This window comes from Struthio camelus, chromosome 11, assembly GCF_040807025.1.
Source record: "Struthio camelus isolate bStrCam1 chromosome 11, bStrCam1.hap1, whole genome shotgun sequence".
In the NCBI taxonomy this organism is placed as follows: Eukaryota; Metazoa; Chordata; class Aves; order Struthioniformes; family Struthionidae; genus Struthio; species Struthio camelus.
This window is the reverse complement of record NC_090952.1, coordinates 4,015,495-4,153,433: the sequence shown is the minus strand read 5'-3', so window position 1 is coordinate 4,153,433 and position 137,939 is coordinate 4,015,495. Positions and strand designations below refer to the sequence as shown.

General features: G+C 50.7%; 7 protein-coding genes and 1 long non-coding RNA gene across 67 annotated transcripts; 2 read left to right on the top strand and 6 right to left on the bottom strand.

Annotated features, from left to right (window-relative positions):
- Positions 1 to 5,447: 5,447 nt before the first annotated feature.
- On the bottom strand, positions 5,448 to 55,599 carry LOC104149484 (uncharacterized). 6 transcript variants are annotated; one of them, XM_068956575.1, is made up of 8 exons: positions 20,383 to 21,475; positions 15,954 to 16,102; positions 14,803 to 14,923; positions 11,398 to 11,579; positions 9,213 to 9,391; positions 8,297 to 8,450; positions 7,852 to 7,976; positions 5,448 to 6,691 (listed from the first exon to the last, which is right to left on the bottom strand). In XM_068956575.1, exons 2-8 carry the CDS (start codon positions 16,006 to 16,008, stop codon positions 5,825 to 5,827), a joined length of 1,683 nt encoding a protein of 560 aa, XP_068812676.1. In that variant the 5' UTR covers positions 16,009 to 16,102; positions 20,383 to 21,475; the 3' UTR covers positions 5,448 to 5,824. The 6 variants fall into 6 exon arrangements, with proteins under 6 accessions (XP_068812676.1, XP_068812679.1, XP_068812677.1 ...); XM_068956578.1 differs by having other exon boundaries at positions 15,814 to 15,970; XM_068956576.1 differs by having other exon boundaries at positions 20,506 to 21,475.
- FAAH2 (fatty acid amide hydrolase 2) lies at positions 21,601 to 32,482 on the bottom strand. Its single transcript, XM_068956580.1, has 11 exons — positions 32,276 to 32,482; positions 32,067 to 32,149; positions 31,484 to 31,617; positions 30,902 to 31,111; positions 29,446 to 29,565; positions 28,650 to 28,785; positions 27,252 to 27,369; positions 26,210 to 26,329; positions 25,048 to 25,159; positions 23,967 to 24,161; positions 21,601 to 22,937 (listed from the first exon to the last, which is right to left on the bottom strand). The coding sequence occupies exons 1-11, from the start codon at positions 32,480 to 32,482 to the stop codon at positions 22,762 to 22,764; spliced, it is 1,611 nt and encodes a 536-aa protein (XP_068812681.1). The 3' UTR covers positions 21,601 to 22,761.
- LOC138068697 (uncharacterized) lies at positions 31,627 to 36,621 on the top strand. Its single transcript, XR_011143367.1, has 3 exons — positions 31,627 to 31,771; positions 33,733 to 33,822; positions 33,921 to 36,621. It is a non-coding gene; the product is annotated as an uncharacterized lncRNA (long non-coding RNA).
- On the bottom strand, positions 38,139 to 48,902 carry LOC104153865 (transmembrane protein 47). The gene is made up of 3 exons (XM_009689940.2): positions 48,230 to 48,902; positions 40,108 to 40,248; positions 38,139 to 38,905 (listed from the first exon to the last, which is right to left on the bottom strand). Exons 1-3 carry the CDS (start codon positions 48,423 to 48,425, stop codon positions 38,724 to 38,726), a joined length of 519 nt encoding a protein of 172 aa, XP_009688235.1. The 5' UTR covers positions 48,426 to 48,902; the 3' UTR covers positions 38,139 to 38,723.
- Positions 55,600 to 70,614: 15,015 nt separating the features above from the next.
- On the top strand, positions 70,615 to 79,838 carry LOC104153872 (HEPACAM family member 2-like). The gene is made up of 7 exons (XM_068956562.1): positions 70,615 to 70,727; positions 70,840 to 70,933; positions 71,568 to 71,897; positions 73,346 to 73,615; positions 73,999 to 74,058; positions 75,403 to 75,454; positions 77,399 to 79,838. The coding sequence occupies exons 2-7, from the start codon at positions 70,840 to 70,842 to the stop codon at positions 77,409 to 77,411; spliced, it is 819 nt and encodes a 272-aa protein (XP_068812663.1). The 5' UTR covers positions 70,615 to 70,727; the 3' UTR covers positions 77,412 to 79,838.
- A 6,495-nt stretch (positions 79,839 to 86,333) lies between these two features.
- On the bottom strand, positions 86,334 to 103,589 carry LOC104153880 (hepatic and glial cell adhesion molecule-like). 50 transcript variants are annotated; one of them, XM_068956553.1, is made up of 16 exons: positions 103,454 to 103,589; positions 103,174 to 103,356; positions 102,779 to 102,953; positions 100,685 to 100,841; positions 100,260 to 100,329; positions 98,871 to 98,925; positions 97,552 to 97,695; positions 95,734 to 96,075; positions 93,938 to 94,207; positions 93,450 to 93,566; positions 91,438 to 91,539; positions 90,392 to 90,511; positions 90,065 to 90,160; positions 89,644 to 89,733; positions 88,214 to 88,284; positions 86,334 to 86,892 (listed from the first exon to the last, which is right to left on the bottom strand). In XM_068956553.1, the coding sequence occupies exons 7-16, from the start codon at positions 97,583 to 97,585 to the stop codon at positions 86,860 to 86,862; spliced, it is 1,275 nt and encodes a 424-aa protein (XP_068812654.1). In that variant the 5' UTR covers positions 97,586 to 97,695; positions 98,871 to 98,925; positions 100,260 to 100,329; positions 100,685 to 100,841; positions 102,779 to 102,953; positions 103,174 to 103,356; positions 103,454 to 103,589; the 3' UTR covers positions 86,334 to 86,859. The 50 variants fall into 50 exon arrangements, with proteins under 50 accessions (XP_068812654.1, XP_068812621.1, XP_068812646.1 ...); XM_068956520.1 differs by having other exon boundaries at positions 86,334 to 86,692; XM_068956545.1 differs by having other exon boundaries at positions 86,334 to 86,689; positions 100,267 to 100,329.
- A 2,761-nt stretch (positions 103,590 to 106,350) lies between these two features.
- LOC104153923 (uncharacterized) lies at positions 106,351 to 121,434 on the bottom strand. Of its 5 annotated transcripts, none has more exons than XM_009690081.2 (11): positions 115,259 to 115,544; positions 114,987 to 115,041; positions 112,480 to 112,824; positions 111,157 to 111,426; positions 110,235 to 110,351; positions 109,557 to 109,658; positions 108,993 to 109,115; positions 108,548 to 108,640; positions 108,082 to 108,174; positions 107,741 to 107,801; positions 106,351 to 106,539 (listed from the first exon to the last, which is right to left on the bottom strand). In XM_009690081.2, the coding sequence occupies exons 1-11, from the start codon at positions 115,475 to 115,477 to the stop codon at positions 106,488 to 106,490; spliced, it is 1,530 nt and encodes a 509-aa protein (XP_009688376.2). In that variant the 5' UTR covers positions 115,478 to 115,544; the 3' UTR covers positions 106,351 to 106,487. The 5 variants fall into 5 exon arrangements, with proteins under 5 accessions (XP_009688376.2, XP_068812606.1, XP_009688360.2 ...); XM_068956505.1 differs by lacking the exon at positions 115,259 to 115,544 and adding an exon at positions 121,230 to 121,434 and having other exon boundaries at positions 106,356 to 106,539; positions 107,741 to 107,817; XM_009690065.2 differs by having other exon boundaries at positions 106,356 to 106,539; positions 107,741 to 107,817; positions 115,259 to 115,546.
- Positions 121,435 to 122,828: 1,394 nt separating this feature from the next.
- LOC104153990 (uncharacterized) lies at positions 122,829 to 129,258 on the bottom strand. 2 transcript variants are annotated; one of them, XM_009690164.2, is made up of 5 exons: positions 128,496 to 129,258; positions 127,025 to 127,591; positions 125,645 to 125,764; positions 124,863 to 124,906; positions 122,829 to 123,683 (listed from the first exon to the last, which is right to left on the bottom strand). In XM_009690164.2, the coding sequence occupies exons 1-5, from the start codon at positions 128,545 to 128,547 to the stop codon at positions 123,444 to 123,446; spliced, it is 1,023 nt and encodes a 340-aa protein (XP_009688459.1). In that variant the 5' UTR covers positions 128,548 to 129,258; the 3' UTR covers positions 122,829 to 123,443. The 2 variants fall into 2 exon arrangements, with proteins under 2 accessions (XP_009688459.1, XP_009688467.1); XM_009690172.2 differs by having other exon boundaries at positions 122,830 to 123,683; positions 127,190 to 127,591.
- Positions 129,259 to 137,939: the final 8,681 nt, after the last annotated feature.

The following is a 137,939-nucleotide window of genomic DNA, read 5'->3' as shown; positions in this document are numbered from 1 at the left end:
TAGGCTTGATAAACAGTTATAAAAAAGCTGACTGTGTCCCAGAACAATCTCAGCCTCCCCTTCAGGCTCTGGGCAGGTTGTGGACCCTTCAGACATCATTCCCCAAGGGACAGTGGCAACTGCCCCACACAACTGAGGGTGCAAAGCACACATCCCCATCTGGACAGCCTATGAGTTGTTTTTCTTTTTCAACCTCTCCATTCCCTATTGAAGATAAACCGCTAACAGTAGCAGCTATCATATCAGACAACAAGGCAGTAATGGAACCTAGTTTTATCCCACCATGCCAGACCAGCACCTCCCAGTGTACAGCCCAGATCTTGGCTGGTGTCACACCAGCCAGGTCAGCACAAGCACACACTTTGCTTGGTGTGGAGGGCTTGAACCTGGGACTGCAGGTGCTTTCTGTTCCCAGTGCTCATGAGCATGTGGGAACCCTGCCATGTGGGTCTCTAACTGCACACGTGAGGGAGAGGCTTTGACCAGTGCTACTCTTGAACGGCTCCTTGAAAACACCCTGCCACCATGAAATGACATTCAGGAGCCGTGGTGGGGCTGGAGGCCCCGTTGGCACTGCTGGGGATGAGGTGGTCAGTCAAACAGGGTCCATACACCTAGGGTTTTGGCTGTGACCTGAAGACACATCAGAGACTGTGAAGCACAGAGGGGATGGTTCCCACGCACCACAATGAATCATGGAAAGAGAGTGAGCCCTCAGCATGTAACCTCTGTTCAGTCCTGAGCAAAGGTCCCAACATCTCACTGGCCAAATGCTCCCTAACAATCAAAGGCAGTCCAGTATTGCAGCAGGATGCTTAGGGGTGTTGTGTAGTTTCCATCCTTGGAGGTTTCCATCTGCCGAACACCACCAGTGAGAAGAGAACTCATCTTCCAAGCGAATGGTGCACAGACGCACACTCCCTTGTGCAGATTTAATGTGGTTTCTAGGGCTCACCCCAGGCTGCAGTTTGTGATTTTGGCTAGCTGCAAACATTTTTGTCACTCAAACTGTTCTGTGGGCACATACATGGTCTAAGCAAACCCAGTCAGAGTCAAGAGCAAATCCCAGGGTGGTCCAGCACCTCTGTAAGAGTGAGAGCTCAGAGAGAGCTCAGCACTCCATTATAAGGTATAAAGAACATAGCTTATGGGGTCCGAACAAAGGGAACAAGGGGCTAGACGAGAAAATAGACTGAATGAAGTCGCAGAGGAGTGTTGAGGGAAAGGTAATAAGCTGTTCTCTGGGGATAGGACAAGACACCACAAAAAGGAAAAGTGTGATGAGTCACTGGGGAAACATTTAACAGGGAAATCTCTGACCACTTGTGAGGAAAGAGCAGGTCAGGTTCTTCATTCCTGGAGGCCTCAAAGCAAAAAGTGGGAAATGCATCTCAGGAATGCTTAAGGGAGAGAACATCCTGGCCAGGAGTTGCACTCAACAAATTCCTAGGGTTGCTGCTTCCATCTGCTGTGATGCTGCAATTCATCCTCCAAAAGGGTGGCATGACCACAGGTTCACAGAATTTGGCAAAAGCAGGCACATGGTTTTGGCTGTGCAAGTTTTTGAAGAGCAGCCACAACTGCAGATGAAGTGCCTCAAAAACCTTCAAAAAAAAATCACTGAGATGGAAGGAGGGCATCTATAGATTGCAACGCTTTGACTACTGTGTGTGTCTCAAACTATCAGCTCCTCTGAAGTGTGCCTAACTTTAGTAAGGGGGGAATTTTGGCCTGGATTTTTAGTTTGCTTTTTAAACACCTGGAAATGAAAAAGGTAATTTCATGTGATCCAAAACAATGACAAATATTTGTGCTCAAAATTTCATTTTATCCAAAAAAAAAAAAAAAGTGAAACAGCAAAACATACAATAGCGACTCCACAAATTAAGGAAAATCAGACTCTCTTGTTCCTGCTGAGCCTGAAATGAGCTTTGTTGGAAGCAACCAGGACATGTGGGAAATACCCATGTCCCTTCGAGCAGCTTTTCTTTCCTTTTTTTTTTTTTTTTTAAATTCAGCTCAAGCTATTTTCTATCTATCTCACAAGTCCTTGGATCATCACTAACAAAGATTTTGCTAATCAGGTGCTCTCCTCTCTGCCCAGAGGAGAGCAGAGCTCTTTGACCTCGTCTGGTAGTGCTTCCACAGGGAACGCTGTGCCTGGCTGTGGCAATAGCAGAGTTTCTGCTCCTGATCATCCCAAGCACTGCTGGGACATGTATCTCACAACAACAGCAGGTCACATTTGGGCTCTGCCTCCGCACTCAGGGCCAGCTGACTTTCTGAGCCCAGCTCCGGCAGTTTATGGCAGCGGTGCTCAGACACAGGGGAAGCGTTTCCACCTTCAGCACCTCACCCCAGGAGGAAGCGCGCAGCACACAGCGCTGCCGCAAAGAAGAGTTTCAGTATGACGAGCGCAGCCGGAGATCCCCCCCCTCCCCAGGGCGACGCAGGGGTGGTAGAGACGAGCGCTTCTCACCAAACCGAGAGGCTGATGGCACTTGGGCTTGGTTTCCATTTGCTGCTGGAAAAGCGCCCATCACAACGCGGAGGCTTGCTCACCCATGAGACTGGGGCAGTCACAGAGACTCCCTGCTACCTTCACACAGCTGCTGTCAAAGAAGCTGAGCTCACCAGCACAGCAAACCCCAACCCTTGCCCGCTTCAGGACCAGATGTGAAGGTTAAGGTGACCTGAGAACATCACTGTGGGGACAGTCCCAGAAAAGGGCTAGCTGGAGAGGCAGTTCCTTTGGCAGTAATTGGAACTTTTAGCCATTTGCTGCAAGGACAAGAGTGACACAAAGACAGACTGATCTGAAAATACAGGCCAGTGATCAGGGCCCCTGGGACACACTTTAACCTGGGGATCTCCGTGTATTTTGCAGCAGAAGCAAAAAAAGGTATGGAGGAGAAATATGAATTTCTGGGGTAAGCATTGTGAGAACGAGTGGATGGTGGGTCTGCTGGGGTAAGTGGGGGCACCACAGCAGCTCAGAGGGGCAGCCGTGCAAGCAGGTGAGTAAACGCCACCTCACAGCTGTGGTCAGTGGAACGCAAGCTCTGCAGGGACATTCTAGCTACCGTGGGATCCTCTGGAGCAAAAAGAGAGCCTTCTCTTCCCTTCTTAGCAAGCCAGAGGATTTTCCTTCCCTCCCTTCCAGGCCTGCTCACACAAGGCTTCTAGGGAGACAAAAATCATTCATTTCCTGTCTAAATAACGATCTAATGACAGCCAAAGACGAGGAGGGGGGAACCATTGACATAGTTATGGAAGGTAGCCCTGGCCCAAGGAGGCCCCGAAGGTGGGTCTGGTTCAGAGCTCTTGCAAGGCTTTACCTTGCTCACTGCAAGTGAGCTCTGCCCATGACACATAGGTTCCAGGCCATCACTGCCTAGCTTAGCCAAAATCCAAACTAATTTATCCCAGCTGTTTCTCCCTTGCAAGCCCAGAAGAAAACCAGACCAGATACCATGGGCTCCGAGCTCTCAAAGTGCCTCATTTGGGAAACTGCAGCTTTATAGGTGACAAAGCAGAGAGATTTTCTTCTAAGGATAAGAAAAAGCACCAAGTCATAGGGCTCGGTGCCAGCCGAGTGGGGCTAGGGAAGCAGGGAGGCCAGCAGGCACTGCGGCAGCTCCACTGGGCTCATGGCCCTGCGCAGGGCATGGAGCAGGAGCCGTACCTCTAGGCCCTCCCTAGTAAAGGCCTGTGCAGGAGCGATGCAGGGGCACACACAGGCAAACCCTTTAGCAGCATCACTGAGAGCCTCTTCCCAGTTGCCCTGTGCCAGCCTTGACCCATCTACATCCCAGAAGAGCTTTGCTTTGGGCCTGCCATAGCAATGCCCCAGGCCACTCGTATTAGCATTTCAGCTAACCTCTCCCTCTGAAAAGTGGCTAAATGTCTCTATCTATGTGCAGATGTAGGGGACACCTCCCTGTTGCTGAAAGAAACAAGCTGCACAACATAAACCAGTCACATCTCACAGTCCACTGCAGCAGGCATTCAGCCACAGCCCTGAAAATACTTGCATGACCTTTCTCTCTACTGATACCACTTCATGCTGGCTCCGGCTTCTTGCACACCCTTCATCACCCGATGCATACATTTAGCGCTGTACCTTTTCAGAGGGATTTAGAAATGCTAAACTGCACTAGCAGCTTCTTCTGACGCATGCTGCCACCTTTCCCCAGCCTTGGTGGCTAAGGGCACCCAAGTGGTTTTGATTCTTCTCCTGACCAGGAAGCAGCTACTGAGCTGAATGGGACAGATCCAATGTAAAAATAACTACTGGGGCTGACAATGTGCTTCTAACATAACAGTTTCTAGCTAGAGAAAAAAGCCCGCAAATGCTGGCAGAGCCAGGGGCTCTCACTCATCTATTTGCTTCTCAGGTAGGAACGCAGGGAATTTGCAATAGCTCCTGATTTCCTGACTGCCTTTGAGAAATCCTGTTTGCATGTGCCCTGAGACTGCCCGGTTCCCTCTCCGAGAGAGGGTGGTGCAGAGCACAAGATCTGACCCAGGGCGAAGGGGAGAAAGCGCCCTGCACAGCGGCAAGGCAGGTGCTGCCCCACGTCCCCACTCAGCTGCCAGAAAAACCACAGCCAGTGTGCTACAACTTTCTGGATGAATCAGCCAGCCCCAGCGGCAGGGGAAGGGGAAGGCTGACACTCGTGGAGAGGGAGGGCACAATCACCCCAGAGACGGGTTGCACAGCTGGGGTGACGCACAGGGCTGTCGGAGAGATGACTCACTAGGAAGCTGAGCTAGAAAGGGCCACAACGCCTAAGGAACCTGGTGCAACTCCATGCACCATGGCTGAGGGCTAGGGAGGCAAAGCTTTCATCCCAACAGTTCCCCAGAGCGTCACTCACAGGGCTGGCAGCTCTGCCAGCTGCAATAGGTGCCAGGGTGCTGGACACCAGCAATTTCTCATCTGTTCCCAAACCCAGCGTGAATCTCTTGATTTATCCTCCAGAGCTCGGATCCACTGATCCTGGCCCCTACAACACAAAGGTAAAATGCTGCCAGATACTGAAGAACTATGAAGACTATGAAGCTTCCCCTCAGCTTCAGAGCTGCAGGCACAGCCTTACCAATATATCCAAGAGGACAACCCCAGGGCAGGGTTACTCAAAAGGAAATTGCCCCGGTTGTGGTAGATGGAACAAGAAAACTATTCTGTAGTTGCTAAAGTACCAGCCTTTCCCCAGCCACAGGCACAACCTCCTCCCAGGGAAGCCCCAAGTTTTCCTGTCTCCTTTCCCAGATACTACTTAAACAAAGTTGCACTGATTTTGTAACACAGAAACAATCAGGCATGCAAGAGACTTTCCTGTAATAAATTAGTCATTTAAAACCAGTTCCAGTGCACAATCAGTATTTCCAGAGCCATACCAGCCAAGCAAAAAAAAAAAAAAAAACTCTTTAACATAATGGAAGAAGTTTATATATAAAAATATATATTTATATAAGTATATATATGTACACACACACATATACACACATATATATACATATACATACATATATATATGAAGGACCAAAAACTGACAGGGAAACTCAAAAGATGCTGACCTCACTGTCTTTCTATGGCAGTCAGTCCCAGAGCACGCTGGAGCCTGTCTGCCCAGGAAGCTTGGCCTAGTCCCATCCCCAAAGAGGCACACACATGTCTGAGCAGGCAGACCATCACAGTTGGGTCAGCTTTGGGTAATGTTCCTTGCTCCATTGGAGTTACTCATTAAGGCTGCAATCTGGCTCTCGAGGGCAGTCGTGCATCTGGGAGAGCCCTGCTCTCCTGTTACACTTCTTTACACTAGGGCTCATCAGTGACCAGGGGATGCATCTCATAGCCAGAGGATGTGGCTGCCCTCAGGCTGTTGAGGGGTGAATAGGGCACTTCGCAGGAACTGGGGAGAGGGATGCTTTGCCAGCCCAATGTTGCCTGATCCAAGTCACTCTGCTGTGTGTTGCTGTCACCCAACTCTGACTCAGCCCCATGGCCATGCAGGTGACAGAGAGCAGGGAAAAGGTGTCCTCTGTCTTCCTCACTGCCTGGCAGCTTCACAGAGCTGAGCGGTACGCCGGGCTGGCAGCAGGGCTCTGCTGTGCCAACGCTTTCCTTTAGGTCCTCCTGGCTGAAACTTGTGTCCTGTGGAGTCAGAGAGAGGCTGCTGCCCACTCCCAAGAGTGGGCATTGGCATTTAGAATAAAGCTGGAGGTGCAAAGAAAGCCACATCTCAGATGTCTGGCAGTCTTCGTCATCCCTGTAACTGTTGCCATTCAGTTCCACCAGCATTGGCTGCTCCAAACACGCCCATGAACCATGGGGCAGTTGGACTGGCAAAGCCAACACATCATCCCTATTACACGCTTCCCTGTCCTCTCCCAGCCCCTCCAGGGGTGAGGAGGCCCCAGAGTCCAAGACATGCCCCAGCTGGCTGGGGGCAAAGGACAGGACCTTGCTTTCGGGGCAGTTTGGCCTAAATCCATTGGCACAGTAGCCACCCATCTCCTGTGGAAAGCTTTCTCCAAGAAGCTGCTGGACTTGGGGCTTTTTCTGTTCAGCTGCAGAGGGTCCAGGGGAGGGAAGCACAGCCAGCGAGAGTAGAGTGAGTGAGTCCCCCTCAAGTTCAAGAGTGGGCACCCTGATGTTCACAGTCAGCTCCTCATTCAAAATAGCCTGCCAGGAAACAAGCAACAAACCAACCAGTCTGAGATTGCTGAAACTTCCACCAGCCCTGTGGTGACAGACTGCCAAGCCCAGTGAAGACTGTGGTCCAGGACAGCCCATCCCCTGTGCTCGAACCCCAGGAGAAATGCACATAGGACTCTGCCCCGTAGCTCATGGGGGCTCTAATGCCAGGAAGTAGCAGAGGTAGGTGCGCCTTGGAGGCGTTGCTGCCTTCCAAGCTACTTCCCAGGCACCAGATGCTGATTGAAGAGCTCTTATCTACTCAGAGACACAAGCAACTCCCACAGAGATTTCAACGAGAACAGGAAAGCAAAGGGCGCTGTGACCAAACCAGGCCAGGGCGAATGGAAAAACCTGCCAAGTTACTCTTCATGTTGGCACAGGACGCTTCTTAGCTCACACAGTTGGGTAAACCATTTGCACACCTGGAGCATTCGAAAGGTGCTCAGACCAGGCTGCTGGCTCCCCTAGGATTGGCATCTCCAGCACCAGGAAATGGGCACACAGGGAAGAACTGAGTCTCAGGGGAAAGGCTGTTCTGGGGCCTGGTTCCACAGGGCTTTTCCCATGGAAAGTGGAGATTCACAACCCAGTTCGGCTGACTTGGAACATTTAGTTGTCCATTTGTACTAGCTCAATAGAACTGTAATCCTAGAGGCATCTCCAGACTTTCTCCTGGTGCTGCACTTGACCCAAGGATAGAGCAGCCTGTTAATGTGGCAAAGAGCTATGTCTCAGCAAGGCCACTGACCATCCCAGGAGAGCATCCCCACTATTTTATGCTCTTCCACTCTTCCTCCTTTCTAAGCTACTCCGGCTGGGCACACAGACAAGCCAAGCCAGTGGTCTCCAAAGCAGGAGGATTTGTGCATGCCTAGTGCCATGGACCACACTCCCAAGCTACTTGCTGCCCAAGGCATACTTCTTCAGTGTGGATCGTGGCTGCCTGATGCATCCATCAGCATCTCCTACAATGCAATAAGAGGCCTGGGGTGATGATGGGTCGAAGAGCAGGTGAGGTACTAGGACATCAGGAGTTGGTACAAGATGTGAAGGGAAGGAAGTGCTGAGCTCCCTGAGTACACAGATAATCCTGGCTCAGTCACGGTGCACAGGAAGAGGAAGCCAGAGGATGGTTGTTCACTCACAAGCGAGTTTGGGATGCGTGTCTCCGAGGGTCTCAAGAACACAAATAGTCTGAGGAAGCAGAGCCCGGCCACACACAGCACCAGCAAGACAGCGCTCAGTACGACGAGGAGGACCCATGGAAAGTCTGCAGGGGGGTCATAACAGGTTGAGAGTTGGAGGAACCCCCCACTTTGCATCCCCAACAGCGTGCCCTAAGCCAGCTCTTCCTTGGGGGTCCCATGGCAGGCTGGGACAATCCAAGCAGGAGGTGCAGGGCAAGACAAAGTTAGATGGCAAGAGAACTTAGTCCTCCAAGAGAAGAGGAGGAGGGTCCCAAAAGGGTCCTGCTGGGTCACCAAACCTGACCAGAAACTGTGCGTCCCTCTCCCTCTGACATGTGTTCACGCTCTGAATCAGGGCCCTGAGATGGAAGTACAGCAGCTGAGACAGCTAGAGAGCTCTCACCTCCAGGGGTGGCTGGTGTTGTAATGCACTGTGCAGCCTCCCTGCTCCGTTCCCTGGGCATCCTCACCATCACAGTCCGGACACAGTACTGGGTACTTGGTTTCAAGTACCTAAACATGCAAGGAGCTTCCTTGCTTCTCTGTTCACAGTGCACCTGCAAGCAGAGGGGGATGCTGAGCTAAGGGGGTCTGGCAACACTTCCCCCGGGGCCAGGGGACTTCTGTGCACTGCCCTGCTCCTTGGCATCGGGAAATGCAGCCAGAGACGGAAAGCAGCATGTCCGTCAGCCTTGATATCGCGGGACCAGCATCGACCTACGATCGATGGGACCTACCATCCCACTTCCCAGCATCTCCAGGATTTGTGTCTTCACCCCAGGAGCCCTTCAGTGGCTGGCACAGGTCCCAAAGCACATTTGTTTAACAGTCAATGTATGCTGTCATCCCAACAGGTACTGTAACAGTTTTTCTCTTATTTGCACAGTCTAGATGATGAAAGGGGTCTCCCCCCAGGCCTCTGCACACCAGAAAAGCCAGTGGCCTGGCCTGCTCCATTGCCTGTGAGGCTGTCTCTCCCCCAGCAGAAGGCATTGCTGTAGCAGTATAGGGGGCTGAACTAGCTGCCCGCGCCCTCTCTGGCCACCATAGGCCTCATCTTATGAGCGCAAACTGGCACCCAGCTCATGCCCACTCACGCATGGACTGGTCACTGCTGGGCCCCAGCAGGGCAATGGAAACTTTATGGGGACTGTCAGTCCCAGATGCTGTCAAGAAAACGTATCCAGAGGAGATCTCAAAAGCATCTTTCCGAAAGCTCCATTTTGCTGCATCAGAAAAGCTTTTCCAAATCCTGTGCCCTCTGAGCCTTGCCTGTCCCTGCTACATAGTTGGGAAGCCCTTTTCTCCCCAGTACATACTTGCTGGACAAGCACGTCCTCTTCATAAAGGTTCAGCTGGTACTGCAGTGTCCACAGCACTTCGTTGACTGGCTTGTAAGAGCCATTTTCATTTCGGTATGGAGTGAGTGGCATAATGAGGCTTATGCTAAGGTTGTGACCCTGGAGCATCCAGGACAGCTTGGGTGGACCCACAATTGCTGTAGAAAAAAGAAGAGGGGAAGGAGGGAAAAAACCCTTCAAAACACAGAGTAGTCATCTCCTTTGTCAAAAAAGGATGCTCTTCTGTTGAATGTCCCACTCTTGGTGCAAAGACATTTCCTCAGGCAGGTTTAACCTGATGGCACCTCATGCTGTGAACTATCTTTAGAAGCCACAGCAACCAGGTGTTTCTGATGGTTGTTGCTGCTTCTGACTCCCCTGGTAACACCAGCACAGTCCTTGTTAAACCAGCTAGTGCTTCTGGCTCCCTTCTGCTGATCGTTTTGTCTCTAAGATATCAGTATGGCTGATTTTTAGCTGCTTGCACATTTAGTTCATTTTGACAACCCTGTATAAGACAGGTTAGAGGAAGGTCATGAGAATTTTTCCTAAAAAAAAAAAAAAAAAAAAAAGCTATGCTGTTTGGACAGGAGACTGCTCTAGTCAGCATGTGATAGAGAAAAAAACGTTTGCTCACATCTTGCTTCCCTCCATACGTATGGCCTCACAAACACAGCAGCTAGGGTAAAGACAGTGCTGTAGGGGCTGTTCTTGCCTTAATCAGCCTGTACCATCTTTAACTTGCTTGAATAAAAATGGCCCCACACAGCACCTCTCAGATCTATGACAGGAACAAATGGGGGATGCTTTTAAGAGGGAAGCCTGGAAGGGCATCTGCTGTTTTGCCCAATGTCAACACGCTCTTCACAGGCTCAGATTATCACAACGGCTTGTTCTCAGCATTCCCTGGGAACCTGGTGCTGATGGCCAGGGTCAAGGACAGCTGCCCTAGCATGCACATGAAACCTGGTCCTCGCCTACATACTTCCACCCTAAAGCCTGAGTGAGTGAGAGCAAGCCCCAGATGGCTGCACAAGCTTGGAAGAACAGAAGTAAGAGGGCAGATATAAAGCTCTTGTCTTCCTGCTAGTTCATCTCCAATTCTAGGCACTGATAGTTTTTGGAGTTCTGAGCTGGTGTTTGTGTGGTTGGAGAGAAGAGGCCACTGCAGAATTTAATCCCTCTCCCAAGATCCCTCATGCTGGTGGGATAGCTTGCTAGCCCTCTCGTCCTTCATTCAACCTGCTAAGCCCATCAAAAATTGCTCTGGGATGCAGATTGGAAACCTGGATCTGAACCTGGGCCTGGATCCACAGCTCCTACATCCCTTTGGGCACCATGAAGCCCACCCTACAATAAGAGAAACCTACACTGGATCAAAGGGAAGGGCTCTCCCCTCTGTTGTGCACAGCATCTGGGCACAGGGTCCATTTTGGGGCTCCCAAGCCTCAGGCAGACACGGACACACTGGAGCGAGCCCAGCAGAGGCCCCTAAGCTGATCGGGGGCTGGAGCACAGAAGGTACAAGGAGAAGCTTAGGGTGCTGGGCACGTTCAGCTCAGAGAAAAGAAGGCACAGGGGGATGTTACTACTACCTGCAACTACCTAACCGGAGGGTGGAGAGAGGATGGAACCAGAGGCTTCCCAGAGGTGCCTAAGGACAGAGGCAATAGCACAAGCTGCAGCCAGAGAAATTCTAACAATTTTTTTTCCCCATAAAGATGGTCAAACACTTGAACAGGGGCCCAGAGGGGTGCAGGAATCTGCGTGCTTAGAGATAGTCCATGCTAGACTGGACAACACTGAGCAACCTGCTTTAAATGGATTTGCTTTGAGCAGGTGGTTTAACCAGAGAACTCTGGAAGTCTCTTCCCACCTACTGTATCCTGTGATTTGGTGCTTGGCCCCCCCTTTCACTTCCACTCCCATAGAAACTCTGGGGCCTCCCAGAGTTCTCATCTTACTGTCTCTTCCCTAGTCCCCCTGTTCTTCACATACCCTAACATAATGCAGGCCCTTTCCAGCAATTATGCTCATATGCTTTTCCTCTGATCAAGCTTCTCCATGCTTTTCCCACCAGTAACAACCCCTCCAAAGGCTCCCTATCCCCATCAGCTCCCCCAAAAGAGCAGGGACCCAGTTAGAGGAGTTCCCGGGTCCTTACTGTCTCTGTATAGCTGCAGGTCTCTAGAATAGGCCCACTCGGACAGCTCATCTCCATCCACTGCTCTCACCCTTGCCAGGTAGGTACCATGGATATCTTCAAAATACAGCTCACAAGTCCAGGATGAGCTAGTGCTCTTCCCCCAACAGGTATCTGCCTTGGTCCAGTGAGAAGTTCTGCCCCTGAAAAGAACGCAGTGAGAGGGTGTCAAAAAGGGGAACAACTACTGCCTACGCATTGCAAACCTGATGAAGCAGAGTGGGTCAGAGAACACAGATAATGCAGCCCAGGACATCTGGAAAATAAGAGCAGCACTCTCAGGTAGAGAGAGGCGATAATTCCCTTTTATTTGGCCCTGGGGAGGCCACATCTGGAGTGCTGTCTCCAGTTCTGTGCTCCCCAGGACAAGAGAGGCATGGACATATTTGAGTGAGTCCAGTGAAGGGCTACAAAGATGACTAAAGGACTGGAGCATCTCTCATATGAGCAGAGGCTCAGAGAGCTGGGACTCTAGCCTAGAGAGGAAAAGACTCAGGGGGAAGCTTATCAATACATATAAATATCTGACGGGAGGATGTCAAGAGAATGCGACCAGCCTCTTGTCAGTGGAGCCTCATGATAAGATAAGAGGTGATGGATACAAATTGAAACACAGGAAATTCCATTTAAACGTAAGGAAAAAATATCCCACGTTTTTACTGTGAAGGTGGTCAAAAAAGGGAATAGTTTGCCTAGGCAGGTTGTAGAGTCTCTGTCCTTGGGGATATCCAAAACCTGACTGGACACAGTTCTGAACAGCCTCCTGTAGTTGCCCCTGCTTGAGCAGAGGACTTGAGTAAGATGACCTCCAGAGGTCCCTTCTAACCTCAACTACTCTTTTATTCTGTGATATTTACTTTACAAAAACAGCCTCTGGCTAACAAAGTATCCCCAGCTTCCTCCTCACACAACCGTCTGCTAGGAGGCTCAGGCTGCAGGGAGGAACTAACCATAAGTATCAGATCACAAAATGGCCAAAGTTGGAAGGGACCTCTGGAGATCATCTAGTCCAACCTACCCTGCTTGAGCAGGGTCACCTAGAGCATATTTCCCAGGATCGCATCCAGACGGGTTTTGAATATCTCCAGCGAAGGAGACTCCACTACCTCTCTGGGCAACCTGTGCCAATGCTCTGTCACCCTCACAGTCAGGAAGTTTTTCCTCAGGTTCAGATGGAGCTTCCCGTGGTTCAGTTTATGCCCGTTGCCTCTTGCCCTGTCACTGGGCACCACTGAAAAGAGTCTGGCCCCATCCTCTTGACACCCTCCCTTCACATACTTGTACACATTGATGAGATCGCCTCTCAGTCTTCTCTTCTCCAGGATGAACAGGCCCAGCTCTCGCAGCCTTTCCTCACAGGAGAGATGCTCCAGTCCCCTCACCATCTTGGTAGCCCTCCGCTGGACTCTCTCCAGTAGTGCCATGTCTCTCTTGTACCGGGGAGCCCAGAATTGGACACAGGACTCCAGGGGAGGCCTCCCCAGGGCTGAGGAGAGGGGCAGGATCACCTCCCTCCACCTGCTGGCAACACTTCTTAATGCACCCACCCCAGGACACCATGGGTCTTTTTGGCCACATTGCTGCCTCATGGTTAACTTGTTGTCCACCAGCACTCCCAGGTCCTTCTCTGCAGAGCTGCTTTCCAGCAGGTCAGCCCCCAGCCTGTACTGGTGCCTGGGGTCATTCCTCCCTAGGAATAATCTAGGGAGGTTATTTCAAAGGCACTTGCCTTTGTTGAACTTTAGGAGGTTCCTCTCCGCCCACCTCTCCAGCCTGTCCAGGTCCCTCTGAATGGCAGCACAGCCCTCTGGTGTGTCAGCCACTCCTCCCACTTTAGTATCATCGGCAAACTTGCTGAGGGTGCACTCTGTCCCTTCCTCCAGGTCATCGATGACTAAGTGGAACAAGAGTGGACCCAGGACTGACCCCTGGGGGACACCACTAGCCACAGGCCTCCAACTATATGCTGTGCCACTGAGCACAACCCTCTAAACTCTGCCATTCAGCCAGTCCTCAGTTCATCTCACTGTTCACTGGTCTAGCCCACACTTCCTGAGTTTACCTAGGAGGATGTGATGGGAGACAGTGTCAAAAGCCTTGCTGAAGTCCAGGGAGACAACATCCACTGCTCTCCCCTCATCTACCCAGCCAGTCATTCCATCATAGAAGGCTATTAGGTTGTTTAAGCATGATTTCCCTTTGGTGAATCCATGCTGACTACTCCTGATGACCTTCTTGTCCTTCACGTGCTTAGGGATGACCTCCAGGATGAGCTGTTCCATCACCTTTCCAGGGATGGAGGTGAGGCTGACAGGCCTGTAGTTTCCTGGCTCCTCCTTGCCCTTTTTGAATACTGGAGTGACACTGGCTTTCTTCCAGTCCTCAGGCACCTCTCCTGTTCTCCAGGACCTACCAAAGATGGAGAGTGGCCTAGCGATAACATCCACCAGCTCCCTCAGCACTCGTGGGTGCATCCCATCAGGGCCCATGGATTTGTGGATGTCGAGTTTGCCCAAATGATCTCGAACCCGATCCTCCTCGGCCAAGGGAGAGTCTTCCTTTCTCCAGACCTTCTCTCTGTCCCCAGGGTCTGGGATACCTGAGGACTGGCCTGCCCTTTAATCCTTACCCATAAGCTCTCCACTTGCTCTTCATCCACCCTTAGGCAGAGCTCCATACATTCTGGTTGCTCCCTCACAGAAAGAGCAACTCCACCACCTCGCCTTCCTGGCCTGTCTTTCCTAAAAAGCGCATAGCCATCCATGGCAGCATTCTAGTCATGTGAGCTACCCCACCATGTCTCTGTAACTGCAATGGAATCATTGCAGTTACAGAGAAACTCTGTAAAATGATGAAATCATGATGAAATCATCATCTGCACAATCATCAAATCATCAATAGTGAAATCATTGACAATCATCAAATGATGAAATCGTCATCCGCACACGGATCTCTAATTCTTCCTGCTCATTCCCCATGCTGCACGCATTGGTGTACAGGCACTTTAGAGAGCCAATCGAGCATGCAGGCTTCTCGGGAGCGGTGCAAGGGGATCCTCCATAGCCATGTCCCGTACGCACTCCTCTGGCTGCATGCACCCGCTGGAGGCATCCTGACTTGAGCAGGCTTTTACTGACTACCCTGTCTCTATAACACTCCCCTTCCCCTCATCTTTCCTAGTTTAAAGCCCTCCTTACCAGGCTGGCCAACCTACTGGCAAAGACAATGGCAGATGACAGATGATCAGCCCATGAGCACATCTGGGCAGTGAGAGAGGAATAGGAATTCCTCAGCGGGCAGGCCAGGGCTTGGAGGCAGTGGGGACAAAAACATCTCCACCTCCTTCCTCCCCAGTTCCATACATACCAGATTGTCCACTCCACCTGGTACCTGGCACTGCTGGGTGAGCGAGGGTCCGGCTCCCACGTCAGGCAAACGTGGAAGTTTTTTGCCACTAGTGTCACATTCTGTGGAGGAAATGGCATGCCTGGGGGAAGGGGGGAAAAGGAGTATAAGGGAAAAGGAAGGCAATATTGCTCTGCTTCAGGATGGCCCACAGAGCAATACATGCTCACCCTTCTGCCATCTAAGTGGGAGTTGTTGGTGTTCAAGCAGGGCTGTTGCCTGGCCCTTTCCACCTTCACCATTCACCGCTATCCCACGTTAACCTGGCTCATGGCTACGTTGCGTAGATCTCACTGCTTTGTGCAGGCACCATGGGCCCATGCACACCTGACAACCCCGCAACTTCAGCCCTGCGCAGGTGAATACCAACTCCCTGCTTGTCTCCAGCAAGGGCTGGCTGGAAATATGGCTCTCAGCATCTATGTTTTGGGATTCTCCCACATGACTCAACACATCCTGGAATATCCTGTTTACCATCCCTTGAAAGGCACTGACACCCTGAGGCGTTTGCTGCCCCCCTGCTCCCCCAGCACCATTGCACTCTTTAGATGGTTATGGAGGTGCACAGGGAGCACAACCAGCCCAGAACTCTGCCTCCATCACCCATAGCACACATGAGGCACCCAGCTGGGTCCCCCGCATGTTAGGGAGAGGAACCCAGCACAGGATTTCCTAGTATTCCACCTCCCCTTTCTGAGTCTCCCCAGTGCGTGCTGATTTTGCCCACGTGCCCACCCTACTGACTTTGCTTTCTATCCCCTTCTCTTCAATAAAACACCCACATTGCCCCAACAACAGGACTCTATCACACGGCTCCTCCGATGGCATGTCCCATAGGGCTGGGGAGCAGCCAGTGTACTTCCCAAGCCTCTCTCAGCTACACACGGAAGATAATCTTTCCTTGGAGGCTCTGAGACCTTAGAAAAGTCCAGTTGCATTTTCCAAGTCTTGCCCCCTCCTCTCTGCCAGTACCTTTTGTAGGTTTGAGAGCTGTCCTTGTGCTTTCTCCTCCACTGTAGACCTTGCAGCCAGGGCCACAGTGAGACAGTCAGAACTTTGCCCCCTTTTCTTGGCCCACCAAGAGCACATGGCAGCTCCAGAGCTGGACTTACCCCAGAGCAGGGTGCAGCTGGTGACAGAAAGAAGCAAGCTCAGCACAGCACTCATGTTCCCACCAGGCCACGTCCATTTGCCCCCCACTCTACACTGGCATGCTGAAGCCCATGGTAAGAAGTACGGGTCGTCTTAGCTGTTCTGCCACCTGCAAGCACAATGGATGACTGGAACCTGAGATTAGACAAAACTTATTTTCCCAGAGCCATGGCTGCAAGAGGAGGCATTATACTCCCTCCATAGCAAGGGATGCACACACCACCCTGCCCCAGACCTGACTTGCACATGGAGTTTGTGTGCCTGGGTTGCAGACAGCCTTGGCATGGTGGTGCCTGCTCTGTAGCAATTGGAGACCCTGTATTCCCACCGGGACCCGGTGAAGCAGTGCAACAGCAGGTGTCCTCAGGGCTGTAGTGACAGGGAGGGAGCACCAGCTGCAGTGATGACTGGTACCAAATCCAGCCAAGTGATGCTGCCTTTGCAATCTGCAGCATCCTGCAATTCCTCACAGAATCACAGAACGGCCAAGGTTGGAAGGGACCTCTGGAGATCATCTAGTCCAATGCCCCTGCTCCAGCAGGGTCATCTAGAGCCCATTGCCCAGGATCCTGTCCAGTCCTCACATTGTTATTCAGTGGGGCACTCTGAGCCTGGATCAGCCATCTGCACACAAACCATAGCAGGGAGCCCCTGGCAGCCCCTTCTCAGCGCCACAGGACCTGGAAGGGAGCCTGGTGGGATGGCGAGCAGCTTTCCATCCCTCATGGCCCATGTGCAGAGGCCTCCCAGCTCTGCCCTGGCACGTGGCACACCTGAGTTGGCCTAACTCCAGGGCCATTTACTGCAGGATGAGGTGCCTGCTGCCAGGCACCTGCCAGCCTCACTCGAGAGCTGTCCTGGGTGGAGGGTGGAAGGGATCCCTCACTGGGGGGCTGGGCTTGATCTGACACATCAGCAGGCCACCAGGTTGGCTGTTGATCAACCCAACCCTCCCCCCCCCACCCCAAACCCTGCACTGGTGCTGCCTTATGCCATGTGCAGTCACTGTCACACAACATCAAAAAAAGCAACATTAGGGCATGATAATGCTGTTGGTCACCAGCACGACACTGGTCACAGTGGGACTCCTCTACATGGTAGGACAGGTCCTGGGGGGAGCGTGGACTGGCTTCCTCCCTGTCTCACTCTCAAGCAGCAGCCCGAGACTGGAGACACCCACGTTTATCCGGTTCCCCACCATGCTTGGTCTCTCTCTAAAATTAGCAATAAGTCATACTCCTGGTATCATTAGAACATCCGCATAGTGAGTAGTTATTTGTCAGAGAAAGCTCACGGCTTAAGGTTCACATCACCCTGGTGGTGAGTCAATGCTGCTTACCCACCTGCTTGCTAGGGATGGGCACACTTCTGGGGATGACTCACCACTGACACAGTGGCTATACTGCCACCTCAACCACCCTCAACCCTCCCAAGGGCAGGACAAGGTGCATCCATACGCACCTGCTCCCTGCCAGGTGCCTTGAGATGCCCCCACAGGGCACAATGCCCTGAGGAAGAAGGCCTCAGTCTGCACAAGCCACAAGACCACTGGGGCCTTGGTTCTTCCTGGGCTCCTATGTTACAGCCTTGCACTTCACAAACCTAGAGGTGACGTTGGGACAACGCTGCAGCACATTATCATTTAGTTTCCTCATACCTATCTCCATTATATATTGGTATATAATGGCATGTACTATATACCATTTCCTGTCTCCAAAATCTGGGTGGTAGCTCCTTATCTTTGCCTCGCTTCAGAGCCCAGCTCCTTGCCAATTTTCGCCCCTCTCCTGCCAGCTACGGAGAACATTTCCAAATGGCATGGAGGTACCTTGCTCTCCAGGGAGAGCTGGGCAAGGGTTTGACTTGCAGTTGCCAATTCTGACTGCCTGGTCATGGAAACACATTTCCTCCAGCAAATGAGGGGAACTCGGGGCCATTTCCAGAGGCAGAAGGGTGGGAGCATTTCCCATGCCAGACTGGACGTCCTTTAGGCTTACTCTCAGTGACTTGCCTCCCACTCTTTTCATCTCATATTGACTACAGATCCACAACTCCAGATTAATGTTATTACCGTGACTGGCTTTGTAAGCAGGTGTATAACGCTTTCCCCAGTGCACGGCTAGAACTTTCCAATGTCATAAGAAAGGGTGGCTTTCCTGTGCATGATGCAGCCTCTCCTGTTAGCACAGCAGCAACCCACCCGCTTGGGGCTGCCAAACCACCTCCTTTAGTTCCTGGCCTCACCCTAGTCCTGCCACAGCTGAGCACCATCCTGAAGGTGTTTTCTGCCCCTTGCAACTGTTCAGAGCTGAAAACAAGGAGAAGCAGCTAGTAACACAGGGCAGGTGATTGGAAGCTATGGTCAATGGCTCTGAGCCCCAAGGTGAGACCTCCAAGAAGCCAGAGCTGCTGAAAGGTGGGCAGCCTGGCAGGCAGCTGCTTTTTGCACCTTCACCACCCCCACCCAGGCCCACGAGAATAAGCAGAAGGCAACCGCTGGGTTGCTAAACCCAAGGCACAGGAAGCAGCTCAAATCAAGGCACAGACTTAACAGCACCACAGAGGACAGTTTTACCGCTCAACACTACCTCTGAAGTCACCCCAAGCCCTCCCAGCCACCTCAGCAGGCTTTGCACGGCGCCCTGGAGCAGTCAGCAGGAGGTTCCCCCGGGGAGCGAGGGGCCCTGCACCATGTGAGCAGGCTGGCCTGAAGGCAGCAGGAGGCAGCCCAACCACAGGCCATGCCATGGCCCTGCTGATGGGTGCCAAGGGCCGCGCCGCAGCTGAGAGCGGCCGCCGGGCCAAGAACACCCGCGTTCCCCAAGCCGCTCTGCACGCCTCTGCCTGATGAAAACAGGCGCCGCCTCTCCTTCCTCACTCCTCTTCCTTAACGCTTGGGGCTATTATCAGAGCCACCTGAAAGTCACCTAAAAACCTTCAATGCTGTTACTAGACCTGCGGAGAGGCAGAGCAGCAAGTAAACGCCCTGGCGACGTTAAGGCTCTCCAGCCACTGGCCCAGCTGCCTCAGCAGGGGAGGGAGGGCGATTTGGCAGGGCAATTTCTGCCGCAGGAGCTGGGTGAGCAGCTTCACACCCCAGCAGACACGGTCCCTGTCTGCCTTTGCCAGCAGACGAGGGAGAAGCCCAGCGCCACACCTCATGTTGCATAGTTATGCATTCTTTAGGCTCCGACACACCTTGCTGCTGCGGCAGAAGGCACTTTGCCAAGCTAATGCTGCCCGGAGGTCTCAGACTGCCCAGCCTGCGGTGGAAGCCCTGCAGAGATTTCTATTCCTGCACACGCACTTTCTGCTGCCCACGGCACCCATAGCAGGACCCCCCTCCCCCAAGAGTCAAGACCCTGCCAGGGACTGCGATGAAGCTGGCCCTGCGCCCCAGTGCGGCTCTGTGCACGCAAGCAGGAGGTATCCTCTCCTCCCCAGGACCAAGGTGCCCAGGAAGGGGCTGTAGGAGGCCGGGCGGCATGACCAGCTGCAGAGCAAAGCAGCGAGGAAGGCCGGGGTGACCTCCACCTGGGACAAGGAGCCCACTGCACTACGCTCCTGGCAGCCTACGGTGCCTTTCAGGGCAGCTGCTACTCTGTGGATCAAGGCACAGCAGCTTCCGTAACTTCCTGGACCATTTCGTTGTAAGGGAAAGCCGGGAGGGCTAGCGGGGAGGCAGCGACACGCAGCTCAGTCACCACTCAGCACTACTTGGGGCCCAAAAGCCCGTAGAACTGAGGAGCATTTAAGCCCAGAAGAGAAGTTTTCTCCTTAAAAACAGTGCTTAGTAGCTATCCCATATGCTGAAACTACAGTGATTAACCCCCTGCTCCTCCCTGCACCCTTTCTTCCACCTGTTTCCCCCCATTGCCACACTATGCAAAAGCACAAAAGGTCCCTCCTTCTTTCAGCCACGCAGTTATTCATTTGGCTTCTGCCACCATAGGAATACATTCCAGTGAACACGGCAGTGCAATTTGAGCCCACCACAGTCTATTAAATACAGGCACAAAAGTCCTTTAGCTCAGAAGTCCCGAGTCAGGTTACAAGATACTCCAAGAGTATTGGCGGAAGCATCATTAGTTATTTGCCTGGCTCTTATGTTCCCTCCAGGGCACCCGCCCTGGATCATGGGGAGCAGGACATGGGCCTGGATAGACCCTGAGCCAGCCTAGCAGAGCCACTTTTGAGTTAACAGCAACTCCTTTGACTCACTGGAATCAAGGCATTGATTCCAACGTCTTTGTCCCACACTCTGGGGCTTCCCATGGCAAGCATGCTAGCCCACTCTGCGAGGTGGTCTCCTCCACCAGGATGCCCCAGGAATGCCTACACTTACAGTACAGTCCTCTCCTTCAGCCTTCCCCTCTCCTCCTCCCTTACCTGCGAAGAAGTCAGTCCCGTCTTGCCACCAGCTGCGCAGCCTGACCGTTCTCAGAGGCTGAGAGGGACGTCCCACTCACCTGCTCACAGCACAACACGTGATTCTACTTTGGTGGTTCATACCCTTTTTCCTAGGTCTGGTTTCTTTTTTCTTGCTTCCTTGTTGACTGTGTCATCTTGTTACAGACTTCCACTAAGCTCAGCACTCACTTAGTGGGCTCAGCAGTGCCCTCTGCAAGCACTGAAAGACACAGCCTCACTTGAACGTGTTGGCTCTTTCCAGGTTTACTGCTAAATGGACATACCTCTCTGCAAGGATGACCAGTGGCCAAAGAGCCACAGTGCTGGGAAGAGAAAGCAACAGCACTGCCAAACATCAGAGAATCTGTCAGGACTACCCTGTGCCAGCCCGTGCACGGGAGCATGGATGCAAGCCAGAATGCCTTCAGCAAGTCAATGTCTTCCTGGGAACAGGTTTTATCTTCTTGCACATCAGCATGTCAAGCTTGATGTACAGACCTGCAGAGAGGTCCTCTGGATGGGACTCAAAGTGACCACCACAGTCTGCTCCCCACCTCTGGCCAGAGGTAGCCTGGCACAGACACAGTGTTTCCAGTGTCACATCTGCTCAGTTGCATTGCTGCTCCGCCCTGGAAACTACTGCTTCAACAGAACCAAAAGAAATACGTGCACAGCTCAGCAATGCCTTGTGAGGCCAAGCCTTGCTGAGAATAGAGGCAACAGTATAGCAGCTTAACAGGGAGAGTGCGCTTTCTGAAAGCATAACGCTGTGCAATTGCTGCACGCAGTAGGCTGAGAAGTAACTGCACCCTAAACTTGGGTTCCTTCAGCACACTGCTAACACAGTGACCAAACATGGCACCAAAGGAGCTTGATTACTCCCTTATGTTCTGCCAGAAACAAAACACAGACACCTCAAATACAGCCACTTTAAAGTAAGAGCCTGGCAATGACTGAGTGTGACCCTGAGAGCAGACACCTCTGCCTTTGCTGCTGTCCCCACACTGCTGAGACAGCACAGCAGCATTCAGCAGCCCATACTCTAGGCTCAGCCCGCAGGAAAAGTCTCAACGCACCCCACTATGCAAGCACAGACGGGCGGCAATGCAAGCAGGATCACAGAACGTGGGGAGCACGCAGGGCAGCACAGTTGCAGCATAGGCCTTCAAGAACAAGGACACAGAGATGGCAGCAGACTGGACGGATAGACTTTTTAATACCATCTTCATTATGTACACCTTGCACACATTCATTGCCCCCTCCCCCGCCCCGAAACGGCCAGCAGCCTGCATTTCTGCATACATCCACTTACGGAGGGGAGAGGGGCTGGAGAGCAGAAGTCAGCAGCTGCCAACATCTCAGGAAGAAGTCGGGTGGTAGGAACAGAGGAAGCCCATCAGGCTGGGTGACCACAAACATCCAGCCCACTAGGGTGGAAGGGGATGAAAAAATGGGCAGGAGATGCTTTAGCCATCTCAGCACACAGAGAGTAGCATTTAAAGAACTCTGCCAGCGCTGTTAAAGGCTTAAAAGAGCACCTCCCTCCCAGAAAAGCTCTTCCTCCCTTGCTCAAGCTTACAAGACCAGCTCCTTCTCAGAAAAGCTCCTCCTCCTTCGCCCATTAAGGCACAGCACAAAGGACAGAGCCAAGCATGCTATTCATCCCACAGAAGAGCTGCAGTGAGTAGAAGATAGGTCATAAAGCTGCCAACAGCTACGCTTTCAGCATTAGCAGCCCCTCTCCTTCTGGATACAGTGTAAGAGAAAAGCACTTGGCGCTCTCTGAGTCCAGCAGGGCTGCAGGGGCCAGCAAGCCTCTGGTGCAGGAAGGCCACTGGCATGCAATCTCAGCCACATGAGATGTGGGAGACACTGAGGAGCAAGGGCAAACGTGCCCAGGAGAGTCTCAAACATGGTGCTGGGAGGTTGTCCCCAAGCAGTCCAACAGCACCCAAGCTCCTGCCAGCCCCCTCTCTCTAGCCTTTACCCAGCATCTCTAAAGCAGCAAGTGTTACAGAGAAATAGTGGTCTCCGTGCCTAGGGAAACGTCAGTGCCTGCCCCAGAAAGAATATGGGCAGGCTCAGTGCAGGCCATCAGGGGCTCCAGAGGGACCACAGTAAAGGCAGGTCTCTCCCCTCGCAGATGGTGCTGCGGGGAGGAGACAGCTCCAGTGGGAACGGTGAGGTTTCCCCACATCCCTGCACTGCTCACAGGGTGGAGACACTGGGCTGGTCGGCTTCTCCCTGTGTGGAGGGAGCAGGTAGTGCTCTGATGGTATCGGATATCAGCATCTGTAGCCAGCCTTTGTGAACACAACCATCTCTGTCCCTGCCTCCTCGGAGTCCTGGAAACCCATGCTAAGCTTTCCCAGGGAATACCCATCCTCCGAAGGCCTTCTCCAGATACCGGGCTACCGCCAGCGTCAGGTGGTCGTTGTAGGCAGCTGCAACCAGCTGGATACCCAGTGGCAGGCCCTCGCTGCTCAGGCCTAGCGGGCACTGTGTCACAGGCAAGCCCAAGACGTTGAAGATAGCTGGAAGAGAGAAGGTTGCATCAGAACAGACACTGGGCACAGCAATCAGTTATGCACAGGATAAGTCACTCCCTCACTCCTCAAAGTTCTGACACCAATGGGTAACTGCTATCCTGCATGTCTCTGGGCTCCTGGAAGCAGGTCCTCTCCACAGTGGTACAGTCAAATCATGCAACTACCAAGCAGCAGAGACACGTGACAACAAGGAGAAGCTGCTGGCCAGAAACTCCCAAGTGGATTCCTATCAGCGCCATGCCACTAGCGCCAGCATCACAGACAAAAAGTCCACTGACAAGTAATGATACGCTCACATGGCACGCCAAGATCTGCTTCAGAACATTGTTGCTCTAGGCACCATCCCTACATCACTCCAGAGCCAGACACCACTGCAGCGTGGTGCTGAGATCAAGGAGCTCAAGAGCCAGGAAAGCCACGTAAAGAGTCCCATAGTTCAATCTCAGTACCTCAGGACACGTGGCAGCCCTTGGATGCCTACTAAAACACTGTGCCAACAGCTTTAACACACCCCTTTAGAACAGAGAAACTAGGCCAAGTTTCTCTGCAAAGGTGCTCCCATCAGAGATAAGATACATCAGTCAAACCTGTCCCACTGCAGACAGCAGGCATAAATACTACATAGTTTTAAAGCATGGCAGTAATTCTTGCCTGATGTTCTGGAGCAGCGACACAACCAGCTGCAATGCAAAGTCCACTATTAGTGACATAAATACTCCAGTTAAAATACTCCTGGCATTCCCCCGAACAGGTCTCCCCACCAACAGCTCTGTAGGCACAATGGTTGCATTGAGCTCCCCCTACAGCTCAAGGGAGCCACATAAAGGCCCACAGCAGCCCGAGCGCCTGGCTGCTGCTGGCACAAGCACTGGGCATCGCAAACCTCTGCACAAACTGTCACCATCACCTCCCTCACTTACAGGGGAGCGAAACAGTGCAAGCTCCCCAGCACATGCTGTTACAATAGGCAACGGCAGGTCTGAGACCCCTGCCTCAGGGGTCAGGGCTGCTCACCCGTGTAGGCAAAGTTGAAGGGCATGCACAAAGGAGAGTGATGCCTGGGAGCCACGGTGGGATGAGAAGGGTACAGGAGCACCCCATCTGGCCCCAGTAAGGTCTCCATCTCAGCCTGCAGGCTCTTCCCCATGCTCACCAGCTTGGCATTCCCACCAGGGTTGAGTTTCACCAGCTTCTCTGTCAACCCTAGGGCTACAGGGCAAGAGCACAGACAGGAATGCAGCATTAGAGTGGAACGAGCAAGAGAACTGTGTGTTACACGAGGCTAGAAAGCACATTATGCAGGCATACACAGTACTCCCCACCTCTTAAAGAGTTAGAGATGAGGCAGGGGAGTGACCCAGAAAGCCCTTCTCCCTCCAGGCCTGCCTGATCCCAGAACACATCTGCCCCTGCATGCAGTATGACAAGTCTTCTGCTACCTGTTTGCTAGGGTAAAGGCTTTCAGACCGCCTGACTAAGGCTTGGTTCTGCTGCTTCAGGGAGTTTTTCCAGCCGCTGGCTCACTTCACCTGGATTGAGCAGAAATGCCAGAGGTACCATACTCCCACAGGCTCTCATGAACACAGAGGCCCAGGCAGAGGTGGCAGAGTGAACTTGGCACTTCTTAGACAGCAGCAGCACTTGTATCAGGCACTAATAAGGGTCCTCTACTGTCTGTAATATGGGTTAATCCCCAATGCTGCTAAGCAGCGATACACACAGCTAGCTCCCTCTAAGCCCTATCACTTCTGGCAGAGCTCACAGCAAGGGGCAAACCCTGCCTGCAGCTCTATTACCCTCACTTTTCCTTCTCTGGAGATGTCCCGTTCCTGTTTACTGAAGATCTGACCAACTCCCCCTTTCCCTAGAACACACACTTTCCCAGGACTTAAAGACACCAAGTGTCCTTACTAAAAAAAAACAATCTGAAGCTGCCCAATACAAACTCTGGAGCCCCTTCATGTGTCAATGGAGGGATGCTTTCTTTTTTTTTTGTTCTCTCTGCAATAAATTGACAAACAGACCCCTCATTTAACAATTCACCCAGCCCTCCCCACCCTCAACCTGCATGCCACTTGGCTCCTCACAGACTTACCAATGGCTGGGAGAGTATGGGAAGACATCCCCACGAGCCACTTCATCAGCTCCCACAATGGCCACACCGGCTTCCCATGATCCCCAAGCAAGTCTGTGAATAGCTGTGCCTCCTGCAATCACACACATCCCCTCGTTCAGCAACAGCTCACTGTGGTTAACACACAACACTGAATAGTGGAGTGACAAACTACAGCTAAGTCTACAGCTGTTCAATTACCCTAATTATGTTCTGATGAGAGAAAAAACAAATTTCCCCACAAAGTGGGTCAAGGGCAAACTATTCCCACTTTCAGACAGAAGGAGACATCCATCACAAGCTTTACATAGTGCTTGCACTAACCTAAAGAAGCAGGAGGAGAACCTCTTCCTGCTAGACATACCAAGAAATCATCTCTGGGAAAAGAGTCCCCCTCACTGGCACCTTTCAATATCTCCCTTCTCTGAGACGATGCTATGAGAGATGCCCCAGATAACATTCCCTGGAGGTATTTACCATTGTTACGTGACTCCAGAGTCAGGAAAAGTGAGACAGAAGGGAACAGACATGCCTGGAGCCTACATGGCAGAAACACACTAGGTATACTCTCAGGAGTTTATTTTTGCTATGAAATACTTCCATACCTGCACAGAGCATGGCATGGGAACTAAAAATTGAGGGGAAGCAGCTGGAACACAACAACTGACCTCACTGAATCAAAGCACATGGAGGGCAAAAAAACAACCAACCACGCCGCCTACTCCATGCAGGCCTGCTGGTGAAACGGTGCTAATTCAACATTTTCAGTCCCGGGCTCCTAACACATATTAATCCCAACCTGCAACACGGCCCTGGCCTGAGAGGCACAGCACAAACGTTAAGAGAACTAGACAGAAAGCTGTCTGCTTGGCTGACTTGATATCAACTTGTACAGAAAAGGCCAACATGCTCAAATGCTCTCTCTCCCTAAAATGTCTTGCTCCTCTGCCAGGAGCCACTTACCAAGTGAGAAGAGAACATGTAGCTCTGGAAATAGATGAGAAGAGGAGAGCGGGGACAAAAGGAGCACAGAAGGCCTTCAGCCAGGTGTGGAAAGTCTACAGCTCTCCATGTCTGGCTCCAAAAGAGCTGACTCTTCTCTGCTACAACAGAGTTTGCACCTTTGCCCAGCTCTCTTACACACCTGTCCATCACTGTCCTTGGAAGACATCATGGCTGACCAGATCTGGAAAGAATACTTCATCTTGTGGATTGCCACACGCCGAACTTGGATCCCCAGCTCACCTTCAATGTGCTCCACCACCTAATGAAAGCAGCGGAAAGGATTTACTTCTAAGAGGATGTGACATTTTGCAATTAGTCCATGCAAATCAGAGAAAGGAAAGGCCTGAAGGCGAGACAGTGTGTAGACTAGGGTTCCTTTGCTAATACGCAGCAAATACTGTAGATCTTGCCAGCTCTCCTCTGCAATTAGCAGCTGGAATTTCTTCAACTTGATAACAATAAGCCATGATCTTCGAGCTCCCCAAAAGTCCACCACGCAACCTCCAGCTAAGTGGAATTTGGGTGCTCCAGAACAGCATCAAGAAAGAGCACAGAAGAATTTATAAATCCCTTAAGTGTCGCTCACGTGACAGCACAGCAAAACACTCTACTGTGCAGCCACTGTGCTACCAAATGCAGTGCCTGCAGCCAGGACTCAAGCCCAATAGATCTCTTCCTTTGCATTACTAAAGCCCAGACAGCCGTCTTGGGGGACTGCTAACACACAGCATTCCCTTCACCACACAGTGCATCCTCACAAGGTCTCCATAATATAAAGAAGAGAACTTAAGAAAGCAAAAATGCAGCTATTGCAACGGAAATCGGGCCAAAAACTTTGGATACCCCTCTAACACATGACCAACATATGACTACTGTTGGCAAGGGCATTTGCAACTGCTCACAAGATTTTCATCTCACTTCTGCTGTTACACAGAACAAGAAAAAGATCTTTCCACATTTTTCCACTGCTAAAACGCAAATGGGACTCAAGGCTGCCTAGACAGTGTCCAATCCAGCAGTCCTCCAACCTAACATCATGTACAGGAGCCAGACACAGGCATGCACGGAGCAGGTCACTTTGTCCCCAAGTGACTCCTCAAACTGTTGTCCCTATGTTTTATTTCCATGCTCATCTCAGGGACAGCCAACCGTCTAAATAACCCATTCCAGTTCCTTCCTACCTTCTTTTGGGCCTGCAAGATCTCCTTGTCCACAGGTGACACAAAAATGGACCCGCCATCATGATCCATGCAATGAAATTTTATTTTCTCCAGGGACACCTTTTCATTCAGTTTCAGCCTGCAAAAGAAACAACACTGCTTACAAATCTGTCTCTTGCTTTTCCCCGGCTGCCAGAGCTGCTCACACACTTGTTAATATGAGATACATTTCCTGAAGACAATCACAGTAGAAAGGGGAGTCTCTGAAGCTAAACAAACACCTCAGTGCAGTCCAAAAGCCACCCACCTGCTTGCATGATCAGTCCTAGGCCCCACAAGTTCTGCATACTTATTGCTGTTGCCATAACTCTTGGAAAAATCCAGCTCTCTCAATACGCACCCTGTAATTACAGATTTTGGCCATGGCCAGGGTTAGGAACGCGGCTCAGCGCCATTCCACAGGAGCCATGGCAGAAGTGAAAGTAACAACAAGGAAAGCAGCCACGTGCAGCGCAATGAGCCAGCAGAGAGGTCACAGCAAGGAGCAGGATCTGCCTAGACTGCCCGTCTCTGCTTTGCTCCTTACCGACGCGAGCACAAGCCACTCTGCAGTACAAAGTCTACACTGCTGCACTGCCAGGCTATTCGCTCCTCTCCAACTCCTGGCCAGCCTGTCAACGAACAGCAAGCCCACACATGCCAAAGCGAGTGCTGGGCTCTGCAGTGGCTGATGCTGTCTAAAGCAAGGTAGGGGGACCAGTAGGACCAACTTCCTAGTCCTCCAGGCAGGGAGAGGGACCCTTGTGCCATTCAACTAGTAACATTCCTCCAGACTTTACAGGGGCAGAGGAAAGGCATATATCCCAATGTGGGTCCTGTAATAAGGGAGAGGGGCATCAAACCAGGTGTTTTACTGCTCTCTCAGCATAAAGGACTTCTGAGGTGCACGAATCTACCAAGAGACCAAACAGCCATAGGTCAAGGTGGAGGATGAAAAACTAATTGTTCAGGAATAGGAAAGAGCATGCATAAAAGTCCGGCCCCAAAAGGGAACAGACGTGTTGACACCCAACCAAAGGACAAGCTGGGCTATGCTGCCCGAAGCAGCTCACAGATGAAGCCTCTCCTCAAGCCTCACTTGCAAGGTGGGCATGGCTGACCAAGACAGCCTGCTCCCATGAGCTGCTTAAACACCAGGCATATCAGTGGTGGGAAGGAAAGCTGCATGCTCTGGCTGCAAGGGTCCTACTGAGGCCTGACGCAGGTGAAATAAATCAGCAAGCAACTTGGGCTTCAGAGACCTGACTTTTTAGACAAGCTATCATGTCCAAAAGAGAATGAATAAAAAACGACCTGCTGCGACAGCCAGAACGTAGCTGAGACCAAGGAAAGCAGCACAAAGCAATAAGAGCAACCTACTTTCTGACTCCAGGCCCAGCCATGACCCTCAACATAGGCTCCAAGTCCTCCGCGTAACGGCACATGGGCCCCGTGCACAGGAAGTTGGTCCGCACCCCCCGAGCATTTGGGAACTGGCCGTCGTTGGGCACCACCCCTGCAAGCACAGAGGCACACGGGTTAGCCATCACGTGGTGAGCTGCGTCGCTGCAAACACCATCTCAAGCTAGGCCAAGCCTTGCAAGGACATAGCCTCCTAGTGCAGAAGAAAGCTGTCACTCAGGGAACTGCATGCAACAGCACCACTCAAAAGCTCTTGGTAACATGCATAAGCAAAAAGGAGTACAAGCACCTAGTTAGCAGAGAAAAGAACCCTGCCTCTCTCACTGCGCAGTCACCGGAGTCTGATAACCACCCCCAACCAGGCTTGGAAGGTGTCTTATGTCAACCCTCAGATAGTTACCTAATGCCAGGAAAACTCCCAAGCAACAGATACTGACCTTGGTATTGCATTGTCAGTGTGGGATGTTTTCCCACGTGCAACACACCGCCTACCTCCCATGTACTTGACATTCTGCCATAAAATAACTTGCCATTGCTGAGGCCAGGTTGTGCTCATGCAGTGGGCTTGTCCCATACAGGAATTTGCCTGTTCAGTTACAGCAATCCCACCACATCAAAAATTATGTCACGCCAACTAAGGAGGGTCCTCAACACATTCCTTGCACAGCCCTCCCCCACACATTTCACTTTATGCAACTTTTGCTGAGGAGAGGAGAAGATGCACAGCCTCCTCCCCTCCTCTTGCCTGCTTTACCTGTAGTGGGTTTATGGCCAAAGATCCCATTGAAGAAGGCAGGCATCCGGATGCTGCCACCAATATCGGAGCCCACACCTATCACTGAGCCGGCAGCTGCCAGGACACAGCCCTCCCCACCTGCACAAGAAAAAAGAAAGCAAAAGCCCACAGGTTTGTAACGCAGAACATCCAACAACAAAGGAGCATTTTGCTGCAGCCATTTCCCTTCACAGGTAGATGGGATAGGAGCCACGTCAGCCTTAGCGATGACTGGGGGAAAGCTGGGCAACTCATGCCTGAGTGATTTTCCCTGTACGAGTGCCATACCAGTGCTGCCATTCATAACCATAGTAAGACAGAGCGATCCAAAGCAACGCCAGCTGTAACGTTCAAAAGATACCAGGCAGCTGGACCTCTGAATCACCTACTTGCTTCCTGGGCAATACAGTAGGTGAGCTCTGCAGAGGCCCAGTGACAAGGTAATGAAGCACGCAGAGGACACTGCTGCATTCATCATTCGCTAGCGGTGTCCCCCAGGGGTCAGTCCTGGGTCCACTCTTGTTCCACTTAGTCATCGATGACCTGGAGGAAGGCACAGAGTGCACCCTCGGCAAGTTTGCCGATGATACTAAAGTGGAAGGAGTGGCTGAACCTCCTGAAGTTCAACAAAGGCAAGTGCAGGGTCCTGCACCTAGGCAGGAATGACCCCAGGCACCAGTACAGGCTGGGGGCTGACCTGCTGGAAAGCAGCTCTGCAGAGAAGGACCTGGGAGTCCTGGTGGACAACAAGTTAACCATGAGGCAGCAATGTGGCCAAGAAGGCCTAGGGGATCCTGGGGTGGGTGCGTTAGGCAGAGTGTTGCCAGCAGGTGGAGGGAGGTGATCCTGCCCCTCTCCTCAGCCCTGGGGAGGCCTCCCCTGGAGTCCTGTGTCCAATTCTGGGCTCCCCAGTACAAGAGAGACGTGGCACTACTGGAGAGAGTCCAGCGGAGGGCTACCAAGATGGTGAGGGGACTGGAGCATCTCTCCTGTGAGGAAAGGCTGAGAGAGCTGGGCCTGTTCAGCCTGGAGAAGAGAAGACTGAGAGGCGATCTCATCAACGTGTACAAGTATGTGAAGGGAGGGTGTCAAGAGGATGGGGCCAGACTCTTTTCAGTGGTGCCCAGTGACAGGGCAAGAGGCAACGGGCATAAACTGAACCACAGGAAGCTCCATCTGAACCTGAGGAAAAACTTCCTGACTGTGAGGGTGACAGAGCACTGGCACAGGTTGCCCGGAGAGGTAGTGGAGTCTCCTTCGCTGGAGACATTCAAAACCCACCTGGATGCAATCCTCGGAAATATGCTCTAGGTGACCCTGCTCAAGCAGGGTAGGTTGGACTAGATGATCTCCAGAGGTCCCTTCCAACCTCAACCATTCTGTGATTCTGTGATCTGCTCCCTGCGGAGGGTCATGCTATGGCAACGAGGCTCACCTGAGCTGCCACCCACAATCCTTTGCAGATCATAAGGGTTGTTCGTCCGGCCGTAGACCCTGTTACTGGATTCATACCACATGCACAGCTCACTGCAGTTGGTCACACCCAGTGGGATTGCACCTGCCTGCTTCAGTCGCGACACCACCGTGGCATCCGACGTGGCGATTACGTTGCGGCGGCTGACCAGGCCAGACGTATTGGGCATCCCTGTGGTGCCGGGATCAACAGATAGAGAGAGGAGTCAGTGTCGCCTCCCCAGAGGTTGCTCTCAGGACAACAGGCAAACTTGTCTGCAAAGCTGGCTACAGAGTCCATTTTTCTAGTACCCATGGGAACAGCAGGACTACTCTCTCCTCCTCTGAGGTCCTGCAACATGCCCAGAGCATTTGGGTGTTAAAAAAAAAAAGAAAACAGATACACATGACTGGGTGAAGGGGGACATAGGGGACGCAGACAGGGGAGAGGGAAGCTGTTTCCCACCAAACAAGCCTCACGGCTGCCTGCCACCCTGAGAAGAGCTAGGGCAAGAGGGAGCAAGCTGTGATCCAAAAAGCTGGAGAGGAGCAAGGGCCAACCCACCGTGCAGAGAAAAGGCCTCTTTGACAGTGATGGGAACCCCCAAGAAGGGGAACTTCTCCTCCAGAGATTCATCGCCAGGGGCCTCTGAAAGCAGCTCGTCCACCTGCCGGGCTTCCTCCAGGGCCTCCTCAAACCTAGGAGGAAAGAGCAGAAGAGGCGGTTGCGGCCCGTCTCTGCAGCCTTGACGGGGCTAGGAAGGACTGGAAGTCTCCACAGGGCGGTCACAGGCCTTCCGAATCCAACCATGAGGCAAGAAGCAGTTCTCACGCGTGGCAGAGGCGAGTGCGGGTGAGCACGGTCACGGGGAAGGGAGACGGCGTACGAGCCCGGCAGCAACGGGTTATACAAACGTAACCGTGCTGCAGAACGGGGAGGAACGCGCCCGTAGGTAATAACTGCGCTTCCAGGCACAGCTCTTGGACAGCTCGACGCGGGGCTAGGCCCGGCTAAGCGCGTCGACACGCAACGCCGGCAGGCGCTCGGGGCAGCCAGGGCTGCGCGCGCGGAGGCTCAGCACCCCTGCGGGGCGGCACCCGGGCACCGCAGCCCGGGAGGCCCCCTGCCCTCTTTTCCGCCAGCTCACCTGTCCTTAACGACGGCGTTGGTAAGCGGATTAACTTCTTTGATCCTCTCGATGTACGCCTCAACCACTTCAACGCATTTCACCTGAAAAAAAAGGCCCGAATGCCGCGCGCTTCAGGGAGGGGGCGCCGCGCAGAGGGGACGGCGGGCCGGGGGAGCCGGGCGGCGCGGTGCGGCCCGGCCCGGCCCGGCCCGGCGGGCGCCTCTCACCTGGCGGGCGCGGATGCGGCGCGCCAGCTGCCGGGCGGGCAGCAGTAGCAGCGCGCGCCGCGGCGGCGGCACGGCGCGCGGCCCGGGGCCGGCGGGGGGAGCGGCGGCGGCGGCGGCGCGCGCCGCCAGCGCCAGCAGGGCCAGGCAGGCGCGCGACACCAGGCGCAGCAGCAGCGCCAGGCAGCGCTCCGCGCGCGACAGCGCCATAGCTGCCGGCGGAGGGGGCGGCACCCACAGTGCAGCGCGCCGGCTGCCTCTTCCTTCCTCCCGCCCAGGGGCGGGGCCCGGCCCTTCTGACGCCCCGTTTCGGGGCCGTGGCGGCTCCCCTGGGCGGTCCCGGCCGACGGATGGCGCCGCCCCGGCGCCGCGGTGGCCGTGGCAACTGCCGCTCCCCCCGCAGTGTGAACTGTCAAGGCGGCCTGCCCCCCCCCCCCCCCCCTGCGGTGTGAACTGTCATGGCGGCCTGCCCTCCCCCCTCCCCCCGCAGGGTGAACGCTCAAGGCGGCCTGCTCCCCCCCCCCCCAGTGTGAACGGTCATGGCGGCCTGCCCTCCCCCCCCACCCCCTGCGGTGTGAACTGCCATGGCGGCCTGCCCTCCCCCCCCACCCCGCAGGGTGAACGGTCAAGGCTGCCTGCCCCCCCCCCCCCCGCAGGGTGAACGGTCAAGGCGGCCTGCCCCCCCCCCCCCGCGATCTGAACTGTCATGGCGGCCTGCCTCAACCCCCCCCCCACAGTGTGAACTGTCAAGGCGGCCCCCCCCCCCCGCAGGGTGAACGGTCAAGGCGGCCTGCCCCCCCTCCCGCGATCTGAACTGTCACGGCGGCCTGCCTCAACCCCCCCCCCACAGTGTGAACTGTCAAGGCGGCCCCCCCCCCCCCGCAGGGTGAACGGTCAAGGCGGCCTGCCCCCCCTCCCGCGATCTGAACTGTCACGGCGGCCTGCCTCAACCCCCCCCCCCACGGTGTGAACTGTCATGGCGGCCCCCCCCCCCGCAGTGTGAACGGTCAAGGCTGCCTGCCCTCCCCCCCCACCCCCTGCGGTGTGAACTGTCATGGCGGCCTGCCTCAACCCCCCCCCCCCCCCCACGGTGTGAACTGTCATGGCGGCCTACCCCCCCCCCGCCCCCGCAGTGTGAACTGTCATGGCGGCCTGCCCCCCCCCCCCCAACTTCCCCTAACACTGCTGTCACCCAGGCCAGGGCCTGCTCCCCCGGGGGAGGCAGTCCGCCGCCAGCCCGGCTGGAGCAGCCCCACGCAGCCAGGGGCGCAGGGGCATCCGCGGGGCCGGGTACAAGGCCGGCGGCGGCCCGGCGGCACCAGGCCTTGCCCTCCGGCCCCGCGGCCCTGGCCCTCCTCACCTCGCTGAAACGCAGCGGCTGCCAGTCTGGAGAAAGCAAACCTGGGCAATCCTGTCCGTGCTATTAGGCGCAAGTAAGAGTAATTCTCTGTTTGCTCCAGGCAGCCCCTCCAGGCCTGTAATTGTACCGCGCTGTTTCCGCAAGCGGGAAAAACACCTCTTAACTGCAGCGACAAAGCTGATGAGGAAGGGTAAGTAAGGCAACTTGACTGGTAATTAGCCAGTGATTAAAAATAGCCTAGTGAAGAAAGACTTACAAAAAATTTTTCTTTTCTTTTTTTTTTTAAAGGGCATTTAGGAGAGCAGCTGACTCTCTTAAAAGATCTTCACCGACAAGCTCTCTCGAGCGACAACGTGCAGAAGGAGCCGGAAGCTGCCAGGGCTGAGCTGCCATAAGGGCCTGTGGCTGCGTGCATCAGCAGTGCCTCTGGGTCGCCTACAGGGATGGCCTGTGTTTGGGGGGAGGAGGAGGAGGGACTTCCATGTGCCCCGGAGACTGCCGGTCCGCATCTAAAAGCCTGTCCTCAAGGTCGAGCGCTACACGGGAACAGAGCGGACGTTACCAGCCTGTAGGATTTTAAAGCTGATGAGCTGAAATTTGATAGCTAATTATATCGATCCTGTATGTTTTAAACGCTGAGCTTCATTCTCAAGCTCTTCCCTGGTAAAAGACAGCAATTAAGATACTTTTTTTTTTAGACAAACACTGAGACATTTAAAGCCCTTGATTACAGTAGCCGGCGACTGAAGAACACTGGTAAAAGAATTGGGAACGCTGGAAAAAATGTTGTCTTTTGAAACGAGTATTTACACAGCATCTGAGCTGACTCTGTTAAGTTTCTTTTCCTCCTCATGCTTAGGGATTAAATTCTCAGTGAAAAGCAAGGAAGGTGCAGGTATTCCTTTCCTTATGAAAATATCTTAAGATTGCAAAGCCAACTTGTCAGTATTTATGAAAATAATTTTTGGCACACACACTGTGCCTGGGAGGATACTAGATTGACTTCTCTCCCATAAAAGCCTAGGCTGAACATAAACGAGAAGTCATCTTGATAAATTTTTTTTTACAAGCTCTTATCCAAGAGACATTTTTTCCTTCCTAATGTGGATGGAGGAGGGAAGAAAACAGGACAAATTTATTTCCCAGTTTGGAGTTAATTGTCCCAGGAAAACATAGAAGGCTTCTTCATCCTTTAGTTGGTTTAGTTAGTTAACAGAAACTTCTGAAAATTCACAAAAGCCCCTCCGGCTGTAAAGGCTAGTGGTGTCCCCTACTCCTGGATGAACAAGGGAAATTTTTATGCCCTGCTAATTTTCCTATCCCAGTTTTTCTTTTCCTTTGGCAGGTCTGCCTTGACCACGTGCTACAGCCAACTCTGGTATGGGTTACAAGCACTGCTGTGCTCAGTGCTTCCTCAGACAGATGAGTGTGCATTGAGGCTGACAGTGCAAAGGGAGATTTAAAGCTCCTTTCTCCATTTCCCTGACAGTGCCGAAACACCCATGCGGGTGGCCTTATCTAGGTATACAGCCTTTGCACTTTCCCCTGTAATATCTAAACATCTACGCAGCCTTATATTACAACAGGTGCAGATGGGAAAAATCTGTGCATGTGCCCTCACCTTTCCTCTCATCCGAAGTCATGTGCTTACAACATGACAACCGTAAGACAGGACTTGTTAAAACTTGGCCCATGAAAGCAGCGCTGGCAGCTGCACCTTCAGATTGCCGGATCTGGAACTTGCGCAAGGAACGGCAAGGCTCCCTCAGAGCTTGCAAGTGGTCTGTGTAAGTCAGTGGTCCCACAGCTGCATCCCAAAGCTAGAACAGTAAAATACATCATTTGAAAGGAAATAGGGTGAAAATGTCCCTCCCTCCTAAACTTTGTACGTTGCAGGTCCCAGTTTCTGGGACTCGTTTGCCACTTGTTCCCCCTCAGGTCCTGCACAGCTGTTGACAGACACTAGTATAAGTAAAATCACTCCTGTCCTGGCTAGCTGCTTCCCTTTGCAGCCCAGGAGTTTTAGCAGAGATCTTCCTTATGCAGCCCAGCTTTGCGCTCCAGTTTGCAGTGGAAAGTGTCTCCCTTAATCTTTGTTTGGCAGCTTTCAAGAGCATTGCTTTGAAATTCATACCAGATTAGCTGATCTATACTTGGCATAACCTCCTTGCATCCCTGTTAATCACACTGTATACCAACAGTGTTGCAGATAGCAGCTACTACTGTTTCTCATTAGGTCAAGCAGGCGAGTTTTCTGTGAGTTACGCCAAAAGAACAGCTATCCCAGTTCATGGGAAAAGGTAGCCCAGGTGAGCTTTATTTCCATGACAAATGGAAACTCTGGGGTAGCAGGTGCTCTAGAACTAAAGTATCACTAAGCCTAAGATTAAAATTACTAAAACTGCACTTCAGTTACCAGAAACAAACAAGCAAACAATACCCCATACACACACTAGGAAGCCACGTATTTCCAGATTTAAAAAAAACAAGCCGCCAAGAGCAAGAGGGTTGGAAACGTGCAATGAAGCTCACACATCCAAACCTGTTCCACCACTCTATCGTAAGGAACGCTATCTAGTTAGAAGAAAAACACGTTTTGTAAATCTTGACCTCCTTGAATGTATGGCAGTCGTTATCCCCAGTCATTTCATTATTGCCAATGGCTTAAAAAAAAAGATTAGCAGGAATGTATGGAAAGTTAGAGTGGTTCTGCTTGCTCTATTTATACATGTTGTAACCACTGATTGAGTAGGAAACCATGAAATGCGCTCAGCCCCACAGCTCAGAGCTGGTGGGTAGCAAGGAGACATACTCTCATCAGTGATTTCATGTTCTGGTTACCTTTGCTGAACTCATCAGGCTCTTCTGGATCTTTTCACTAGTGAAGAGAAAATAAAACTTTGGGGGTGTGTGTGCAGAAAGCCTTGACAACTCAATTCTTTCCCATGCAAAATGAGTCATTTTAAAGCTTATCTTTAAAATAAAGCTTCAGAACAAAACTGTTTGTGTAGAACAATGGTGGGGAGGGGAAAGAAAAAAGGGATGTTTAAAGGTTCAGATTTAAACACAAGACCTCAACACAAATTCTTCTGCTGACTCACAACATTCAAAAATTTCCGCATCTCACTCCGTGCAGTGACTGAGGTGGGAGTGTAAGACATCAAATCCTTACTAAAAACCTTCACTGTGGGTGAGGAGAGGCAAGGATTAATTTCATGATCTACAGTTTTAATAATAGGAATAGAATGAGAAGAAAAATTAAAGGAGGTTCCTCTGAGCCTGCTTTTAACTAGAGCAACCGCTGAGCGATGCTACGTTCTGCGTTTCCATTGTTTGTCTTCTTTAGCTGTCACAAGTTTGCCAGAAGCCAGCTTATTTCGCCTAAGGTATTTGTACAGCTTGTGGTTACTAGCATTATGGAAATAGTGCATTTCCCCAGGAAATGTCACTTATGCTCTGTAGAGCGCACTGATTGTCTTCAGTAGAGTGTCCCATAGCCACACGATGGGGCTGTTGTTTTTTCCTGTGGACCAGAGAACTACTAAGCCGGCTGGATCTGGGAGATGTGCTTCAGACTGTCAGTGTTGAAAGAGAGAGGTCAGAAAAAGCCATTGCATTAAACCACATGGAATCCAAATCTAGGAGAGCACAGTGCAAGTCGAATGATGAGCTTCACAGGACCCCTTTCATATGTTGCCATGGGCTAATTTATAGTTATGGTTTTCTCAAGAGCTTGACTAGATCCTCTGCTAGCATTGCCGTGTTATGCTGCTGTCGAGTATCCACGTTGTAAGCACACAGGGTTTTGAAAAAAAGGTCTCTGAAATTGCTCCCAAAAACCTATTCCCCATGCCTGCATATCCAGGAATGCAGGGCATTGCATTTAAGCAGACAGGACTTCACAGGAACTTTTGCCTGCTCGCAGGGTGAAGGGACGCTCGGGAATGAGGATCTTTAGGAACAGAGAAGAACTTTCTCAAATATGGACTGAGAACAGGCAAGTAGGTACCTTTTCAACAACAGCAGTTTGCAGCGACTGGCAGTGCAAGCTGTAAAAAGCTTCAGGCAGGGCTTTAGCTGAGAGAGATGAAGGTCTGAATCCAGTACAGGCGTGCTCCCCAGCAAACCCTGCTCCCTCAGCTCATGAGCTTTGGCAAGACAGGTCCTACAGAGACGCTCCTCCCAATGTCAGAGCAGTTTTATTGCTTCCATTGACTTTAACAGCACAGTTGAGTGCCCACGAGCTGGACTCCAGATTTCTCCATCATAGATTCCTTTAGGCAACAAGGATTGCAGAGAATCTGGGCTCGGAAAGCTCAAAGTATTTCTGGCTTGAGCAGTTTGCAGCAACCACTTGTCCCATCTGCTGCGTATGGTTAGTCCAAAGAGCTAAATTTGCAATTCCTGCTTATTTATGTCCCAGACCTTTTCAACTCTCTTCCCAACTGCTAGTGACAAAGTCACCTGATCCTTTAAACATCTCTGAAAGAAAATACACATGCAGACTGAGGTAGGCCTTTTCGTTTATTTTTCTCGGCATCAGAACACAGTCTGCAGAGTGCAGCCACCAAAAGATAAGACCCAGTAGCTCTCAACGTTGCACCCCGGCTTCTCTGTGACCTTCATTCTCAGCTCATGTGCACAGATAACCCTGAACCCATATTACAAATTTCCAAGTTGTCATTAATGTGATAAATATGTCAGAAGGAAAGAAATAACGAATGACTTCCTTCATGAAACAATGAAAATCACTTCCTAAAGTCACCTCACTGTTCCTACCTGTGTTACAAAAATAATAACAATGAAAAAAAACACAGATCAAGCCATGAGGGATACAGAAACCAGCTGATTATTCTGAGGAGCTATTACTTACTTCACTCCATTGCTCTGATCCCTTAATGAATGTCAGATCTTCATATCCATCTTGTTCATAAACACAGTTTGCTTACTGCCGAGCTTGTTCTTCAGTATCTTAGGAAATGGGTGCTCCAATATACCCAAGAACCCCATAACCACCCTTGCCCACCCCTCCCACACTGGTCCAGGCAATCTAGTTATAGTCCATAATCTGAAGTGGCTAACCTCCCCTGCCTAGTAGTAGGCACCCTCATAAATGTCCGTGCGTAGGCAGTAGAGGATGGCTGCACCCAGCATGAAGATGGCAGATCCCCAGCCCAGGCCATAGCCCCAGTTGAATTCGTGGTAGCTCCTCAACATGCTACTGTCAATGAACTTGATTGGATAGAGAATCAAGGCACAGATCTGTAGTACCACTAGGACAGAGGAAAAAAAAAAAACAGGGAAGAAGCAAAAAAAAAAATTGTGTTACAGTTTCATAGAGCCCAGAAGCATGTATCACTTTGCAGTTCTTCCCCTTAACAAGGGATTCCAATAAAATACTGATACTCGAGGCATGGAAAATTGCAGTCATCTGTTGGCAACCTTCATCTCCACTTCCCTTTTTCCCCTTCCATCTAAGCATATAGAGGGCTGACACATTTAGTACCTCAGCAGTGGAGGAAGGCCTGGGACAGACCCACATTGTGCTTTCTTCATCATTTTTAAAGCCTCTGTGAATGTTCAGCTGCGTAAAACCAAAATCAAGGGATGAACTTTTTGCCCCAACTTCTTCTACTACTACAAGGCAAAAGTTATTAAAAAGTATTTATTTCTATCTCTGTATTTCACCTTGGAAAATCTATTTTGCATTAAGTGATAGTTCTGCCCTAACTAATTTCATGAACTCACGTCCACAGCATTACTGGGTTTTGGGTTCACAGTATTACAGGAAACATATACTGCAAACAGTTTCCACTGGCAAGTGTATGAATATTTTAAAAAGTCACAAATAAACACAAAACTGGGGGCTGTCTCTCTCCTTCTACTGCAGAGTGAAGTTACTGCGCTTTCAAATCTATGACTGACTCACCAAGCCTAGAGAACAGGTATAGTGGATTGGACAATACCACAAGCACTTCTCAGTGATGCTCCTGACACCTTTGCCTTAGGACAATTGTCCTGTGGCTTCTGGAGAGGTTTCTGGTAAATTAAACAGTAGTGTTTTCGAAGGGTTGTATTTAAAGTTGTTCATTCCTTCCCCCAGGGAACCTTCTGATGTTAGCTTTTCACTGCTGGATCAAATTTGAGCTGTCCCATTTGCAGGCAAAAAAGTTCATGGCTTGGCCCTAATATATACATTGAGCAAATTGATGCCATTAGCTTAAAGCAAATATACTACACAGGAAGACCACACATCCCAGGATACAGGATCCTAGCAGGCCACAACTCATTATTAAAAATGAAATGTGAATCACTCCTGTTCTTCAGTTAGCCCAGAGACACCTTTTTTGGGGAACCAATCCAAACCTTACCCTGATTTATAAACTTAACCAAACTGTACAAAATGAGTGAGGAGAGAATTCATCCCTTGAAATCGAATCCAGGCAGCCAAAGGATAATCTATTTATAGAGGTACCTGCAGCAAAAAGAAGAACAGCAACCACTCTGTAGTACTGCCAGTAGATCTCCAAGCAGAATGAGATCAGAGAGATGAGGAAGGACAGGAGAGTGATCGTAGCTGCTGTCAGAATTAACACCAGTGTAGCCACTTGCCAGTCTAGAGTAGAAAAGAGACAATTTGGAGGAAAACCTTTGGTTTATGACAAAACATAGCCTCGGGCCTTCAGACTACTCCAGTAGCAATTTGTCACAAGCATCCCTTGCCTGGATTTTCCCGTGATGGGATTCCAAAGCCAATCCAGCTATTGCTAGAGCTGCTCATCCCCTCAAATGTCCTCCGTGCCTGAGCAAAACCTGTTTCCCGTTTCCAAAGTGAGAGTCTTTGGTGAACAGCAGTTTGCTGAAGGAAAAATGCCTGGAAGGACTTCTGACTTAGAGCTTGTGGGAATTGAACCAGAAGACCTGAGAGCATGTGAAGCTGCAGTAGTAGTTCTCACATCCTTGGGAAGATAGTAGCAGAAGTAGTCTTCTTTTGAAAACTAAAGCACCGGTACTTTTGGTTCAGCATATTGTGAAACTGTAGCCTAAGTCAGGTAAGTTGAAAATAAAACACAAATAGAAAAAACAAAAACAGAAAAACCCACACCACTCAATATACCTTGTACGAAGATTTCCAGAGATAGCAGGACCAGACTTACGTAGCTCATTTCATAAGCTGCCCTTTTATGGAAACCTCAGAATGAATAGAACAATAACAGTGTTAAGAAACTGGAGGAGACATTATGAGTGTTGTCCTGTCGAGAGCGTTGTGAATCAAGCTCATGGTGGACAAGTATCCTGTTACTAAGTCAGAAACATCTCTGGGGCCAGCAGTGAGTTCCGCCTTCTGCCCTGTTTCACCTGGTATGCTGGGTCTCACTGGAGTCTAACTACACTCTGCCTAGCTTTAAAAAAATGGAAAAAAATTAACAGAAATAAGGCTGTTTAATTTCTCCCCATAAAGGAACTGAGTTCAAATTTTTTTTCAAGTGAATCATAAACCAGCAGGCTCACAGCTTCCCACACATACTCACCAAAAAACCCACTATACAAATACAATCCAGTTTTTCTTGGAGATGTTGATATTTCAAGGTCAGCAGCCATAATTTCTCAAGAGGTACAAGACAATGCCTTTTAACAAGCTCAGGGCTTTGCCACCTATGTAAAAGCATTGCAGTCCAAGCTATCCCAGCAATGCATTACCTTTTGGGGAAGTATATACCGGCCCCTTCCAGGCCCTCTGCTCCCTAAGCATTGGGAGCGGAGGAAAAAGGCAAGTGAAGGATCTGAGACAAGTTATTTGGGAGGACTTGCTTCGCCTGTATGTTCATGTTGTTCATGCTGTTATTTCAGGTGGCTCAGCGGCCAAATGGCCACGTGACAGCAGGGAGGTGGTGGAGGGAAGTGTTTTTCTTTCGCGTCCCCCAAGGGCAGAAGGAAGCAGAAGACATGTTTGCACTTAGAGGGGGTGGGCTGGCAAAGCTGACACCAAGGCAGGGGCTGAACACCTTAGAAAGCATTGGGGTCTCCTGGGAGCATGTCCTTGACCTTCCCATCAGCATCATTAGGGGTTGAGCAGTTTGTGCCCCAGAGCTCACATCCTGTGACTGAAACATAGGCAAAGCAAAGGGGTTTCTCTTCTAGTAGGGAGTGCATAAGTGAGTTTCTTTGTGTTCCTATGACTAAACTAAATATATGCACAATATTTAGAGGCTTAGGCTGGGGCAATGTGTTACACAACTGAACAGGAATGCTTCAAGTTAAACTGGATAACTAGTTTAACACTAGTACTTTGGTTCTAAATGCTTGAGGAATGACAATTTGTATGGATAAAAGGATCTTTTGTCTCACCCCAGCGGGAATCACGTTCCAGGAGTACAGCCAGGACCAGCTTGTACGTTTCCAGCTTTTTAAAGCAACAGCGCTTCCCACCACTTTTTTGTCTTTCTAGTGTAGGGTTCTGACCAGCTCTGCTTCAGAGTCACTGCACCTGGTAAAGGAGAATCCCCATTCCAAGCAAATGGAGCAGCAAGAAGGGAAAACAAACCAAGCCATTGATATTTTCCATATTGGGCTCCAAGCTCATGTCCACACCATGTGAGACAGCATCAGAAGTGCACGTAAACCGGCTCCAAATGAAGATGACTTAGGTTGGCCCTGCCAACAGTGCAAGTGCATTAGCAAAGTGCTGTGGGTGCGCTTGGAGGGTACCAGCACCAGCACGGAGCAGAGGGGAGGAAAATCAGGCAGAATAGTACCCCACGGAGTGGTGGTTGTTTTAAAGCATGGCTGGCAGTGGAGGGAGCAGCAAAGCTGGCACAGACCCACCTCAAAGAGGAGAAGGAGGCTGCAGTCTCGGAAAAAGCCTAAGGGGCAATGCATGGAGGAGAGACCCTGCACTGGGACCTGAGCCCATGACAGCCTGCAGCTTGTGCGGGGAGGAGGGGAAAGAAAAGTCAAACAACCCACAAACAAATGAAGCATCTGGAAATAGCAGGGCTTTTGACTCAGCCTTTGTGGCCACAACAAAGGACTTTTCCCAGAATTCCTATTAATCAGCAGTTAATAGCGTGGTGATGTCCCCAGAAGCCTCAGTCTCACACTGGCAGAAAACAGATGGGACAGCAGCCCAAAAGGTGATGGAAAGGGACAGCGGAGTGACAGGGTAGGACACTTGGAAGGTCCAGCTCAAGACATTTAAGACTTGAGACTCCCCTTAGGGTCAGCCCTACCATCAGGAGGCTGAGTCTGCCCAGATGTGTCCCGACTGCAGCAAGGTGTGATGAGGTATGTGCGGAGCCTCCAAACTAAGCTTGACCGAACACCCCATCAACATCATGTACTTGCCAGGCTCTCACTGCTGGTTCAGCAACAGGGAAAAACGCAGTAGCAGGAAGAGCTCTGCCCACACAGCCTGCAGCCATGCCATTGCCATGCTGGAAATAGATTTCCACAGTGCAGATGGGCCCACCAAGCACCTCCACCTGCATTTGCTGGACTCTTGCACAATGCAGTAGCTGGCTGCCAAGTACCACGTGCCACCTCCAACCATCCCACATGTGCAACAAGAGAACTTTATGCAGTGCACTGCAATCCCATCCTTCAGATGGGCTGGCTGCCCTGAGAAGCACCTATGTCTGTAGGCAAAAGGAAGTTGTGGGGGCATAGGAGAAGTGATGCAGGTACCTACTGCATCAATAAGGGCAGAGCATGGCTGCCCACATCTCAGCACAGCTGTCTCCAGCTGTGAACCCATCACCAGCCTTCCCTCTGTAGAAAATACACATGCCTGGGATGTTGGGAGAAAAACCCTGCATCTCACACCTGCCCTCATCTGGGCCAGAGCACCCCAAGTAGTATCGCACTAACTCCAGGGCTAGAGAAGACCTAGGACAAGAGGCATAAGCCAGGAAAGCACCTCCAGGAAGAGCTCAGCTGCTCTCTACCTCCCTGTGGGATGGCAGTTCAGCCTTTACGGCAGCATCTGGAAAGAGAAACAGGATAGCTGGTGAGCAAGAAAACCAAACTGGAGAGCTAGTGCAGCAGGACCAGGACCACGGATCATAAGGAGCTGAGGTCCCAGGGAAGGGCACCAGCAATCACATGCAGACCCTCAAGGGAGAGCACCCCAAGGCTCTCTGTAGGACCCAGCAGCCCCATTCAACTGTATATCTGCGAAGATGCTGGTGTGTGAGAGGAGGTGGGCCAGGCTTCAGAACCATCTGGAACAGAAACTTCATCTCTGCTTAACGAAGAACAGGCTTGGACCGGGTGGGGGCATTTATAACAGGCTTGTGTAACACCTGTCATGTCCAGGAAAACAGTCAGCCCTGGAAAGGACAGAGCCTGAGCTGCCTCCTGCTTCTCCGCAGCCTGGCCTGGGCTTTTCCTGCCTTGTGCACCAGGCACTGTGCAGAGCAGGCAGGACTCCTCCAGCATCTGGCAGGCATCACTTTGTCTGGGGACAAGATGTCTTGTGCCTGCGCCATCTGCACCTCTGACCCAACCCAAAGGCTTCTAGCTGGCAGAAGGGGGAGTGGAGTGCCCTGTGCAGATACCACTCTGTGCCACATACATGTCCGATAGGGCAAAAGCTCTGCTGGAACATGCAGTCAGGCACAACTGCAGGCACTGGGCAGAATACATGGGTATGTGGGGGAAGATGAGTCATGTCTGCCTGCTCACATGCCAGCATCCCAAACGCTGTCTGTTTGCAGCAGCCCAAAAAATTGCTTTGCTGCAAAGGCCACATGCTTCCCACACCTGCCTGTTCAAACCAGGGGCTATTTCTACGGTTTCCAGGAATCCAAAGGAGAATTTGCTGTGGGAGCAAGCACATGCATAAAAGTAATCCAGGGCTGAAGAAAATGCAGAGAGAGAATCTGAGCTCTCTCTGCAGAGCTTGTTGGAAAAGGAAAGCCCAGAAATGTTTTGATTCCCATCCAATGGCTAATTACCTTCACAGGGTGGGAAGACAAGCTGGTAGCAGTGAGCTCTGAAACCCTTCTAGGAAAAGCACAGCTAGACTAGCTGTCAGGGCTGATGCCAAACACAAAGAGCCATGTTTTCTGATAGCAAAGGGGATGGGCTGTTGGAAGAAGCCACTGAGAGCAGCGCTGGATACACTATTTCTCCCTGGTCTTCATATTACAACCAGCTGCCTTCCTGGAAGAAGTACTTGAGCCAAACCTCCCTTAAATGACTCCACCTAGGGATACAGGGTGAACTCATGGGACAGCTAAGAGGTGAATGAGCAACTGACCCCTCCTTTGGGAGCTCCACCAAGACTTCAGGGGTCCCAGCTGAATCCTCTGCTCAGAGTTTGCCTACAGCGAAGAACCTTCACGTGAAACTGAGCCATATGCAGTGGCTAGAGCATCCAGGCGGACGAGGCGTCTCCAGCAGGCCCCACATCAGCAAGCAGCCTCTGAGGAGGCTCTCCCAACCAGGCCATGGCAGGAAAGAGGCTGAAGTCAGCCCCTCTGTGCCTTCTCTTCCCAGCAGTGGCTACACAGCCTTGCCTTAATTTGTGGGGGATGGAGACAGGCAGTTGGAGTATAAATCACAAGGGTGAACTGTGAAGGAGAAGGTCAGCACATGCAGCGAGTCCCCATCTGCTTCAGTGCCCTCCTGCTGCATAACCCCCTGCCCACAGAAGAACAAGGGATGTGGCCCCGTTTCCCTGGTTGAGTTGTTACCAACAAAAGATGGCACAAAAAAATAGAAGCTGACAGCATGTGTTGGCCCTCCTGCCTGTCTCCCCACCGCCTTGCTTGCAGCTCTGCCATGGTCCCCTGCCTCACTGAGGAGATGGCCTAGTGGAGGGGGTCCACATCCTCCGGGCCCAGCTGGCTGGAGCATCGAAGCCATCGCTTTGCCATCCTGGCTCCGCCAAGGCAGTCACCTTCACAAGCCACCAAAAGCACAGAGACGTGATACAGATTTTTCATTGACGAGGGACTCCAGCAGAGCTGAAATCCCCCTGACTGCTGAGGGCAGGAGGCAGTGACTCTGGGCCATTACCCGGCACAGAGGACGGATGAGGAGGGAGTTTACAAGGCACCCTCTAGCTGACTCTGTGGGCATAGCTAAGCCACGGAGCTTCACGACAGCTTGCAGCAGAGACCAGGATCATGTTCTCTCCCTCGGCTCTGCAACAGTGCCCTCGAAGCTGTAGTTTTTGCCCTTCCCCCTCCTGGCTCGGAGGATGAGGCATCAGCATAGACTTACCTCCTCATAACTTCCTCTAAACATCCTGCCATGGCCACTGTTTGGGGCAAGCAAACTCCTCCTTGGATTGTGAGCCCTGAGAAGGGAGATATGAACACATCCACCATGTCCTGATATGCTGCCTGCCTGTGCTGTCTGCCACCTGGATCCAGTGACCTCCTTGACGGAAGACCAGGCCCCTGTGGGTGATGGAAGTGAGGGGAAGCCCAGATAGCAAACACTTCTGTTGGACTCATGTTCTGTGGGCTTTTGGTGCTGGGGAGGGAAGGGCGTAGGCAGGGACTGAGGGATGAATTCCTACTTCCCCTTCCAGCAAAGCATACTCAGTAAAACAGTTGCGGTTTGTGACACACAGCGGCAAAGGCAAATGTGGGGAGACCTCAGCAGCATGTGATTTCCCACTGCCTCTTCATTTCATCCGTTTCCATCCCATGGTGCAACTGTGGCCATCTGCTGGATATCTCTTCTAAGCATGAGAATCTGGGAGGATCAGGTCTCCACATGGTCCAAATGTCTTCTGACGGTGGGGCTCGGGTTTGTCCTGGGAGGAAACACAGCTGGCACAGCACAGGACAGGGAGCCGTGAAGGCCCAGGCACACTGCTTCACGCTCCAGGTCTCTGCTCACACTCTTCCTGCAAGGAGGGATCTCTCCATTTCAATTTTATACCTGTACCATGCCCAGCAGATGCAGATGTGTTGGCTCTTAATGAAGATTTGCCATGCCGTGAAACATTGCATTTGAAAACTGTCTCAAGGTTTTACTATATCTAAAAGGGGTCCCGATTATAAAAAGATGTGGAGGAAGCAGTGAGTCAGTTCTCCTGTTCATTGTAGCCCAAAAGCTACAATGTAAGGAGGAAAATGCACCAAACCAAGCCGTGTTTGCTGATCGATAGTCACAGGTGGCCTAAGTGGGCAAACAGATGCAGCAGCAGGTGGGAGAAATAAGCAGCTGTTGGCTGACTACATCCCCTCTTTTTCAAAGGAGAGTGACCTTTCAAGGCACCCTGGGGTAACAACTCCCTGCAGCCTAGCAGCACATCTGGCCTGAGCCATTTGGCCCGTTGGGCTGGTCTAAGCTTGGGCTCCCTCAGCTCCATCCTCCCACTCACAGTGAATGAGCAGGAACCTCCTACATGAGCTCACTCTTATCTATGGAGGATGAAAGCAACTTGTTAACTTGGCAGCACCATCTCTAACATCCCCGGAGCACAGCCTGGATGGTGGGGCTACGACTACAAGCTCTGTGTCCAAAAACATGCACAGACCTCCTCACAAGCACATGCCACACTCCAAGACTCACACAATGTCTCAGACCAACAAAGTTTCACCAGCTTTTGGCAGTGCAAGGAGCAGGCCTGAACACAGACACTCACTTGGTAAAAGCCTGGCTAGCAGCAACGCACACTGCCTGCCAGCCAAATGCATGTGCCAAGCTCCTTAGTGTTAGTCAAGCCCAAGGCCATGCCTGGAAGCAACCCTAAATTGTGTAACCGTTGCCTTATCCTCCCTTAGTCCTGCTTGCCCAAGGAGCTGCAAAATCCTTTTCCAAAGAAGAGGATCAGTCTCCTTATTCCCCTGTTACAGGAGATGAAACGGCAACACAGAGACCTGAGCTGCTGGGTAGCATGCAGCTGCCCCAGGGCTGGACACACAACCCCAGCCTCTGAGCTCTGCCGACTACACCATGCTGCCTTGCGTGATGGAAAAGTCCGACCCTTCCACCTGGGTCTTTCCCACTAACTTACCTCCCTTATGCGCTCCCCTCCTGATACCTCCCTCTGCACTGTGCTTGCTCTCTCCCTGCAAGGTCTGGACCAGCTCCCACAGCCCAGGAGAAGCCTGGACCAACAGGAGTACAGCTGTGGGCCAGAGGCAGGGACAACAGACCAGGAGAACAGGGCTAGGTGAGGGGACAGGTGTCTTCTTGGGATGTGGCCACTAGCAGGGCAGCAAAAAAGGGACACAAGCAGAACAGAGACTAAACCCTGAAAATCCCCCAAACAGAGAGCATGGCCCTGCTCAGCATCACGGAGGGGCTGTTAGGAGCTCCCCAGCACAGTCCTGCCAGGGGCCAACACCTGCATCCAGCCCTGTTCTCCTCTGCCTGGTCTGCTCTGCTCCAATTGAGAAAGGTCTGGCACATCTCCCGACCCGCACACACCCTTCTCACAACCTAGCAAGCTCCAAGGCTGGGCCCCCTTCCAGCAGAGCCCAGGACAGAGGGCCAAAATCATCCTGGGGGCAAATTTTTGAGGGAGGTAAGCACCAGGGAGAACTCTGGCAGGAACACTGGCAGCAGGAGTCCCAGCCTGGCTGCCCATGCTGATGGTCCCATCCCCCAAGCAGGACGTCCCCTTCTCTCACCTGTCTTGAGGGTGGACAGGCAGTGCCACATGTCCGTGGACTGCTTGCACACTTCCCATAAGGACAGCGAGTAGTAGTCCGAGGTGACCCAGGCAGGACTCAGGAGGGCCACCACATCCAGCGCCAAGCCAATGAAAATGCAGCAGAGGGCGATGAGTTTGAAGGGACGGAGGACGTACACCTCATCCGTGGACATACTTCCAACCAGAGCACCCAGGAACCGAGAGTGCAGGGCTGGGGCAGAGGCACTGAACAAAGTTTGTGGGTGCACTCACTCTGCGCAGCCCTGGGCACACACAGCCCCCTGGCCCAGCTTCCCTGCGGCGTGTATCGAATCAGAGCAGACAAGTCAGCAAAGCAGTCCAGGGAGGGGAGTGTGGAGGCAGGGCAGCTCCGCTCCATTCACACTGCAGCGTGCCAGTGTGCCTCGCGGTCCTAAAGCCACCAGGATTTGGGGGAAGCAACGGACACAGCAGCCTTCCTGTGCACTGGCTGCTCTCAGGCCCTCCCGTGTACCGCACGCACCTCGCCCGCTTCTCCAGACCACTGGCAAGGCCCCACATGCCAGACTGATTCCCAGCAAGGATTACTTGTTAAAAATCACTTGGGCTGTGCAAGCCACCTTGACAGAAACAGGGCTCCCTCTTTCCTGCAGCCACATCCTCTGCTCCCTGGCCCCCGTCTCAGCAGGGATGCAGGAACCTGGAGAGGTCCAGGAATGGTGCACTTATGCTACTGTGGCTCAGTAGCATATGTGCACACGCAGCAGGCTGCCTGCCTGTGCCTTGTGCAGCACACCTAACACTGCTCCACCTTCCATGCATGCTGCATGCAGTGTTGTCCTTCCATGCAGCGGGCTCCCTCCAGACCTGTGGTGCCATGCACTTACTTCCAGCTCTGTCTGGGACCTTCCAGGTAGAAAGAGAATCCCTCTCTTCGAGTTTAGAGGTCAAGCTAGGGGAAACTGAGGTACAGAGGGTGCCACTGGCTTTTCAGGGCCAGATTTCTCAAGCATTTCTCTGCCTTATGAGCGTCACTAGTATCTGGCAGAGAGCGGGAAGAGCTCTTGAAAACATTCTTATATGACTTCGCTGTGTAGTCAGGAGCCTTCAAAGGGTTAAGTGCAGCAGCTTTGGGGAGCAGTGGCCCCCTGCCAGCCTGCAACATGTTTCACAGGCCACAGCGCACCATTCCCATCTGCTTGTAACAGAAGATAGCCTGCAAAAGATGACACCATTTGGTGAACAGCTTACCACAGACCACAATCTGCAAGAAGGATTGCAGGTTTTCCAGCTACTAGAGCAGTCCCAGGCAGCTCCTGGCAGCCATATGGCTCCTGCATCTTTCCTGGGCAGGGGTGATGAAAGCATTGCTGCTGCTGAACTTGGCAAAGCCTGAAAGGTGCCTGGGTAAATCCACAGCTCGTACTATCCTCAGACATCTTCCTGGGGTCCCTGTCAGCAGGCACTGTCACAGCAAACATAAGGAGTACAGCCTTTGCAGGCAGGGAGACAGCTCCTAAGTGCTCAGGTGGTTTTTACTGTCCTCTCAACCCTCCCCCAGCTCCCCCACTGCTACTGTCCCCTCTCTGCTCTCTTCCTCCACACCTCTCTGGAGGGGTGGTAACAACTTTACCCCGGTCAAGATCAGGCATATCGGCATATTCATACTGTGGGGAAGAACATCCAGGGATCTCCATGTACCTCTGGATGGAGCCAACATGGTCTAGACAGGTCCGTTGGTGTTGTAACCTGTGAGGGAGAGAGGCAGCAGTGGAGAGCAAAAGGAGGAAAGGTAGCAAGGGAAGCAGGTTTTCCTTAAGCAATACTCAGTGATAAGAAGCTGGCAATCCTGCCCATCCTGCCCATCCCTCCCTCTGACTCCCTAGAAATGCAAAGTGGATTTGGCCAGAGGAGCATCGCTCGTGTATGCTGCTGTACCATCTTCCTCCTTGACTGGTGTTGGTTCCATGTCTCCACTTGCTGGCCTGCAGCTCAGTAGGGACTGAGCAGCTGGGGAGACCCTTGAGCTTCCTTAATGCCATCACAACACTCCCCTCTGCAGTCACAAAAAAAACAAGATAGGAGCAATGAGATAAGCCACGTGGGACAAAATGGCAATGGGGGCTTTGGCCAGCAGCAGCTGGAAGAGAACAGCCAAGCAGGCAAATTCATGGGGGCAGAGGAGGAAGATAAAAAGTGAGGCTGATCCAAAGATGTCTTGGGAAGGGCCAGAGATGTCTGCTGCTACCACCAAATCTAGCACAGGGGTGCCCTCAGCACCATCATCCCTTACTGCCCCATCACACAAGCAGATCACTCAACCAGCCTAGCAAATGTATGATTCACATCCTGGCTATGCCATGGGCTCCAGCCAGCATAGTCAGATAAATTCCTGCTCTCTTTCACTGACTGGTGTCATGCCAGGCTGGGGAGTAACATACAGCCTGCCAGGCTGCCTGACGGAGGTTCCTGCTGCCAGGAGGACGCCAGGACAGGAGATATGGGAATAGTTGCATTTCCCATACCATGCATGGCAAGACCCCCTCTATCCTCAAGGAGCTCATTCTTTTGGGCTCCAAGGTCAGTGCCAGAGGATGAAGCCAAGGTAACAGTGCCAGATCCTGGATGCTGCTCCTGAACCGCATGACACTGATGGGCAAACCAGCATCTTGAACCATCACTGCTAGCCTGCTCCTCTCTGGGAGGATGGGGGTGTTCCTCAGGAAGGGGACCAGGATCCATTTGATTTCATCGGAGCCCCTCACTGTACCATGCCAGACACTGGACCTGGGAGTCTGAACTGGTCTGGGCCTGGCCTTGCTGCCTGGGACCAGCAGGTCCCATTGGCACTGGGCCGGACTTGCAGTTAGACAGAGCGAATGGAGAAGTTAAGCAAGGTGCAGAACCCATCGCTTGCTGAGATAACGAACGGGGAGGAGAGCAGGTAGCAGCTCTTGCTGGCGTGTAACAACATCCTCTGCTCATTAATAGCCAGGGCCCAAAGGAAGACTTACGGGGCTCCCAAACCTAGGCAGTTCCTGCAGCCTCCTAGCCAACTCTCCCGGCCGAGCTAGGGCAGGGAATCCACTCCTACCTAAACTTGGATGCTAGTTTTAGATAAGCAGATGTACAGTGTTATCTAGGAGAGGAACAAGTCTGGTTTCCAACCGGAAGAGGCACAGTCCCCCTGCCACTTCACCTCTGGCCCTGGTTGCGCTAGCAGCACCTGAACAGATGTTTGCCAGCATCTGGTAGCTCTGTGCTTGGGAGTGTTTGCTATACTAAGCCAAAGGCAGGAGCCCACCCAAATGCTTGATAGAGGCATCTGGTGTCAGGTTCCTGAGGGCACAAATGGGCCTTAATGGCCCTTACCAGCTCACCTGGGGCCTCCATCCACACCTCTGCCTGTGGGCCCAGGAGCGCATATAAGCTCAGCCCTGGACCTTTAGCCCCTGCTTGAGTTATATTGCAGGAGGACCAGTCTCCAGCTTAGCCACAGCCATACCGTGTCTGGCTATGAACTCTGATCCTGATCTGCAGACTGGCTTCCTGACATGACCTCAGACCTGCCTTGTGACCATGGACCTCCCTGGCAATCACTGCACTTGATTGTGATCTGAAAATTGACTTATTGGCTTGAGTTTGGACCTGCATCATCACCACAAACTTGCTGATGATCTTGACTCTTGGCTGAACCTCGCCGTGATCGCTGAGTCTGCCCTGCTTGTCTTGCTTGGGTGCTGTGGGACTGAATCCCGGCTGGTGAGACCCCAGCCCTACTAGCTGTGTTATTTTACCCAGCTCCCTTCGGGAGCAGCTGGCCCTTGCTGCTTCTTGACAGCTGACAGTGGGCAGGCTGACTTTGGCATTCACGTCCTTTAGGGAAAGCAGCCAGAAGCAGCTGGCCCAAACTCTGGCCTCTTGCAGGATAAAGATGCCTCTCTATCAGGCATGCAAGAGGGCCAGACCTTACAGCTCCAGAAGGTGTACCCAGTTCAAAGGCTCACACTGCTCACCCAGCCTTTGAGCCTGCCAGTGTCCCAGCCTTTCCTCCCATTCCCTTTTTTCCAATGATGGGAAATGTATGCATTGGGCCTTCCTAGCAAGGGCAGAGATGGTGACTCCTGCTTCACTGGTGCATTGCCCCAGGTTATTTTAACAGTGCTATCACACCAGCGTGTCTGGGGCTCAATGAAAGACAGCAAAGGGGAGAACAGTGTGGGTTCATAGAACACCATGAGGGGCAGGCAGAGCAAGATAGGTCTCTCTGACCTTCCAGGCTGGATGTAAGTGTAAGAAGATAATCAGTTCAAGTCTTGAGGCCTTGTGGAGAGGAGCTGAGAGCAGGGTGGTCACTGGGACTGCTTCCACTGGGGCCAGAGCTGGCCACACTTTTGCTGCTCAGGCCGGGGCCAGCCTCTTCCAAGGTTATGTACACCAAATGGTTTGTGATACAGTCATAAATGGAAAGAATGAGCTGCAGGCAGCTGCCTCTCTGATGGCCATGGCAGCTATCAGAGATGGGCTATCAGGTATCACAAGATAATAATTTTTCCTGCTCTCAGCTTGGGGCATGCAGGTCTCCCGCCTGGGTGTCTCACACGCAGGACCTCTTCACCTCCTGGAAAGGCAGTCCTAGTGCCAGTGAGGGTTGCTACTCTGCTGCCTGGCACTGCTGGGGAAGCAGGCGAGAGTGAGTGCCTGTCTTGTGGCCTGGGACAGTATCTGCGACAGCACATGGCTGCCTCGGCAGATGAGGCAGTTAATGCACCCACAGGGTCATCTAGGCTGTTTTATAGGCTGCTCTGGGGCTGGCAATGATCACATGAGATGAGGGACAGACAGCATATTTTAGCCTGAATGGGCATGACCCTACATCTTGAGCCTATGTTATAGTTTATGCTGCTCTGCCCCTCTCCACTCCCCCAAAAACCCAGCCACTTTCCCAGGGCCTGTACCACTGTGGCAGTGCCAGCAGGTGAGCCAAGGACATGACAGTGTCCTGGCAAAGTCACCCTGCTCCATGTGAGAGGACCAAGTGCTCAGCAGAATAGATAGGAATGTCAAGAAGTTGAAATAAAATTTACCTTAGCACATCTCACATGTATGAGAGCCCCTGGTTCCTTCCCTCTCAAGGACACTCAAGGAATAGCACTTCCCTACCTCACCAAGATGCTGTACTACCCTAGGCACCTGGCTGCTGAGGGAAAAGGAGCTGTAGCATTAACCCATCAAGTCAGTGACTGCTATTTATCATCCTGTGTCACCACAGCAAGAGCATATCATCCTGTGTCACCACAGCAAGAGCAGCAGTAGTACCATTACTGCTCTTCTTGCTTGATGTTGGACAGTCAGGAGGTGGAATCAGCACTCCTCACTCCCTGGGGCTTTAGAAATACAGTGCGTCATATTTTCTCTGTCCAGTCCCACAGCTGCCCCATATAAGCTGCTATATGCAGAGGCTTGCTTCTGGCAAACATAGTGATACAAGAGTATGCCCACCTTCTCCTTCCTGCCTTCAACAGGAAAGCACCCAGCGCCCTGAGTGCTGTCCATCCTGCTGTCTTGCTTCACATGTGTGAAGGGCCTGCAACCCCAATGCTGTATTTGGCAAAGCTGGGGCATGGACCAACTGAAATCTCTAGGCAACCTCTATGTGAAAGCAGACTGTGTGGAACTCAATAACAAGTTCCAAAGTGCTGAGTTTCATCCCTATGTTTTATAATACTACCAGCAGCCCTCACTGGAGCTATGGCCTTCTATGTTTTGGCAAGCCGCCCTGTGGCTCTCTGTGTGCTTATTGTAAGATAAAGTAAATTTGAAGATATGTGGCATTACATATGATTTTTTAGCAGAGTGATGCAGCAGTATGCTGATCACACAATACAAGTGTAAGTGACACTTAGCAGAATACGCCAATTCCAATATACAGCTGAATCACAATACAACTATGATTCCCATTACTGGGCTCTATATGTTCACCATCACGATGCTGGGCATCCCCAGTCCCTGGGAAGGAATACATGGGTTGATACCTGCTCAAGTCCGTTGCTCTCTTCAAAATTAGTTAGTTGTTCAGTTTTATACTCTATGTTGGGCTGAGTCGTGTATACACTCCCCCCATGCTGGTCTGGCTAACTCGGGGAGACAGTCATGCTCTTTTGATTAACTCAGGGAGAAACATTTATACAACCAGCTGATCCACTCAACTATGATACAGTCAGTTGATCCACTCAACTGGCATAGCTGCTTATCTAAAACAAAGGCCATCCTCTAGTCACCTTTGTGTTGAGATAAATTCAGCTTTCTTTGCAACAGCTGCGGTCAGTCACTCCCCACATTCTTTCCTGAGCTTCATGGGCACCTCACCCTTGCCCATCCCTTCTGACCCTTCTTCCACTGTAGGGGTTTATTTGTTGATCACATTCCACCCTTGCTCAGACCAACATTTAATGATTACTGGTATTGCACAGTGAGCTTAATCCATTCATTGTATGAATAACCAGCCCTCTTGCACGTGCACAATGATGGTAAGAACATAAATATGTATGGGAAACAAGTAATTTACAATAGTTTTGTAACTATTTAACTTGATTGTAACTATTGCAACTTGATTTAACTTGAGTTAATATTTCCTTTATGTGTACTCTTCAATTTTTAAGATAACAGATCAATGTTCAGGTTGCAACAATTAACAATAGAGTGTTTATTAACAGTATGAGCATAGGATGTAATATGAGTTACAATATGTTGGTAGCTTTTTCTTACAGAATCACAGAATCACAGAATGGTTGAGGTTGGAAGGGACCTCTGGAGATCATCTAGTCCCACCGCCCTGCTCCAGCAGGGTCCTCTAGAGCACATTGCCCAGGATCACATCCAGACGGGTTTTGAATATCTCCAGCGAAGGAGACTCCACTACCTCTCTGGGCAACCTGTTCCAATGCTCAGTCACCCTCACAGTCAAGAATTTTTTTTCTCAGGTTCAGATGGAACTTCCTGTGGTTCAGTTTCTGCCCGTTGCCTCTTGTCCTGTTGCTGGGCACCACTGAAAAGAGTCTGGCCCCATCCTCTTGACACCCTCCCTTCACATACTTGTACACGTTGATGAGATCGCCTCTCAGTCTTCTCTTCTCCAGGATGAACAGGCCCAGCTCTCGCAGCCTTTCCTCACAGGAGAGATGCTCCAGTCCCCTCATCCTCTTTGTAGCCCTCCGCTGGACTCTCTCCAGTAGTGCCATGTCTCTCTTGTACCGGGGAGCCCAGAATTGGACACAGGACTCCAGGGGAGGCCTCCCCAGGGCTGAGGAGAGGGGCAGGATCACCTCCCTCCACCTGCTGGCAACACTCTGCCTAACGCACCCACCCCAGGATCCCCTAGGCCTTCTTGGCCACATTGCTGCCTCATGGTTAACTTGTTGTCCACCAGCACTCCCAGGTCCTTCTCTGCAGAGCTGCTTTCCAGCAGGTCAGCCCCCAGCCTGTACTGGTGCCTGGGGTCATTCCTGCCTAGGTGCAGGACCCTGCACTTGCCTTTGTTGAACTTTAGGAGGTTCCTCTCCGCCCACCTCTCCAGCCTGTCCAGGTCCCTCTGAATGGCAGCACAGCCCTCTGGTGTGTCAGCCACTCCTCCCACTTTAGTATCATCGGCAAACTTGCTGAGGGTGCACTCTGTCCCTTCCTCCAGGTCATCGATGACTAAGTGGAACAAGAGTGGACCCAGGACTGACCCCTGGGGGACACCGCTAGCTACAGGCCTCCAACTATATGCTGTGCCACTGAGCACAACCCTCTAAACTCTGCCATTCAGCCAGTCCTCAGTTCATCTCACTGTTCACTGGTCTAGCCCACACTTCCTGAGTTTACCTAGGAGGATGTGATGGGAGACAGTGTCAAAAGCCTTGCTGAAGTCCAGGGAGACAACATTCACTGCTCTCCCCTCATCTACCCAGCCAGTCATTCCATCATAGAAGGCTATTAGGTTGTTTAAGCATGATTTCCCTTTGGTGAATCCATGCTGACTACTCCTGATGACCTTTTTGTCCTCCACATGCTTAGAGATGACCAGCCTTTAAAGATATTATGCCAATGATGTTCAGTAAGACTGGTTTCTGCTTTTGCTAACCAAATAAATTCATTATTATCATATATCATTTTTATTCCTTTTTATTCTAGGTGTTTTCCAGATATTGAGTAACTTTGGTGTTACGCTTCAGAAAGCTGTCTGGTTGACCTAAGGTTACTCCAACTACTATAGATGTATTAAACAGTGCAAAATAAGACATCTTTTGTTCAGTCATATGAGAAGCCATCCAGTAAGTCTGCTTGGTGATTTGGTCAAAAACATATGTCACATTACTATAGCAAATATTTTTCTAATATAATAATAATAATAGCCAATTATTATTAATAATAATATTATTATTTATATATAATTATATATATATAATATGTATAATTATATAATAATAATTATTATTACTGCTATTAATAGCAATAATAGCAAATATACGTTTCTTTAGTACCCATTCCACTCTATTGTCAAAGCCACGTGCAGCTTCCCATCCAATGTTATTACATATAGTTACATTTACAATAACTTTAGATCTTAGGATTAGTTTAACATTATTGCCTGCTATCAGTCCTTGACCTCATGCTATTACAGATGGTATTCTTCCTGGAAGTGTAGTTTTAAAGATGGATTGTGACTGGTCTTCAGTGCCTGAGTTCTTCCATGGGCAATGTGAAAAGGTGGAACGTGTTAAAGATAGGTTTTGGGTGTGTGTTCCCGTTATCCGTGTTCCCACGGTGATAAGGTAATACATTTTCCTGCAAGAGAAGATACCTAGGTCTTGGACATAATCCAAGCCTCAGTTATGGTCAATTTACTCCCTCTAGTGTCTACAGCGTCCCATACTCCTTTTCCTTTGTAAAATGACAGTCATCCAAATCGAACTCTGAGTTGGATGTTTAACCACAACTTCACCTCCAGGAGTTTGATAGGGTTTCACTTCTGTTTTAACAGGAATTTGTGTGGGTACTGACATAAACCCCTTATCAAGGAGACTTCCCATGGCGGGGTTGTTACTTATTTAGCTGTCTTACAACTTCCTGCAAATCGGATCCCCACTTAGAAGTATTAATAGATTCACTCTTGTGTAGCTGTTGTTTTAGTAGTCCATTCCACCGTTCTACTATCCCATTACTTTAAGGTCGATATAGTAGCTGCAAAGTCCATTGTACTCCATTTGAAGCACACCAAGTTTGCACTTTTTTTATTCTTAAAATAGGATCCATTATCAGATTGTATTTCTCTGGGCAAGAGGAAGGTAGCAAACCACCTATTTAAACCAGCAATGGCTGCTAGACCAGTTGCAGCTCAAGTGTAGTACACATTGCCTATATTGCCGATTAGTTTTGCTCCTGTAAGGATATATTTCCAGCCTTCAGGTGTTTGCTTTAGAGGAACAATATAATATACTTGCCAAGTTTCCCAGAGTAGTTCACCTTCCCTAAGACTGGCAAACTGTTGTCTTTTTGACACGTATTGCACCATTGTTTGACAAAAATGGCATGAGTCTACAATTTGTTTTGCCAGAGCTTTTGTCACAGGCCATCCTTTCCTTGCAGCCTATTGATATAAATCATAACGCCCCATGTGTCCTTGCCGTTCATGTTACCATTTACCCAGCCATTCTGCCTCAGAATTTTGTAATGTGCTTATTCTAGCCAAACAATAAGCCATCTAATTCCACTTTGCCTCAAGGTTTTTAGGTTTTTGGTGGGCAGATACACCTTGTCCTATGGATACGTTCTGAGATTAAGCTATATCATAAATCTTTTCCCAGGGTGTTTCTTCCCAAGCGTCTCTACCATTTACTTGCCAATTGTTTTTTCTCCCAATACTCTAGCCACAGGGTGGCACTGGCCCATACAGCATTTGAGTCCATATTGACACAAGTGGCTCCTTGCTCCATGGACATTTCCATAGCTCTAAGCTCTGCCAGCTGGGCCGAGCATTTGATTTAGTCTGTGAAAGCTTCTCTAGCTTTACCTCTCCATTGTTTCCCCATTCACTTGGCACTCCCATCTGTGAACCATACCCCTTCTTTTGTCTCACCGTCCCAGGCACATTCATTTGTTGTATTAACTATATCTACAACACTAGGAACAGCAGCTGTTAAACGGCCAGTACCTTTATTTAAAGCCCTGTAGTGAACAGTGATGTGCTATATCCCATCTGTTTTTTAACAGGCTGTACTGGGCTGTTATATAGTGATTTTTTTTTTTCTATAATACCCTGTTGCTCTAACTGTTTAGTTAATTCTGTCACAGGTTTTATGGCAGGAGTGGGTAGCTTACACTGAGGAACGTTAACTGGTTTGATATTAGGCATGGGGGTGGTGGTGGTGCTATTTGTAGCAGATTTATAGGCTTAATCATACAGAGATTAGCTTCTCCTGTAACTAGAGGATGACTAGTTTCCCATGTACCCAAGCTATCTATCCAAGACTGTCCTTTCAGAATATCCATTCCCAGAATATTCATTTTGCCCCATAACAACAAGTTATGGTACAGTCATTGGACAATATTAATTTAGCCCGTACAACTGTATAAGTGTTAACTGCACCATTGACGCCTACTACTAAAACTACTTTTTTTTTTTTAAAGGATCTTTACCTTCATAGGTATGCTGATCTATTATTAAAACTTGTGGTCCTGTATCTGGCAAAAATGTGGTATGCTTACTGTTTACAGCGACAACATTTGCGGGCTCCGGTTCCATGTAGCTGCCCTGGCTGCTGCAACCCAAACAGCAGAGCCAAGCTCGTTCCCTTATTCATTCAGATAGCTTTGCTCAATGTTTCAGGTGACGCCAAAGGCAACATGGAGGTTTATGGGGTACACCCAAAGGCACACAGAGGGCCCTGGGCACAAAGGCACACGGAGGGCAGGGGGGTGTGCTGAACAGCACGTGGAGGGCACTGAGTCCCACTGAACAGGACACGGAGAGCCAAAGGCACAGGGAGGTGTCTAGGAGCGCATTGAAAGGAGCACGGAGGGCCCTGAGGTGCACTGAAAGGCACACAGAGGCTCTTGGGGCACACTAAAAGGAAAATGGAATGCCCTGGGGCACTCAGAGGTATGTGGAGGGTCCCAGGCTGCGCCGAATGGAGCACCGAGGGCCCTAGGGGTGGCCCAAAGTGACACAGAGAGCTCACAGGTGCACCCAAAGGCACACAGGGGCTTGTTGGCTGCACCTAAAGGCACAAGGGAAGACCTTGGATGTGCTGAAAGGCACATGAAGGGCCCTTGGAACCACCTTAGCCAAATGGAGAGTCACAGGGTGCAACCAAAGGCACGCAGAGGGTACTGCAGTACACCCATAGGGCATATGGAGTGTCTGGGCTGCTCCAGAATGCACACTGAGTGCACTAGGTTGCACCGAAAGGAACAGGGAGGGCCCTGGGAAACACCAAAAATCACACAGAAGGCCCTGGGGGAAACCATATGCACATAGAGAGGGCCCTTGGGTGCACAAAAGGCACATGGAAGGCTCTTGGAAGCACCCCTAGGCTCATGGAAGACCCTGGGGAACACCTGAAGGAACACAGAGAGTTGTAGGACACATCCAAAAGGCACACAGAAGGCATCGCACATGATCGTCTCCACTGCACACCAAACAAGGAGCCTAGCTAGAGCCTAAAACGGTGGCCCTGGCAGGCTGGTAGAGAAGTGGGCAAGGAATGAAATAGCAGTTATTCTCAGCAACAAGCACCTAGGAAAAGAAAATGTATTTTGACAGAAATAGCAGGAAAAGAAACTCCAGGCACAATAGGGCTAAACTGCCCATTTTGCCCTAAAAGTGTGTGGCTCAGCACACTGGGTTTGTGCCCCCCAGCTACAGCAGACCCAAACCCTAGCCCCAGCAGAGCCCAGGGCTTCACTTCTCCTCACTGACAGTGCTGCCAGTCTTGGACCCACAGGTAACCCATGGCTGCATGATTTACACCCAGATGGCCAGACCTGGCACTCCAGCCATGGTCAGGCCAGCCAAGAGTATTCCCAGCTTCACCAAAAAGCACAGGGCATTGACAGCAAAACTCCCCCCATCCTGTAGGGGGCTGTAGGGCAAGTGCAGATGCCTGCTCTCACCAGCACCTTCAGCAAAGGGGAATGGTCAAACAATCTTGGGTGGAGATGGTTAGGACAAGAGATTTCCCTGAGGGCTGCCCACTCTGGCGCATGTTTAACTGCGCTCCTGCTTCTTTGAGCCTGGTGGCCTTTCCTATGGAGAGAGCACTCTCCAGCTGCTGCCTTCACAGCACAGCACCCTGCACTCATTGTATGGCCCCCAAAACAGCCCCGATGACCACCTCAGTCATGAGAACCTTTCTATTGCTCCTGAGATTGCCATGCCTCTGGCAGGTAGCAAAGGATCTTCGTCAGGCTCTCCTGCTCTGATGCGCTGGGCACAACCGACTTTTTGGGAATGGGGTGCTCAGGCCCTCAAAGCCACCTTGGGGTTTAGCTTTGGTCACTTGCCACTTTGGGGCACTTACCCAACAACTCCTCTCCCACCTTGATCCTCCTTCACTCCCTGTATCAGCAGGGCTGTGCTCTTTGTGGGGGGCTTCTGGCACTTCATTGCAGAGACCCAGCATCGCCTGTGCTGAAAAAAAGCCCCTTGTGAGTAAATGAGAGTGGAACTGGGGCAAGACCAACATGGCTTTCGCTGGTGCCCCAGCTCAGGCTCCTGCCCTGCAAACTCCAACCTAACGAATGCTGGCCAGGAACTGGCTCCCTGCCGTGGAGGAGGCAGGGATCACAGCAGCTCCCCAAGATGACCTGTCTGGCAGCACCAAGAAGGCAAAGGCAGTCGATGCAGCCTCATACTTATCACCACCCCAGGACTGCTAACAGAGCTGTTGTGCACCACGCACAGTGTTGCCCCCCCCCCCCCCCCGCCTCCTGCAAAGCCCTGGGCAGCAGCAGGTGGCCACAGAGCCCCAACAATGGGCATGTACATGGGCACCCCAGAGCTAATAAGGATGTCAGAGGTACCAAGACACCTCCTGCAGCATCTCCATCCTGCTTACCTGGCTGTCTCCAAGGTTGGCCACACAGGGAATATCATCAGTGGCTGGATGCTGGCAGTTGTGGAGCTGTCCTTGTGCCCTGGCTTACCCCAGGCAGCAGCAACCAGCTCCCCAGGTGGTTCACTGGCGATAACAAAGGCAGGGGTGGGGGGATCCCAGGGCAGCTCCCCAGAGCACCTGGCTCACAGCACAGGGATGCCTCATGTGGATGAGCAGAGGATTGGAGCCAAGAGGGTCTGAAAGTTGGCTAGTAGAGGGATGAAGAGGTCCAAGCCAGGTACTGGAGACACACGGTGGAGTCTGGGTGTCGGGTGCAAGAGACGTGTGTGTACCAGTGCATGAGGCAGCTGGGAGAGCAGGGGATCAAGGGGCCAGCCCTGGATAGACTGGGTGTCTAAGGCCAGCTACTTGATGGATCCTTACTGTACGCATGGATATATATGTATATTTTTTCCATTAACAGGCTTTCATCCTGATCAGTCAGGGAGGGGAATAGGATGCGGCCATGGGCGCTACATTTTCTGTCTGTGTTGATCTCTGTGGCTGGCTGTGTATAAATGTAGGTGTGTATGTGTGCATGCCTGCCTATCGGGACTACACACTCAGCCTTGCTACTGGCTGGATGTGGGAACTCGGAGTTGCAGCAGCCTTGCCTCTATCTGGTTACCGGGTTCGGCAACAGTTAGCTAAAAACATCAAAACCCCCCAAAATGTCCAGCAACTGTTTTCTGCAAATGCCACCTGGCATGTGACAAGATGACACCTAGTCAAGTAGACCAGGACAAAGAATAGGCACTCAGTCTGTCTAACACAGCTTCACCAGTTTCCAGATACATAAACAAATATGTGCCTGTGTTGCCTGGCAGTAACACAAACTACTTATTATTCCCTTCCTTAGATCTTCTACAAATGTCAGGGCCGGAGGCTGTGTGTCAGGCAAAAGGCATTTCGTCAGGATGGATGATACGGGTGCCAAGTAGAGTCCTGAGCGAGCAACGAACCCTGCTTGCTGAAGCTCCCTCCCGTGTGCTCTGTCTCACCTCTCGCCCCAAAACCATCTCAGCCATCCAAACACCTGCCACAAAATGAGGTTCAAAACTAGTGTCTAACAACTCGTGTCTTTTGTAGAAGACCTCCTGGGCAGAGAGAGCCAGCGTTATCCAACCAGCAGAAAATATCTGTATTGCTCTGCTTTTGCCCAGCACTACCCAGCATCGGATATACCAGCTCCATGCCTGCTCACCTGTCGGAGGTAATAGGTTCTCCTGTGAGTTGCTGCCCAAACCTTCAGTCCTAAAATATCTCAGCTGTACCAAAACCTCAAAGTAAGCGACCTAATAATTGCCACCCCAAATCACACAGTTGCTTGTGTTGCTTTGCCGTCCCCCATTTCCTCCCGGCTACACAATGCAGCGGCTCTGCGTGTGCAACGAAATGGGAAGGATGTTTGAAAAACAAGGAAAACAGCATCAGGACAAGTAATTACGTGTAGTTATCTTCTCTGGCGTTAAGTGCAGGCTTTGTTTTTACTTAATATAGCCCGCACCGCTCTTAACTGCCACAGTAAGTTTTTTTAACAGTTAAGTGCAAAATGACATACATGATGAAAGAACTTTGCTACCTTGAGGTCCCTCCTGCCTCCCCTTGTATTAACAAACAAGATAAAAAAGCTGGTTTCATTGCCTCTGTGGTCACTCGTGTTTATTTCCAGGTTCTGGAGATCATCCTGAGAAACGCTGAACGCTCAGAAGTGGAGGAAGCCCTTCCGCCTCCGTCTGGTGTTATGCGTATGGCCCCTCCAGCGATGCCAGTAGAATTATTCCTATAATGATTTCTGCCTGGTTGTGCCTTGAGCGCGCTACATCCGTGCTTTGGTTTTAGCGGGTGTGCGATGCACAGAGAGCCCCAGAAGCTCTCCGCCGCTTCCTGCTCTCAGACCAAAGCTAGGCGCACTGTGAAAGCCAGGAGCCCCCCCGCCCCGAAAGGCAGAGATAGCACACGACTAGCACGTGCGCACACACGTGTGCATCTGCACACATACTGCACACGCAGGAGCGAACACAGGCAAACGCGCAGGCACCTGCACGCCACAGGCGCACACACGCGCACGCAGGTGTGCGCGTGTTCGTGTGTGCTTGCTGGGGGGGTGGTGTGCACGTGCGCCTCTGTGCACGTCTGTGTGCTCGCGTGCGTGCCCTCTGCACGTGTGTGTGGTTTTGCGTGCTGATGTGAGCGTGTATGTGTGCGTGCGTGTACTTGGCTCTGTGCGCGTTTGTGTTTTCGCATGTGTGTGCCTGTGTCTGTGTGTGTGTAGGTGTGAGTGTGTCCCTGCATGTGTGTGCACCTGTGTGTGTGGGGGGGTGTGCACGTGCATGCACCTGTGCGCTTGTCTGTGTGTGTCTCTGTATGTATGCACACGTACATGAACACACATGCACATGCACAAGCATGCACACAAGCACACACACACACTTGCACATATGTGCACACACACACAGTCATGCACATACATGTGCACACATGCACACGTGCACATGCACAGTAGCACACACATGCATGCACCAGTAAAGAAACTAACTTGTCCGGGGTTGGGGGGGGACCAGAGGGCACATGCAGGGCTTGGGTGCACGGAAAGAAATCCTGGGGCTCTGGGGTGCGCTTCAAGGCAGATGACATGGCTTGAGGGGACCGAAAGGCTGAAGAAGGGCCCTGGGGCCCTGAAAGGCACGCGGAGGGCTCGGGGGTGCACCTGCATGGGTGCTGAGGGGACCGCGGGGCAAGCAGAGGGCTGCGGGGCGCACTGAAAGGCACTTCTCTTGTAAGAGGTGCTTTAAACTATTCCCATTACTCTGTGTGAGCCTTCAGATGTTTGGAAACACAATTGCTTCCTTCCTATTAGTGCCCTGGTCTGACAGCGATGCAGAGCTGCACCTGCGCAGCAGCTCAACAGGGACTTCAATAAATATAGCCACAAAATTACTCACAGGTCTGTGTAGGGAGGGACACTCGCACCACAGCTCTCGAACTAGCCACATCCCAAAAAACCACTCTGAAGAGATCTGAAGGAGGCAGAGGGTTGCCAGCATCCAGCTAGATTGGCTCAGCTGTCTTCACTGCTTGTGGATGTGGAGGGCAGAGAAAGAAGGGTTTCGATTCTGTCTGTTTTGTTCATACCACGTACATTTTTCTCCCTTAGATAATATAAGGCATTCAGGATATCACTCTCGGGGCGTCGCAGAGGTGTTGTGACTTCCGTGCCCAAGGCAGCAACGTTCTCACCGTTTCTTTGCGTTGGCAGTGGTCACCGGTTTGCGTTTTGAGCATTCAAATTGAGGCTTCACAGAATCACAGAATGGTTGAGGTTGGAAGGGACCTCTGGAGATCATCTAGTCCAACCGCCCTGCTCCAGCAGGGTCCTCTAGAGCATATTTCCCAGGATCACGTCCAGACGGGTTTTGAATATCTCCAGCGAAGGAGACTCCACAACCTCTTGGGCAACCTGTGCCAGTGCTCTGTCACCCTCACAGTCAAGAATTTTTTTTCTCAGGTTCAGATGGAGCTTCCTGTGGTTCAGTTTCTGCCCGTTGCCTCTTGTCCTGTTGCTGGGCACCACGGAGAAGAGACTGGCCCCATCCTCTTGGCACTCCCCCTTCACATACTTGTACACGTTGATGAGATCAGGCTTCCGTGCTTTGAAAAGAGACTTATGGTCTGCTCCCAGAAGTACATGCGTCAGCCGTCTCCCAAGCGACCTCGTGCCATAGGTTCCTAAAAACTGCCTGCCTTGGAGCTGAAAGCCACGCTAACGCTTGCTGAAGCGACGCTCGTGCTAGCTGAACGCAAGCGCTGCCTTGGCTTCTGTTGCTTTTCTGCCGCTGGCCGAAGAGACCTCCTCTTTTAGCCACGAGTTTCTTCAAATGCAGGCTCTGGAGCAACCGGGACCTTCCCTGCGCAGCCCAACGGCTGTGACCCACAGCGAGGGGAGAAAAAAACCCATTGTGCCGGAGGGAAGGATCTCCCGAGGGAGAAGGGGAAGGCTGTGATGCCGTAGCACTCCTCTTTCCCATTCCTAGCCTTAATATGTAACCTGCTTTCTGAAACGCCGGGCAAGAGCATCGCCCACGTTTCAGAGCAGTAAAATACCCACCCTTTATAAAAGCAAATAAAAACCCCGTAACTAGAAACAACCTAATGTGAAATGCCAACCTGAGCCCATGTGAGCAGACACCAAAGTAAGGGCTGATAGGGAAGAAAATGCGCTGTCCGGCTCCTGCAGGCCCCCATTCGCATTCAGGTGCACGCCGAGGACCGCTGCTTGTACGCGCCTCAGCTCTGTGTGCGCCTCTCGGAGCCCGGCCATTTATCTTCTGTGGTGCCCTAGATGCCCCCGTCCCCTCTATTTTCTCTCTGTTCCCCTCAAGATCCCCCCATCTACGTTTTTGTACCACCCAGAGCCCTCCGTTTGCTCTCTGGTCCCCTCAGGATGCCTCCATTTGCCCTGTGCCGTGACACATAGACCTCTGCCTTTCGGAGCCCTAGATGTACCTAGGGCTCACAGCGTGCCGTCCAGCGGACCCCAGAGCCGTCCATTTGCCCTGTGGTAGCCCCCAAACAACCAAACTCACACCCCAAACAACCGCTACAAGGATAATTGAAGGAGGCCGAGGGTTGCTAGCAACAACTAGATTGGCTCAGTTGTTTTCACTGCTCGTGGATGGGGAGGGGAAAGAAAGAGGGCTTTTAATTCCAGGTCTATTTTCTTCATAGCATGTCCATTTTTCCAAAAAAAGAAAAGGAGGGGAAGAAAAAAAAAGTACAGTTGATTCACCTGTCAGGATGGAGACAGGTGTGATGTGGCTGAAGGGCTGCGGGGCTCTCTGTTGAATTCTGGCTGATCGCTCCTGGCCTTTGAGGTTGTACAGTGGGGAAAATCCCCCTTGTAGCCACGGGGAATAGGGACATTTGAGGAAGAGAAATCTTCATTTGTCCAACCCTCATCTGAAAGGTGTAAATCTCCAGGTAAATAATGTATCATTATTTTGAAGGACCACTGTCAAGCATCGTCCTTACATTTGGCTTTTAAAATAGCATTGCTTGGAGAGCTTCATTTGCAGAGGGGTTGGAGTCCCTAGTGCCTGTGCAGAGCTCTGAGCTCCGTTGCCCCGGCATCTGTACGTGCAAATGCTGAGACATCCTCTCACTTTCAGGACAACCTCATTCTTTGGGGGCTAAGTTTTCCCCCTCACCTTTGTCTCCCTAACAAAGCTACACCCGTACCGGGTGAAGAAACAGGGCACCAGCTCTGCTCAAACAGCCATCTCCCAAACGGAGGGTGCCACCTCTCCCATGCTTTCTGGAGCTGGTAGCTTAGTGTTCCTATGTTGAATCTTCACAGGGACTTTTTCCCTGGAGTTCTCAGGTTCAGGATAGTCTGTGTTACCAGGGAACAGACTGAGGGTTGGACATAATTGTCCAGGGTTTGGAGGACCGAGACGAAGATAAATCTTTGGGGAGACATGGGAGAACCCCTCCTCCCCCATGCAGAGCAGAGGACTCTTCCGCCCTTGCTTGGTGATTCAGATGACCTCCCTCCTATGGAGACAGCCTGGTTCATAGGCATGCCTTTCCCCACCCTGTACTTTTGCATTTAGGCCAACTTGCTAACAGTGCTTCCGTGGTTTCCTTTCGGCCCTGAAGAAGACTGAGGATCTTTTTTAGCTTCACAGGTGTTGCTGAAGAAGGACAGTGTTTTCAGCAAAGCAAGGCAGGAGCAGCGGTAATGTGTGGCAGGGGTCTATGAGTGGTGGAAGTGCACGGAGGAGAGAGTGATGATTTCCCAGATATTTCTGCTACGTCTGGGCCCAGATGTCTCAGTTAGACACAGAGGGAGTTCAGTTTGCTGTAGCGCTGAAAATCAGGCCAGGCTCTCTCCTTCCCAGAGCCTCCCAATGCCCACGAACCAGTCCAGGTCTTTCTCCCAGATCCAGGCAACTGAAGGTTAGAGATCGCAGGCTCACCAGGGCCTGGTATCTCTGGCTCCGTGTGTTAGTGAGAGGAAAGCTGTTAAGGATACAAGTTCCCGAGAGAGATGCAATTGCTCTCCATGGAACCTTAGGGATTAGCAGCCTGGGAGAATTATAACATGCCTTAAACAATTATTCATATATCAAATCCATAATTTGCAGTGTCTAGGAGAGTTTTCAAGCGTAATTTGAACTGTGGAAAGTGCTTGTTTAAAGATGTTAAGCAGGAAAACAGACTGGGTTTTGCTTCCAGTACAGCATCCTACCAGCAGTGTCAAGTACTGGCCAGTGACTGTTGTCAAGTGTCACACAGTCTGTGCTGGTTCCAGGTTTGGATGGGCAGGAGCAGCTTCCTTCCAAAAGCGGCAGCCAGGCAGGCCAGCTGTAAGGAAATGGATGCAGCGTGACACCAATTGCAACGTGATGGCAATAGAAATGTGAGTTAATCCTTCCATGACATCACATTTTTGTCCCAGATTCTTGGAAGCTCCCCAAACACCTTCCTCACACTCCACCCCACTGAATGCGTTGCAATTAAAAAAAAAAAAAGCTTCTTGAACATAAAGCCCAGGGAAGAGCTACCAGCTCTGAGATGCACCTCACCCCATCACCACCACCGAGCCTGGATATGCATAGGTTCATGCTTGTTCTGACGTGTCCTCATGGGTGACGGAGCAGGGCAGGTCTGAGAGCCAGCTAGTAATAAAAAGGGAAGAAGAGGGGTCAGTAGCACTGAGAACAGCCAGCGCTGGCCTACAGCTAGGGAGTGTCCATGGGAAGAAACCGTAGCTGGTTTTTCCTCTGGAGATCCAGCTGATATGAGGAGAGCTCCCATCTCCTCATCAGTGCAGCCACCAAGGCCTTGGGAGGAGACTGACAGGCCCCAGCCTTGACTGGTGTCAAACTTGTTGCATTTTTAAGGGTGGGTTTGGATCCGAAATAGACGCTGCAGTGGTGTCTGAACCTGCCTGCAACAGGAAGCTCTCCTGCAAGGGGAGTTCACAAACCAGTTTCGCTTGGCTTTATTTTTCATACATCCAGAGTTGGTTTCGTCAGACACTAAGTCACTGGGACACGCAAAGTACCACTTATGGTTTCACTGCGACAAAAAAGCCGTATCCAAGGTGCCCACCTTGTACCATTCGTCACTCCCCGCCTGAACTGTCAGGATAAGGGAAACGATATGGAGAAGGAAAAAATCCTTCCTTGTACTTCTACGTGATAAACTTCAGGTGGGAACAGCAGAAATCTCCGAATTGGGCTTTGTTGCCACAGAAGGAGCATGAGCATGTGACCGCAGTGTCAAGTCATGCATGGCTGAGAACGCATCATGGTGGTCTCCTTTGCCTGGAGGCCTACACTGTTGGAGGGCTGCATGCAGTACCGCCTTGGGCTGGAAGGCTGCTCTGGCAAATTATGAAAACACAATTCTTGGTGGCTGTTCCGTGCCCCTTTGCTTCTCCTAGCAGCACAAATCCACTGAAAAGGTCCTCAGGAGCCATGGAATATGTCAGTGAATGCATTTAATGACATCCCCCAGCACCTTTTTCACACGGCATTTGATTTGAGGATCTTTTTGCTGATTACAAAGAAGCTGGGGCTTAATGGAGCAGTGTGTTTTCTTCTGTTAAATATTGCCCTACATGTCATCTTCGATGTCAGAATAAGTCCTGGCATGACTGAGAAGGACTCGTGTACGGCCTCCAGGGTTTGCAGGGCTTAGTGTCACGCTTCTGCCTTAAGTACCGGACCCTGGAGGGGAATACACATCTAGGTTCAAAAATGGTCCAGCTTTTTGGTGGGCTGTCGCTCATGCAGATCACCTTCCCAACCTGGATAGCTTTTGGGACACCTTCCCGGAGCTGCCTTAGCAGGAGCACTCCTGCTTAACGACTGTGGCTTGAGGTGTAAGAAATGGGCCTCAGACACTGGCTAGCAGGCTGAGGGGAGGATGTGAAGGCCGGCAGACAGCGATGCCAGTGAGAACGTCCTATCTAAACAGATGGTGCTCCCATCTTGCACGTATACAGATGGTGCTCCCATCTTGCACGTATACAGATAGTGCTCCCATCTTGCACGTATAGGTGCACCCCGGGCTCTAGACCGAGATGTAAAAACCTCCAGAAATCCCTGGGGGGGAAGAAGCAGGCTTTACTGGTTCTCCCTTCCCTCCCAACTGGAAATATTAGAGCAGTTAACCTTCGGTGGTTGTCCCTGGCTCATCATAAGCTCCATCTGCTTTGAAGCGCTGCATTATAAACGCAGCTGGCACATAGAAAAAGCACAAGCGGTCAAGCAGCTATACTTAAAAACCAAACGTAAGAAAAGCTAGATTTCCCCACCATGACGAACAGAGTGGATGTGAGAGGGGGAAGCTCTCCTGCATGCTGAGGCACTGCATTTTTTGCAAGATGACCTAGCTGTGAGTCAAGCAGTGGGGTCAGCGGAGCAGCACAAGCCCTGCTGAGTTTTGCTGCTCCGGGAACGAGCCCTGGGCATCAGGTTAGGAGCAAAGAAGCCAGAAGCAAAGCCCCGGCTGCAAAACTGCGCGCTCCGCCCGGCAGCCTGCCCTGCCTCTCGTTACGGCTGGTTGCACGAGAAACGCCGCTCGGCGCTCAGCCGGCGCTTGCAGTCGCTCGTCCTGCAGCAACTCTTTCCGCCGGGGAGGGTCCTACTGCCTCTCCTCCCCGCCGGGGTGACGAGCAAGCCCAGCTGCGGGCGTTTCCCAGAGCGCCCAGCACGGCCGGGCGGCGCGGGGCGGCGCGGGGCAGGGCGCGAGCGGCTCCCCCCGCCGCCCGGCCGAGCCGAGCCGAGCCGAGCCGAGCCGAGCCGGGCCGGGCCGGGCCGAACGGAGCCGAGCCGAGCCGAGTCGGGCCGAGCCGGGCCGGGCCGAACGGAGCCGAGCCGAGTCGGGCCGAGCCGAGCCGAGCCGAACGGAGCCGAGCCGAGCCGAGCCGGGCCGGGCCGGGCCGAACGGAGCCGAGCCGAGCCGGGCCGAACGGAGCCGAGCCGAGTCGGGCCGAGCCGAGCCGAGCCGAGCCGGGCCGGGCCGAACGGAGCCGAGCCGAGTCGGGCCGGGCCGAGCCGAGCCGAACGGAGCCGAGCCGAGCCGAGCCGGGCCGGGCCGGGCCGGGCCGGGCCGAACGGAGCCGAGCCGAGCCGGGCCGAGCCGGGCCGGGCCGAACGGAGCCGAGCCGAGCCGAGCCGGGCCGGGCCGGGCCGAACGGAGCCGAGCGGAGCCGAGCCTCGGGGCCGGGCCGGGCCGAGCCGAGCCGAGCCTCGGTGCCGCCCCCGCCCGCTCCGCGCTGAGGCCGCTCCCGACCCGACCCGGCGCGGTTGGGGAAGGGCGCGCTGTGCCCGGCCCGGGCGCAAGGTGAGGCGGGGGCAGCGTGGGTGCGGGGTCCCTCCGCGGCGGCCACGGCGCCGGCGAGCCCGCGGCCTCGGGCCGTGCCCGCCGCTGACGCGCGTGTGCCCCTTCCCCGCAGATGCGCGCCTGCTGCCCGCTGCTGCTGCTGGCGCTGGCGTGGGGAGCCGGCGCGGCGGGAGCCGGCGCGGCGGGAGCCGCGAGCGCCATCACAGGCAAGTGGCGGGCGCGGGGGCGGCGCGGGGGCTTGTGCTGCTCGCAGACTTCTGCGCTCTCCAGGCCTGGCTTTCCCACCAGCCAAAGCTTTGGGGGGGGAGGGGCTTCTGGGTTTTCTTGGCTTTTATCCTATTTCCTTGGTACCGGCGCGATGCGTCGGTAGGGTGCTGATGCTTAGTGGAGGTGCCCCGACTTTTGGGTCCCTGATGCAGCGGGAGCTAGAAAAAAGGGGTTTTTTTCCAAGCTTTCTCCCTCTCTCTGCTTTAACGCCTCCTGGGAGCAGAGGGCTCTAGCAGGAGTACCCAGGAGCAGAAACCTGTGAGACTTTCAGATGCAAACGGTTAGGGCCGCGTAAATACGCGTGCAAGTCCGCTTTAAAGTTGAGCAGCCGAGTCTTTCAGGCCCAGGACGTGAAAGAGGCCCGTAGTCAACCGCTGAGGCCTTCTGCTTTCCATGTTGCTACTTAAAGCCGTGCCACAGTCCAGCTCATCACAGAAATAACTGAGGCCACGCCGCTCCTGTTTGTAGAGCCGCTGAGCCAGGGAGCGTTTCTGTGCTGATACGGTTAGAATAATATCAGTATTCTCCTAGTAATAGCAACCGACCTAAAATAACTTTTGGTTTATTTGCCAGCGCAAACACTTTCTCCTTGCTACTCTGCTGACCTCAAGCCAACGTCGGGGAGACTCGTCTCAGCGGTGGGCTGCACCGTGCTTTTGGCAGCGCCACCGCTGAACGCCAGTACAGTTGTGTGCTGGGAGTACGAAAATGGCCCTCACGAAGGAATCATCCTCAAGTATTATCTCAATAAGCCCGTAAACACCGCTCCTTCCTACCAAAACCGCACAAAGTTCAACGAAACGGATTTCTCTCTGCAAATGGTGCTGCAGCTGGGAGACAGCGGGAGGTACCGCTTTGCAACAGAGGCACAGCAAACGGACTGGTTCCAGCTGGAAGCCATCGGTGAGTGACCGTGACGATTTGGATCGCGGCTCCGTAATCCGGATGGTGCCTCCGTCACCTCATTTTTAGGTTAACTCTACCAAACTTGTATGCTATCAGTCACAGAAGGGGCAGAAATACCGCTCTGTGAGTGTTTAGCCTCTGCCCGTGAGCCGGGGCAGTTCAGCCAGCCGGGGCGTAATGGGGAATTTCTCCACTTCTGGTGGAGCGTTTCACTCCAGGCAGGACGGAGCCTGTGGACATTTCTGTTGAGTTGCTTCACTCTTCTGTGCCGGTTGGAATTAGCTTTAAAAGCAGAGTGTTTTTTTTTTTCCCCCCCTGCTTCTTTGATTTAAGAATAACCAATTCAAACTGTATATAGTTAATTGGCTCCTCTCCGTTCCCTGAGCCCCACGCTCCTGGCTTTTGCCTTGAAATGTGATATTGCCAGGACAGTCTGCTGAAAAGGTACTAGTGCTGCACTCCCAGGCCGGTAGAGGCCTGGCCTGTGACTCAGTTTTTATCTGCTAGCACTTTTGAAAAGCTATTAGTGGGTGGGTAACTTCCCTGTGCTGTGTGAATAACAGCATATTGTACCAGCAGATCTAGGTGGAGCAAAGTGGAGTCCCTGGAAGAGTAATTGTCACTTTTTTTTGTATTGGATGCTCCAAGGCAAGGCCTTTAAGCCACTGAAATTTAAACTTTAAGCCACCTAACTTAAACTGCAGTGTGGTACAGCACCAGTGAATGAAGGGAGCTGTATGCAGGCACCAGCAAAGAGCTGCTATGTTTAGAGGCTTTCTTTGGGTCCTGTGGGCTGGGCAGACATTGGATAAGACTGAAGGGACAGTGAAACATCGTCTTCCTCTCTGCCCTCAGTTTTTACAGTAGTCAAGCAGACCTTGGAGTAGGGAACGGGGTGCTGGAAGTGCAAGCGAACTCTGATCTGGATTCACTTTCAGACAGAATCACAAATACCCCTCTCTCTGTTTCTCTCTCAAGTCTGCTCGTGCTTCCCACTGAACAGAAATCCTCCCTGAGCGAGTCCTCTCCTAGCGTGTGAGCTGCCTCACAGGCACGGGCGCCCAAGCTGGCGCACGGTGAGGGGAAATTGTTGGGATGCCGAGTGCAAAGAAGGGGAAGTTTTGCCTGCGTGCTGGCATCTCACCGGGCGAGGTGCATGGGAGTTGTTGGATATGCTGCTGGGTCTGTAGTTCGTGGAAACGTACTCGAGCTGACTGGAGCTGATGCAGATGCATAGAACGGAGTTCATGGAAATGCTTGGGCCTGTGCCGAGCCCCAGGCTCTGTTTGAAGTTAGGGGCGTTCAGATCAGATGGTTAGAAGCAGCTCCAGGCTTGCAAGCTGTACGAAGCACTCGTTTGAATTGCTGGGTAGGAAGGCGCCCTAGTTCTGGCCTCGAGGAACTGAACAGTTGTTGAATGCTGACAATTGTCCCATGTCTCCCAGAACCACTGCCTGCGCCGGAAATCGTGGGCAACTCCTCTGTGAAAGCAGGAGGCAACGCTAAACTGGTCTGCAGCATCCCAGAAGGGAAGGCAGACTCCTACTGGTGGAAGAAGAACGGAGAGCTGCTGCTTGGGAGTGACCATTTGCAGTTCATTCAAAACAACACGTTGCTCATCACCGAAGCGACAATGAATGACAGCGGCTACTACACTTGTGTGGTCCGCAACGAAGTCAGCCAGAATGAAACCTCCTTCCTGCTTCGTGTTCTGAGTGAGTGGGTGTTTCCTCCTGGTGCCTGGGAAGGGAGACCCGGGAAACTAGCCCGTGACAAAAAAGAGCCCTCCAGCCCAGTTCTGTGAGGCCGCCTCAAGTCTAAAGCATCCCCCAAAAACCAAAGGTCACCTCTTGCGTTTCATAGCTTTCCCCTCTGCAAGTCCCCAGTGACTGCCTAGCCCCAAACACACCCCTCCGCTCCCAGCATTAGCTGAAAGGAACAGTGGGAATAGCGGGGCTTGGAGGGGCGCGTACCCTCTGTGTTCCTCGCATCGCCTTGCACTGCGTGCAGCTGCCTAGGGGCAGGTTTTTGCTTGAAGGGTGTGGGTGGGAAGTAAATTCAATCTGGCTACAAAGACTGTGAATCGTCTCTGTCATAGATGCTGCAAACATGATCTTTCCTGTGATCATGGCGTGCGTTGTCGTTGGCTCTCTAATAGGTGAGTGTTGCGATTCACTCTTGACCACGTTTTTTTGGCTTACTGTGTTATCACTGGTGGGTACTACAGCAGATACTGCAAGCAAGAAGGGATGGGGTGAGTGAAGGGGGAGTGGGGGTGTCTGTGCTGACTGATGTGATTGATGCATGGTGGCTGCGCACCTGGGTTTCCCCACCTGGGCACCCTGCAGGGAGGTGGCTGGTGCTCTGTCCCTGCCGTCGTTTGAAGGAGGACGTCCCCAGCCAGAGCAGGTTAAGCCGGGCTAAGGTCTGCATGGGAAGGAACGGCTCTCACTCTCTGTGCTTCAGGCCCTGCCGGGTGGTGGGTCTGGGTGGGTCCCTGTATTGGGACTACTGCAGCAAGATGTAGCTTTTCTAGTAAAAATCTTCCTGTGCCCCCTGATTTTTCTCTGGAAACAAATAATTTTGTTCCCATGGTTTCAGGCCCTCCATTTCCTTCCTTTGCCTCCCTGCTCCAGGCCTGGGAGGGGAGGTTGTCATGAGAAACTCTCCTGTATGTCCAGGAAAGGCATGATATTATATTTTACCTTCCTAATCTGGGCAAAACTCCCCCTGAAGTTCTGTGGACCCTGACTGGCTGATGGATGCCCCACGTCCCTTCTAGGGTGAAAGCAGTTTAGGCCCCCCAATGTGGTCAGCTGTTCCCTTTTGCCCACAGAAGGGAAACGTGCTTCCTGACTCAGTGGGCTTGGTTTTCTTCCTTTTTTGGAGCGGGAGAACGCTTTTTCCGGCCTATCTCCAGTCCTTGGCAAAGTGGGGATTATAATTCTCAGATTGCCAACCGCAAACTTGAAAAAAAATGAAATGCACGAGTCAGGACCTGAGAAAAGAATCCTCTGGTTTAAACCAGAAGTAGGAAGTGTTCTGTAGCTGATTTGTATTTAGTTTTTACTGTTGGATTAAATTTTCAGCATTGTGCAGGTGCTGGGAAAGCTGACCTGAGTGCTTCTGCTCTCATCTTCCCCCATGACCCTCCCCTCACACCTGCTCACGCATGGCCAAAATTGGTGTCTGGCTCTGTTGCCTGGCCTCTGGCTGGGGTGGATGCCAGCTCAAGGCTGAGGCCAAGCAGACTTCTGCAGGTCTCTGGAGATGAGCTCCGGGTTCCTCAGGACCAAACAGTTGAACGTCAGCCAGCTGCCTGCAGGCAGTGACCCTGTGTCAGGGAGTGTTGACAGTCACTCCTCAGCTCCCTGCTTGAAGTTTTCTGGCTGAGTGTTGCTACGCAAGAGGAAGAGGCGACTGCTGCTTCTTCCTTTGGGAAGTGGTGTCTGACAACCATCTCTGGAGTCTTTAATGGAGCCAACCAGTGGTTTGTTCGCAGGTGTTTTCGTCTGGTGTAAGAGGAGGGGCTGCCTTCGTCACTGTGACCGTAGGTAAGATGCCTTGAGCCCCTTTCTGCCCTGCCTGGTACTTGGGGGTGGCCCTGCTCCTCCATTCCTAGCTACAAGCCAAAACCCTCCTTGGCAATAACTGAGTAATCTTGACAAGCTGAAGGTCATGGGGTCCTTGGCTAACCTGTGTCCGTCGCCACAGATCCACAAAACTCTGTGAGGAAGCAGCCGGATGGATGCAGTTAGATGCAGACGCTGCTGGGGGGACAGGCCCTTGCACAGACAGAGGAGGGGAGCCTGTTCTCTCGCTTTTCATGTAGTGTAAAACCTCTCAGCCCTTCCATTTCGCTAAACATGTCCCTTGTGCAGAGATCTCTGTGCCGACAGACCTTACAGCTGGGCAATACAGGGTTGCTCTCCCCACTTCATAAGTGGGGCGCTGGGGCACCGAAGGACAAGGTGGTGGTCTCTGGCCGTGCAGAAGGCTGGTGGCAGTAAGAGTTGAGAGCACTCATGTCTCCTGAGTCTCCAGCAGCCCTTTCAGCCAAGGTGAGCTCCAGGCTGACTGCAGGCACTGTGTGTGGCCAGCCAGGTTCCCAGGTTCAGCTATAATTCAGGGGCTCAGAGGGTTTGCTGTTCCTAAACACTTCCGCTGTCCAATCCCTACTAAGATTTGATCTGGAAATAGGAATCCTGACAGAATCCCTAGGAAAGGGTGAGATAGCGGGTCTAATTTTCCCTTGCCTGAGGCCTGATACTGCTGTTTAGCTCAGGCAAAGCAGGCGCTGGGCAGCCCCAGAGCAGTGGTGCTGTGCAGACTCTCCAGGCACAGTGGAGAGCGACCGCAGAATACAAGGCGGCGGGAAGTCTCAAGGTTCCTTTAGTCCCATCATCTATTCTTCCTCTTCTGGCTGTTACTTTCACACCGGCTTTTTTATTCCCATTATGTCCTTAGCTCCTGTCTCAATTTCTTCCATTGCAAAAGCAGCCAAGAACTTGTGCTATGTTCTTTAGGAGAGCAGAATCTTGCCCAGAGAGGAAATGTTCACCTTCTCCAAAGTACACCTGTGGCTGAGATAGGGCCAAACTCTGGCTTCCAGTAACGCTTTCTAGCTGCAGCAGCCTCCAGGGTGAGGTAGATGCTCTCTGAAACGTGCTCTTTAATATTTTTGTAAATCTTCAAAGTGCATCAGAAGTTTTCAGGAAGTGAGTGCTTCTTGAAATCTTCTAGGAACTAGCTCATTTTTCAGGCACATGTGACCTGCACAAGATGTGCAACACTTGAAGTTTGTTAATTGAAGCCTCCTGGAGGGTGAGGAAAGGGATACAATCTTGGGAAACCTCATTGCATGTTGAGGTCAGTCAGAAATAGCAGAGTTCTTGGTTGTCTTGTACAGCCAAATCCTATATAACTCACCCCTGAGAAAGTTGGCCTAGATTATTCCTAAAATCCCTGCTGCTTCAGATCACACTTCGCCTTGGAAATGCTGAGGAGGGGTTCCTCTGGCCGTGTCCCAAGAATCAGGGCCCTTGGAGTTTGCATGCCATTCACATCTCCATTGCTCCCCACAAAATGCACAGTGCTTCCCAAGGCTCAGCGCAGACCTCCGTGCAGGCTTGGCCAGGTTTCCCACGTGGAATCCAGGCACGTTGGCCCAAGGAGAGCTGCAAGTGGAGGTCCTGTTCATGAGCTGCAGCTTCTGCCCTTGGCTGTTTAGTCCTTTTCTCTGAGGCTGAGCGGGAGGCTGAGTAGAGCAGAAGTCCGGGTGGGAAGCAGAAGTACCAGTGTGGTAGCACTCCATGCTATCACAAGAAAGCCTATGATATCCTGTCAGACTGGAGCAGAGCAGCATCTTCGTGAGGCCTCAGAGGGAGTCTACCAGGCAGAGTGTTGCCTGTGAGTGACGGGTGGTGTGTCCACATACCAGGGGGTGGAAGTGGAACCTGGCTTAGTACTCTCTGGAAACCTCTCCTCTCTCATTGCAGGTGGAGGGCCTGAGTGACTGCACCTTGCTCCCTTCCTCTCACGTAGGTGATGAATGCTGCCCGGGGAGCACTGGACACCTGTCATCGTGCACAGTGGTTTGATGCTGTCCCAGCCTCTTCTGGCCTCGCTTATTAATTGTTCAAGCTGCTAAAACCCACAGATATTTGCAGGGCTTGTTTTACAAACAACACTGGCTAGGACTCCATCTGCATTGTCCTGTCCTTCCCAATGCTCCTTGCACATCTTTGGGGGAGAGGTAGGCGTGGCCTTCTCTGGAGTACTGTCTGCTGCTTTGCTCCTGGCCTCCTTACCTTTCATGGCTTTCTCCAAAGGCTGTGGGGGCACTTGGAGAAGGGCTGATGGTTGTGGATAGAGCTACTATCCTGGCTGGACAAATGCACAGGCCTGGAGGCTGCTGGGGAGTGGCCGCAGGTGCTCTGCTGCTCCCCGATGAGAGACTCGATGGAACTTGAACTCCTTCACGGTGGCCTCAATGCCTCCTGGTGTGCTGCTGTTTTTGGGCACTTGGGGACTTGCTGGGATGTTTCAGAGGCTGAGGCTATGGGGCTTCCATTGTGTTTGGCCCTTGGAGGGAGGAGAAAAGATTTTGCTGTCACATGCACTAGGGAGTTCAGGAGATGAGCGGAGCTGGTGGAAGTCTACAGGGGATAGAGGGGTGGCATGTTAATAGATAGGACCTGCAATGTAGTTTTGTTTTGAAAATCAAACCCTAAAGAAGTTCCCACAACCAGCTGCTTTAGAGCTGCAGTGCAGCCTGACATATGCATGGGAGACATGGGTATGTTCCCCAACTGGTCTCCCCTGTTCCCTCAGCCTTGGACTCAGGAAGGGTCTGAGGATGTGCCCTCCTCTTCTGAGGGTTAGCGCGTGGGTTGTACTTGTGACAGTGCAAGCTTGTTCCTCCCTTTTGCTGCTCCTGCAGGAGATGATGGTTGTGATCTGATTTGATATGACCAGGGACAGTCCTTCTTTCCAGCCCCAAATTCCTGCCCATGCTCCTTCTGTGGAGCTCAAGAACGACTGTTATGACTGAAACTATGTAGTTGGGGGCACAGCCTTTCTCTCTCAGCACTGACATCTTCACCCTGGAGAAAACTGGATGCAAGGTGCCTTTCTGAATGTCAAGCTGGGGAGTTTGTACCCATCTTACGTTCTGACAAGGAGTCTCCCCCAGCCCAGCACCCTCTCTGAGCTGGTCCCCAGGCCCTCGATGGGGTCAGCCATTCTCAGTACTCTAGTCTAGCTACCAGACGATCACTTCTCTCCTAGAGTGGGGCAGCTGATGGTTTGGGGACCTCTTGCCTGAGGGCTCGAATCCACAGCCTGTTGGCCGGCCGGCAAAAGGGAAACAGGTCCCTCCAAAGTGGCTCTGCCCTGGGGTCACTGGACCAGCCTGATGTTCCTGTGTGCAGTTTCTCTAGCTCCTTCAGAGATACGGTTCAGCTCCATATAGCCAGAGGAAGAGAGCTTCCCCAGCAGAGAAATACCTCAGTATCGCTCCCAGCAGGGAAAGCAGAGGTGTCCTGGCCTTGTCGCATTCACTGGCTGCAAGGAAGGAGACAGGAGTTTTGAGCTGTGCTTTCTTTGTTTTGTTTATGTACGTGGTTTTTTGTCTCCTGGTTGTTGTGATTGGATTTTGAAAGTAATTTCTGAATATTTAGTGTTGTCCAGGAAAAACACTAAAGCAGTCAGCAAATGGAGAGAGATGAGGGTTGATTTTCCTGTGGTTTGTGTCTGGCTTGTAGACATAACTCGCTTCTGCAGAAAAGGGTGTTCCTAGCGAGCTGGGAGCTCCGGGCTTCACTCTCTCCTCAGAATCATGCCTTCTCTTTGGAGAAGACTTGACTTGTTGACTATTCCTAGGAAAATCCTTTGAAATGTAAGTTAAAGCTGACATGCACAAGAACAAAATTTCTGTGAAGCTGGTTTGAAGAAAAAAAAAAAAGGTTTGGAAATTATTTGGTTGGTTGGTTGTTTCTGAAGAGTTCTGGTTGCTTTTGTGCTTTTTGCTCTGGGGAGAGTAAACTTAACTCATGACTTGACTTTTTTGGGCTCTGCCTGCTTTGACACTACTCCAATGCACTAGCCTGAAAAAGGACGTAGCTGAGTCCTGTGTGCATCAGCCCCAGGGAAATAAGTGTATGAAAGGGGCTGGCAAGAAAGGGCCATCTCTCGGCTTGGAATTATGTTACAATTAAATTAAAGGGAGCAAAGCAGGTTGCATGGATTAAACCAAATTTGGTTTTAAGCTGTAATACGTACGGATTGTTCCCTGTTTCACTTGCAGTTACAGAACAAATGCAGCCAAATGTTGGACAAAATATATTTTTTTAACTTTTCTGAGAGTTGTCTGTAAATCATTTTGGAGAAGTTGTTTTTTAATAGTCTTTTACTGCTAATAAAAGTGCATAGAAGTTATCCCAGTGTATATTGTTGTGATCTTCAGATATGGGAAATAAACCACCCTCTAGTATCTAAAGGCTACAGAAACTGCAGCAAGCTGGGGACATGCACGTGAGAGGAGGGACAGCCATAGCATCAGGTAGGGTATGGTTGATTATAAACTGCATATTTCTTTTCTCTCTGTCTTTAGCTTTGAAAAGGCCTGATTTGTTTCTGCGTAGCCTGCACAAGAAAAATGATGTGACAGAGGTGCAGAGATACATAAGGAATGGTAGTCCTGAGCTTAGCAGTTTGTGTGTATTCGTTTTGCTTTGCTCCCCGTCGCAGGGAGCCAGGGTGCCTGCGCAGGCTCCAGGATGAAACGGTGGGTTGCAGCTCGTGGCAGACTTGGGAGAGGGTGGCATGCAGTCGCCTGTCCGAACGGAGCTGCTTCCCACTGCAGCGTGCCCGGCGGGTTGTTTGCTGCCTATGCTGTTCTGCGGGGTCAGGCTGTGTGCATCCCCTCCCTTGTTTGGGCAGCCTCCGTCCTGCTGTGGAGGGACTGGAGTCTGGGAACTGATCTGTGGTTAGAAAATAACCTTGCTCCAAGTGTGGATGAGGATATTTTTAACCTGTATCAGTTCCCTGAGTCACTGCGCCCTGGCAGACATCAGATGCGTGGCACAGCCCTTAGGACAGCGCGGGTGTGGAGTTATCTAACACACGCGCCCCGCTCGACACGGGGCGCACAAGACGGCGTGAACGAGGAGAGCGAAGGTGTTTCTTCGTTCCTGTTTCACTGATGCTCCGTCAGGACTGTTGTCCTGCTGCCTGTTTTGCTCTGTGGGTTGAAGAGACTGTTCTGTCTGCTTTTGCTCATCACAGCGGCATGCATCGGTGCTCCTCTGGACTTCCCGTAGCGGAACAAAGTGCTTTCCGCAGGTTCCTCTTTCCTAGCTATCCATCCTTCTTGCAGAGATCACCAGGAAACAGAAACAACTGCGTCGGGAAGCGATGGCGCATGGTTTTTCTGCGGAGCATCCATCACCTTCGCCCGAGAGATGTGATGAGGCTGAGCACAGGCTGCACAAGCCCAGGAGCACTACAGACATCCCATGCCATCCTTGCCAGCGTTGGGAAAAGTGCCGGAATGGCGTTTCCTCGCTGCACTTCTTTCTTTCGCCACTAAACGTCGCCCTGCTCCCCCAGGACAGCGGGTCCTCTCCCTCTCCGGCCGGTGGGAGAGCCATGTTAGCCACTACTATTTTACTTTTTGCTGCCTAAGAGGCAAAACATACAGACGTCATGCACAGCCTACAAATGTTGTGCGCTTCCTCTTTGCACCATTTAAAAGGCGTTATGCATCCCCTGCAATCACCAGGGGATTATTACCAGCAATTAGGTATTAAAAGGTTTGTGAGCGTTTTGGGAATTACTAGGAATTCGGTGGGAAAAGCCACCTCCCCTCCCCTCCACCCCCTCCCTTCGCGCCTCCGCATTTCTGGGCTGAACGTGCCACTTTGCAAGGCAAATCCTCAGCCAGTATGTGTAGCAACAAGGCAGGGACGTACTTTTATAAAAGCACAATGTTGCGGAGGCAATTTGTGCTACAGAAATGTGCTTTATTTTATCTTTGCAGCTGCTGTCTCCTTTCTGCTGAGAAAGCAATAACAATGAGAAGTCCAAGTCATGGAAAAGACAGCAGAAACCTCCAGCCGTGATCCCTGAGATGCAAAGTCCTGGGAGATCTCTCTAAGGCTTTCTCTGTAAAAGCTGCAAGGTCAACACTCCTCTATAAAAGGACAAGTACTGAGTCCTGCAAATTTCTACTCAAATCTCGGTGGTTTGAAACCCTCAGCCTGCCATGAGCCATTGTCTTGTCTGGCTGGCCCTCCAGGGTGGGCTGAAATCCCACCTGGCCAAGGGTGTCCCTCACTCTCCAGGCATGCTAGAGGGAGCTGGGACCACAACATGGGTCCAGGGGGTGCAGCTGGGAGCCAGGACCTCCACACACAGCTGAGACCTGCCTCTTCCAGGGGGTGCGGCTGGGAGCCAGGACCTCCATGCACAGCTGAGATATGCCTCTTCCAGGGGGTGCAGCTGGGAGCTGAGACCACCACACAGAGCTGAGACCTGCCTCTTCCAGTGGGTGCAGCTGGAGGAGGGAATCCAGCTCCTTTGTATTGCCTAGCCTGGGTGCAGGGAGTTTTCCAAGAAACTTATTTTTTTCCCATTAAAATGAACTCAGGGACTGAAGGGAGAGAGACAGGCATGCTGGAGGGGTGCTGCAGGTTGCTCTTGGCTTGTCGTCTGCTGCTGGCATGTGTGTGTGTGTGTGTGTGTGTGTGTGTGTCTCGCCAGCCCTGTAGTCTCCTACCTTGGCTGTGCTTATTCCAGCAAGGAGTTAACACGCGTGCCTGGGACAAGGCACCAGGCCCAAAGGCCAGCACTGAGGTCCGCGTGAGGCTTGCCTCATTCCTGCCCCCCACCCTCGTCCATCAGCCTGGACAGTCCCGTGGGAGATCCCAGCTGCATCCTGTGCCTGGTGTTTTCATTCCCTTCCTCTTGCAGGGCACTGGGTCATCCTGGGCATAGAAAATACCTTTCCTGTGCTTCCACGGGGGACTGTGTGCTTTGTGTTAGCCTTACTATTTTTTTTCATCTGTCAGCCAGCTTCTTTTTTATCTGCTACAGCTTCCCGGAGTCACCTTCTCTGTAAAGTGCTCCTGTGGATATATGGAGAAGTCAATGCGCCAACCAGACCTGGGCACAGCACTCGCCCCTCCATGGCTCCGGTTATCCTAGTGCTGAGTTGTAGCATTTCAACCTTTTACCACATAACTAGAAGGAAAATTCTGCTTTTTTCCTTGCATGTTCCTTACTGGCTGCATTGCTACAGGACGATTAAATTATTCTTTATTTTTTCCGCACAGATGCTGATCTACCTCTCACCAGCGTGCCAGAAAAAACAATGGGCATTAAATCCAGGTAATGCCTCTCTCCGCATTGACCTCAGCCTGGAGGCCGAAATAACTGTGCTAGAGGGTAGTTAGGAACCAGCCACCTTGTTGGCACCAAGCAGCGCAGCGCGAAGGTGAGTCTAAACCTCACTGCTCAGCCTAACCCTGACCCCAGCTGAAGTGCAGCCCGGTGAAGGAGCCCTGAGCACTATTGCACTCCGTAAGCATGCTTTAAAGTGTACAACTCATACGGCGGCTGTTTTCTGGGCTGGGTTGTTAACTCTATTGCACAGAGGTTTTATATATGCGCACATCTGAGGAAAGCAGCAGTAGATGTCGGCAGCGTCCGCTGCAGGAAGGAAGGACGCCCTCCTCCCCAGAAAGATGTTGTCCGCTCTGCAAAAGTCAGCGCGCTGCAAGCTGGGAGAGGGGAGAAGTTGGTAGATGTTGCAAAATCCCTCGCAGTTTATGCCTCGCGCTGTAGACCCTGGCGTTCGTTTCCTCAGCATCGGCGCGCGCTGACCGTTTAACGAAGTAAAAGCACTTGCTAACGCTGAGGCCTTGCCCTGCATCGTCTACGGCTGGGAAAGGTGAGCCTGCGCGTTCGCTAGGGCTCGGCTTCATAGCAGGCCGTGCTTCGGAGCGGCTTTGGCCGTCTGAGAGGCTCTTCTCAGACCGTGCAGTGCAAGAGCCGGAGCTTGCCTGTGTCCTGGGCTCCTCTCCCACTCTGAGTCTCTGCCCAGGGGCTCATGACACCATGGAGCTGCCCAGCTCCGACCGGAAACTTTTATAAGGTCTCGCTGGGAAGCGGCTGTACCTCTCTGATTGTTTGCAGCCGTGCTTTTTTGCTAGCCCTGCAGGTGGAAAGTCTTAGCTGTTTTGCACCTCTGATGAGGCCCCAGTTTCTCTCCTCTTGGTCTCTGCAACTCCTGCCCCTGCAGCGTGCTCACGTGCCTGTACCTGGCTCGTTTGCTAGCCCACGGCAGCGCGCTCGCATCCGGCACGGCCGCTCGCGCTGCTCGGGTCTGGTTTCCCTTGGAACCTTGCAGAGCCCTGCGTCCTTTCGCTGGCGCGACGAAGCTGGTCGCTGTGGCTCTGCGTGGGGGTTTTCTTGGCTGAAGCCTGTGGTACAGAGGTGGTTTACCTCTCAGCCACCGCTCAGTACGGATGTGAAACTTAGCCTTGAGGTAAGTTTTAAACGGACCGATGCAGATAAGCAACCAATGTGATTTTGCCGTTTGTTAGGTATGGACCTCTCAGATCGTTGTCAAAGACATCACTGCTCAAGTAGTTTAAGCGGGAGAGGTCCCGGGTGCTTCCAGGTACTGCTGGCTCATCACCCATTGCAGAGGCAGGAAAATATTTACAAGGCTGGCGGGGCCGGGAGGCTGCTTTTGCCCTTGTACGTATTAACTGAGTACAACTCCGCAGGCTGAAAAGCTCTGAAGTCCTGTTCCTCTCAAGTGCCACAAGGCCATTTGTCGGTGGCCTTGATCCCGGGACTGAGCTTCTGCCTTGAACGGGGCACCCGGAGGAGAGCAGGCAGCTTGTGCTCTGGCCTGGGTGGGCTGTTCGGCTTTCCCTGCCCTGGGGACGTGTTTTCCCTTGGGAAGTGCATGCGTTTGCTGCAGTCCAGGGCACTGGTTTTCATCTCAAACACTTCCATTGCGCCTCTCGATCTGCATCCTAAACAAGCCATGCCTTACTGGCGTTTCATTTGCAACCAGTGCATTACGCTGGTGGAGCAGCTCATGCGGGACTTTATCGTATAGATTTGTGCAGGTCTACGGCTGCTTCTAGCCGCAGCTGTGACTCTGACGGAGCGGCTTGCTGAGGCCTAAACGCCATCCAGGGGCCAGCCCTAGCCTCTGTGAGCCTGGTGGGGGCTTTGCTGTTTGGGCGTTTAGTCAATCTGCTCTGGTGTGTGCTAAGCTCTGGCTCTTCTGGTCCATCTCCGGTGATGTGTGAGGGTCCTGGGCTATGCGTGGAAGTGGGGAGGAATTGGCGGGGGGGAGGTTTCCTTGGTGTTTGGCTCAAGGTGTTGGGGTCCTGAGGACACTAACTGGCCTCTGTTGCCCTGAACAGCTTCCTGTGGGGCCCCCACCCCAGGCACCCACGGGCTCAGGAGCCCCGTTTCAGCTCCTGGTCTGAGCTATGCCATAGGAGCGCCCCGGCTATACGATTCCCTGCACCCTAAATGCAACTGGCGGCCAGAGCCGTTCCTTCCCCCAGTGAGGGGGGGACGCCGGGTCCAGCCTGGTGCATGTCTGTGGGGCCAGGGCATGCCCGCAGTGCGGCGGCGGTGGTGGCTGTAGTCACGAGTCACGTTTAGTGAGCTGGCCGCAGTTGTGCGTGCGTGTCGATCTTCTCTGCTGCGGCCACGAGATTTCGACGGGGGGGAGACGGAGACTCTTCCCTGGCTTTGTTCTAGGCTCTACAGCCCCCGCGTTGCTCAGTGGCTGAGAAAAAGCAGGTCTGACACGTGACTAGCCCTGGTGAAAGCTGGTCAAGCTGGCCACGGCAGGAACCAGCCCCGGAGCGGGGCGTAAATCCAGGTGGTGAACGGGATTGCGCTCTCTTTCGCGTTGCGAAGCAGGATGGGGACACAAATGGAAGTACCCAAAGAAAACATGTTTATTAGAGCAGCTGTAACAGAGAGAGGAAAAGAGCAGTATAAGGTTATTTCTCAGGTTTTTGTAGACAAACGCTTTTCACAGTGGACCTCCCATAAAAAGGGGAAAAAAAAAAGAAGAGAGGACCTTGACAGAACATACTCCAACTCTGGCTAAAATCCCGAAACCGGGAAAGGACCACAACAACTGAAGGCCACATCATGAATGCGAGGTCAATTAAGAGTCGCTTGGATGGGGAATTGTCTAAGGCCAGTCTAGTTCAGGGATGCTTTAAAATACGCACCCTCTCCCCCCACCCTGGAGAGCCCATAAGGCACACACAGACTGCGACGGAGCTGTCTCTCCTAGTCATCCATCCCAAAGGCTAGTTATTCTTCCCAAAGCAACAAGTGTGGAGCGTGGCGTGGAGGAGCTGGTGAGCAACTGAGAAAGGAAAGGAGCAGGGGTACGACATGTGCACGAGGGACGGGACTAAGTTTTCCGGGGAAGGCAGTATGGCAGGGGGCAGCTCGTCGCGCAAAACTGAGGGCAACGCAGCCTAGAGGGGAGGGCTTCATCGGGCTGGTGAAAAGACCTGAGCCCTGCCCGCTGCCAGGGGAGCGCTGGCCTGGCTGCGCCGTGCTGGAGGTTTGCCCTGCAGAAGGCACAAATCCCGGGGCAGCACGAGGACGTGGCAGCAAGGGTGGCGAGGGCACCTGCCCCCGAGAATTAACAGCCTGACTCATTGCTTTACTTCAAAGAGGGAGGTGCGTTCATCACAGGCACAAAAGGGGAGCAGCCTGGAAAGCGGCAGGGCACGCATGCAGCGACACGGAGATCGCCCCATGCGCGGAGCTGGGCAGAGCTCTGCTGAGGCTGAAACAGGGCAAAGTTAAAGCTTCAGGAACAAAAGCACAGGGAGGGTGGCTCGGCCAGCGGTTGAGGAACGTGGTACCTCGTTGCTTCATATCGTAATAAATACCAAGCAGGTATTTTGCTGGCAGCAAAAGGGTAAATCGCTTTTGCTGTAGTGGAGGCCCCGGAGCGCGGTGGTAGGAAAAGTAGGAGGTGTCACCTGGAGCTAAAGTGAGGAGAGCAGGGTGGTAACGTTTTACCAAGTGTTTATGCCAAAAGCATTGCCCAGCTAGTGCTGGGGTACAACTGGAGCTTACTATTGCCTTGTTATAAATGGCATTTTTCTGGCTCCATGGGGCTCCTTCCTGCTGCCCGTGGTGTGTGAGCAGAGCTTTCCGGTTGTCAGAGGAATGACTCCTTACTCCTCTTCCTGATTTTGTCCTTGGAGTTCTTCCTGCACCTGCTAAAAAACACCCGGGACTGTATCCTGCGTGCACACCCTGCGATGGCTCCGGCTTCATCCGTGGAGGCGTCCAGCCCTGCTACAGGGGATGTGGCCAGCCAGCCAGTTCCTGGCGACTAGCGGGTAGCAAGATGCTTGGTCAGGGAGTTGCCTTGACAAGCGCTTGCTCATCTGGCCGTACGCACATGCTGCCACGTCCTCTGGAGGTATAAAAGGGATTCTGAGTCTGAGTAACAACCAGGAGCTTTAAAGTCAGTCTGTAAAGCACCAAATAGCAACCCACGTGCCTGTGAGGCAGGCAGCAACCTGTGGCTGGCTGTCCCTGCCCAGGGGCTAATACCCCCGGGCACACAGAGCTGTTACTCTCATCTCAAATGTCTCAGTCCCTCAAATCATCCCCAGATGTTGGCCTGGACAGGGACAGTAAATCCCTGCACAATGTGACCACCTACCAGAGGGGGAGAAGGGCCCAGGCTGTGTGTGCATGAGCGCTGCAGAAATGCCGGGATGCTGGCATCGCTCTCCAGGCTGATACCCAGCCTAAGGATCAGCTGCTGGAGATGCCTCACGCTTCGACTTCGCACACTGAGTAAGCAGTGGGAGGACAACTGAACCAGGTAAGGAGGAGTCCCCTAATCTCCCAAAGCCTTCTTGCATCTCCAGAGAAAGGAGGCAGCTTGTAACACTAAGGTGCATTGGCGGCAAGTTGGCCTCAGGCGCAGAGGGCCTGAGTGCTGGCAAGGCTGCGGTGGGAGGGAGGGGAGGCGTCTCCAGGACAGAGATGGGAGGAAGAGGGAGAACATGAAGTAGGAATGGAGGTGTGATCGTTTAGAGCCACGCTTACAGTCAAGGGACCTGTAGTTTTCTTTCATGTCTTTCTTGTAACTATGTGTAGTAGCTGTTTCTGGGTTGGGTGTGGTAGAAGAGCAAGGTGTTTTTAGTCCCCCTAGCCTTATCTCACTCTTATCTAAAAAACAAATTAACAGGGCAGTTCCTCCCTCAGGGTAGGGCAACCCTGAGAAGCGGCGGCGTACTCAGGACACTAACACCTTCCTCCAGGCACCTGCCCAAAAGGGCAGCCGAGCACATGTCCGCAGTGCCAGTACAGGCACCTGAAACTGCAGGGCTCAGGAGAAGAAGCAGTGTTGTCCACTGAGCAGCAAAACCCAGGAAAGCTCCTTAGCACGCAGCAGCATCAAAGTGGCACGCTTGAACCCGTAGGGCCCATAGGACTGGGCGGAACTACTGCCTCTGGTCACCATCGGGCCAGTTTTGCCCTCCCCCAAAGCTGCCAAAATGAGGACAAAGCCTATAGCATTCACTGGGAAGGCAGATGGACACTTCCTTGCGAATATTTCCGGCAAAAACTGCTAGAGGAGATCAACCAGTTTTTTAAAACTGTAAATCGGAGCTTGTGGCAGCCCCACATTAATCAAGAGTTTAACGTAAATTAAGTAAAACAGATTTGCAATAGCTAGGAAAGAAGAAATTCAAAATCGCCAGTTAATAGCGGTGAGTTACCGAGGTAGTCGTGCCACGTGTTTTCTCCTGGGTGTCCTGGAGTATCTTCTTGTTCTTTTTATTCTTGTCATCTGCAAAGGAAGGAGAGGCCAAATAACTCTTGCCACTTAGATTTCCAACAACACTCAGGCATTTTAGCCAGCACCTCACACTCTGTGAGCACCTCTAAAAGAAATCTGGCTGCAGAGAGAAATGGAAATTGCAGCCTTTCACTTCGGCTAAGCCCCTCTGTTTCCAAAACCAGGAGATCCTTGTTTGGGAGGGACAGCAGAGAGGAGAGCAAGAATGAAGCAGGGAGAATGGACTTCTGTCTACAGACACCCTCCTCACTTGCAAGCTGCCTCAACTTGTTACATGGCTCTAAACTGGCTCCTTTTGGGTTTACTGAATCTGTGCAATGTTTCCTATATTTTAGGCTCTGAAATGCACAGAAATGCTCTCTGTGGAAGTATCATACTCTCCTCTCAATCTTCTAGAGGGCCTTCCTTCCCCTGAGAAGCTAAAGGTGATCCCAAGAGCTAAGCCAGCACTTCCACAAAGCCCAAAAGCCTGAAGGTGCATTCAAGGTGCATGTTACTCCTCAGGCGGGTAGCAAGGCAGGCGCTGCCATAGAACTCCCGAGTGAGCAGAAGAGCAGAAAGGGGCCTTCTGAAAGGACTAGGATGGCCCCTAAGACTGAGACACCACATAGCCTGTGCAGGGGAAGACAAATGCAACTGCTATTCATGCAAACAAGGGGGTTCTTGTGGGAAGGCTACAGAAACCAGAAACTTCCAAAGAACAACTGAAGAAACATGTGAGACGTAGAAAAGCCTTCTTGATCTCTTCCCTCCCACCCCAGAGCTGGAGGCTCAGAAAATGAGTTGAACGAACTTAATCTGCAAGAGCCAGTTTTTCTTGGGACAACTGGTCAGCTCCCTGATGAGTCATTACACATTCCCAAACACATCCTTGCCAGGTCAGAACAGTTCTTTCAAACCCTGCTGTAGCTGAGGTTTTTGGAACGGAGTATTGCTATCGCCAGGGAAAGCAACAGCAGGGTGTTCTGGAGAAGTAACTCAGGTTCCGGAAACTCCTACTTGCGCATCCATGGGCAAAGCAAAGTTGTTGGCAAGGACTGGCAGATAGAGACCCGCACCCTACTGTGCCTTTCCTAAAAGGCTGGACATCAAACTGCCATCAGCGCTGGGTCTGCAGCTGCTTTAGTCACTCTCTGAAGGGTCAAGGGCCTATTAAAAAAATCTAGCTTTTTTTTTTTTTTTTTTTTTTAAACTAAAAGCATCTTTCTGCAAGATCCACTGCCAGGCTCTGATCACTGCCAGAATGGCTGGAGCAGGGGAGGGATGACAGCTGAGAGTAAGGGTCCAAGTGGCCAAGAGCAGTTAATTATGATCACACAATCCCTGGAAGAAAACCACGGGGCTACTTACACCATAGGAAGGCCAGCAGCGTAAACAGGGTTACTGCAGCAGCAAGGATGAAGCTGGCTGTCAGATCAACAGGCTTCGAACAGCCTCGCTCTGCAGAAGAGAAAGTGAGAACTGGTCAGTGTTTGGCCCTTTGGCCAACATCCCTCTTGAATGCTTGTGACCTGAATTTAATCCAGAGCCTTCCTATGAAACAGAGAGGGGAATCCCTGAGCCACCACCACCAAAGACTAGGTTAACTACAACAAGCCTTAGATTTGCCTTCTTGCAGGGCCAACTGTGCAAAGCTACCTAAGGACTCTCTCTGGCTTGGGTGAAGCCATGACGTGAGGCTCACGCCTGCCAATCCCTCCCAGGTATCCCACTGCTCCCACAACAAAGACGAGCAAGGGAAGAAGCGGTAGAAACCTGGCTCACCCCTTACCATGTAGCTGTTGGATATTGTGGAGCAGGAGGTTAGCGAACAGCATGAGGACAATCGCTGCTGTGGGGCCTGCAGTGACCTGGATGACATGGTGCCCTAGAAGAGGGGAAAACTACTGAGAAATGAGACGGAAACACATAAGGGATACAGGCTCACATGTAGAGATGAGCTTTGGTGGGCAAGCAAGCAAGCCATGGCCAAAGTCTCCAGATGTGCACCATTAGATGTGCGCCAGGTCTTTCCTGGCAGTGAAAAACTGAAGAGTTTACTCTTAGACTCTTAACAAGCCTTTTCTGTCAGTGATTTAGATCATAAACAGCAACTCACATGTTTTGGTCTTGAAATGGTTGAGAGCTGCTGGTCTGTGCACTAGTGTTGCTGTGATGAGGAGAGCTATTATCGTAGCAAAGAGGAAAAGTCCGAGCAATATGAAGGCAGCAGAAGGACCTGTGGGAGGCAGAATTAAACCAGAATTTAAGATTGAAATGCTTTTTGTGGCTGAGGCAGTGGTCTGAGAAAAGGATGGGGAAACTTTGCTTCTCAAGGATCTTGCAAGGAACCACTGTGCCTTTAGTGCAGGATCTGTTGCCTGGTGCAATACAGCAGAACAAGGAGATGACCCACATGTTTCAGAGTTTTTTTTTCTTGTTTGTCTTAACATCTGTTTGCAGCTTTTTGTTAGTAAATGAGCACCCATGGCATGACAGCTACCCTAGGCCTCAGCCTAGAAGAGGGAAGAACTGGCTAAGGAGTACTTGGATATGCTGGCTAGTTTTAGAACAGCTGGGCTACGTGTTATTCATCCAAGGTCCCTAAAGGACTGGTGGAAGTGGTTTCAAAGCCAGTTTTCATCTCTGAGAAGTCCTGGAGAAGGGATAGTGGTACTTGAAGAGTGCAAGAAGACCATGGTAGCACCCAGGTTTTAAAAGAGGAAAACATAAGAAGGAATGCATGAACTGAGCCCCTTTCTTCATGCTACTGAAGCATCACAGACTGAAGTTGGAAGACCGGAGAGAAGGTTTGGCTAAGGCTTTCTGCCATCATCTGTCCTGTTCCTCCGCAGAGAGAAAAGGGTTTAATTTGGGGAACTCAGGTGTCACCCTGCATACCAGGGCCCAGGTCTGACACTTACCAAATCCTTGCTTCTCTGTCTGACAGCACAGGACAATGAAACCTATCGCAGAGCCTGCAGCAAACATCAGTGCAACAGCAGAGAGAGAGAGGAGTCTGGAGACAGAGCAGTGAACTCTTAACTTCAGTTTCTCTAAATCAAATATCACTAGATCAAAGATGCTACCTTGAAAACAAAGAAGAGAAAGCAAAGCACTAAAACCCAAATCAGATTAAGTGAATGAGTCACAGTGAGATCCTACCTTCTTGCTGCATCCAGACGATAGAGGTGGCAAGCAGGAGAAGAGAGGAGATGCACACCAGTCCTTGCATGGCCACAGTCATCCATCTCCCCACTTCCTTTCCTAGGAAAAAGGAAAATGCACCCTAGTGAAAGATCAGTAGCACACAAGTAGCAGGAATGGTACCGCCTGCAAAGGGAAGGTGAACGCAAAGCACATATTTTCTTTGTGCAGAACTTAATTCTTATGAGGTATAAAAAAAAAGAAGAGAAAACCTGGGGAACTTTAGGATGCTTTGTTTGATTTCAAAGAAGCCATGAGAAATCAGCCAGATTTGGGATTGTTCCATTCTGAATCAGACATCAATTCCATCTCTTTAGACAGACTTTCACAGAATCGTTTAGGTTGGAAGGGACCTCTGGAGATCATCTAGTCCAACCTCCCTGCTCAAGCAGGGTCCTCTAGAGCATATTTCCCAGGATCACGTCCAGACCGGGTTTGAATATCTCCAGCGAAGGAGACTGCCCAACCTCTCTGGGCAACCTGGTTCCAATGCTCTGTCACCCTCACAGTCAAGAAGTTTTTCCTCAGGTTTAGGTGGAACTTCCTGTGGTTCAGTTTCTGCCCATTGCCTCTTGTCCTGTTGCTGGGCACCACGGAGAAGAGACTGGCCCCATCCTCTTGGCACTCCCCCTTCAGATACTTGTACACGTTGATGAGATCGCCTCTCAGCCTTCTCTTCTCCAGGCTGAACAGGCCCAGCTCTTGCAGTCTTTCTTCCTAGGAGAGGTGCTCCAGCCCTCTAATCATCTTGGTAGCCCTCTGCTGGACTCTCTCCAGGAGTACCATGTCTCTCTTGTACTGGGGAGCCCAGAACTGGACACAGTACCCCAGGTGAGGCCTCCCCAGGGCTGAGGAGAGGGGCAGGATCACCTCCCTCGACCTGCTGGCAACACTCTGCCTAATGCACCCCAGGATCCCATGGGTCTTCTTGGCCACAAGGGCACACTGCTGGCTCATGTTTAACTTGTCCACCAGGACTCCCAGGTCCTTCTCTGCAGAGCTACTTTTCAGCAGGTCAAACACACCTTTACAACACATCTGCCCAGTTTTTGCTTTCTATAATGACCTGACAAGTGATGGATGATGGAGACTCATTTCATTGTGGTACAAGTTCTTGTCACATACACCAGGCATGGCAAACTCCTCCGAAGAGACTACCCCGAAGGCAAGAACTAACACTACAACCTTCAAATGTCAACAGTGTAATATTAAGAGACAAATACACATGGGACAACATTCTTGCCAGTTGGAGGACTCTCCTCTGTTCTCCAGATGGTCTGTGCTATTCTTGAGACTATTCTTGGTGGGTATAAGAGTGTATTAGCAGGTTTCAAAAAATGTGTGGGGGAGGACTTGCTGTTGGCTATGTCTTTAAGTTTGTTTTCTCTTGACTAAGAGACTTGTTGTTACCAGTCGCTGTTAAGTAACTTGTTGTTACTGAAGTACCCATTTTAACCTGTGAGTTTCTTGGGATACGGATCTACAGCAGTATGTCAAGTCATGACCAGTGTGCTTGGTCACTGAAACCAGCGCTCTTCAGCACAGTACATGCTCTTTAGTCAGCTCTAAGTACCCTCTAGTGAGAAGGCTCTTCCCATGTTTGATAATCTCCAAGTCCTGTACTTTTTACTTCTTCCTAAGAATGTCCAAGGGACAGGAGAGGAAGGATCTGTACATTTGGTTATGTGGTATTTTTGAGTGGCTCCACTTTCCAAAAAGCCGTTTGGGGTGAGCTATGTCTAGGAATTTTTATTTCCTTTGCAAGCTACAGAAACATAAGAAGGAATGCATGAACTGAGCCCCTTTCTTCATGCTACTGAAGCATCACAGACTGAAGTTGGAAGACCGGAGAGAAGGTTTGGCTAAGGCTTTCTGCCATCATCTGTCCTGTTCCTCCGCAGAGAGAAAAGGGTTTAATTTGGGGAACTCAGGTGTCACCCTGCATACCAGGGCCCAGGTCTGACACTTACCAAATCCTTGCTTCTCTGTCTGACAGCACAGGACAATGAAGCCTATCGCAGAGCCTGCAGCAAACATCAGTGCAACAGCAGTCATTCTCTGAGCGTGGCGTAGAGGAGGCGAGAGACCTGCAATGAAGGGAAGAATGAAATCCTACTGCTGAGGATGGCTCAGAAACACCCAGGGTATGGGTGTCCCAGGAAACTGCAAAATGCTGGGAAACCTGTGGGAAGAGTCCTGGGCCTTCCTTGCTTGGGAATGTCCATGAGTGACAGTCGCACCCTGCTGGGGCAGGGCAGCCTCTCAGAGACAAAGCGTTGGCAGCCAAAACTTGCTGCCCGGAAAGGGAGAGGGGAGACCACGTCTGGTGTGGCATGCAAATACACAAAGCAAATCAGAGATCACTGGCGGAGTCATGGGCGCAAGCTAGCTGACATTTAATGCATCAGCCAACTGCGAGTTAGCAACACTAACCTGCCAACTTCAGGTTAACACTAACCTGCCAACTTCAGGTTCAGCACTGCTTCCTTCCAGCTTATCACATTGCTAACGTTGCAGGAGTAGGAGCCGCAGTCCACCTTCTCCCCTTTCCTAATCCGCAGCACAGTGATGTTTTCAGAGAGCTGATAGCACCTTTCTAGGGGGAGAGGACGTCCGTCCTTCTTCCAGGAGATGGCATTCGCTCTCTCTTTTGGTACCACGCAGAGTAACTCAATGGGTGAACCTGCCAGGCTGGAACTGCACTGGAGCTCAGGCTGGGGCACAGGCTCTGAAAAACAGATGGCAGAGTGGCAGTACTCCCAGGCGTATGAGGCTTCCTTTATATTGCATTTCTTTGTAACTTAGAGGTCAAAAATTAGGCCTCACTGAGCTGCAAAAGTGCCCAGCCCTGTGGGGAGTCAGCAGGCCCTTCCTTTCCTGCTCATGCCCTGGCTGGTTAAGTGTCCCAGCCAAGTGTGAAGGGAGAGAAGATATTGCAGAAGCAGGGCAACATGAGCCAAGCTCACAGTGGAAAGCGAACATCCTGGTCCTTGCTGCCAACCTACCCCAGGCCCTCAGAGATCAAGCATGGCATTCTGGGCCCAGGGATACAGAGTCGAAAGAGCTGCGAGTTGGGGTTGCGCTGAAAAATGATGACAGGGACTTTCCAGAAACTCTCTGCCTTGGGGTTTCCTGGAGGAAAGGGCTGCTCCCACACAGAAAGTGATAGCTAGGAAGAAGAGGGTGGGTCACAGAAACAATGTGGTACTGCCTAGCTGCCTGCATGTATAGTGGTCAAACTCCACATGGGCCAAAGTGAAGCAGGCCTTGCACGCTGGATACCCTTGTTGTGTGCAAAAGGAGGGCTGACTCACTCACTCATCTAATGCCTAGGTACCTGCACCAGTCACGGCTGTTATTAACTACATCTGGACTTCCACTTAATGCTCCTTAGGTCTTTCTTCCCTCGGCAGGATGTCCTACGTGCAGTACGCTCACATAGCGATGCTAAGCTCTATGAAAGGGCAATTCAAAACAGGGTGAGCTCTCATTTCTGTTTATCTTTCAGGTAAATTCAGAGACAGAGAAAGGTGAAGCTTGTATGAAGGAAGGAGGTCTACAGACACCCAAGACCTGTAGTTACCCTGGGGAACTCCTATGCATGTTAGCAGGGAGCCACAGGTGAGCTAATGATCAGCCACGGTTATGTGAAAAGATGCACCCTCCTGTGAAGAGTGTCTGTAAATCTGACTAACCTCACGATCTCTGTTCCTGAAGAGGTTAGAATGGCGGTCTGCAAGGCAGCAGCGCAGCCTGTGACTGCCTACCGAGGAGCTTCCTGTCCCAGTTCTAAGGGCCCAGGGAGGCAGGGTAGCTTCTAACTTCCTCAAATGATTACTGTGACATTTGTTTTGCTTATCAAACTTGAGCAGAAATAACCTCTCTGAGGGGATTTTTATGACATTCACTTCCCTGTTCTTGATGAAACAATTAGATAAAAAATAGAGCAGAAGAGGACAACCCAAGTTGGACCAGAATGTGCCCCTGCCCCATCTCATTCACTCTGGGATGAAGGCATCATGCACCCCTATTTCTCCAAAAGGAAATTCAGCTCACAGCCTGACTGAGTCTCAAAACACCCTCTAGCATTTCCTAGCAACTCTTTTAGGGTCTCCAGTCTGTGTCCTTCAAGGCAGTGATGAAACCAGAAAGTCCTCCTCTATTCTGGTTAGTCCGTTATATGTGGACTCTTCTGTCATACTGACTGTCGACTCCTTGTCCATGAAAACCATCTTCTCAACATTTTTGACTTACTGATAACTTCAAGGAAAGTTGTCCTAGCTTTATCCTGCATCAGATCAACTGTGGCTTTGTAGATCCCACTGTCTTTCTCTTGTAGCTTTTGCAAGAGAAGGGAGCCATTCTTTGGAAAGAAAATCACTCTGCCTTGGTAAGCTGAGTAGATAGTTGGAGATGATAAATCTGCATAGTACTGCAGGATGAATTCAGAGGTGGAGTTGTTTATGTATTCCCACTCAGTGAGGTTTACGTTCTTGATATCTGGTGCATATAACAGTACAGAGGATCCTTCAGCTACAACTCTTCTTTCTACATTTTTCTCTGCTACAGAAGTCCACAGCAAAGTCAAAAACAGATCTGGAGAGAGGAGAGATGCCAGAGAAGGATGAGTTAGTGATGAAGCAAAAGCCAAAGGATAATTTAAACTGTTTGTACACCTTTTTTTTTTTTTTTTTTTTTGCACAAGGTCCCAACTGTCTTCCTGAAACATGTTATGCCACATGTCTGATTTTCTTCTTCCTTTTTTAAGATAAAAACTGTAAAATGTTTGTGCACCTGTTATGTAAATGCTTGTTAAGATGATTCCTTGCCCTTTGGAATGAAAACGATGGGAATCTTGGCTCCTTAGGCTATTTCTGCACATCATAAACTGCAAACAGGGACCATGCAGCTTCACCCCTGCATCCTGAGTTGTTCCCTCAGCACCAGAATGGAACTGCCTTGCTTGGAAAACAAGCTGTGAACTGCACTTTGTTGGGACTGCTAAGACCTGGTTGCTAAATAACCAGCCTCTGAGAGCTCACCTTTCTGGACACTGTAAAACCTACACTCGTGTTCAGTTTAGGCCTCCCTAAGCTCTTAGAGGGGGGTTAAATACTGCAAATCCAGTGCCTCTCACTTAGGCACCCAGAGACCAGAGCTATTTGTGGAAAGTGCTAATTCTTCACCTACTGACGCACTTGCTGGCACTTCTGAGTCACACAACAGCTCTCTGGTGCAGGCAAATGAGCTGCTTTTAATAGTCAGAGGAATTGGAAAAGGCTCTTACATACGGGCATTTGTCTTGAAAATGTTTTCTATTTTCCACAGAAGAACTGATGGGAAAATGAAGCTAACGTGGAGCTCGTTCTGTAAGCGTGACCCTGAAACACACCCTTGGCTGTACCAAACGGAGGCGTATATAACTGCTGGCATAAAAGGACTCAGCAAGCAAAAAGTCACATCCACCATCTCCAGCCCCCAAACCTGCCACAGCTATCATTCTTGAGCTGCTTTTAGCACGTTTAAAAGGCTAGGCTGGTTGCTAAAGAGGTACTAAAAGAAAACCTGTGGTCTGAGCATGGAGCAAAGAGGAAAGAGGGGGGGAGGCTCAGAGACACTCACAGCAGGGTACGAGAGGTCAGAGAGTAAGAGAAGGAAACTGTGGTGGCCTTGGGAGACGCTCACTAGAAAGCAATCCTTAGGCATCCAGTGGAGGACTACTTCTTGCAAGAGGTGGCAGCAATATCCAGGCACTGTGGTACTGAAGCATTTGAGATGGTTGGGAGGGAGGCACCTGCCCCGCGCAGCCTGCCGCGCTGTAACGCTCAGCCAGGAAGCAAGGGATGGCTCCCTGGGGCCCATGCCGTCAGTGAAACTGCTGCAGCCCCGAGAAGTGATGCAAAGGGAGCAGAGAAATGCTGGAAATGTGTGCTCTCAAACTCCCCTGGGTCTGGAAGAGCAGGAAGGCTGCTCTGAAGTACCTGGTGTGCAGCACAGTCTGAACGAGAGATGTGTGACACGCGCTCAGTGCGCGAATCCCCCTCTGAAACAGGACTCCAGCCTTGTACTTACAGCCTGCGACAGCCAAACGGAGTGGGGTTGACATGGTAAAGACCTGCGGGTGCTTTCAAACCAGCACAAGGAGTTGCAGCAGGGATAAATTCATTCCGCGGCAACCTGCTCTGGGGAGGGCTGTTCTGGGCGTGACGGGCAGATCTGTGAACAAGACCAAGAAAAGCTCCATATAATATTATTTGCCACATGTGCAACACTCGGGCTGAGGAAGGAGAAGGCCACTCAGCACAGTGACTGGGGAGCCTCATCCTTTCCAGCTCAGGGAGATGATCCTAGTCATTTCTGCATTCAGCTTAGAGGGCCGATTTGCCCTGGTGATTAAAAAAAGAAAGATCTGCCAGAGACAACCACCACTGATATTTGATTGTGTCAAAATCTGCACAGAAGTAGCAGTTATTTAGAGGGGAGCATGTGCACTCGGTTGCCTTCTGCAGCCCTTCTCACATGCTCCCAGCCCCCACAGCTGCAACTTTACAATGCTCCCTGCCTCATCCTTTTAGTGTCCATTTATGGACCCACTGGCCATGAAGTTGCCCATTCTCGTTTGCATTTGCCTCCACAGCCTCCTGCAGCGGCAGGATCCAGAAGTTCACTCCCCACTGCGCAGAGAAGCACTTTCTCTTCTCTGGTTTAACCTATCTCCTTGTTTCCTCGAGTACAGTGGGACTGGGTGAGTTCCAGTTCTGCATTGGCTCTATTTGCCACCTTTGTGATTTTGTAAAGCTCAGTTTTATCCCTTTCCCACACCCTCTTCTCCAAACTGAAGAGTCCCAGCCTTTTCAATGTCTCCTTGAAAGCAACCGCTCTGCCCATTGATTATTTTAGCTGCTGTGCTCTGGGCCTTCTCTGACTCTTTCAGAGAGACCTTTTGCCTTTTTGTCTTCAGTATACAGAAGGCAATACAATACCAATCTGTGAGCACGAGAGAAGCCAGGAACAAACTACCTGTGTCCAACACGTTTTGCAATTGGGTGTTCTTTGAAAATGAACAGTGCTCAAAGTTCACTTGCAGTGCTAGAATTAAAGCTTTGGACAAAAAGGACCACTTTTGCTGCTGGCTTTTGCAAGGCTCTGGGGCAAGGGTGAGGGTTGAAAGCAGTGGGAATTCTTTTTTTGGCAGAGGGATTTCACTGCCCTGCAGTTAAAATTAAGGCTAGGGCTAGAGTCTAAACTGGGACGGGAGGAAGTCAAGATTTTACAAAGATTGCTTTAGAAACAGGATGGGGTTTGGTAGTGGGAAAGGCACTGACTTTGCCCCTTCTTATGCAGAGGTGAGGAGCTGCAGTTAGGCTGAGCTCAGTTCAATGAGACGTTACCTCCCAGCAGCATCCAGCTTTCCTCCATAGGCTCCAACAAACAGCAGATTATCATCTGAAAGGAAAGACATTCTATTGATTTGTGAGTCTAAACCACAGTGCAGTTTAAAATAAAAACCATACTTAAAACAAGAGAAAAAGAAAACACCCCAAGCCCCAGCAGGCAGTGTTTTCAATTGCCTGGTAAGGAGGTAAATGCCAAATCTCACCAATTAGCCCAGCTCTAGGCTAGCAAAAAGTACAACAGCACAGGCTGAAAAACAATTCCTGGAAAATCCTCCTGGAAGCTTTGAATTGCAGCTTGCAAACAAGGAGCTGCAGATATGCCGGCCGACCCAAGATGCTCATGCTCACCCTGGACCAGTCCCGAGCAACTGCTCAGCCCAGCGTCCTGCCTCCAAGAGTGGCCAGAACCAGCGGAAAGAAAATAAAGCTCTATTCTCCCCAGAACGGTGGCCTAGAGGCCAGGGACGTCCCCACAATCAGAAGTGCTGGCAGCATATCCTTTCTTTTCTGCCTGGCTAAAATGAATTAAAAAAATAACATTTCAGAGAAAACCACTTGAGTCAAGGATTCAGGTCTGGCTTCTGTACAACTGAAAAACTGCCCTGTCTGAGACAGAGTGGCTGCTGCTGGTGTTAAAGCTATATTTACATACGTAAAGCTTTCTATTTGAATATATTGCCTTCATTGCCTAGGCTCCATATCCGGCTTCAGGCTGTCTGCAGTGACTGAGCCTTACTTGCTTGGATAGCATTTCGCAATTAACTCTTTGCTGTGCTGTTCCTAGATTCGCAAGTATTTGGAGTTTATTAAAAAAAGGGTAATTGATGTTGTAGCATTTCCTCATAGCTAATGTTTGATTTGTTCATTAGCCAAAAGGTCCAACTGGAAGTGGAGAAAAAGCAGGAAACTTCATCTTTCCCTCTGCAAAATATTTGAAATCCTCTAGGAGAGTTTGTGATTGGGGCCGGTGCTGATGCTAAATTACCCCTTTTTGACCGTTTGGTATGGTTTTGGGACAGGAAACAATTGTGGCTTTCTAGGGAAGTAAGAACTGTGTTCTATTTTATAGTTTTCATGGCTGTTTTAAGGAGTTTAGAACAACAGTTGTGGAGAGACCAGACACCTTTTATGATCTATAGAGACGAAGCGTTCCTTTTTTCCAAGCAAATCCGAATCCGTGGGGAAATGCCCTTCTCACGCAGCGCAATTGGATGCAACGGTCTCTGGCAGACCTCTGCATGGCTCCCCCTTTCACATACGGCGAGAGGCTACAGGCTTGCAGCCTGCCCCGGACAATGGAAAATAACGTGTGTTTGAAAGGAGCGCATGCAACACGGTTCTCCATCCAAGTGCTGCTGCTCTTTTAAAATACTAATTCCTCACCTCCTACCTTATACCTTCGACAGCGGATAAAACCCTCCTCGGATTCCTGACTGGAGGGATGGACGAGAGCCTTTGGGTAAAGAAATGCCTGTTTAAGTCAGGGGGAGTCGGATAAAGCGAACTACAATGATGGCAAACTATTTTATCATCGCTTGCAAAGAAACCTTTGTCTTAGCAAAAGTATAGCACAAGTCAATACTTGCAGTGTGAGAGGAGGCTGTAAATAGGAAGAAGCGCTTTTTCAGCCCCGGGGGAGAGGAGTGGTATTTTCAAAAGTTTTAACTAAAACTTATACTAACAGCGACAGGAGTCAGACCCATGAAGACGCACCCGCTTACGTCTATAATGTTTCTCCTTCGGTCCGGGGCATCTCCTCTGTGTTTTGTTATCTTTGCTATTTACAACATCCATAGGGAAAAACTTACCAAAGCAGAAGCTTAAAAGTAACGCTGTCGACCGCTGATGTTTCACAAAGAGGCCTTTTTGTGGAGTGTTTGATGACCTTCATTACAGGGCATCTATGCTGCATGCAGCTCAGCAGCTGCAGGAAACATGTCTCATTAAGTTCCGGCTCTTGTCCAGCTTTTAATAGGGAGGAAATGTGTATTAGATGTTTTCCAGCGGCTAAAGAGAGCTCGTTATGTGGCCCAGAGCCGTGTTACCAACGCCCCGGCTATCCAAACAAAACCGCTGTTGTTTCGGCGCAGGAATGGGAAGGAAGAAGAAGAGGCTCTGCACGCGCAGCCCGGGGCGAGGGCTCCTAACGCCTCGCGGAGAGCGGTGCAGGGAGGCAGCAACGCCTGCAGCCGACATCGGCGTGCCCCGAGAAACGCTCTGCGTTCACGGCGCCTGCCGCCTACTCCTGCGCGGGCTGGCGTGTCACTTAGAGCTGTCTGAACGCCTAAACCTAAAGGAAATAAGGGCTTTGTGCTCCGCTAGCGGAAGCGGCAGCCGTGCGAGAGGAAAGCTGAAGGCAGTCAACGTGAGCAGCAGGCGCGTTCCCGACCTCCTCCGTAATCAGCTGCGGGCACCCGTGTCACCGCGCCAAGAAAGTAAAGATAAGAAACAGCCATCAAGACGAGCCCCGCTGGCTATCGCCACCCGCCACACACCACTGGGGGATCTCCCAGGCTGCCTGCTCTCCGTGCAAGGGCTCTGGAGGCTGCCTGGCCCCACGGGGCAGGATGGGGCTGCTGTTATCCGGAAGCACGTCTCCTAAACAAGCGAGGCAACAGGGCTTCCTACAGTAGGGTGCTACGTCCTCCTAAATAACACATCAGCTCCAGTGAGAAATCGTTAAGGCGGCCCTGCCTGTACTTCCTCTGGCCTCCTGCACTACTAACGGACATAGTAGTGAGAAGAAATAAAAGGTATGTGAGAGCCCCAAGGACATACAGCAAGTCCTATGCCAGGGAGCGCACGCACGTGCAGACACACGCACACAACCAGTGGTCCCAGCTGGTACAATCGGGTCCCTTGATACGGACAGAACAGAAATGTCACGGGCAAATACTTTTTTTGCCAGCAACTGGAAGTGTCAAAATTGGGCTGCAGGACAGGTTTAACACGTGCATGTGCTCTTCTTTTCTTATTTAAAGTCCTTACTGCAAGTCTTACAGCAAGATCATCTAAAATCTAAAAAACTTTCCGGACTAGAAAAAAATACACATATCATCCCACAGCTTCAGAAGATTGAATATCAGATTAGCAAATATGAACTTTCGCTCTGAGATGCCTAAATCTGCCCTCTCTCTCTCATCTGCCTGCTGAGGCATGGTGAAAAAAGAAGAATGGCTGGTGCAACCGAAGACAAACATAAGGAGAAATGCAAAATGCTACTCACCAGTAATGATTTACACTGAAGAAAGAAAAAATATGTTCAGACAAAAACCACGTCTTCCATAAGCAGCAGGTTAATTGTAAAGGAGCACCGTTTTTCACAATAACGCAAAATTTAGCAACCTGCCCTTTTAAGTCCACAGTAAGCTGGTGTTCATCATGGAAGTGAGAGTAACCAAAATATACACGGCAGGAACATCGGTCATTTTGAGAAAAGCAGGTGTAGGCAAAACTGCAACTGTGAGTAGTAACCGAAGAATCCTCCCCCCACATAAATGAATTATGAGTTACTCTTGTCAAATGCTCTTTTCACGCTACATTCAGGACAGACAAATTAAGCTCAGCAGCAAAGATGGAGATTTCAGGGAGCAAGTATCCAAAACCACATGTGCCAAAGACCTCCAAAGCAGACCATGAGTGCCTTGAGGAGCTCCTGCACGGGTGAGGGGGCTTCAGCCAGGCACCAGCCCATTCCCAACCCGCACGCAAAGCAGCCAGCAGTGCTGATGGCCTGTGGGGTGACTGGGCTCAGCAAGCCAGGACTGGAAAACTCACAGCCAAGGGCAAACCGTCGCTAAGCACCTCTGCAACCGCGCTGTGGGAGGGGGACCTCAGCTACCCGCTCTGGCCGGCCCGCCACGGGCAGCGGTGGTGGCGGGAAGAGGCCTGCCTGGACAAACCTGGGTGGCCGAACCATCGCGGGGTTGCTCCGGGGCACGCTGCTGGAGATGCGAGAGAGACGCGAGAGCCGTTCCAGAGATGTGCTGCAAGCCGACAGCGGGGCAGGGGGGAAGAGACAGGCACTATGAGCTAAATAAACACCACCATGAGGTCTTGCTTGGTTTACGAGCCTTCCTGCAAACAAATCTTTCTTTAATACAGAGCGAGCTGCTTGGGGCCAGCTGGAAGGAGCCGGGAAGGCAGATGCGAGAGAGGAGCGGGGATCCACGCAGGGCAGAGTGCACCGCCGCCCCCGGCTCCCCCGGGGCAGCGCGGGGGGCTCGCCCCGGCCCCGGCCCCCATCATCCCGCCGAGCCCCCCCCAAAAGCCCAGCGCGGCTCCCCAGCGCACTCACCCACCTGGCAGCGGCGCCGGCCTCCCCAGGAAATGCGGAGCTGCGGCGGGCGGGCGGGCGGGAGGAGCTGGAGGACGCGGAGGCAGAGCCGCGGTGGCAGCTGCTGCTGCGCGCCGCGTCCGGGGAGGCCACCGGTGCCCTATCGACGGTCCCTCATCGTGCTTGCCCCCGGCACAGCAAAACCTGGAGGTAAAACCCTGTCAGATGAGCGCGCGCTGATTAAAGCCAACCTGCAACCAAAAGGCTGGCTTTGCAAAAAGTAGTTTTTTAGCGCTTGAACCTAGCTCCTTTCTTGGTGTTGCTGACTCCTTAGGGGACGAGGGAAGGGGCTCGGCTTTGCACACCCCCTCTGCCCTCAGATCATTGCCCTCGCAGACGGTAAAGGCTTGGCTTGGCTAAGGAAGCCCTGGTGTGAGACCACCAATCACGGATGGGAGCATCATGGCTGGTGTGTCGGGGAGGCAGCCCTCCCAATTCGATGAGCAGGAGGGTGATAATCACCCTGTCCGGGTACCCCTAAAAGCGCTTCTGAGCCCTTGTGGTTTGAGGTGATAAAAGCTCAGGGTGGTGGTCCAGATTCTCCATGTGCCTCACATCTATTGACAAACCAAGAGTTCAGCCAAACCTCTACTGGAATCATGTCTAAGCCCTTTGGTAGGAGCGGTAGAATCCACATGCACTGTACGTACAAGCGTCTCCGTCCTTCTCCTCCTGGTACCAGCATCATTCTCCCTTCCAGCAGCAGATGTTTGCACTTCAGTCTGTGCTTAGCAACAAAGCTTTGTTCCTGAGTGTTTGTCCGCAGAAGGCAATACCTTTCGGCCAGCTGTGGTCGGAAAAATTATATAAGCTTTCAGCTACATCACCGCTTCTTTCAGTCTCAAGGAGGAGTTGGCAATTAGGACCACAGTTGCCACTTAAGTGGCATCCTACCCTGGTGCTGTGCCAACTTGATGCACTTTTGCCATGTAGATACCTGCTTTGTGTTGCTTCCCAAGAGGACATTTAAAGATGTCCAGGTACATCTTCAGAGGCACTGCCAGGGGCCCTCCATCTCCCAGCTTCCTCCACTTCAGGCATTTTGGTTTCCCCAAGCCAGAGCTTTGTATCTCAGAGCCACAAGCTGCCTGTGCTATGTACTGTGACTTACTTACCCCAACACAGGCCCCTTGCTGAGCAACCCCCTCCCAGCTCGCCCTTTAATCATCTCCATGCTTGTCTCTCCTCACCCAATCAGATGCTCCTACTTTATAGACTGCTCTGGCCTCCATCCCAAGCAAACACTACTTTTGATAAGTCATTGGTTCTGGCCTCCTCAGCATGTCTTTGACTGTTTAGCTGGCTAGATTAAATCACTTTTTCTTTTTTCACCTTAATGGTATTATGGAGACAACAAAGACTTAGCTAACAAAGGCTAAGCAAATACAAAGTCAATAAGTAATTCGTGTTTGGAGCAGCTACCAGGGCAACAGGGAATCCAGACGTAAGGCTTTTTGATAGAGAGTGAGATAAAGACACATGTTCCATCCCCTCTAGCTAAGCTTTTTCCATCAGTTACCAACTAGAGATTCTTGTGACTTTGTGGTTGCAAGGGGTGGGAGTGGGGGAGGAAATTCCCTTTACAAATGGTGAGTAGTTTAAAGCTGCTGATTACTGGGTTCTGAAATCGCTGATGGGATGAGAGCATCGTGGCTAAGACCAGACTAGATATTTGCTACACTCTGTGAGTTCCTCTGTCTCTTTCTACTCGCTGCTGCCCAGTTTGATTCAGTTAAACTGAAACTAAAAGCCACAATGAGCTCTGTGATCTTTCACAGTTAACGTTCCTCAGCCTCACTGAACTCTGAAGACTCAGCTTGAGAGTAACCCATGAGTTATGTTTCCCTGCATCCGAATAGATAAAACCAGCCTCGCATCACTGCTTAGCAGCAGGATAAAAGCACAGATAGCTCAGAGTCTACCCTCAACTTCTTGATGTTAGCGGACATTTGTCTTTACGGCTCCATCTTCCTTTATTTCTGATATTCAGTTGCATGCTTGTCCTAAGTTAGGTTTTTGGAGAGGGGTCCACATAAAGGGCAGTTCCCACAGAGAGTAACAGATTTTTCCCATGGATTTGGTAACACAGGCCCAGGAGCTGTTGCTTCCCTATGCAGTGGGGAAGCTGAGGAGCAGATGGGAGGCCATTCAGGCAGGAATAACTGAGGGGAAAGACCAGATAAAATGTGAATGACCATCTACACTCCTACTGGTCACAAAAGGTAGGACTTCCCCTTCCCAGAGCCAGTACTTCCCCAAATTGCAGGCAGGAAGACAGTCTCTGCATACATAACGTCCATATCCTGGCCTCCCCAAAGGAAAACTGAGGAATAAAGCAGTTGTCTACTTTAAACCCACCAGAGCTGGGGCCCTGGCGCCGCTTCCCAGAGGAGGAAGCAGCAAATGCCTTCCAGCGATGCAAGGGCAAGAAACCCAAGTAGGAAGCCTTGGAGCAGCTGTCAACACTCCCGAACACAGGATCACTGCTTGAATAGAGAGATTTACATTTAATCAAGTAGATTAAAGAACGTGCTAACATCACGTCATGTCCTTGGAAGCGGAGTCGTCAGCGGAAGAGAGCTGGATGTGGATGGTACTGCTGGCCGCCTGCCCCAAGCTCTGAGGGAGGACAGTGGTCCTCTGGCCTCCAGGGACATTGCTCCATTTGCAAAGGGGGTGTTATCCAGGCGGTGAGTCGGTACGGAGGAGGGGAGAAAATGCCCCATTTAGGGTAGCAAAATAGTATGATCCTCTTTAATTGGCCAGGTCCGGGACAGGCAGCAAGGGCTGGGCTTCAGGGGGTTTGTTGGAGGTGGGTTAAGGGGGAACAACCAGCACATAGACATAAAGATTAGGGGGGGTAGAAAGCCTGACGCAACATGCACTGAAATCATCTGTGCACCAGGTAGCAAGCAGGTGGGTATAGCCTTATCTGGCAGGGGCAAGGTGAGCACATTCGGTTACCCACATACGTTCAAAAAAAGATGCAGCCTTATTATTGCAAGAAACTAATGAAAGAGTATTTCAACTACTTCTTTATTTTTAAATGCAGTTTGCTACCCTAATGCTTGGCTTTAGAGTGACAGAAGTAGAAAATGGGAAACTGAACCCTCAGTGTCAAAAAAGAAAGGCAGGAGTGGATTTATTTCATTGCCATTTATTACTGGTATGTAAGAGGCCCAACCTGGTGACACTCAGATAGCCACAGACTCACTAAGCATCAACCTGGGAGGGTGATTGGAGAGACTCAGACAGATGAGAAATACCTCCAGCCTCTAATGAGTGCAAACAGGATCCTTGATGATGGGTGGAGACATTTGAAAGAGCCTGGAAGGAAGAGAAGGTGGGATATGTTGAACATCACTGGAGTCATGCATTGGCAGCTCTGTGTGGGGCTGAGCCTGGGCTCATCCTGTTCCTGGAGGTATCCGGCTGGCTCTACCACCACTCATTCAAATCTGCCCAGGGCAAGGGAGCTGGCCTTTGGCCAGCTCCTAACAGTCCTGTTATTTTGATAAGATAGCCTGCTAAAAGTCTGCAACTCCTAGTTGTATGTCACAACGCCCTGCAGCAATCAGCCTCCCCAGACCCCACATGTTAGCCAAAGACCCCAAGCTCTTCGTCTTGTCAGGGTCACTCCATTCCACCTGACATGAGTTTTGGCTCATAAATAGGCATGAAGACACTGACTGAGCCACTGCCACATCTCACACAAAACCAGGGAGCCAGATTGCAGTCCAGTCCTTAAATGAGAGCACTTTGCCCTCTGGCAGCCTCATAGCTCTCCTCTGGCTTCATCTCTCAGAGCCCCTGAGCTACATGTATGACCAGCCAAATACATGCTGGTGATGGCGTGTTGGATAACACCGGAGAGCTGGGTGCCGCAGAGCTGTACCGCCGTACCTGCTGTGTCGAGGGAAAGGGGTGTAAAGGCACAGTGCTGAACACCTCCTGCATCAGGCAGAGCCAAGATGAGGGGTGCAGTGGCCTCTCTCTGTGGCCACCCATTGCATGGCCCACAGCCAAATAGAGACGCTAGAAATGGCCATAGCTCTGATACTTGTTCCTCTTCAGTTATCTTTGCCCAAGGCTGTTTTGGCTGTGGCAAAGGGCAGCTGACTGAGGCGCTGTTGGTGAGGCTGGGACAAGAGCGGGATGTGCCCTGGGGCTCTCCCATGATGTTCGCACATTGGCTTAAGCTTGAACTCATTCGCAGCACCACAGAAATCCGAAGGGCTTGGAAAAAGTCAGCAGGAATTAGGGCTTAAAAGGATTAATGCTTAACCCTTGAGCAAGAGCTTTGTGGAGAGACTTGAGCGGGTGCTCAGGTGCCTTTGCTGAATGAGGATCTTCTGCCAAAACCAGCCCCTCAAGCTGAAGGTGAAATGAGGTGCTGGGAAGGCAGAGCTGGACCGCATCTTTCTTTGGGTCTATGACTTAAAACAAGGCACAGACTAGGTCACATACCCCACTATTTTCACTTCAAGACGGTCTGAATTTAGGCAGAACAAGACAATAAGAGATTCACCTGTGCTTGTCCACCCAACTGGAGCTGTGTTCCTCTTTCTGACATCCCTGAGTTGTATGATCTGCAAAAAAACAAGTCTGTTCCCAGGCATCAGAAAAGTGTATGCTAGGCAGCAAGCGCACAGTATAGGAGGTTGTATTGGGGGGTGGTATCTGAAGCTCACTGGGGAAAGGAAACGGTAACTGGAGAGACCTTTGGGTCCTGAGGTCTTAAGAAAGGCCGAACCAAAAAGTTTTAAATAATTCACGTTGCTACTTGATTATGGGGGGAGAGAGGGATAGTACCTTGCTAAACACAAGGCACTCAGAGGCTCAGGGAAATTAAGGAGCAGGGACACTTACAGCGCAGGAAGATTGCGAGGACTGGGAGGGCAGACACCACAGCTGTGCTAACTGCGAGGGTGGTCACATCCACAAACTCTGTGCAACCTTGTTCTGTCATTCAAACGGACAAAATGACGGCACAAAACTCAACCCAAACCAGAAAGAGAGAAATAGAAAGCTGAACTGTCTGTGTCAAAAAGTGCATGAACACACTTGTTAAAAAAAAAAAAAGAAAGGTGATCAAAACCAGATTGCCTTTTGCAAAGGTCTCAAAGGAACATATGACAAACGGGGAATTTTCCGTGACAGCCCCAACCTGGGAGATTTTTTTTGTGGGGAGCAGATCTAATTCTGAATGGTAGATTCAAAGAGACGTAGGGAGTGTGTATATCACGGACGGGTTTTAGCCTCAGTATGACAAATCCTTCAGGGCTTGCCAGACTTTGGTGGCCTAAATGCAGGCCCCTAGATAATCTCTTCTCACCGTGACGATGGTAGATGTTCTTTATGAGGAAGCTGGTAGTCAGCACCACTGAAAGCACCCCTCCGGGAGCAGCGTAGCCCATCGTGCGCTGTACTGATGAGTGAAAGAAGGCAAAGAGGTGTTACTGTATGTTACTAGGCACATACAGCAGATGTAGAGCTGGCCTGACCCATGGTCCAGGGGGAGATATACCAGCCTGTGATTTACAGCAGATTTTTTCACTGCTCCAAAGCTCAGCTATGCTTTTCGTAACGTAAAGCTGTCAATGAGACTGTGTTTTGGGCACTGTGTAGTAATTTGACAGAACTTCAGGACAGGATGAATTACAGCGGAATAAAAAAATAAAGTTTTCGTTAAAAAAATTAAGGATGGGATTTTTGGCAAAATGAAAACCCCATCAGCCAGTTTTAACTTCATCCCTGCCACCCTCTGTAGAACAGCTCACCTGTTTTGCTTTTGAGATGGACGAGTTTTGAAGGCTGGAACGTCACGGTGGCAGAAACCAGGAATGTTACCACAACCACATACGTAAGGAGGATCTCAGGCAATATGAAGGCAATAGATGGGCCTGAAGGAAAACAGCATAAGGGTCAATACCAGTTCTGCATTTGCCCTATTTACCACCTTCAGGTACCTAGGAAAGACCGATGTGCCCCATCTATAAAGGGGGATAACTGTATTAATTGCACAGATGGGTATGTACCCAATGCGGTCCAAGCCCCTGCTACAAGCTGAGATCAGCCATACGTGGCTGGGGGAGGTGCGTGTTGCCCTGGGCTGGGCAGCATGCAGCTCCATTCTGCATGTTTAATTGTGGGACCTCTCCTCTCTTGGGCACTACCTTCCATTCTGACACCCATGAGGCTCTAATTCTCCCAGGAGGCCTTTACCCCATACGCTTTTTTACAGCAGGGATTGCTTCTGCATGCTGCACCCTGCAGGGGAGAAAGGAGTCAGGGCTGGGGTCTGTAGAGCACCGCAATACAACTGCCCCCAGCCCACATCCTACCTTCCTCTCGCATCCAGATGATCCCGGCGGTGCTTGCCAGGACAGAGGAGATGCACACCAGCCCGCAGGTGTAGGCACTGAGCCATCGCCACAGCTCCCCTCCTAAACACACAGAGCAGTGCTGGAGTGACATCTGTGACACGTGTGACGTCCCGTGCCAGCCCCCCACTGCCCATGGTGGTATGAAGCCCATCTCCCCAGATGCCGTGGGGTATCTGAGATGTTTGCTGGGGACTGGCAGATGCGATGTGGGTCTGACAGGAGATGAATCCATCTGACAAGCAGGGACTGATGAAATATGTACTTATTTCGACTGGTTTTAGCACATATGCCTATATCACTGTTTCTCCCCTTACTCCTATTATTCCTCAGGTGTATTAAAATGGAGCGTTGTAATAACAATACTCCTGAGAAACTTCTTTTTCTACAAAAATGTCAGTCATCTCAACTTTTTCACAGAGATGTCTAGACTAACACCAGAGAGTTTTCTCTGTTAAAAAATTAGCCCAGGAAAGTTAGTCTTACTCTTATACAGATCTGATATACGAGAAGGAGGCAAGTTGCTTAGACAGCTGACTCTCAGCTGACTCGGATGACTCTCAGTTCTTCCCATGGGAATGCTCCTCCCCCCCTCCCTCACAAGGGAAACATTTTCAGTGCCTTCCCTTGCAGACTCACTTATTCTTTGCTTTTCTGATTGGCAGACAGGAAAAATTAAGCCCCATCCCGAGACGGCAGCAAAGACCACAGCAACCACTGCAATCCTCAGTGCATCTTGTAAGGGAGGGGAGAGACCTGGAAAAAATCCAGAGGAACCAAGACTCAGGCCATCAGCAGGGCCAGCATAGTGGGCCATGGAGCTTCTCTGTGAAAAGGAAAGAGTTGCTTTATTTGACACCTGGTGGCCAAATTAGCACTTGCTGCTGCAGGCTCTGGTCCATGAAATGTCCAAGCTGGGACAGGTGGTGCCACATGTACCTTGGCCACTATCTCCTGGGACACATCCTACCCACCACTGCCCTGGCCATGGGTGCAGTGATAGTCCGGCTAGGCCTCAGGACCTTCTTCAAGAGGGAACAGCCAGCCTCCCACTGCCCATCCTGCCTAGGCCGGACTGCACCCTGCAGCCAGGCAGAAGTGGTGGGAGATAGGGAAATGTTGCTGGTGGGAGACGAGAAGATGTTATATGGGACAGTGGAGGCCAGAAAGAAGATCCCAGACAAGCAGGCTGCCTTGCTGGCAGCGCTGTGCCAGGCAGCCACTGTAAGGCTGCACCCTTGAGAAAAGGCTGGGAATTGCTGCCAGTCATCTTACAACAGCATGGGAACTCCTGTCAACAGTTTAGAGCTCACACAAGGGCCACAACGTCATGGGAGGGCCGGCCAAGCCTTGGGGGACAGAGGCAGAGGGATGGGGTCAAAACACCCATTGAATCCTGGGGGGGGATAGAGAGCAGCAAGAGCAGAGGGAGTGGGAGAGCAGGGTCTCCTTGTCTCTCCCTGGGTGGTTTGTGGGAAGCAGCAGTTTTCTGATGGCAGTTTTAGCCATGCAGGTCACACCACAAACCCCAGGTCAGGAGCTAACACTGAGCAGTGATTACCTGCAATGGTCACATTCAGGGAAGCTTCCTGCCAGCTTATCCCATTGCTGGCATTGCAAGAGTAGGAACCACAGTCCGACTTCTTCACCTTCCTCAGGTACAAAACATTGATGCTGCTGGAGAGATAGAAACCTCTGTCTGGGGGAAGGAGCTGCCCATCCTTCTTCCAGGCGATGGTGTCCACTCTGCCCTCAGCCACATCACAGAGCACCTCGACAGTGGACTGTGCCATTAGGGCGCTGCTCCGGAGCTGAGGGTGAGACACGGGCTCTGGAAAAGGGACAGAAACACCAACGCTTCTATCACATAGGACCTGGAGCATCTGCAATGGGGAGCTGGTGGAGATCAGGGGCACAACTCTCTCTGCAGCATGTTTGAGTCTGTAACAGTGCAAACCCAGGTACCTTTCCATGGGCAGTCCTGCAGGTGGGTGTCTAGCACAGATACAGCATCATACAGGGCTGCTCTGCTTTCTGTTTGTTTGTTTTTTTCCCAGAAGTGGTAGGGCTGAATCGCAATTTTTGTTGCATCTAGGTTAACACAGGGCATTCTTATTCTCAGGAGACAAGACAAAAGAGGAAAAGGATGCAGTCCCCAGTCAGATTTCTGAGCAGTGAAATGGAGACATGAGCGGTGAAAGGTGGCGAGAGTATTATGGCAGCAAGTGCAAAGAAAGGAAAACATCAGAGCAAATTAACTTGCAAAGTGAACTGCCAACAGTGATGTTATCGAGGAACCTCTGTGTTATTTAAAATGTGCTTTTATCTCCGTGACAGTGGCCGGCACCTGTGAATAGGAAACAGCCCATCAGTGAGCCTGGGGGCTCAGATGCCAGTATGGTCAGAGGGGGAGATTTTTTTGTGACTTCTCCACAAAGCCTACACATAGCTCCATCAGCTCTGCCAAGTCCCCCTTGCAAAGGATGCCTGAGGTATGCTCTGCAGGTGGCCAGTGTGAGGCAGCAGACACACACCCATCTTGCCAGTGCTTCAGCCCCCTGCACTGGAAGTAGACAAAAAGAGAGCAAATGGGCCTTTCCAGGATGGAGTCCTGCCCTCTGTCACATTTACAGGCCCCAGAAGGTCTCTCAGGGCAGAACCACAGAGTTTCCTCCCTGGCAAAGGTTCGGGAGACTCTTCACTAACTCTCCCTGGTGCATGGCAGATTGCAACAAGTAAACGCCACATGGTCAGTACCCTAGACTTAGCTCAAATCCCTTCACCAAAACTCTTTGCCTGGCCAATGGTCCATACATATTCAAAAAATACCACTGCTCTGCTTGTATCCATCACCTTGCTCTTCCCTCCCATACCCAGCACTTACTGAGGACTTCCAGCTGGATTTTGAGGCTCTCCCTTTCTACTAGGTTGATGGTCACTTTGTAGATCCCGCTGTCGGTTTCCTGCACATCTTCCAACAAGAGAGATCCATTGGATGGATGGAAAATGGCTCGACCTGTGTAGGGTGCATGGATAGCTGGGGTGTGTGAGCCCTTGTAGTGCTGCAGGATGGAGTGGGACCTGGTGCCGTTGAGGTACTCCCACTGCACTGAGTATATATGTGTGACGTTCTCTGGCACAGGAAGCAGTACCGAAGATCCCACAGTGGCAGCTTTTCTTTCCAGAGGTCCTCCTGCTTCTGCAGCCCATTGCAAGGGCACTAACAGCCCTAGATGGAAGAGCAAGAGAAGACAAACTGAGAAGACAGAGCAAGTCAGCAAGGCTCAAGAGAAACTGGCTATGATACTCCTTGGGCCAAGTGGTACTTGGACCATCAGGGCACAAGGTCGTAACCTCTCACAAGGCCCTTGCCACTGCTGCGTGCCATGCTGCCAGGCAGTGAGACATCCCAGTCAGAACTGATGGAAGTGCCTAAATATAGTAGCACAAGATGCTCAGAGAAATTTGCCTGCAGTGCTGTAGACTCAGCCCACGTTCCTCAGTGAGCCACTGGCTAATTCTCATTTGTGCATGCGTGTGTGTGCGTGCGCGTGTGTGTGTGTGTGTGTGTGTGTGTGTGTGTATTTGGGTGTCATTTCCTAGCCTGTGTGCAGAAGGGACTTTCCAATCCCAACCTAATTTCCATGGCTCAGTCCAAACTCCTGGTGTTGTTTGGGGCTGAAAGCCTCCATCCACTCCCAGCCCGCTGGGATGGAACTGTTTCTCCAGCACACAAGGCAGTTTCTGCATTTTCTGCAACTCAGGCCATAACTGAGGCTCTGTGGACTTCAAAATGAGCAGTTGTGGGTGGAAGGACTCCTGAGGAGGCTCAGGCCGTCTGACCAGCAGACGGAATGAAGAGCTGCCATGGCACCTCTCAGTCTGCACGACTTTCTAGGAAAGCCAGGCAGAAATAACTACTAGAGTCCTTGCTTGTAAAGTGGATTCTCAAAAAAAAAAAAATTGCGATCAAAGAGTTCAAAGCAGGGATCCAGCCTTATGCAGATGAAATGGAAGAAAGGACATTCATCTATGAACTAACAGATCAGAGATCCAATTAATTTGTCTGTGGCAATCCTGGTGTGACAAAGGTTCCTGTGACTCCCAGAGGCTGCTCTGAAGGAGATGCTGGGATTTTTGCTGAAGGCCATCTTCTCCACCTCCAGGTTTTTAGTATGACCCTTGTGCAGGAGCGTTGCAACTGAGCTTTATTGAAGACGAGACGGGGACTGGCAGCAGCAATCCCAGCCTCTGCTGAGACAATCAACACCAAACAATCATAGCCACATTTCCCAACAAAGGCGACATCATGAAAGCATATTTCTAGCACCCAGGGCCCAGCTACTCAGCCATTTGCAGCAAAACACTGGGGAAATGCTCAGGAGCACAGGAGCCGTGCGTCACCTCCGCCCCAGGGCAGCTGGTTCAGACCAGCGCAAACCCGCTAGCTGCGCAGACTGAATTTACTCTATCCGCTCCCTATGTTTCAGTTCTAGTCCGGATAAGCATGCATTTACACTGCCTCCTGCTGTTCATGAAAATGATTAGGAATTTGTCTCTTCTGCTTTAACTGGTTACTTCTCTCTCTTTGTAATTTTGCGGGGAAGAGGGGAAAGAAAACAGGCATAAAAATCTGAATAAATCAAGTCCATTTGATCATTTTCATTTCTCAGGCTAGTAACCTTGAAAAAGAGCTCTCAGTTTTACCTTATGTGCCCTGATGTCCCCCAACCTGTGAGAGATGTGTGCAGGAAGGAGAAACAATTTTAAAACTGAAAACCACTTTGCTCTAGAAGAACACTATACAGTGTGCTATACACATAACGAACAGTAGCAGTACCGTTAGTACAAGATAAGAGAAGGTACTTAATTGTACTTGGCTTTTTACAAGGGTAGCCAAAGTTCATCTTGTAGACACTCAAACAGAGCTCACTAGCAACACAACATTTGGAAAACTGGACGCACCGTAAGGGGTTTCCTTTCTCCTTTAGATGCTGATCCTGAAAATATTGGTGCTTCAAGCCACCCCAGTGCATATATAAAGACTGCAATGAGATTATTCACATCTGCTTGTGATAAATTATGAGTTATTACTTACAGGAATCACAGTATAATTTTAGTCACAGAAGACTTCTAGGCTTGGCACCGTGAGTAACTCTTCTGGTGCTTCTAGCTCCTCTGTCTTCGGACAGTGAAGCAGAGATGCTCTTGCTTTTGTTTTCAGCTTTTCAGAGGAAAAGTTGCCCAGTGTACATAGCCTGTATGGATGTTTGCCCACGTACAATTGCAAAACTCTGCTGAAGTCACAGGCACAGGTTCACCCCAGGTGAGGATCTGGCTCAGAGCCCACTAGACAGCATCAGCACCTAGCCCAGCTCAGGGACAGTTTACCTGCGAGGAGCACCCAGCTGGTCCCCGGCAGCTCCGACGGTTGGCAGATCAGCATCTGTTAAGGAAAACAGTTCAAAACTTGCTGTCGTTTTAAAATAGCCCCTTAAAGGTCCACACTATAGCAAGAATAAACGAATCAGTTTGGATAGTATGAAGAGTTTTCACAGTCTTAAGGTCTGGATTTCTGATGCTCATTAGGGCAGCGCCTTGGACAGTCCCAGACTAGATCTGCTGCAGGCCCCAGCCCCTGCTTGCCTCAAGCCCAGACTCACTGTTTTCCTCCCAGTTGTTCCTCTCCTTTCTTGCTGCCTCCTCTCCTGCCACTCTGCCGGGAAATCCTTTCTGGAGGCTTTCTGGTCACAGGCAGCAGCTTCACGTGCTCGCCTGGAGTGCTCTCTGATCCTGACAGCAACACAAGCAGAAGCTGGCAGCTCACCAGCGCTGTGGGCTGGGAGCACTGGAGGGCAGAGCTGCCTGATGGTTCCCTGCATTGTGGGAGTGAACAGCAGTTCCCTGGTGCTCAGACCCAGGAGGGCCTTTCTTCACCTCTATTTTGCCAGTATCTGCAGGGCAAGGCAGAGACAGATCCTGAGAGGGGCATTATCAGCCCTTGTACAGCATATATTGCAGCCCCGTGGGAGCAGCATGGGCAGAACCGCAGGGTATCCCAGAAATGACCCCATCACAAGAAATGCCAAGCTTGACTGCTAGGCCAAAATGAGGGGAGAATCAATCCAATTCCTGTTCTTATCTCTTATTTCTGATCTTGCAGCAATATAAATAGTAGGTGATGTCCCAGATTATTTACATGCTCTAAAGGCTGTAAGATTTATCCTCCTCCCTTTCTCAGACCTCAAGAACCTGTGTCCTGTCTCCTGGAAGGAAGATCCCAGTTCCCTGGCTGCACACTGGCATGAAGAAATCACCTTTGTTAGGGCACTGGGGGCAGGGGGTGGAAGATGGGGACCGAAGTGGCATGCAGATGGACTGCCGTCTTGAATCAGAACAGAAGGTGACTTCATGCTTTGGCCTGTTTCTAGCAGTGGCCAGGGAATCAGAGGGACTCTGAAACATTTGTCTCTCTGCTAGTGGCTTTTTTCCTCCACCACAGCAGATTCAGACTGGGGTCATCCACATCCCTCAAACTTTCTGCAAAAGGAATTTCAGTTTAGAAGAATGGCATTCCTGGCATTGAAAGGGGAAAAGAAGCGCCCAGGGACCAAGTTTTATGCTCTAGAGCAGGACTGAGGAACAGAGAAATGAGACATTCATGAAGGTTTGAGCTCTATCACCTTGGAGCACCATGGGAAACTCTCCTGCCTTGCCGAGCACAGCTGGCCTACAGTGCTGTCCGACCCCGCTACACCAGCGAAGATAGAGATGGCTGCTGGGACCGGGCAGCTGTGTGCCCAGTGTTAGGAAGCAATGGGTGGATGCTGATGTCATCAGGCCTGGACTGGGCCCTGACGTGGTAGTACCACGCTGTTCCATCAGCCTTGTCTGCCCGTTCCCCTGCTAGCCAGGAAAAGCACTCCGGCCCCGGGCCTCCTGTCTGCCAAAGCAGGTCCAACCCACATGCTGTGCTCAGCACAGCCCGTTATTATCCTGAGTTAGGCTTGCATGCCTTACTATCTCTTTTCCCATTTCCTGACCTTTCTTTTCTCTGCCCTAATCTCCTTCCAAGCAAACAATCTATCTGTAATTACTTTTCGTCCACTGGTCCCAGTTTTGCTACTTCCACACCTGAATTTAACATTTCTGACACCACTATGCAGGCAATCTCAGCCTCACCTGGTATTACTGAATCGGTTGCGTAGGCACTGGTAGTCCTGCAGGACTGTCTCTCAAAAGGCCCTCAATGCTCCCCTCCAGTTATTTGTGAAGTTGGCTGTTTTTCACATCACTCCCCGCTAACCACTCGTGAAACTCAGCCACCCCTCACAGCACTAGCTGTAACTTTTGACACATCTCAAGTTGTTATCTGTTACATCTGGCAATTTCTCATGTCATGTTCTGTAGTCTTCCACATCCTGTTTTGGCTGCTTAGCCTTAGGCCAAAATCCTTAGTCTGAACTGTGTCATTTACTTGCAGCCCTACCTAGCGGGCAGGACAGGAATTTTCAAACAGGAAGGACAATGACCTTTAAGCCCATCCACAAGGCAGCTTATAACTAACTCAGTAAAAGCCATACGCCAAGTAAAATGTGTTTGGGGTTTTGGCTCTTTTAAGGAAGAGCCTGCTCCCAGTCAGATTCTGCCTTTCACATTGTTTTGTTGCCAATTCTGCATTTTCATTTTTAATTTAACTTCTCCTTTTCCCTAGGCCTAGCAAAATGCAAGTTCTCTGTTCCCATCTACTCAGTTCTTCAGTGCAATGCAAGGTATTTGTTGGGTCATATCATATATCAGTTAACGTTTTGTCATAACAATTCAGTTCTGCTGCATTCTGTGTACACTTTACTTGAATTTGGCGTAAATGAAAAACTAAAAGCAATAGAAAGAAGTGTAAAGACACTTACAAAATGTAAGCAGGAAAATGCTTGCATCATAAGGAACAACAGCTCTGTCTGTTCCTATGAGATTCCAACGGACATTCCCTCCTAAAAGTAGCACATCTCTTAGGTATCTCATGGTAGTTGCAATGGATGTGAACAGTGAAAACTGGGGTGACAGTTCAACCTATGGCTTCTTTGGAAAAATGTTACAAAATGAAGCTTTTGTTCTCCAGACAGATATTCCATTTGTTTCCGGGAAAGATGAACTGCCAGAGAGGAGTATCACCAACCCACCATTCCCACCACATACCTATCATCCATACCCATCTCTTCATTTAACTACTCCACAGATTCATTTTTATCAGTCAGGCCACTCTGTCCACATTACTCCTTTCACAGGTTTTCGGAAGGGAAGTTTAAAGGCATATTCTCCACTTCACAGAATCACAGCAACACAGCAACACAGAATCACAGAATCAGAGAATCACAGAATCACAGAATGGCCAAGGTTGGAAGGGACCTCTGGAGATCATCTAGTCCCACCGCCCTGCTCCAGCAGGGTCCTCTAGAGCACATTGCCCAGGATCACATCCAGACGGGTTTTGAATATCTCCAGCGAAGGAGACTCCACTACCTCTCTGGGCAACCTGTTCCAATGCTCAGTCACCCTCACAGTCAAGAAGTTTTTCCTCAGGTTCAGATGGAGCTTCCTGTGGTTCAGTTTATGCCCGTTGCCTCTTGTCCTGTCGCTGGACACCATGGAAAAGAGTCTGGCCCCATCCTCTAGACACCCTCCCTTCACATACTTGTACACGTTGATGAGATCGCCTCTCAGTCTTCTCTTCTCCAGGATGAACAGGCCCAGCTCTCACAGCCTTTCTGCAGAGGAGAGATGCTCCAGTCCCCTCATCCTCTTTGTAGCCCTCCGCTGGACTCTCTCCAGTAGTGCCATGTCTCTCTTGTACCGGGGAGCCCAGAATTGGACACAGGACTCCAGGGGAGGCCTCCCCAGGGCTGAGGAGAGGGGCAGGATCACCTCCCTCCACCTGCTGGCAACACTCTGCCTAACGCACCCACCCCAGGATCCCCTAGGCCTTCTTGGCCACATTGCTGCCTCATGGTTAACTTGTTGTCCACCAGCACTCCCAGGTCCTTCTCTGCAGAGCTGCTTTCCAGCAGGTCAGCCCCCAGCCTGTACTGGTGCCTGGGTCATTCCTGCCTAGGTGCAGGACCCTGCACTTGCCTTTGTTGAACCTTAGGAGGTTCCTCTCCACCCACCTCTCCAGCCTGTCCAGGTCCCTCTGAATGGCAGTACAGTCTTCTGGTGTGTCAGCCACTCCTTCCACTTTAGTATCATCAGCAAACTTGCTGAGGGTGCACTCTGTCCCTTCATCCAGGTCATTGATGAATACATTGAACAAAACTGAACCCAGAACTGACCCCTGGGGGACATCGCTAGCTACAGGCCTCCAACTTGACTCTGCGCCATTCACCACAACCCTCTGAGCTTGGCCATCCAGCCAGTTCTCAATCCACCTCACCGGCCACTCATCTAGCCCACACTTCCTGAGTTTACCTAGGAGGATGTGATGGGAGACAGTGTCAAAAGCCTTGCTGAAGTCCAGGGAGACAACATCCACTTAATCTTAGATAACCTAAATGCAAAACAAAGCACATTTCTGTTGGTGCCTAACTCCTTTCACAAGCATTTTAAAAGCTTTCCTGGCACTTGCATTGCACCTAGCACCTTTTGAGGGGCGGGCAAAGACCAAAAAGCAAACTCAGCACGGAAAATATGTAATTATTGGCAAGAGACTCAGGCCATGAAGAAGAGTTTGCATGCATGTTTCTTCAGGCCAGTGCAGCTTATTGTGGTGGCAGAGAGATAAGAATAGTGGCTGACCATCAGCAAAGATGAAACTCATGCCATAGACTCCTCCTCAAAGTACAGCCTCAGTTCCCTCTCTCTTCCCACTCCCATGCTGCTGCAGCCTGAACAGTCACAAAGTGATGATCATATATTTCTGTTAGAAATCAAAAGTGTTTGGATGAAACAGTAATGTGATGAAATTTTCTAGTTGATCTCTGGAAATCCAGTCCTCCAGTTGCAAATGGCTTTTGGAGGACCCCCTGATATCCATGTAGGTGTCCGCTGAGCTGTCTGCAGAGAACTTTGCTTATGGGGTTCCCCTAAATTCTCTGCCTATGGTTAAAAGAGAGAGAGAAAAAAAAAATCAGTGGAGAGGAGATTTCACTGGATCAATCCTAGTGAAAAAGATGTTGTCTGGAGTCCCCGCTCTGGAAAACTTAGGGACTACAGGCTCTTCTAGTCTGTTTACAGAGAGAGAGAGCGAGCTGTGGCTTGAAGACTTGGTGGGCCACGGTAACCTTGACTGTGCTGTTTATCACCCGAAATTATCTCTGGATGCTATGAGAGGCACTCTATAGGGTGTGAGAGACCCCTACACTACACAAGGGACAACTGACAGTGTTTTTCCCTCTAAGCAAATAGTGTCTCAGAGAATGATATTCAACCTGATGGGCCTGGGATGGGTTGAGATGCAGAAAAATCAACTGTGAAGAGCAGCAATGCTGTTGAGAGGACTGGTGAACTACAGAATGGTTTAGGTTGGAAGGGACCTCTGGAGATCATCTACTGGAGATCAACTACTTGAAGTCTTTAAAATAAAGGGCTGCCTGTATGCAGTAGGAAGAAGTGTGTTCTGAGACATGGCCAGCACACAGCAGAGCACCTCAGAAAGAGATCTGCAAGAACTGAATCCTTTGCAGCCACAAGGAAAACCACACTGACCTTTAACAGCTTTAAAGAGCTAGCAAAGAAGGGCCTGAGAGGCAGAACCTTGCGAAGAAGCTACCTGGTGAAGGAAATGAGAAAGCAGCAGCAGTCCGCAAAGCTGTAGCGTGGATTAGATGCAGGCACTGGAGGGACAGGTTAGGAAGAGAAGCAATCCCTTGCATGCTGGCAGCACAGGGTTAGCAGGAGAGCAGGTCCCCAGGAGAGGTGGAGAAGAAGACAGAAACAGGGAAGCATGAAGAGCATCGCAGAACAAATGTGGTCAGCTCACAGAATGGTCTGGATATTTCCATTACCCACGCACTGGTTGTATGTAGGTGTAATAGCACTTCACCTCTTGAAAAGGCTCCCTACAGGCACCAGGCAGCTTCTACAAGAAGCAAGTTGCAAAGGGAGGATTTAATCACATCTGAATTGCACGTCCTTACTGCAGACATCCAAAACAAATCCGCAACTCACAGTGTGTGCAACTTCAAGGCAATGACTGTTATCTATTTTGCTATCCCTCTGTAGGCATTCAGCATGGCACAGACATGCTCCGTGTGAACAAATACTCCAAAATAATCAGAAGTACAACCTAGGTACTGCTGCACAGGGCAGAAAGAAGAGGACACTACAGGGCAAAGGAAATAAGGGAAGGCCTGTACATGCACTGAAATAGCTACACCCTGCAAAAAGCATTACTGCATAGAGGCACAAATCTACAGATGGCTAGGGCTGCTCCTGTGTCTTGGTACTATCTTCCGAAAAGCAGCAGTTCAGCCTGGGATGTTTCTGTAGCACAGTCCCTGTTTTTCTCTATCTAGATACCTTTTTCTCCAGGAGGGAGAGGTCATTCTGTGAGACCTGGCGGTTGTGTTCCTAAAAGATTGATGAGTTCATTCTATAAAAGTCTTAATATTGCTACAGTGCTGAGGCTATTTTGTGACTTACCAGGCATAGGAGAGACCAAACAGTTATTCTGTCAGCTCTGCAAAACTGAAGATGGGCTCCATGGCAGTGCATAGTTATGGAGGACCCGATCTGCTTCCTGAGAAGTCGTTCCATGTGCTTCCACATTCCTGAGGGATGCCATCTTCAGAGGCCTTCAGTACTGGGGCAGAGACAGTTAGTAAGGCAGTGATGCTACATGCTTAAGCCTGAGGACTGCCAGCCATATTTCCTATATGTTTATTTGCTTGCTCTTCACTTTTTTAGTACTTTCCTCTATTTAGTATTTAAGGTCTTACACTAACCACAGCAATGGCTCTGTTCTTACCTAAGGCAAGTTTTCTGCATATGTGGTTTTATTAAACCACAAAATATTTCTGTTTTCTGGAGCAAAGCTCTGCTGCCATGAACACCAGCAGGGCTTTACAAGAGCTGAGCAGCCAGGCAATGCAATAGGTGTTTCACCCTGGGCCAGGAGAGGGGCTGCTGCACTAGTTATAGGATGTTCATCTGGAGATCACAGAATCGCAGAAGGGCTGAGGTTGGAAAGGACCTCTGGAGATCATCTAGTCCAACCTCCCTGGTCAAGCAGGGTTCTCTAGAACCCATCGCACAGGGTTGTGTCCAGATGGCTTTTGAATGTCTCCAAGGATGGAGACTCCACAGTCTCCTCGGGCAACCTGTTCACCCTCACAGGAAAGAAGTTTTTCCTCATGTTCAGATGGAACTTCCTGTGGTTCAGTTTGTGCCCGCTGCCTCTTGTCCTATCGTTAGGCATCACTGAGAAAAGTCTGGCCCCATCCTCTTGATACTCTCCCTTTAGATACTTATGTACATTAGTCAGATCCCCCCTCAGTCGTCTTTTCTCCCGGCTGAAGAGGCCCAGCTCTCGCAGCCTTTCTTCAGAGGAGAGATGCTCCAGTCCCCTCATCATCTTCATAGCCCTGCGCTGGACTTGCTCCAGGAGCTCCATGTTTCTCTTGTACTGGGGAGCCCAGAACTGGAAACAGGACTCCAGGAGAGGCCTCCCCAGGGCTGAGGAGAGGGGCAGGATCACCTCCCTCCACCTGCTGGCAACACTCTGCCTCATGCACCCCAGCATACCATGGGCCTTCTTGGCCACAAGGCCACATTGCTGCCTCATGGTTAACTTGTTGTCCACCAGGACTCCCAGGTCCTTCTCTGCAGAGCTGCTTTCCAGCAGGTCAGCCCTCAACCTGTACTGGTGCAGGTGAGAGGCAGAGAAAGCTATGTTTGCCCCTGTGTTTCTTGTTGTAGAAAACATTTCTTCCCTTGCTAAAGAGGGGGAACCCCCAAATAGGGAGAGGAGAAGGCAACAGCAATGGTTTCTACACTCTCTTCAAAAGACTCCTGCCCTGCAGCCTGGCTGTCACTGCACACTCTGAAAGGGGCTGTGGTTGGGAAATATCAAGATTTTTCATCCTTTTCTTGTATCCATTTATTACTAATGGCGCATAATGTTCTGGTGCATACTATCTGGTTTACCATGACACCCAGAGGGAAAGGAAAACTAATTTATGCGCTCACAGCATTTTGAAGGAGCCTGAAATGCAAATGTTTTGACTTTAAACTACACAGCTCTACTTTCTTCCACAGTTTTTTGGAAATGACATTATGTGTCAGGAAATCCATTGTACAGAAAGCCCCATCTCCTTGCACTTCACAGGGACATTTCAAAACAACAGTGGAGAAAGCTATTGCCCTAGGATCCCAAGGTCAAGCTAATCTTATCGTAGGAAGAATATGCACAACAATTATTTGGAACAGTCCTAAAAATAACAACAACTTTTCAGTCCAAATGATCTTGATATGTTCTTTTAATATGCCAAGACCTTTGGCAGTGAACCTGGGTCACATGATTAAGATCCATTTAATGTTCTCCATTACACCTCTAGTTAGGGTTAGTCTATGGAAGTAAGGTCCCCATTTACCAAACTGCTGATTTGCCTTTGCCTTATGAATCTTTCTCTTATGCTATGTGTCTTTGTAGTCTCAGGAAATGTCAAGAAGAAACTAAAACCAGCTCACTTCTCAAGTTCAACAGAGACTGCAGATTGAGGCAAACTAAGGCATTTCTGTACTCAGTAGCTCCAAATCCTTTACAACCTGTGCTCAGTGTGCAGACTAAGAGCTGCCGGAGTAGAAACACTGAGGGTCACATCAGCAGAGACAGTGACAAAAACATCCTCTTCATTTTTAAACAGGACTATCTTTAGCAAAGTTTAAGGCTCCCACTTGAGGCAGCTCCACAGTTGCTGCACAAGCCGACAGTGCCCAATCCGATCCTGGTGGGTTAGAGAAGGTTGCAGACATGTAAACAACCTCTGGCGTTGCTCTTGGCTGTGGCTGTTCAAAGCTGTCTCCAACTCTGGCATAAATATTTGCTGTATCTCTCATCATGGTGCTTTCCATGGGAGACTCCTCAGCATGTGAGACCTAGATAAGTGCAAAGAAAATATCAAAGGTGAGACCCTTCTCCAGAGGCTCTGTCGGGACCAGGCAGGGTACAGAGCTACTGACTCACAGTAGACAAGGAGAAGTTGATAGCAGCAGGAGTTGTGTAAAGCCAAGATGGCTTTACAGACAGATACGCTACATGCGTGGGTACACAGATTTGTGAGAGGGATGAGGAATGCTTGGTCCCAGCTCAGTCTGTATGAATGCAGAACTGGTGAAACCTATCAAGTGCACATGACAGGTGCCACGCTACTCCTCCTATGTATTTTGCCCAAGTATCTCTCAGATAAGACCAGGTCCTGCCTCAAACACAGCTTGGACAGCAGACTAGAGAGATCTATGAACACTCAAAACAGGCATATAAGCCTTTGCTGATGTTTTGTCGTAGCTCCTAAAACAGATAGCACAGAGTGGGGAACTTACCCTCCACCCTAGCTATTTTTACTGGAAAAATCGCAAAGTCTTTTTTGCCTTCTTTGTATGGAAATTACTACAGGGGAAAGCTAGTAGGTTCTGCAAGAGACACTCTCTGGAGTACCTTAGTACTTCTGGGACATCTGCCAGCCCCACAGTGTCACCTTCTGTGGATCTCCAGTGCTACATGTTGCACAGAGAAGTGACTTGAGCCATCTGACTGACGTCTCCTCCTTAGGTTTCTTTGTCTCTTTCTCACTGTTTTATTCAAAGTCATAAACTGTCAGCAGCACTTTTTCATGGGTAAAACTCTGTTTGAGTTGAGTCCCTAGGTCACCCACACCAAACCTAAAGAAGTGCTGTTGCATAAATTTATGAAGATAAGAAGCAAGGAAGGATGATTATCTGCTCTTTTCTCTCAGTTTAATCATTCTGTCTTTTCTCTTGTTGCTCTTGGCTGAAACTGGCTCAGGGTTTCTCAGCCATGAAGGTAAAATTCAGGTTGATGCAGGCAAAGTCTGAAGTTTGGGATCTGAATGGGAGGGAAGTGAAATGGAAGTGAGCAGCTGGAGTCCAGCTGGGACAAGGGGCAGGAAATTTTTAGCCTTCCCTTGGAATAATGAATTAGCTTCCTAATTTTATATTCACAACCTGGTTCTTACAGCTCAGTACATCTTAAGTAAGCCAGCAGTTAGCCGTTACCCAGCAGCCTGTGTCAAAGAGGTGTCTTATTTTTTCCTGTACCTCTTGTTGTGTAATGGTTCTCCTTTTCTTCTGCTGAACTGCACCTAGAAAAAGGAGAGCTATGTTGTATTATTTGATAGGCACTTTAATAGTCTGTAGCCTCCTATCTCCTAGTGCTAGAGAACTAGGATTACTCTATTGACACTTTCTCCAGGGTTGTAATGTGGATTTTGCCTTTAGGTTGGAGGTTTCTGTAGCTACTTTCTCTAAGTACAAGCAAAATACCTACTTGGAACCAAAGAAGTTCCAACTGAAGGCATCCTCAGGGATGAAGGTTTTGAAGACATCACTGATGGAAGCTGTGGAGATATGTGTATCTTCCTGGTTTATTTTAAAGTGGAAACATCCTCAGGTATTCTCTCCAACTGGAATTTTAAAGTAACTACAATAATGTAGTCATAACCACACTTTTAGGATGCATTTTGGAGTGCATGAAAATGTACTTATTTTATAGAATAGATATATTGCAGTATTTTGGTTCCAATCTTAGCAACAAAACGTATTTGTTCTCTAAAAAACTGTTGTCACTGGGGATGCAACAGACCCATGCCGTGCAGCTACTTCATTAAGCTGCATTACAGACTTTAAACACATTCAGTGACTCTCGGAATAGAAGGAGGTAACACATTTCAGGGGACCCCTAATGGAAGGAATAATTTTGGTATGAAGAGCAGAATGCAGGTCTCACTAGAACCTACCACTACCTTTATCCCCTAGAATATGTCTAGAGAAGCTGGAGGCAGCAACCTCAAAGCATAAAATGCAGAAACAGATCCACTCACCCGGGTGCCATATGCAGCAGCAGAACAGGAACAGCAGAAGGAAGGAGATTAAACAAGAAGAAACTCCAATAATGTAGTCAGTGATCTGGCTTGAAATTTCCTTTTTTGTGTCATTATGGTCTGACATTTGGAAGAAAACAGGTGGTGTGAGTGTTTTCTGAAGGAACAGTTGCAGTGGTTGCAACACATTTTCCAGGGAACATGCCTTCTGATTATAGTACTCTCCTTGTGATCAGAAAGCAGTATAAACAGATGGAGAGCAGCACTGTGGACACACAGATTAAAGGAAATATTTCACTGCAAAAAAACCCACCCACATCTACAGCCAATTTGTGAGTTTCTTTTCCTGTGCTGACTGACTGCACATCTAAGCAGTTGTGTTGCCTCCACTCTGGGCAGTGTGTGCCTTGTGGGCTGCGCATGCTGTGCCATGAGGGGTTACTGTAACTCTGAATCAGACACCATAGCCCTCTTCTCCCTTCCTGGAACTATTCAAGAAAATATGCTGAGAAATGCTTCCATCCTGAAGGAAGCGTGAGGTGTATGTACTCCTCACAGCACTGCAGGGGGGAACAGGGAAAGCATTCTCCAGTTCTGCCCACAGAATGCAAAGATGTTTAATGCTACGTCTATAATGATTTGGACTGTACCATGGTCAAATACTGCCATGCAGATTGTAATATTTGCTTTGTACACAAAATGGCAGCTGAGCTCTGGAAGAGTCATCAGTGCAAATGAAGCATGCTGTGTTTCATGCCTTGACAGATGGCAGTGATCCAGATAAAACCAAGGAAGGGTATTGGAAAATTACTGCGTGCAAAGTCAAAACGTCAAAATCCCTGTGTTCACCATGGAGAGTGTAAACCAGACCAGGGAACAGCTGGAGAAATGGGAATAAAGCAACAAGCAAAACCAGGAAGATAGATGTGTTTGATATGTATCATCAAGACTGGGTGGCAACTGTGAATAAATATCGCAAACTCAGCCAGGTTACAGAAGGAGCCCATCCTGTCAGAGGAAGCAAGGCTGCCAGCTTGACTGACTTCCCCACGATGCTATCTATCTACATTTTATGTGTACATGAATAGCAATTATGTGATATGCTTTTATTAGCCCATCTGGCCACAGATTTACTCCTGAGCCCTTTATTCTCCCCAGTGAATACTGGATTTCCTCCAGTGTAAGACCCAGATGCAGTGGTTAGGATTCTCAGTCCATCTCTCTCAACTGTATTGATTAATATTAGATAAACATGAGACTGGTGAAAGACTATTACTTATTTAATGATAACCAGCTACACAGGAAACCCTTATGTTTCTGATTTAACCTAGCAATAGGGGACAGAATGGGCTTCCTGCCATAAATAGAAGAGCTACTTACAACACCACATATGACATCCCTTGAAATCCTGTCTTCGCTGCAGCAACACATCCCTTGGGGAAGTAGGAACAAATATCCTACCTGCACCCCCTCTTCTTCCTGTATGCATCGCTGTGGTATTATAGATGATGTCTGTGCTGAGCACGCTCTCACACTCACACTCACCTGCATTTTTAGAGCTAAAATGAGGGTTATACACAGTTAAGGTGATGTGCCTGGTTTGGATCCGCTGTTTGAAGGTGACGCTGTACACCCCGCCGTCGCTGAGCTGCAGGTCCTGGAGCAGCAGGGACGCGTTCTCAGGGAAAAGCACAACGCGACCTCGGTACGCGGCGTGTGGGAAATGCTTTGCAAAGCAGTGCTTGGGAGCCCCCTCCGCGCTCAGGGAGCAGTTCAGCACCGTGCAGGTGATGAGCGCGTCCGAGCGGTTACTGAACGTCCAGTGAAACGACAGTGGGAAGCAAGAGGAGTTTGTGAATTTGTAGGAGACGGGCAGGAGCACGGAGTGGCCCACAGTGCCATTGACCGAATCCTGAGGGATTTCAGTGATAAGAGCCAGGTTTTTTCCTGTAGAGAATGAGAAGAGGCAAATTAGCAACATCACTTCATCCTGATACGTGAGAAGACAGGCTGTCTGTGACTGCCTCCTCTCTTCCTCCAACACTGCCCCGTATGGGTATTCTCAACACACCGTATGGGTATTCTCCACCATTTTCTGCAGCTTCATCAATGGAAACTAGTTCTCAGCAAAATGCAGCCACCACATCCACACCTATGGATTTTACAGGGAGACCTGAGCTATCACAGTAAAGAGGGCTCCGTCCCTCTGGTGCTTGTATAGAGCAACTTGGGCTGTGAGCGTTGCGCCTGCCCATAAGCAGGGGCAGCAATCCCAGTGAGAGCTGAAAAACGCAAGTCAATTGGTCTCAGAGATGGGCTTAACGTGGTCAGGAGCTCCCAGCACTATTTGTCCCCTGGCACTTAAGCACATTGCACCATTTTACAACTAGATGCACTTTTCTGTACGTCTACAGTTGAAGGTGCTCTCAGCTTTCATGCCTCCCCACCTCCAGCTGGGGAAAGGGGAGGTAAAGGCACGTTCCACCTCCTGGTCTGCAGCAACCTCCTGGAGGAACAGCCTCTGCCAAGTAAATCCCACCAAGAGCCTGTCAGTGACTGATGCCACTGCAGGTTCCTGATGGCACAAGCCAGGAGTGGGATGCTAGGATGGGGAGTAGCTAAGAGCGGTCTGTGGGAAAGAGCGGATCTTCAGGGCAAACATGTACTGTGAGTCCCCTGGATGGCTCCTCAGCCTCCGGTGAGCTGTAACTCTGACCCAAGCAAAGACAAGCATCTGGTGTCACTGCCTCCATTGCCCATGCACAGCACAATGCAGTGTTTGCTGGGTTGCATCCTCTGTGGTGCACCACATTCCCCCAGGATTTTTCAGCTCAGCCCGTCCCAGACTTACCGAGGAGCAGAAGAATGGAGCCAAAGCTCCTGCAGTGCCAGTGAGTGGACATTTGCTCCTGGTCCCTGGAGATGCAGGTGCTAAAGAGCTCGCACAAGCCTGAGCCCCAGCTCACACTGTGAGGGACTGGAAGCTCTTGCTGTCCGATTACCACGCCTCTGGCACGGGGTCACAAACCACCAGATCAGAGGTGGTGACTACTCCATCACTCCAGCAGCATTGGCCAAGGTCTCTGCTGAGGCAGCAAGTGAGCAACTCTGAAACGTCGCCACAGTTTGGGAGGAAGTCGCTGACTCTTCCTCAGTCTCCCCTCTGTGCTGGAGGCTTTATTTGTAAGTGTGCTAGAGTTGAGGCTTTCTTCCTGTGCTCTGCAATAGCACCTTTTGAGCAGCTGAACTGCTCAAACAGCTATAGTGGACCTGGGGAGGATGGTGTCCCATGCCAGAGACCAGCCCTGCTCAGCCAGTGAGCTCCCAGAGAAATGCGGTGTCCGGTCTCCATGTGAGCCCACTGACACGGCCTGCTCTCTACTGGTATTCAGCCAGATGAAACTGTTTGCAAAAGCACCCTTGCAGAACTGGTAATCCAAGAAAAGTCAAGTTCATTGCAGAACAGCGGGGCCATCTAAGTCCTCACTGGCTGCACAAGGGAAAACATGCAACCCTCTTTCCTTCCCGGGGGACAGGCATGCAGGTGGACAGAGATGCTCCCAGGTCTCGACTGTGAAGCACAAGTAGAGCCAGCACAGAGATCAGAGGAGGTTCTCAGGCTGCTTGGAGGGAAGTGCTTCTCCCTGTGTGGGGCCTGAAGGGGTAGTGCAGATGTGACATCACTGTGCTGGGGCAGGCCCTTGCCAGCCAGCGTCTGTGCTCTGTTGCTGTAGAAATGGAGACTTGAACCCGGGAAGGATAAGCGTGAACTACAAGTTCAGGTACCATAGGACAGACCTGACAGAGACCCACCAGCTCCCTGCACTCACAAGACCGCTCTCATGTGAACATGGAGCTGCCCCACTCCTGCAGCACCCAGTTCTCACCCCTGCACGGTGTTCCCCTGGTTAATAATCCAAGTACAGCACTTGCAAGGGTGGGAACAAGGCCTCTCGCACATGGCCAGTCCTCTGTAAAAGCATGACAGGGCAGAAGTGGGGCACTGTCTGTCCATTTTAACTTTGAGTTGGTTGCGTTTGTTCAGAGCTGACCCACAGCTTTGTGGCCATGAAGGAGAGATTCGTGTCAGTGCTTGGGGAGCACAGCTGCAGTAGGAGCCTGTCCGGTTGCTGGGCTGGAAAGCCACAGCTGTGATGTCACCACAAGTCACGTATCAATCCCACCTCCTCTCCTTCAGGCACATTCAGGGGAAAACTACGAATAGTTTGTAGCACACAGACAAGCTTTGAAGTGCTAAGGTGTGCATGGGCATAGCAGCCTGCCTGAGACTTAACATTTCCAGATCAAAATCCTACATCTAATTATTACAATTGAGCTGTGGTAGGTATTTCTTTTGGGGCTCACAATAAACCAGCTCTTACCCAGTGTAAATCAGGAAGGTCTCAGTGAAAACTGTTGTGTTGTCCTGATTTTGTGCTTGGTGAAGACTGGACATGGTTCTTGGGAACAGCAGAGCAGCAGAGCTACTGGACAGTGAGATGGGGAGCAAGAGAGAAAGGGCAGAAGCACAAAGATGAAGCAATGCAAGAACATTTGGCAATTTGTCGTTTCCACCACAAGCCACTTTACTCTTTCTCCCTCAGAGAACAATCAGTAAATAGGCATGAAAAAGCAGCCTGTGTTTTCTGACAAGCCCATCCTGAAGAGCCTTTAACATTTTGGGCTTGCCAGAAGCTCTGGAAAATTATTTCACTTCTTGATTTGCTGCTGGAGTAGCTCTAAGTGACTGCAGATCCACCCCCATGTGTTTGGGAGAAACAGGTTGTTAGAGAAAGGAGTATAGGGTACTGGACCGGAAAAAAAGTTATTTGACTGAGGATAGGCAGAGCACCTTTACTGGGATGGAAAGTTTATAAACATGAGCTGTCATCTGAGAAGGATCAGGACTTTTCCACAGACCTTTCCTTTCCAAAATGTATTTGCTTCCCTTTTGACTGTGGGGAGAGAAAGACAATTCCTTCTGAGAACTGAAGAGCTGGACTAGCTGTGAGGCGCAAGGGAAGAGCACAAAAAGTCAGTGATGGTGCCGGGGAAGGTGAGGGCGCAAGACAGGCTCCAAAGTGATGTGAGTTTTACATCATTTGGGCTTAGCATTGAGTGGGTGGATGGAGATTTGTAGCTAGCTTGAATTGAAAATGGGCTGCAGACACCGTGGATTTGAAGAGAAGGTTCCTCACCACTGTCAGGCAGAGCCTGCCAGGGCAGAAGTGCAGAAAATCACTGGAGGAGGAATTACAGCAGTTGATTTTTAATCACTCCAGATAGTCCTGCTAGAGTCTGGCTGCTGGCTGCAAGCAGGTGTCTCGGCAGTCTTTCCTTCTCTTAAAAGAACACATGAAGCAAGGTTTTGTTACTGTGGCCTGAAATAAGCCAATAAAGGTGGTGCACTGCCTTAAAGAACTAAGCCTCTGCCAAGAGAGCTTTTCCCTCTAGTTTTTAACGTAGAAATGTTCCATACTTATTCTCGTCACTTCCCTCCCAACAGACCAGCTCTGCTGTGAGGAAACTGTACTCCTTTCTTCCAGAAACTTCTCAACCAATTGCTCCATTACAAAGAAGGAAAAAAAAAAGAGCTGTTGCACTGACTACCTGTGATGGGGCTGTTCCTTCACAGGAGGGTATTTCACATGGACCAGGTTAAGGTGCTTAAATCAGAAGATAACTATGTAGTCTCTACCATCGTGTATCTGGTTAATATAATCAAGAATATTTTCACAGGGAAAATTCAAGACATGTTTTTAAAAATATCTAATGATCTCCAGTAGGCCCCCAAGCCAAAGGGAACCCTGTTACTGCAGTTGATGGCATCAAATCTGCAACAACCTGCACGTCACATCCATGCGAAGGACCACTGGAGCAGGGGCTCATAGGGAAGGCATCCCCCTCAAACCCTGGATGTACCCTGTACATCCTGGCAGCGTTCTCATTTTTTCTCACTAAAAAGGATTGTGTCTGTTACGTAAGGCAGAACCCTTGCACAACACATTGCAGGACAAGATGATCCTGCCCCAGACCAGCATGTCAGGGTTTAGCAGTGAGCTGGGCAAACCCTGGATGTGTACTGAAGGTGTATCCCTGTTCTCTCAATCTCTACACCCATTTTCCTCCATTCCTGCCAAGGTGCTCTCCACAGCTGACACCAGATTGCAGACCTAGATGAACACAAATGGAGAAGACATCCCAGACAGGGTTTTCTCCTTGAGAAAGCTGGATCACAGTGTGAATGCCTTCTCTTCAGGGGGAAGTTGGGCAGCAGAGACAACTTGCAGCTCTTCTAGCACCACCTTCTGTCTTTGGTTGGGACAGCAGGACAAGGCTTGCTGCCTGCTCCACAGTGAAAGGACAGTATCCTCGGGATGGGGTGGCAGGTGACACTGACATCTACAGCCACCATGTGTGATGCAGTGATGCAGTGATGCAGGGCAAGGGATGGGTCTGGGTCTGGAACCTCAGCTCCACAAACCCTTCGTATGCCCAAGCCAGCAGAGACACAGGAGACCTGCTGTGATCCCTCTGCAGTGCTACAGGGGTAACCTCAGAGGTGCTCTCTGAGATCCTTCCCACTGGCCTGCCAACAACTGCTAGCCTAGACTAGAGAGGACAGATGTGCTTTGGATAGGGTGCAGGGGGAGGCGGGGTGGGTCTGTGTAGGCAAAGGACCTGGGGAGATGAGCAGAGATTCAGCATGCACATGGAAGACTGCAGAACCGTAGAGGGACTTTTTAAGGGCTGTGGGGCAATCTGAGGACGTGGTGGTTGAGAATCACCCCTTTTCTCCCCCTTTTCCCTACTCCCTGTTCCACATTCCTGACCATAACTGCTCCTTCTCCATCACTACCTTGGGATGAAAAATCTGTTCCATCTGGAATCACAGACCTTCCTTTTCCTGTGCAACACCCCACTACCAATTCCACTCCACAGATGCTCCCCTAAATGCAGGAAGAACTGTTAACCCTCCTACCTGCTAAAGAAGAGAAGGAGAAGGACAGGCTGAGCTCCAGACCACTTTCAGGCTCTTTCCTGTGCTGTGTGGGAGAACTGGGAGAACAAATGTGGCTGGAGCAAGGTAGAAAGGCAAGGTGAACACTGGCAACCAGGACTTTGCAGTCCGGTTGGTGCCAATCTTGAGTAATGAGAAAGGAGAACTGAAACTACGAAGAGAAGATAATCTAAGGAAAAGATACGCATCTCTCCAACCCGCTACACCAGCGTAGGACAGACCTGTTCCCTCTCCCGGGCATGGGCATCTTTTCCTCTTCAGTGCCACTGGAAGAGTCAAACCCCCAAACCACCTCAGATGTTGAGATGTGAGCCATGCAAAAGTGAAGAGCTCTCAATGGAATGTGACCTAAGTGCCAGTGCAAAATATGCTTTTAGAGATGGGGAAAATGGATAATTCACTGGACAAAATATGTCTACTTTTATCCTATTCATGTAAAAACTACACAGGCTTGGTATTCACAGATCAAGACAAAAACAACTGCTTCTACTTTAGGTTGCATTGATGATTCATTAGACAGGATGGAAAAACAGAGGGATGACCAAAATGGTCTCAGAGAATTATTTGTCAGACCATTTGGTATTCCAGATTAGTTTTTCACAAGGAGATATTAGTGTAGAAATGATTTAAAGATAAGCCACCTCACCTGAAAAAATTTCAATGTAATCTGAAAAATAGAAGAGAACACAAATTCTTGCAGTTGATTATGGTTTTTATTTTCCCAATAACACCTATTTTGTTAAACAACTTAAAGAGCTTTGAAGAATTGCATCTGTGTAGGCACTCTGAAGGTTAAAAGCCAGGAGAACATGCATTCTGGAAGATGGTACATCTACATCATCAGGGAATCCACAATCTACATCATCAGGGAATCCACATCTGCCAAGGAACAACTGTTCTCTGCTTTTGTTTTTACCTTATTTGACACTCTTTAATGGACACCAGTAGATCTTTAGCCTCTTGTTGAATGCAGTCCTTTTCTCCCCCCCCCCACCCCACAAGAGTGGCTGAAGCAAGAAAGATAGTGCTAACCCCAGACATGGCTGGGTAGGGAATAACTCTGTGGCATGACTTACCAAGGAGCTGGCCCTGCTCCAGGAGAGAACTAGAGCTCCGAGGTGGCCCTGCTGTCCCCTTGTCCAGCAGCTTCCTAACCACCATTCAAAACTGCAGGATCCTACCTGTTTGGTTATAAGCGAATTGTCACTTCAGCATGGGGCAGAAGCTGCCCTCTGTCCTGCAGCACCTGAACTGTGCAGAAGGAATAATTTATAGCCAGTCATGAGTCAAAATTTATCCTTCTGAAAGAGCTCGCTCCAGAAATGCACCTTTCTAGGAAACAGAAATGTGTCTTTCCAGAAATGTGTGGTTGCACTGTAGGGGTAACCCCAGATCTTCTCCTGCTGCTTTTTAGACAAGATATACAAAGTCTGTGTAGTTTCTTCTTCCTTTGAAATATCCACTCTGAAGGATGAAATCTGTCAGGAATTCAGGCTTTCACAAACTTGAATATCTGCACCTATGGGTGAGCTCTAAAAAGCTAGGGCAGGTCTATCCCCGCAGGATGCGGCACATGGGTCAGTCCAGAGAAGCTTGGAGTTAATGCTGTCCAAATAATGTCATCATTTTTCCCCTTTAGACAGGATCATTCCTCTAATTCCTGCTGGAGCTGTGGCTCAGGACAGCCACTAAAGTGTTTACAAGAGATATTGCTGTCCAAAACCTGCCCTGGAAGTTGAATCAGGGATGATATTTACAGAAAATGATGTTTTCCTTCTCTCACATTGTCCTGGTTGTGTGGACTTAAAGCTTTATTGAAGGCTGATGTAAATTCCTGACAAATTCCTTTCCAATATGTTTTCCATGGAAAGCTTGCAAGGATATTGAACCTAGGTGGATCCAAAGAAAAAAACACAACAAAAGGCCCTTTCCTGTAAGGAACAGGCTGCACTAGGCAGCCACACGCAGTGAAACACACGTAGTGATTTTGTCTTTATGCAGCACAGACAAACATGTGCAACAGACCCTAGTTCTGCTCATCCCACATCCATTAGCAGGGACATTGGGTTCAGAGCTACTGACTCCAGTTACTAACAGATTTAAACAAGACCCAGTAGAGAGATGAGACGTTTATACCTCAGGAACTGAGGCTAGGAGGACCTCTGGGCTTTGTGGCTTTGAAAGCTTCGCCAAACACACTTGTAGTACTCCCCACCCAGAGGTGCATGAGGGCGAGTCAGAGCCCAGGAGGCCTGCGCTGTGTTCCCTCTGTCCTTCATCCTCACTCCTTGGCAGCACTTCCTCGGCACCCACTGTTAGGAGGTTGGCAGCCTGTGGAGTCACACAGTGCTCTCTAAACATGTAAAGGGCAGAGAGCCATCAGGAGACTTCTACAGAGGTTTGGAGGGAACATGAGGGACAAGTGAGGGCAGAGGAAAAGGCTCTTTCTGCTCCATAAGCTCATCTCCATTCCCTCTGTCACCCTCAGCCCAGGTCCCTCCTTGAGCCATAGACCTCCCATGCCCTCTACTATTGCCACCTTGATCTCAAGCAACTACTTATCTCCACTGCTAGCATCCCCTCCTCCTCCTCACTTCACTAGGTGCTGAGGAGAGGAGGAAAGAGCAGGAAGAAACCAGGGCCAACAAGAACTGCCCAAGGGGCTTAGGAGAGGCCTGGCGTTCAGGGCTTCCCAGTGCCATCATGGTAACGGCAGATGAAGGGAAAAGAGAATTTGTTTTCTGCCTCCCCCCCTCCCTCAGCTGAAGGCAAAGGCAGCTGAGCTTCCAGCCCGTTTCCAGGCAGTGATGAGGCCTCACCATTTCCTGCTCTGGAGCTGTCACCTTTGTCTGGGCCAGCATCCAGTCCCGGCCCTGTTGTGTACTACAACATCTCCTTGGATGTCAGCAGAAAACCCTAACTCATATCTGCTCTGTTTCTCAGAAAGGAGTAGATATTGGGGAGAAACCCGTCTGGAATGTGCTTAATCAGTGTCGTGGTGCTCGGTCGTGGAGCAGCTTTGGAGCTGATGAAAATAGGCATGAATTTCCTGGACAAGCCATTTTTATCATATTCACACATGAAAACTATAAATAACTGCTTTGTGAAATATACAAAGCAAATTATCATCTTTACTTGAGACTGTGTCCAGTTCTTGCTCACATTTGTTAGCCCTAATCCTACATGCTATATGTGCACCACATGGGTAGGGAGTACTCCTTGAGCAATGGTAAGCAGGCTCCCTGTTAGCACTGCCTGTGCTTTGGAAAAGGTCTTGGGAACACCCTTTTCTTCTCTGGGAGACTCGATCCAAATTATTGACTGTAGCTCTCAGCGATTCAGAATACCTTGGCAGAGGCAGGAGCAATGTTAAGCCAAGACTGATACACTGATCCATGGGAAGAGGAGTAGGCCTTGGACCAAAACTACCTGTAAAAACCTGAAACCAGCTCAGTTGAACGGGATGTAAGGGATATGCCCTGTTACCTCTCTGTATGTTTTGCCACGTGGAGCTTTTCCAAAAGACCAGAAACCATCTCAAAACACAGCATGGATGGAAAATCAGGTGTTGATTGATGCCCAGACAGGTGGAGATGGCTGCAGAAGCTTTCTGTGGGCTTTCCATATTTGCTAACCTGCAGGCAGAAGAGACAGGCAGAGCCATCCCTTTATTTTTAACAAGAAATTTTTAACGGGACTGGCTTTGCCCTTGTCATAGTACAAGAGCCAGAAGGGAAGCACTTATGGCAGCAGAGGGCAGGAAAACTCCATGAATCCTGTAGGGAAAATGTGAGTAGGAGCAGAGCATGAAGTATAATCGGGCCATATGTCCCTGTGGGTCTAGCTAGTGCCTGGCAGATGGGATGGACCTTTTGGTTTCTGAGCATGGATCGTGTAAGTAAGTCGAGAATTCAGGCAGTCTAGAATGCATCTGAGCAATGCTCAGATTAATTCTTCCTCCACTTTGCAGTACTATTCTCTATGACTGTCTTTGTTTTTCTACCTCCTGCTTCAGTTCAGCCTGGGACACTGCAGACCTCAGCAGCAAGCACTGAGCTCGGGGTTTCCGGCTCATCTAACCACGCCTGAGATAGGAGAGAGCTGTGCAAATTATTGTTAAGAACTTCAAAGCCCCCCAAACTCACAGCTTCAACAGCAGTGCTTTGCTGATGGCTAGCAATCTCACGCTGTCTTCTTCCCACATCTTCATGTTCCCGGTTGCTCTGACCATACATGTGGTGAGTAAGATGGGTCATGGCAGATATAGCATCCTCCCAGGCTTGATACTGCCCCAGACTACCAGTTGTGCTGATTCACAAACTGCTCTGCGCAGGTGCAAGCCCATCCTTGCCTGCAAAGTCCCAGGTACATTAGTTGATGCTTTTCTCTCTAGTCCTGCCTATCATGCTTTACCAGAGTTAATAATTGTCATTATAGGGTCTATGAAAACAAAAAAAATCAATGCAGTGAGCCTTCTTTTTAATGGACAAACCCATGCAGTGAGATTAGACCCTACAGCACACACATTATCCTTTGCAGATGTGCTGAAAAAGGTGGTGGGGCCAGGAAGTTAGAGCAGAGGATGGCTTCCTGCCCTTCTCTGCATTTCAATTTCACAGTTACTAGTTTTGATAAGATTCAAGCCCGAGTCTTCCAGGGTTTGGACAACTGCAGGGTAGTGGGTGGGTTCCTGAGGGGGTCAGAGGAACTGGGTGGGATTGCAAAGGTAAGAGCTGCCAAGAGGGGCTGGGAGCTCAGCAGGGAGCTGCTAGGCACGAGGAGGCTAACCAGAGGGCAATGGAGGTTTCAGAGGGGGTATCATTCAGGACAGGGTAAGAGTGAGGCACCGAGAAATTTTGTGAGACTTTAGGAAGCTCTCTCCTTCTCCCACACACATTTTAGACCAAACTCATGGAGTGCCTATTGGTGGACTGAAACTGGCAAAGAGTCATAAAAAACAGAATGAACAATTTACTGGGCAAATTTTGGCTATTTTTATGCAGTTCATGCGGACGCTTGTTACTGCTGTCCAAAAAATGCATTATTTCCCTTACCTGTGATGAAGTCCACTGACATCTAATAGTTCTCCAGCTACTCCCATGTGGCTATTAACCTTGTTGCAATTCACCTCTAAGCACCCTTTGGAGCCTATAAGGCTGGGTTCTCAGCTCTTACAGCATCAGGATGCCAGGGAAGCAAATTTTACCTACTCCAATCTTCAGTGAGGATAGAAATACCTCTGATAGCCAGTGGTCTCACAGAGAACAACTGCAA

Excerpts from the sequence above, each read along its gene's own strand:
- LOC104149484 (XM_068956575.1), bottom strand. The coding sequence starts at position 16,008 with ATGAGTGCTGTGCTGAGCTTGCTTCTTTCTGTCACCAGCTGCACCCTG. Across the intron at positions 8,451-9,212 it reads AGGACGTGCTTGTCCAGCAA|GTGCACTGTGAACAGAGAAG; the intron begins GTATGTACTGGG and ends CTCTGCTTGCAG. Across the intron at positions 7,977-8,296 it reads AACACCAGCCACCCCTGGAG|ACTTTCCATGGGTCCTCCTC; the intron begins GTGAGAGCTCTC and ends ACCCCCCTGCAG.
- FAAH2 (XM_068956580.1), bottom strand. The coding sequence starts at position 32,482 with ATGGCGCTGTCGCGCGCGGAGCGCTGCCTGGCGCTGCTGCTGCGCCTG. Across the intron at positions 31,618-32,066 it reads AACGCCGTCGTTAAGGACAG|GTTTGAGGAGGCCCTGGAGG; the intron begins GTGAGCTGGCGG and ends CTTTCCTCCTAG. Across the intron at positions 29,566-30,901 it reads GATTGTGGGTGGCAGCTCAG|GTGGGGAGGGCTGTGTCCTG; the intron begins GTGAGCCTCGTT and ends TTTCTTGTGCAG.
- LOC104153865 (XM_009689940.2), bottom strand. The coding sequence starts at position 48,425 with ATGTCCACGGATGAGGTGTACGTCCTCCGTCCCTTCAAACTCATCGCC. Across the intron at positions 40,249-48,229 it reads CCTGTCCACCCTCAAGACAG|ACTGGCAAGTGGCTACACTG; the intron begins GTGAGAGAAGGG and ends TTTCTACTCTAG. Across the intron at positions 38,906-40,107 it reads TGTTCTTCTTTTTGCTGCAG|TGGTACTACAGATCTGTGCC; the intron begins GTACCTCTATAA and ends CCTCTGTCCTAG.
- LOC104153872 (XM_068956562.1), top strand. The coding sequence starts at position 70,840 with ATGCGCGCCTGCTGCCCGCTGCTGCTGCTGGCGCTGGCGTGGGGAGCC. Across the intron at positions 71,898-73,345 it reads GTTCCAGCTGGAAGCCATCG|AACCACTGCCTGCGCCGGAA; the intron begins GTGAGTGACCGT and ends CATGTCTCCCAG. Across the intron at positions 74,059-75,402 it reads TGTCGTTGGCTCTCTAATAG|GTGTTTTCGTCTGGTGTAAG; the intron begins GTGAGTGTTGCG and ends GTTTGTTCGCAG.
- LOC104153880 (XM_068956520.1), bottom strand. The coding sequence starts at position 97,585 with ATGTCAACCCCACTCCGTTTGGCTGTCGCAGGCT. Across the intron at positions 94,208-95,733 it reads AACTTTCCTTGAAGTTATCA|AGCCTGTGCCCCAGCCTGAG; the intron begins GTAAGTCAAAAA and ends TCTGTTTTTCAG. Across the intron at positions 89,734-90,064 it reads CAATATCCAACAGCTACATG|AGCGAGGCTGTTCGAAGCCT; the intron begins GTAAGGGGTGAG and ends TCTCTTCTGCAG.
- LOC104153923 (XM_009690065.2), bottom strand. The coding sequence starts at position 115,477 with ATGCAGGGAACCATCAGGCAGCTCTGCCCTCCAGTGCTCCCAGCCCAC. Across the intron at positions 111,427-112,479 it reads AATCCAGCTGGAAGTCCTCA|AGCCCGTGTCTCACCCTCAG; the intron begins GTAAGTGCTGGG and ends TCCCTTTTCCAG. Across the intron at positions 110,352-111,156 it reads CCTGAATGTGACCATTGCAG|GTCTCTCCCCTCCCTTACAA; the intron begins GTAATCACTGCT and ends GATTTTTTCCAG.
- LOC104153990 (XM_009690164.2), bottom strand. The coding sequence starts at position 128,547 with ATGTCCACTCACTGGCACTGCAGGAGCTTTGGCTCCATTCTTCTGCTC. Across the intron at positions 124,907-125,644 it reads CTGCTGCATATGGCACCCGG|GTGCAGTTCAGCAGAAGAAA; the intron begins GTGAGTGGATCT and ends TCCTTTTTCTAG. Across the intron at positions 123,684-124,862 it reads GAACCATTACACAACAAGAG|GTCTCACATGCTGAGGAGTC; the intron begins GTACAGGAAAAA and ends GCACTTATCTAG.